This window comes from Vigna unguiculata, chromosome 11 (assembly GCF_037176805.1).
Source record: "Vigna unguiculata cultivar grain cowpea cultivar isolate G323 ecotype 2 chromosome 11, ASM3717680v1, whole genome shotgun sequence".
In the NCBI taxonomy this organism is placed as follows: domain Eukaryota; kingdom Viridiplantae; phylum Streptophyta; class Magnoliopsida; order Fabales; family Fabaceae; genus Vigna; species Vigna unguiculata.
The window spans coordinates 8336500-8480678 of NC_140802.1; the positions used below are offsets into that span (position 1 = coordinate 8336500).

The 144179-nt window shown below is 32.1% G+C and overlaps 6 protein-coding genes, 1 long non-coding RNA gene and 1 pseudogene across 9 annotated transcripts; 2 read left to right on the plus strand and 6 right to left on the minus strand.

Moving 5' to 3' along the window:
• Positions 1-16695: 16695 nt before the first annotated feature.
• Positions 16696-19719, minus strand: LOC114170451 (uncharacterized). 2 transcript variants are annotated; one of them, XM_085668438.1, is made up of 10 exons: positions 19606-19719; positions 19272-19343; positions 18961-19044; positions 18278-18373; positions 18138-18197; positions 17987-18064; positions 17846-17905; positions 17710-17766; positions 17433-17492; positions 16698-17000 (listed from the first exon to the last, which is right to left on the minus strand). In XM_085668438.1, exons 1-10 carry the CDS (start codon positions 19692-19694, stop codon positions 16928-16930), a joined length of 729 nt encoding a protein of 242 aa, XP_085524564.1. In that variant the 5' UTR covers positions 19695-19719; the 3' UTR covers positions 16698-16927. The 2 variants fall into 2 exon arrangements, with proteins under 2 accessions (XP_085524565.1, XP_085524564.1); XM_085668439.1 differs by lacking the exon at positions 17710-17766 and having other exon boundaries at positions 16696-17000.
• A 3234-nt stretch (positions 19720-22953) lies between these two features.
• On the minus strand, positions 22954-27272 carry LOC114170654 (uncharacterized). Its single transcript, XR_003601117.2, has 7 exons — positions 27139-27272; positions 24988-25077; positions 24549-24615; positions 24418-24482; positions 24273-24354; positions 24145-24206; positions 22954-23330 (listed from the first exon to the last, which is right to left on the minus strand). It is a non-coding gene; the product is annotated as an uncharacterized LOC114170654 (long non-coding RNA).
• Positions 27273-40913: 13641 nt separating this feature from the next.
• On the minus strand, positions 40914-45107 carry LOC114170650 (uncharacterized). Its single transcript, XM_028056174.2, has 2 exons — positions 41854-45107; positions 40914-41381 (listed from the first exon to the last, which is right to left on the minus strand). Exons 1-2 carry the CDS (start codon positions 44798-44800, stop codon positions 40999-41001), a joined length of 3330 nt encoding a protein of 1109 aa, XP_027911975.1. The 5' UTR covers positions 44801-45107; the 3' UTR covers positions 40914-40998.
• A 6859-nt stretch (positions 45108-51966) lies between these two features.
• On the minus strand, positions 51967-56276 carry LOC114168658 (uncharacterized). Its single transcript, XM_028053555.2, has 7 exons — positions 55991-56276; positions 55578-55646; positions 55291-55461; positions 54527-54697; positions 54186-54395; positions 53674-53762; positions 51967-53273 (listed from the first exon to the last, which is right to left on the minus strand). Exons 1-7 carry the CDS (start codon positions 56073-56075, stop codon positions 52647-52649), a joined length of 1422 nt encoding a protein of 473 aa, XP_027909356.2. The 5' UTR covers positions 56076-56276; the 3' UTR covers positions 51967-52646.
• Positions 56277-62318: 6042 nt separating this feature from the next.
• On the plus strand, positions 62319-63601 carry LOC146880955 (uncharacterized; annotated as a pseudogene).
• A 19103-nt stretch (positions 63602-82704) lies between these two features.
• On the plus strand, positions 82705-86706 carry LOC114169583 (uncharacterized). The gene is made up of 7 exons (XM_028054808.2): positions 82705-82859; positions 83818-84185; positions 84451-84678; positions 84817-85171; positions 85257-85384; positions 85546-85681; positions 86251-86706. The coding sequence occupies exons 2-7, from the start codon at positions 83842-83844 to the stop codon at positions 86488-86490; spliced, it is 1431 nt and encodes a 476-aa protein (XP_027910609.1). The 5' UTR covers positions 82705-82859; positions 83818-83841; the 3' UTR covers positions 86491-86706.
• A 1140-nt stretch (positions 86707-87846) lies between these two features.
• On the minus strand, positions 87847-95953 carry LOC114170030 (cytochrome P450 72A397-like). The gene is made up of 5 exons (XM_028055496.2): positions 95456-95953; positions 95056-95273; positions 90207-90451; positions 89449-89836; positions 87847-88418 (listed from the first exon to the last, which is right to left on the minus strand). The coding sequence occupies exons 1-5, from the start codon at positions 95730-95732 to the stop codon at positions 87993-87995; spliced, it is 1554 nt and encodes a 517-aa protein (XP_027911297.1). The 5' UTR covers positions 95733-95953; the 3' UTR covers positions 87847-87992.
• Positions 95954-132418: 36465 nt separating this feature from the next.
• LOC114168189 (cytochrome P450 72A397-like) lies at positions 132419-138090 on the minus strand. 2 transcript variants are annotated; one of them, XM_028052927.2, is made up of 5 exons: positions 137814-138090; positions 137106-137323; positions 136166-136410; positions 133730-134117; positions 132419-132844 (listed from the first exon to the last, which is right to left on the minus strand). In XM_028052927.2, exons 1-5 carry the CDS (start codon positions 138088-138090, stop codon positions 132419-132421), a joined length of 1554 nt encoding a protein of 517 aa, XP_027908728.2. The 2 variants fall into 2 exon arrangements, with proteins under 2 accessions (XP_027908728.2, XP_085525640.1); XM_085669514.1 differs by having other exon boundaries at positions 137106-137347.
• Positions 138091-144179: the final 6089 nt, after the last annotated feature.

Genomic DNA, 144179 nt, shown 5'->3' on the forward strand with positions numbered 1-144179 from the left:
ATTAGAAAAAGAAATATAATAACAAAAACATACATAGACCCAACCAAACTCATGCACATAATATATGTGGTAAACTTCCATAGTAAAAATCAAATAACTCTAAACATAGGAAGTTTATGCCTATTATAAAAAAAATATATAAGAGCATACTGGTGTCATAGTATCATATCATTAATAGTGAATTGTATTTTCTAATCTTAAATAAACCAACTTATCATCCGCAGAATGGTTACTCTTTCTAAAAGTGTGATAATACTTAAACTTTACTCTTTTAGTATCTTCAAAAATTTTCTCTATCTCTCTATAAGGGACCAAGGAATAGTTTGAGAAATACGAAAAAAGTCTTACACACAATATATATATATATATATATATATATATATATATATATATATATATATATATATATATTGTTTCAGGTGTAGGGACCAAGAGCCTACTAAGAACCTCTTCAATTTTACTCCTTCCTTCTTGAAATCTCCTTTCTTCACAACTGTGATAATTTCTTCTCCAAGAAATCTATCTCATCACTCGATCGGTTGAACAGACGATCGGGGGTACCTGTCTAAAAGGCTCTGATGCTTAAGTCAGTTTAGGGGCCGATCGGTGTATAAGTGTAACTGTAGTAATAAATGCGAAATTAAGATCCTCACCAACCTACCTTTGGGCCCTATTTATAGTTTCCGGTGTGGGCCTGTGATTAGGGTTCCTTAATCACGGCCCAATGATGCTCTAATCAAGATTACTGACTTGTTTAACGTTAATTAATCCAGTTGACTGGTCTAGTTTGGCCGTTCGACCGATGGCCGCTTGATTAGGTTGGTTATCTTCTGATTTTAACAACCTTAAGTGAATAATTAATCTATATAGTCGATCGACCGATGGTCATATATAAGGCGCTACACGAACCACCTAGGATCTCTATGGGTTGATGCGCGATCGTCCTGGGGGCCGATCAAACGATTATCCTTTACAAGTTAAGGCGTTGTTCGTGTATGGGACCGAGCGACCGATGGTCCTTTACAAAGTAATGCGTAATTCATACATAGGGTCGATCGACCGATGGACATGAATGGTTCGTTTGTGAGACCGATTGACCGATGGCCCCTTACAAAGTACCATGTAATTCATACGTAGGGCCGATCGACCGATGGTCCTTTATAGGTTATCTGTGGGGCCGCTCGACTGGTGGACATGTTTTATATACGAGCTCTCCCAACCTTGTTCGATGGACCGGAGGACTGCACATGGCCGATGGCCCGATGGGACATACAATATATATATATATATATATATATATATATATATATATATATATATATATATATATATCACTTTCCAATCAAATATGTTTAAAGTCAATCTTTTGAGCTCATTAGGAGAATAATTACAAGATTAGAATTTCCATAAGTTGCATCGCTAGTATTCACTAAAGTTGTACAAACGGGCAACCGAAACCCACCACGAGTTGGCCACTGAGTAAACTAACTCAACCCATCTCACTTATTAGTGAACCCAACCAATTTGAACCTGGTAAGACCCACCATGGTTGATGAATTAAACAAGTTGACTCACTTAATTAAAAAAATTGTAATTTTTTTATTAAATTTTTCTCCTACAATCCTGGGAAAAAGGATTCGAAAAATATTAATTATCACTCCTACATAATTATATTATCAAGGTTTACGTAGTTCTAGATAAAAAATGATTGGAAAAATCATTTTCAAAATCATTTCTAGATAAAAAATGATTGGAAAAATCATTTTCAAAATCATTTTTTTTTATGAACCCGTCTAGTCTAGAAGTATCCCATTCACCATAAAAAAAAATAGAAATCACTTAATTCTTTTATAAATTATTTGTTTGAGTGTCGGTTTGATTTCTTATTTTATTTTAATTTTGAAAACTTTTTATATTTATTTTATTTTATTTTAATTATTTTAAATAGTGTGTCAAGCTCGTGCAAACACCAAAACTTTAAAAAGAACACTACTTTTTTCATTTTATTTTTTATATATTTTTTAATTATTTTTAAGTAATATGAAAAAATTATATAAAAAATGGAATTAAAGATGTGTGTGGAGCTTGGTTAGTAACAAGGGCAAACTAGAACTAAAAAATTTGGAATTGTTGTGAATTCGGGGGTGCAAAAAGTATAAATTTCAAACAGGCCGAGTAACACATAAGACATACAACAATGGGGGAATATAAAATAAAATGGCCCAATAATAACTTGAGCGGGTGCGAAAAGATTAAACGGGCCGACTCTTGTTACTTGCAATTTGCCTAAGAGTGTGTTTGGATAGAGTATTTTAATGAAGCAATTCATTTTTTTGAAGAATTTATATTTCTTTGTAATGAAATGCTTTGTTTGGATAGAGAAATTAAAAACCATTTCAAATGCAAGCATTTATTTTGAAGGATTTCAATTAGTTAAATTAGTAGAAATTCAAATACCGTCAAAATAGGTGGAATATGAAATTATTCTCACTCAACCTCACATTCTAGATGATCCGGACGGACATGGCGACCCAGACGTACCCGACTACCCGGACATGCATGACGACCCGAACGTGCACGACGACCCGGACGGGCCTGACGACTCGAAAGTGCCCGACGACCCAGACGAGCCCGATGACCTGGATGGGCCCGACGACCCAAACAGGCCCGATGACCCAGACAAGTCCGACGACCCAAACGCGCCCGACGATTCAGATGGGCTCGATGACCTGGACGGGCCTGACGACCTACACGGGCCAGACAACCCGGATGAGCACGATGACCTGGACGGGCCCGACGACCCAAACGAGCCCGATGACTCGGATGGGACCTTCCAAATCATTGGGTCCGATGAATCGGACGAGCACGACGACTCGGACGTGCCCAACGACCCGAAACAGCCTGATGACCCAGACAGGCCCGACGACCTGGACGGGAATGATGACTCGGACGGGCCCAATGACCCGGATGGTCCCGATGATCCAAACGGGCTTGACGACTCGTACGAGCCAGACTATCCAGACGGACCCAACAGTTTGAAAGCGCCCGTATGAGTTATCGGGCCCACTCGAGTCTCGGGCCCGTCTAGGTCGTCGAGCCTGTCCGGGTCGTCAAACGTGTCCAAGTCGTCGGGCACCTCCACGTCCTCGGCCTCGTCTGGGTGCTTGACCCCGTCCTAGTTGTCGGTCCCGTCCGGGTCTTCGGCCCCGTCTGTGTGTACGGGCACGTCCGGGTTGTTGATTTCGCCCGAGTATTCGAACCCGTCTGGGTATTCGGCCCCGTCCGGATTTTCAGGCTCGTCCAGGTCGTCGGGCCCGTCCAAGTCATCAGGCCCGTCTTGATCATCGGGCTCGTTCAGGTCGTCAAACCCGTCTAGAGCATTGGGTCAATGACCTAGATGAGTTGGACCGGGCCATATTGACGAACTTAATGGCACAGTTGTGTAGTACAGGTCGTCAAGCCTCTAGATCATCGAGCCACCCGGCCTGTCGGGGCTTCCTAATCGATCCAGCTCGGGTGGGTCGTCGGGTCTAACCAATCTGGTTGTGTAGTTGGGTCTGCCCAACCCATCTGGGTTGTGGAACATGTTTCCAAATTTATCACGAACTCAAAACATAATTAAGCGTAAAATAAATATTGTTAAAATTAAATTTTATCTCACAATAAATTCAATTTTTTTTTCAAACAAGAAATCGAAATGTAAGGTATTTCAATTTCCTTATCCAAACAAGTTATTTAAAAAATGAATGGAATTTAATTACAAACAATTCAAATACAAAGCATTTCAAATTCTAAGCATTGTTGAAATGCTCAATCCAAACACATGGTAAAGCAACCACCCTATTCCTTGTTATAGGCAATCATTTGTAGGGATAATTTTGTAATTACATTTGTGAATAAACTATGTAAAGTTGATTGTAACAGCATTGCATCAAGTTTTTACGAAAAATATTTCTGCCCTCTCATTTTATTGTAATTCGGCACAATTCAGTAAAGCTTTCAGATTCAATTCAATAAAGCTTTTGTTTCTTTATATTCCTAAAACTTCTATATCAAGTGGTATCAAACTATCAGTACCCAGGAACATCATAATATATGGCAGATTCAACACACAATCGAGTGCTTAAACGTGAAATTGAAGATAATCTAAAAACACGTCGTAATGTGAAGATCAACACTAAATTCATGGAACTCTTCGATACAATAGTCAGCACACGAGTTATTGACTTAATTTTGTCTCAACAACTCCAAGAACAATTGCAAGATTTATGCCATAATCAAAATTTTGGGACCAATCACTCATCAAATTCTGCAAACCAATTTGAGGTAAAAGATCTTCTACTTACACTTGTAATACCCAATTGACTAAGCTAAAATTTCCACAATTTAATGGCGAAGTTGACAATACACCAGATGATTAAGTTCGTTTGTTTGTTTTTCATTTCAAAGGTACATCACTTCAATGGCACAATGCTTATGTTACAATTATAAGATTACCTAATTTACCTTCTTTTGCCAAAAAACACTAGACTTTTGTTTGACAAGATCGGAGAGGTCTGTGATGATCATATGACAGACTTAATGAAGTTAAGATAGTTAGGGTTGATTACAGATTATTATGAGGCATTTCATTCTATTGTTGCTAAGTTGAGCCTGTTTGAGGAACACAAACTCGTTGGATGATTAAAACAGGACTTTCAAATTATGGTACGTATGTTCCAACTAATTTTTGTACATTGAGCATTTTCATTGTAAAAATTATAGGAATCTAGCACCAATTCCACCCCAACCTCAAAACCATTTCCTAAACCATTTAAACATGTCCCTACCAACAGGCCTCCTATACTGCCTAACCCACCCAAATCATCATACACTTTCAAACCTCAAACACAAGCCACAAAAAGCCTTATCCCAACTTATATAAGTGCACCATGTGCCAAGGGTTTATGTTACAAATTCATGTTATGGAAGTTGAGGAAATGACAAAAACCTTGAACAATATGTCCCCATATTTTCCTATTCGTTGGGCCTGTTTGGGTCATCGGACTCACCCAAATTTTCCTAGTCGTTGGGCTCGTTCGGGTCATTGGGCTCACCCAAATTTTACGGTCGATGGGCCTGTTCGGGTCATCGGGCTCACCCGAATTTTTCTAGTCATTGGGCCCGTTCGGGTCATCAGGCTCACCCGAATTTTCTTGGTCGTTGGACTCGTTTGGGTCATTGGGTTCTCCCGAATTTTTTGGGTCATTGGGCCCGATTGACTCGTCTGGTTTGTCGGGCCCTCCTAGCCCGTTCATATCTTTAGACCCGCCTAACCTCTTATGGTCGTCCGAATATGAATTTAGCCTAGTTCATCTCAATCTTTAGTCTAACCCAACTAAAAATTTAAACTAAAAATTTGGATTGGATTTTTGGATTATAAATGGATTGGATCAAAGCAAAAATGGATTGGATCAAGAAAATTAGATTTTTTGCCCACCCCTACTTTCTTCTTCCCTTCTTCCCAACATTCACCTCCACAAGCTACCCATGTCCAAGTTTTTATCGTCGTCGCAACGAAGTCGCTGCGCCCGCAATTGAAGCATAAATGGTCGGCAACGTTACTAATGATACTTTCCTAACCACCATTCATGTGAGACACCCAATCAAAGTCAGCGACCACTGCGAAACGCTAACTTCAACACCGCTGCACCATCGCCAGAGCATCGCCACAATTAGTCTGCAGACACCAGAGGAAATGCGCGTTGGTTCCTATTGACAAAAACCTCACACATGACTAATTGTGTGTCCTCAATCTCTATTACAAAGAAATCACTTTCATGAAGTTGAGTAGATGATTTCATTGTTTTATGAGGGAATTGGATTGAAAGGATGGATAAGTGTGATTCGTGTGACCCATGTTTGAGTGGTATCTGGTGCCTTTAGAAAGATGGGTTGTTGCGATGTGATTATGGAAGATGATGAAGTGTGAGTGATGTTAGGAATTCAAGTGTGAGTCTAAGTCCCACATTGACCAAAATTGAGAAAGTAGAGCACTATATAAGAATAAAGACCCATAAACCCATCGCCTTAAGGTTTTGGGTTGAGAGTGGTGTCAGTGTCTTATGTGGTTAGGCTCAGATCTCATTGGTGTTGTATCTCCCTAGTGAAACCCCCTCCTTATAAACCTGACAAGTGGTATCAGAGTCGATGGTTAATACCGGCTCAGACGAGTGCAGTACCAGTATGGTCCTAGTATCGAAAGTCTTCCTGGCAAGAGTCATAGGTAAGCGTGTCCCATTAAGAAGAACGACGGTACAGAAAAGGGCAGAAAAGGAGTACTCGTGGTTGGGAATGCTTCCGCTGGAGGGGGAGTGTACCAATGTGGTTGAAGGGACTCACCTTTGAGGGGGAGATTGTTAGGAATCCAAGTGTGAGTCTAAGTCCCACATTGACTAGAAATGAGAAAGTAGAGCACTATATAAGAATCAAGACCCATAAACCCATTGCCTTAAGGTTTTGAGTTAAGAGTGGAGTCAATGTCTTATGTGGTTGGACTCAGGTCTCATTGGTGTGTTATATCTCCCCAGTGAAACCCCCTTTGTAAACCTAACAAGTGAAGATGATTTTGTGGAGGTCATGTCTCTGATCTCTAATTTGGTAGTGAAAATGGTGGTGAAGCAAGTGATGTGATGAATGTTGAAGCGTGGGATAGTTAAAATCGTGAGTGTGGGTGTCGAGAGGGAAGGATGATGAAGCTGATTTACTTTAACGAAGTTGATTGGGTTGTTTTATGCATGTTATTGTGTATGTCTAGAGCTTAGAAATTAAAAAAATGGTGAATATAGAATGCTGAGAGTGAAGGAGAAAAGTATGAAGGCATTGGAATTTTTAAGATATGATGGGTAGTGATGACGTGTGTGTCTTTTGCCTATGTAATATGTGAATGATACTGAGAATGTGAGTGAATAATAAAGGTTGGGGCTAAAAATTGTGAGCTTGCTATACTTCTTAATAACGAAAATGAAGATTTACCAAGTGGAGAGGATTTAGGTATGGTGTAAAAAGAAAATTAAAGAGGTGTAAACATAAAACTTAGCCTCGGCAAACAGTCCAATCTAAAGGAGGGTAAAAAGGAAAAATGTGAGAGTGTAAGTGTTGAAAGGGGTTTTCTTCTTACACCTCTAATTGTTCTTCCTAAACCTTCATTTTTTCTACACAGACCATAATGTCCCTAATATATATATATATATATATATATATATATATATATATATATATATATATATATATATATATATATATATATATATATATATATATATATATATATATATATATATATATATATATATAAATTATTATATAAATAGGTAAGTAGTAGTTACTGCTTACCAACCTTTATTTACTAATCAATAACTCTGATCTTCTTAAACATGCACCCTCTACACTTTTCACCTCACTTGTCCACCAAGACTTGAGCTGTTTGTTTTCTCTCTTTTGGAATTGTTCCTTAACTATCTTTCCTTCTCCGATTTTGGTTCTTTGACTTCAACAATCTTCAATATCTTTAACTACATTATTAGAGCTTTGTTAACATTTTCATTTCATTTTAAGACCTTTATTCTGTGTTTGAGTGATAATACCGACTTTCGAAAGCCAGCATAGACATATTAAAAAATTCGCTAGGTCTAAACCCGGTTATACCAGATTATGAAACCCGTCCACACCGAATTTTGAAAACCATAATGACCAACTTTTGAAAACTGGGAAAGAAGGGGTGTAGAATCATTCGATATGACCCATCTTGTGAAAATCGGGTTCACCGGCTTCTGCAAACCAGTGCTAATGAATTTTAAAAGACATAAAAACCAAAATTTGAAAACTTTTAAGGAATGGTGCAACGTCATAAAAAAAGTTCTGGCTTTTGAAAACTAGTGATTCAAATTTTGATTAATAGTAAACGTATTTTGCAGTGTATTATTTTTTGCTATTATGTTTTACAGGTGGTTATAATTATTTCATTTGGAGATGGAAGGTTATTCTTTAGAATGTTGTAACTCTCATGAGTGAACCAAAGATTAAACATAGAAGATTCTTCTATCTTTATTCCTAAATTGATCGTGATTACACTATGAATTTTATTACTAAAGAGGTATTTTCTACAATGATGATTTACTTGAGTGGGTGTGAGGTGTTGCTTTTAAGCTTGCCTTTGTTATTGCTATTATAAGATCTGATATAACTAATGGTTAACTTGGTAGAAAGACATATGTGTTGCTAGGATGTGAAAGAGGTGGGAAGTATATGAAATATAAATATGAGCTTCAACCTAGTATAACTGGGACAAAGAAATGTGAGTGTCGTATTAAATTGAGAGGTAAACTAGTATCTAATGGAGATGGTTGGGTATTAATCTCCCAAAAACTTTAATTGGTCACCCTTATGCTGGTAGATTAAAACCAGATGAATAATCATTGCTTCTTTACATGACTAAGAGTCAAGTTAAGCTTGCAAGCATTGTACTTACCCTTAAAGAAAATAACAAAGATAATGTCACAACAATAAAAATGTTGTATAATGCGAGATATACTTATAAGCGATCCTTAAGAGGGTGCAAAACTGAATTACAATAGTTGATGATGTTATTAGAAAGCAATAAATAAATTCATTGGAGTAGAGGTGTTAGGATTCTGATGAGGTCAACGATCTTTTTTGGACATATCCTAATGCAATTAAATTATTGAATGCATTTAATATTGTTTTGTTAATGGATAACACCTATAAAACCAACAGATATAGGTTGCCTCTACTTGAGATAGTTGGTGTCATATTGATAGCATATTGAACTTCATACAAATCAACTTTCGCTATCATAAAATTGGCTTATCACGTCTATCTATTTACGTTTGACCCACAATGAACATATATATAAAAAATGATTTATGACATACTTGTAATTAATTGTTGCCTACTGCCTTAGTCACAAACTCAAATATCAAATTTACGCCTGTTACTAAGGTAACAAACATAAATATTGAGTTTTTGAAAGCTTAGAAACAACGCCCCACTGTGCGTGAGAGATTTTGAACCAAAATCCACATCCTACAATGATGATGAAGAACAATGACGACAAAGAGCAGTGGCAATGGAGGTGTCTCAACTCAACTATAGTGGTGATGCTAACCAAAATGGTGTTTCCACCCAACGGTAGTGAAGAAGAAGAAGAAGAAGAAGAAGAAGAAAGAGAATGAGAAGAAGAAGAAAGAGAATGAGAAGAAGAAGAATACGAATGAGAGATTTGATGCAGATCTAAAAAAAATAAAAAAAATGAATTTATGTATGTAATGAGTCATTATTTTCTTCCATTCCACTAATGAGAAGAAGAAGAAGAAGAAGAAGAAGAAGAAGAAGAAGAACAAAGAGAATGAGAAGAAGAAGAATACGAATGAGAGATTTGATGCAGATCTAAAAAAAATAAAAAAAAAACTGAATTTATGTATGTAATGAGTCATTATTTTCTTCCATTCCACTAGCCTTTGTGTACCCATTAGACATTTGTTTAGTGCTTAACTGTTCATCTTTAGAGTGTTTTTCATCTATTGGGCTTTATTGGGCCACTGTTCCGAATTTGGACTAATTTCACATTATTTAGCCTAATTTTTGTTTTTAATTAAATTTAGGTATTTGGGTGAAGCAATTTTGGAGCTTGGACATCAATATTTAGTTTAAGAGAGTCGCCACATCATTTCCACATCATTTCCACGTCAGCAGAGTGAATGGGTCAACATTAGAGACCCAGGAGTGGCATTTTTGTAATTCAGAGTGGCAGAGTGACAATTTTGTAAATATGAGTTGCAAGGCTGAAGTGACCACGCGTTTTAGGTTTCTTTTCCATGCACTAGCCGCTTCCTTCTTTCTCCACTCTCTCAAACCTCCATTTTTTATGTTTTTAAGCTTTGGAAGGTGACCCATGGTGGCACAAGTTATTTTTTCACGTTTTCCACTCGTTTTTGACGTTTTATGAGTCTTGGACAGCAGTTATTGCTTGTATTCACGTTTTTTACACTTTGGGTAACATTTATATTGAAGCATTTTCGTTTTTGGTGGTTGTTTTCGTTGTTCTTCTATTATCCCTTGCTCATTTTCGTTTGCTGCACCATTTTAAACTTTTAGTATCAATTTGAAGTCATTTGAACGGTTGAATTGCAAATTCTGTTGAGAACCCTAATTCAGATTCCATGAGGAACTAAGTTTATGTGTTGATTCTTTGCAGATAATGGATTGAAACCTTGAGATTAGTGTTTTGTTTGGTGGAGTTATGTTAATCTCTCAATTATGAATTTGCGTTTGGGTTTAAATGAAGAAACCATTTTGTTTTTGCTTAATTTGCAGAGTGGAATCATTGTGTGTTCATACTTAGTGAACTGTAGCAGATTCATGGATGTGTGCTTTGCTTAATTGCACTTGAGTTCGAGTTCATTTGCGCTTAGTAATTAATTAGGGTCTCATTAGAGTTAATATAACAATTTTGAGTTGTAATCAGTGATTGGTGGATGTTCATTTGAAGCAAAGAATCAACGTTGTTTTTACATTGATTTTACACGTCTGCATTTAAGTTTTCAATTGTACGTTGCATCCATAAATCTGCCAACCCCTCTTGTGTTATTGTTGTGTTCATCTGGAAATTGAAGCTTTGAATGAAAATATTGGTCGTTGAGAGACGACTTGGTTCAACTGTCACATACTGCATTTTAAGTGTTTTAATTTGGTGGGGTACGACCTCTATCAATATGTTATAAATGTAATAGACATAAATTTACGTATCCTACAATTACGTCTGACCTACAACAGACTTAAAAATCCTAAAATAAGAGACGTAAAAAGTTTTTTTTTTTGTGTTAGTGTTTCTAATATACATAATAAAAAGCACCTAAAAAATAAAACCATAAATGCAAATCAAGAAACATAATAATTATTCAATATTGTACTCCTATAACTTTGAGTATTGTTCTAAGTGACCACAGTCCTCTCTTGACATTTACCTTGTCTCAACAAAGAGTTTTTCCTATCTTTTATCCTTCTTTCTTTCCAACTACATTTAACTCTCAATGTGATTCCACTACCAACAAAACTAACCACATCATGGCACATTCATACCATTACAATGAAAAATTGATCACATGCAACATTAACAAACATTACATATCTAATTTGCTTCCCTTGTTATATATATTTTTTTCCTGAAACCATGAATTGTTTGATTTGTTGACTACGAAATCCCTTGATTACTTCACATATGTCTTATGCAACATATCCAGACTCCATCTATGTCATATAGGAGTTATAAGGTTGTCTTAGTGGTTAAAGTTGGAACGGAAGGTGTGAGAGGTTGTGAGTTCAACTATCCCACTAACATTTGGAGCTATAATGTTGGTTTGATGGGTTTGGAAGGGAAGGTGGGAGAGGTTGTGGGTCCAACTCCCCCTACTACCAAAATACAAACAACTAACATTTTTCGATGAAAAAGAAAATAATCTATATGTCATATGAATGATGGTTAAAATTAGTTTACCCTACATTACTTATATTGTTGGTACAATACAAGATATAAGTTATGGTAACATTAGCTTGACCATTTTATCACTTTAAGTCCTTGTATGTTCCAAAAATAGGAGTGTACCTACTAGGTTGTCATGACAACCTTATTTTTAATATCCTACGAGCTTCTATTCTCACCTAAGTATGTTAGTCTCATCAAACCTTTCTATGCTTTAATAATCTTAGATTATCATCTTATAAACCATATTTGTTTTGATGAGCATACAATGAAAAGTAAAAGAATATTCCTACAAACATGTTCACACATAATCGTCCCTAGGCTTTAGCGTAATAATCTATGTTTGGCATCATTGAACTCCCTTTCAGGAACATTACCATATTTCACCAACAAGTGAACCTTCATTAGCACTTTAATACAATCATATAACAAAATTAATGAATAGGAATTTGACCACCTATCTAGCTACAACATATAAGAAGAGTTATGTTTGAGTCTCAATTAAATTCGTTGGCTCTGCTGTATTTTTCTTTCTTTTACTACTTGTATTATCAAACACCATTCATTGCATTCAAATTTACTTATAACTTGATCTTAATGACCCTTCAAGGGGATTATTCGAAATTCAACAATAATGAGATATGAGTCAAACATACATAAGATATTAACACCATTTCTAACCCAAAGGCAAGGAGTTTATGAGTCTTAACTTAACTTTTAAAGCAACAAATTTATGACTTTTCATTTTTATATATGTTAAAATATTGTTTAAAAACTCATGTAGATCTTACTCGTAAAATGAAATTGATTCCCTGCAATAATGTAGTCTTCATTCCTTCTTTAATACATATTTCTACATTTATAGTATGCTCAATTGAAATATCCTAAGTCAATTTTTTTTTTCATTTTGTATTTCCAATTCTTTCAGAGAAGTTCATCCTTACCTATTACTAATTTTTTTTTTTATCGACAACAAATAGATAATAAAATATAAGGAGCAATTAGGATGCTCCAATCTTTTTAGATATATTTGTATAAACACCTTACACATATAGTTCAAGTATGTATAAACTTTATCCAAAATATCTCAACCAACAACATATTGTTTAAGTGTGTATAAACTTTATGTCATGTTCTTCGTATGCTTTCAAAGTATTATTGTACTTGTTAAACTTGTTATTCTACAACACATTTGTAAAGTGCCAAATCCACACAACCTCTTTTAACAAAAAAAAAAGAGATAGTAGAACACTTTATTAGTGTTTTTAGTATAAATGAGCAACATTATCCTTCTTTGTTCACTTCCATGATTTGATAAGATCTCCCAACTTTTCCTAACATACAAACTAGCTTCATACCAGCCTACTTTTGACCCTTTCCCAAACTTCTCAACATATATATATTTTTTTAAAATAATATAGAATTTAGCACCAATCAGAATAAGAAAAATAAACATTTGCCTATTTTCCTACTATCCATACCCATTCCTTTTGCAGAACAGTAGATAAAATCTTCATCACATAAATCCTGAAAATATTAATGCTTCTTTGTCTTCAAATTTTCTAGCCACCCATCTATTATCAAAAGTGTTATAACATAATATACCAGGATTGCTTAAATTATCAATGTTCCTACTGCACCTACCAATCGCACATCACTTTGAAATCGATGCCTAAGGTGATTTAAATACACCTTCATACTTTCACCCTCTAAGGGGTCTTTTAAGGAAAAAAATGTGATGGACACACTTTAAAGCAGAAAATACCTCATGCGTATGGTGATTGACAACGATTTTATCATCAAAGTTGGGATCAGAACATTGGCACCTCAGAAGGTGGAACGAGAAAGGGGTAATTAAACCACCTTAGGCCTTGAGTCCTATGCGATGCGAGACTATTGGGTGTGGTATGAACATAAGCCCCCTAATTGATGTCTAAAGGGAATGAAGAATCACCCCCAATTGAGGGCTTAAGGTACTGATGGTTCGATTATCAGTCCCACGGTGGCGGCTAATGTTCTAATCCTAAGTCCAGTATAACATCGTTGTGAGTCAGCATACATCCGATATCTTATCCGCTTTGGAGGGTGGAAGAAAATAGGGGTATTTAAACTTCCTTGGCCATATATTTTAAGTGATGTGGGATTATTGAGCGAGGTAGGAACATAAGCCCCATAGTTAAGGTCTAAGGGGAATGATTATTCGTCCCAATGAAGGACTTAAGGGACCAAAGGTTCCTTTATTGACCCCATGGTGGGTGCCAATGTTCTAATCCCAAGTTTGATGATAGAATCATTGTTAATCATCATGCATCTGAGGTATTTTCCACTTTGGTATGTGTGCTCCATCACGATTTTATCCTTAAAAGGTGTCTTAAAGGGTGAAAAGAGGAATGGGTATTTAAACTACCTTAGGCCTCGACTTCTAAGCAATGTGAGACTATTAGGCGTGGTAAGAGCATAAGCCCCTAGATGAGGTATAAGGGGAATGAACATATCATCCCTAATAGAAGGCTTAAGGGACCGATGGTTACCTTATCAGCCCTACGGTAGGCACTAATGTTTCAATACCAAGTTCGATGACAAAATTCGTTTCAATCACCATACATATGATATATTGTTCGCTTTGGAGCTCGTGCTCTATCACAAGTTTATCCTTAAAATGCAACTTAGAGGGTGAAAGGAGGAAAGTGTATTTAAACCACCTTATGCCTCGACTTTTAAGCAATGTGAGACTATTGGGTGTGGTAAGAACGTAAGCCCCCAAGTCGACGTATAAGGGGAAGGAAAAATCATCCCCAAGTGAGGGCTTTTTAGGGTCGGATGATTTCGTTATCAACCCCACGAGACCAATGGTTCCGTTATCGGTCCCATGATGGGCGCCAATGTTCCAATTTCAAGTCTGATGATAGAACCATTGCCAATCACTAAATGTTCCGATCTCAAGTTCGATGATAGAATCATTGTGAATCACCAAATGTCTCAATCTCAAATTCGATGATAAAATCACTGTTAATCACCATACATCTGTTCGCTTTGGAGCTTGTGATCCATCACAATTTTGTCCTTAAAGGGTAATTTAGAGGGTGGAAAGAGGAAATGGTATTTAAGGTACTGTATGCATAGACTTCTAAGTGATTTGAGACTGTTGGGTGTGTTAGGAATAAGTCCCCTAGTAAAGGTGTAAGGAAAATGAGCAAATCATCCCCAATGGAGGGCTTAAGGGATTGTTGGTTCTGTTATTGGCCCCATGGTGGCACCAATATTCATATCCTAACTCCGAGGATAGAATCATTGTCAATCACCATATATCTGAGGTATTATCCGCTTTGAAGTGTGTACTCCATCACGATTTTGTCCTTAGAAGGTGCCTTAGAGAGTGGAAGGAGGAAGGGGAATTTAAACTGCCTTAGGGCTTGACTTTTAATGATGTGGGCCTATTGGGTGCGATAGGAACATAAGCCCCCAATCGAGGTCTAAATGGAATGACAGATCATCCCCAATGGAGGGCTTAGGAGACCGATGGTTTCGTTATTAGCCCAACGACGGATGCTAATGTTCTGATCCCAAGTTCAATGATAGAATCACTATCAATCACAATAGATTTGAGGTACTGTCCACTTTGAAGCGTGTGCTCCGTCATGGTTTTGTCCTTCAAAGCGAACATTATGATTTGACGGACACGCTCCAAAGTAGACAACACCTCGGAGGTATGGTGATTGATAGCGATTCTGTCATCAGACTTGGAATCTGTACAATAACGTTATTTAATCTCAGATAATTGACTGGAGTAAGTGTTATAACATAATTAGTTAAATATATTTTTTGTCTCTTAACTTTCAAGGAAATTTGGGATTAGTTCCTTTTTGAAATTTTACCCCAATTTAGTCCATTTACTTTAGAAATATGTGGGTTTAGTACGTTTAACCAAATTTTGTTAAGTCTATTTAACATTTTAAACGCATTTCAAGATAGTATTTGAGTTTACTATTTGACACATTTTCCTTTCAATGTTAGCTAAGAAACACATTTGAAACGTCAATAAACTTCACAAAATTTGGCTAAAAGGACTAAATCTACACATTTCTAAAGGTGAAAGAGTAAATTGATCCATAGTTTTGTAGATGGACTAATTATAATTTTCACTAATTGTTCATGAATCCTAACCTAATTGAACACTTTCTAATCGATTGCATTGATTTGAGGGGTTCGATTGGTCTGTATTTGTCTTTCCTTTTAATTTAGAAGTGTTTTTATTTTTTTTGTTTAAGTTTTATCGAATTGTCAACTTACTTTACCTTGATTATCGATTGATAGATCAATGTTGTTAATTTTGAGTTCATGAACTCTACTTACTGAATTTTTTATGTTTTCTTTTTTCCATATTTAACTTTTAAATTTGTTTTTGTATTTTCAAATAGAAAAAAAAACAGAGAACTTTCTTGAAATAAACACTCAAAAAAATTTTCATGTGCCCCTCTTGAATAAAATGATAATAAAACTATAAATATTGTTACTCACAAATTCTTTTTATAAATTTCTTAGTGTCTGCTAAACACAATTCAAATGCAATACACATTAAATAACTACTAAATATTATTTGTAAGTGAAAGTTAAACCAACGTGTATACGATAAACAATTATTTTACATACTATATATTAGAATTAGTGAAGGAATAGTCTTGGTTAGATCAATATTACCTTCATAATATTAAATTATGTTCCACCGATTACATTAACTTCGTTAGCCAAGAGTGTAGAGTATTATATCTATACTTCATATGGCAAAGTTTGGAGAAAGTTTTGTATCTCGGAACAGAAGCTAAATTATAACAGAATATAATTCACTACTAAAAGAAATTTACTCTTAAGCTAATTTTGAAAATAAACTAAACTCACTAATTATCATTATTGTAATTAATCTCAATCTTAAAAGACATTTTTATATTATTTTTCCCATCGACGGTTCTTCTACATGTTCTGCTCTTTGTTTTTATTTTTTATCTTAATTCTCATTACTATTTAACTAAAATATATGATTTTGGACATTACAATCTAAAAATAATCTGAAATTGAATTCTATAATGAATAATTTTGGAATCAAAATATCAGTCATTACAAAATATACTATGATACAAAAGTTATATCTTTAGCACAAAATTGAAGCATTAAAATTTATTACAATCCAATAAGCTCCACATCAATTTGGGATAATTCTTCATTTAAGAGAAATTCAAAAATCCATCTCACATTACACTAAGTGGTCGAAAAGATTAAAAATTGGTAAAAAAAATACCTATAATGTTAAAAACACTTATTTTTATTTGAAGGATTAAATCATAAGCAATGCTATATTATTGGACAATATTGTAACATTGTATTTGTCTTGAATTAAAGCTCATCGTGAAGCATTGTATCATTGTTTGTGACCATCTTTAAGGGATTTGAAGCAGATTCTTGAGTCCTGAAAAATTTATGAAAAACCCGTTAGTATTTTTATTCTCTCTTAATTTCTTATACTATCTTGCCAAAAGAGAAAGAAAGAGTCAATAATTTATTTGATACTATTGATACATAATTGATATTTAAGTTATTAGCAACGTACTTTTGTAGTTGTTTATTAATTTGATTTTTTGGTGAAAATGGAGGTGGAGGAGCTGAAGCCCTACAAAAAAGAAAGAAAGAGTCAATAATATATTTTATATTGTTAATACATAATTTGAAGTTTAAATTTTCACGAACATACTTTTGTACTTCTATATTGGAATTGCTTAACAGAGCCTCCTCCTGAGCCTGAGTACTTTGAGATGGGAGAGAGGGTGTCAAAAAAAAAGGAGTAAATAATTTATTTGATACTATTGATACATAATTTATATTTGAGTTATTAGCAACGTACTTTTGTAGTTGTTTATTAATTTGATTTTTTGGTGGAGATGGAGGTGGGGGAGCTGAAGCCCTAAAAAAGAAAGAAAGAGTCAATAATTTATTTGATATTATTGATACATAATTGATATTTGAGTTATTAGCAACATACTTTTCTAATTGTTTATTAATTTGATTTTTTGGTGGAGATAGAGGTGGGCGAGCTGAAGCCCTACAAAAAGAAAGAAAGAGTCAATAGTTTATTTGATATTATTGATACATAATTGGTATTTGAGTTATTAGCAACATACTGCAGTTGATTATTAATTTGATTTTTTGGTGGAGATGGAGGTGGGGGAGCTGAAGCCCTACAAAAAGAAAGAAAGAGTCAATAATTTATTTTATATTATTTATACATAATTGATATTTGAGTTATTAGCAACATACTTTTGCAGTTCTTTATTAATTTGATTATTTGGTGGAGATGGAGGTGGAGGAGATGAAGCCCTACAAAAAAGAAGAAAGTGTCAATAATTTATTTTATATCGTTAATACATAATTTGAATTTTGAAATTTTTACAAACATACTTTTGTACTTCTATATTAGAATTGCTTGAGAGATCCTCCTCCTGTGCTTGAATAGATGTAGATGGGGGAGAGGGTGACCTAGAAAAAAGGAGTAAATAATTTATTTGATATCATTTATACATAATTAATATTTGAGTTATTAGAAACATACATTTGCGATTGGTTATTAATTTGATTTGGTGGTGGAGATGGAGATGGAAGAGATGAAGTCCTATAAAAGGAAAGAAAAAGTCAATAATTTATTTTATATCGTTAATATATAATTTGAGTTTGGAATTTTTACAAACATACTCTTGTATTTGTATATTAGAATTGCTTGACAAAGCCTCCTCCTCAGCTTGAGTAGTTTGAGTTGGTGGTGAAGGTAGAGATGGAATAGATAAAATCCTATATGAAAAAAATAAGCAATATAATTTTTATATCATTGATATATAATTGATATTCAAGTTACATACTTTTGCAATTCAATATTACAATTGTACCACATTTTTTTTTCTGAGTTGAACGTGAGATGAAAATGGAGAAGATATCGTCCTAGAATCAGTATTTTTTTTTATCATAAATATATTATTGATATTTGTGTTACTATACTAACATAATTTCTTTTATATTATTGAAATGTAATTAACATTTTAGTTATTAACATCATACTTTACTTAAATAAAATAAATTACTTAACATGATCTATCTTAAGTTGGTGATGAAAATATAGAATGTAAAAGTCAATTTAAACCCTATTAAAATATTCAATAATTTTCACACTCCTCTTTTCTCTCGTAATTAATTATCTTTCGTTTTCTTTTCTCCCTCTTTCAACCTCTTCCTCCCCATTCTATCACACCAAACTCAATTAATCTCTCTTAAATACATTTAAAAAACTATGCATTCTTTTATACTTTCGAAACTATAATACTAAAATAAAAACAATAATAGTTATATATGAAGTTATATTAAGATATAGGGTAAGAACATACGTTTCAATTATTATATCGGAATTTAGTATTTCGTTCTGAGTTTCGGTATCTGGAGGCGGTGCTTTGTCAGAATCTCTCTCAGTCCTTCATAGAAAAAAATAAAGTACCACAATATATTATTATACAAGGTAAGAGAAAAAGTATATTAAAATAATAAAAATCAATAGAGTGTGATTATTTGAATTTAAAATAGTAATTTAAAGTAATTGAACTAAAATATAATTTATTAAACAAAAAGAACCAGATAAAATCATTTTAGATACATGATAAACTAATAAAACTAATATTTCTGAGTTATTTTTGTAACATACGACTGGGTTCTTCCAGTTTGAGTTGGTGGAGAAAGAGGAGATGATGGGCGTCTCACATAATCACTTTGAGCACTGCATCAAAAGAAAATATTGTAAATACAATGATTCAATAAATATATATATATATATATATATATATATAAGTTCTTTTGGTGTTGATCTTAGCTACAACTATGATCATTACATTAAATAAAACCCTAATAACAATAAAATGTAACGTCTCTTAAGCCCATCAAACAAAATCATTCAACCATTTATATTTAAACCAAATTAGGGTTTATTGAAGGAAGAGATATATAACAATTAAAAACAAATGAGTAACAGAATCAATTACCTTATGACAGAAGTAGGAGAAAGATGATGCAGCATCAGTGATGAAAGAAGGAACGGAACAAACGCGATAAAACCCTTTAGAAATGCCATATCGGAAAAACGTTGTGAAGTTGTTGTTGTTGTTGTCTGAGTATGATTCTTGTGGAGAAAAAATGAAGTGATATTTATAGATGATAGAATGCAAGTGGTGTTGGTGAAGAAGAGTCTGAGTGATGTATAAAACTAAGTGTTTGGTTCTTAGTCTCAGCTTTTTGTCTCTGCTTTTTGTCCTAATTGGAAATTCATATTCTAATTGGAAGATAAGTGAGTTTACATTATTAGCATAACAACTTCCATCTCCTATTCTTTTTGTCTTATATGGCCATCAAAAGTTTCAATGCTATTTCTTTGACTGAAAATTTTGTTGGAAGTTGACACATGTGTATTTAAACCTACTTTTCTCACTCAAAATTATGTAACAAGAAATTTTATAAGGGAAATTTTTCGTGTTAGAGAACGCGGAGTTTCCAGCTGAAAGACAAATATGTACCTTTGTTAAATAGACTTTTGGAAAACATTCTTCTTTTTATTTATTTTTAATGCATAGTTTTAATGAGTCAAGTTCCATTCTTTTCTCATGTTTGAACTTATATCAACGTGTTGAATGATTTACCGAAGAATGACAATCATTGACTGCAAAGCCAAGTAATGTGAATCCATTCTTTTTCTTAAGTTGTTTGAGAAGTTTCTCTTCATATTTAGGTTTTATACAAGAAATTCAATTTCTAATAATTTGACACAGATTAGTCATATCTTGTGATATATTGTTCAGACTTAATATAATGTCACAGTTTTTCACTAACATTTAAAACAAGCCATCAATAAATCCATATAAATGATCACTAACCACCATCAATATAAAATCCCTTTGAACAATAGTTTTGTAAGTTTTTTCTTTCTTGTTGAAAAATAATGGAAGCTTCTTATAATTAGATTTATGAAAAACAAATACAAATGTGAAATAATCACACATAAAATTAATAAGAAAGTTTAACCATTTATACTTACATCTCAATATTGTTACCTACTTTGAAATATATATATATATATATATATATATATATATATATATATATATATAATAGGAGTTTACAAAAATCCTTTACTCACAACTCAAACAAATTTTAAAATATAAAATATTCATTGAACTCTTTTTTTTTAACACTCTCCTTCTTTTTTGTAGTTGAAATATCTTACTGCAACATTTTAGTCCTATTATAACATGGTTAAAAAAAGCACCTATTATAAAAAAATGATATTTAGATTTAAGAACATATATGAATTATGATAATATAAGTATTATCATACAAGTGTTGATGGCTCTTAATGTCGATTGAGGGGTCATGTATGAAATTTGATTCCATGTAAGTAGTCCAATGATGAGATGCTAGAGTAGCAACAAGTTCCACCAAGTGTATTAGATGCGTAATAGTATTAAACAAGTGTCGTATCTATAAGGATTTGTTATAAGATCATCCAATATTTACTACCGAATTGAATGGAATAGTGTTTGTTGTAGGTGTGTATGATTATAAAAACAAATTAATCTAAGATTTGGAAATTATAATGATAAGTACATGCTAAGGTTAGATTTTTTTTTATCTCTTCTATTTCTAGTGTATTATTACTTATCTTTTATACTTAATATGTTATTCATTCAATATCTTGGAAGTACTTTAAGGTAGATCTAGGCTCATTCCTACAATCTACAACCTAAGAACTTCATACCCAGTACAATTAATCCACTCCTAGTTGAATGAATTATTGCCTTAAGTGTGTGACTTTTTTTCCAACTCACCTTTTAGATCATATGCAAGCCTCTAATAAGAATGAGTTGATTTGATTGAACAACAGTTTGAGACCAGTCTCCCAACTCACTCAAAACCATTGAAATAAAATGAGTTGTCAATTCATCCACACATCAAGCCAAATCAAATCACAAGATATTAAATAAAAGGACATACATAAATATCAAAGAGGCAGTAGTATAGAATCAATTACATTCAACCTCAAAACAAGAGAGTTTAACTACTCACGTTATAGAAAAAACTAAGCTTTAGGAGTTGTTGTTCCTCTCTCATGCCTCTCACTAAGATAATCTACTTTAGTACATAGAAATTTTCTAAAGAAGTTGAGAATGAGATGCTAAAAGTAAAGCCTTGTATTTATAGATGATTTTTGGCGATTCTCAGCTTCAGATTCAAGAACAAGGTTTTCCTCTCATGGTGGGTTTTCTATTCATCTCAACCCTCCGTTATGGTGATCAACACTCAAGTTTTCCCTTTTTGGAGGATATCTTTGATTGCTCAACTCTTACTTTTGGTGCTTCGCCTATAATTCCTTTTGAATCTTAAGACAGGTTATCTAATCCAACAATTGAATCCTTAGTATCATCATTAAGAATAGGTGAAAAAATAAATTTGTATTATTTTCATCTTCACATTTTACCTTTCACTTTCTCACTTAAAAAAATGAATTTATTATTTTATTTTTCATCAATATACCTAATATTTTTTAAAAATGTTAAGACTAAAAAATAATTTATCAAAATGTAATAAAAATTTGAAAGACATAATTACTAAAAAAATAAAATATGTTAATCAAGTCATGTCTCAAAAATGTTACAGAAGAAAACATATAGTATATGACTTCTCTTTTTTCATAAAAAAATAAATATACAAAAAACTTATAAGAGAAAAAAGTAATAAATATCAAACTAATATTTTTCAATCAAGAGACAAGAGAGTGTTACATTTTTATCTTAAAGGAGATAAGAGAATTGATGATAGATAAGAGTGACGAGAATGAATTTGTGTTTAACTTTATACTTTTTTCAAAAACAAAAAACAAAAAAGATATAAAAGAAGATATGCAAGAGTAGTAAATAAATATAATAAATAAAAAATTTAAAATGAGAGAAAACAAAAAAATATCTCAATAAATTTTATTATTCTTTATTATATTTAATTTATTGTTAACATTAAATATTATATTCTATAAAAAAATAAAATTCAATCTAAAAATTTAAAAAAAATGTATATATTTTAAAAATAGTTTTATAAAATTTAAAAAATTTTGGGGCATGGCCCCCCTAATGCACTTCTAAGATCTGCCGTTGTATATAAGGTTTTGCAATAGCATATATCACGTCATAATATGTATTAGAATCAATTTTCTGTTTTGCAAAATTTATGGTGACAATATCATATATCGTCACAAAATTGTTCATAAAGTCTTTGTAATAAATTTCGAAATATGTGATTAATCAATTTTTTTTTTCGGAACTAAAATATACTATGATAGAAACAAATTCAAATATGAATGCACTCTTATATTAAATATCGACTATGGTATCACGTATTATGTGAAGGATTCAAGTTCCTTTGCATTACACAATCATAAACAATTATATATTATTGTACAATCCAATAAGTTCCACACCAATTTCTACAATAACTTTTTATTGAAGGAAATTCAAATATCAACATCTCACACTCAACTCTTTCACAGAAAAAAAGATAAAAAAAATACACATAATGGTGTTAAAACACCTTTTTATTTCTTTCAATCATAAGCAACACTATATTGTGGTAGAATATTGTAACATAAGCTAATATTTCTCTCGAAGTTCATCGTGAAGCATAGTATCATTGTATGTAACCGTGATTTGAAGAATATTCTTGAGTCCTGAACAATCCATGTAAAATTAGTTAGTATTTTTATTCTCTCTTAATTTCTTATGATATATTATATACTTTTAACATAAAAGTGACTCTCATGCAAAATATATCACTCACATGTATGCCTGTAAATAGAGAGATAGAAAAATAAAATAAATAAATAAGAAAGATAGATGGATAAATAAAAATATATTAAACGCAATCAGAGAATAAAATAAATGAAAATGCATCACAAATCTTTTTCGGTGAAGACCAAAAAAAGTAATAAAATGAAAAAAAAAGTACTCTTAAAAACAAATAATTTCATAAAAGAAACACACATGTAAAAGTAATAAATTAAATCTGCCTTAAGTAGAAAGTGAAGTAAGGTTTTAGAATTTTAATATTTGAGCATAGTCAAGTCCCTACGCTACTGGAAACCTTTTGCTTCCTTTTATAGTCTTAAAATTAGTAAAATAGAGGTACATATATGTGTAAAATTTTTTTATATGTATTACATTAAAAATAGAATACAATTCAAATAAAGTTATTGTCAAAGTAAATTTCAAAAGGAATATTGTGGGTAGCAATAATATGGAATTTATGGAAAGAGAAAAATTATGTAATTTATGAAAATGAAAATATCGATGTAGAAGAGGTTCATATTCCAATGTTAGTTAGTTTAATGACAAAAAATATAAGGGAAGGAAAATAAAAATTTCAATGTAGCAATAATGGTAAAATGAACTCTACTAATTAATTTTATAATAAATAACTTCAAAAAATGAAATAACAAGATTATAAAAGATGTTGCTTAAGTCATTAGCAACAAGCCTTAATACCTCTGGAGATCCAAATTGTTTGACACATTCTTCTAAATTTAAGCTGGTGGTGACTTCGACTCCTAATAAAAAGGGTTAGTAATTTTATTTTTAATATGTAATTGATATTTAAGTTATTAGTGACATACTTTTTTCTCTTTTTGCTCTTTCGAAGTTGATGTATTCTTGTCTGCTTGTGTTGGTGACGAGGTTGAAGTAGTATCACCTTTCCTATTAAAAAAAAAAATCAATAATTTCTCATAATAACTAATATCTAAGTTATTTACAACTTACTTGGAATTGCTTGAATCATCCTTCACACTTTGAGTTGGTGATGGAGAAGTGAGTGGCTTCGGGTCCTATTGAAAAGGGTTAGTAATTTTCTTTTTTATATAAAATTAATATTTGAGTTATTACTAACGTACTTCGGAAATTGATTGAGTCGTAGCTGCTTGTGTTGTCGACGAGGTTGATGTACTATCACTTTTTTTCCTAATAAAAGAAAAAGTCAATAATTTCTTATAATAATTAATCTTTGAGTTATTTCTCATATCAATAATATATAATAAAATAAATTAATATATTACATATTAATATTACTAATATTAACTTTATTACTAATAATATTAATAATACTAATACTAATAATAAGATATAATAGTAACATGTAATAATAGTAATAATAATAATAATAATTATTATTATTATTATAATATTAATATTGATTATAATTTTATTATTATCACTATAAATAATATTTAAAAAAAATTAATACTAATACTCATAAAAATATTATTACAATACTAATATTATCACTGCAAATAATATTATAATACTAATATTTATAAAAATATTACAACTTACTTGGTAGTGGTTGAATCGTCCGTTTGAGTGGATGCATCTTCGGTTTGAGTTGGTGATGGAAGGGGAGCAGGATGAGAATCACTTTTACTCCTATAAAAAAGAAGTAAAAAAATCAACTAACTAATTCTCTTTTCATTTCTCAATAAATTTAAAATATATATATATATATATATATATATATATATATATATATATCAGTGAAAACACAAACATTATTATATATTCATATTTTATAATTTTTATAGTTAAAATCATAAAAAATATATAATTAATTTTTAAAATAATTATTTAATGTAAACTTAGAAAAATAATATATATATATATATATATATAAAGAGTTTGTAAAATAACGGTTAAAGATAAAAGAGATTTTTAAAATAATAAAATTAAAAATAAATTATTTATAAAATAATTAATTTTTAAAATGATAATTAAAAGTAAAACTAAAAAAACAAATGTGGACATAAAAGAAACTATATCTTGGTATATTATTATAGATATATACTCAATCATTGATCTAATTTAAAGTCTAGATATTTTTATAGTAGATATTTTTAAACTAATTAATATATGAAGTTATTTATGAGAAAATTAAGTAATTCAATTCATCAATTTCAAAAACGTTTTATGAAGTACAGTAAAAAGAAAAAGATGTTTAAATAAATATCACCAAAAATACCTAAAAACATAAATATAATAAATATTTTAGATATTAATAATGACATACATACATACATTTGTATTTTTATACAGGAATTTCGTAGTAATACACAGTTTTTGAGTTTATGAGGTGGCGCTGTGGTCAGATCACTTTGAATGCTTAAAAAAAGAAAAGAAAAATAGGATAATATTAGCTGTGGATTTTGATCAACATTCTAATAAAAATCAAAATAATATATTTAAAATTTATATATTTAATATTACTATCATTTCATTTAATAAAAATAAATACATAATTTAGTATAGTTATAACTATAAAAGAAACATGTTTAAAAGATTATTCATCACTTCTTCATATTCTTAACTCATCAATAATTGAATCATATAACTAAATCTTTTAGTTATTTTTTTCTAATGTAAATAACCATATTATCTGTAAAATATTTATCTTACATTTTATTAACGTGTATAGATTGATTCAAAAGTCTTCGCAAGCTTTCATTTCATTTATATGCGATGAACAATCAATTTCTCTTTTATTAATTTCTCTTTTATTAATTTAAAAAAAAGAATTATTCTTTTCTTTAATCAATATACCTCTTTATAAAAAAAGTTTAAGACTAAAAAATAATTTATCATAATCTAATAAAAAGTTAAGAGATATAATTACTAAAAAAACAATAATAATCAAGTTACAGTTAAAAACTCCCGCTATGAAAAATCACATAACATGTTATTTGTTATTTTATATTCATAAAAAATAAATATACAAAGGATCATGAGCTAAAAGATAGTACTAAATATTAAATAAATATTTCACTATCAAGTAAGATAAGGGAGAATGACTTTTTTTTCTTTAAGGATGGAGAGAAGATATGAAAAATGACAGCATAAATAATGAGAATTTTTTTTCTTCAATAACAAAAAAAAACATATAAGTGTGAGAAATGAGTATATGTTAAAAACTAATTCATCTATTACCCCTTCATTTGGCACAACAATTGGTTGTTTGTACAAAACCTCTTACACCAGCACTATTTAGATCCATATTTTTCAAACTTGGAATGATTAACATACATTCTTCGGTATGAGGGACTAATACATGTAGCCAAATTGATTTCAAAATCAATTTCTAATTATTTTGGCTTTCCTTAGGATGATATTACCTTAATTTAAGCCTTAATATTGTTTATATGTTTTAATCTAATTTTATTATTTATTAACATTAAATATTATATTTTATAAAAGAAACTAAAAAAAATACCTACTTTTATTTCTATTGATTTTTCAATATATTATTACCTAATTTAAAAAGATACATATAATTTAAAAAATTTAAAAACACATATAATTTAAAAAATTTAAAACACATAATTTAAAATAAAAATTCAAAATGTTGGGGGCCATGGCATGAACTAATATGAAACATATTAATTAGGTTTTCCTCTGAGATGTAAAAACATATCAGCTCTGATTCATCAATAATATTACCTTATGACAGAAGTCGGAAAATGATGATGCTGTAACCCTAAGGAAACAAGGAATGGAACAGTCACACACTCTACAAAACCCAAATTTACAAAAACGTTCTAAAATCTTTTTGTGTTTTGTTGTTGGAGTTTGATTCTTGTGGAGAATTGTGATTGTTAACAGAAATGAAGTGATAGTTATAGAGATCTTAGAATGCAAGTGGCATTGCTTAAAAATAATTTGTTTGCTTATTAGTCTCTTTCTTGTTTCAGCACTGTCCTTTTCGAATATTTTAACTCAAAATTAAGTCCAATGACATCATCATTAACACCTTTCCTCTCCAACAACAAAAGAACCAGTAATAATGCAGTGCCAAATTTTCAACAAATACTTTGATTATGTCAAAATCTAATTTTTTAGAGATACTAAATATATAAAATATATTAAAATTTAAAAAAAAATCAAATTATATATTAATTTATATAAAAAAAATATGGGGAACAAAACCTCCTTCGACCATCACAATTATCCGTCACTGCTATGAACTAGTTTTTGATTGGTTTATCTAATATCAAAATTAATGTATACTATGGTAATTCCTCTTGACTTTCACAAAGAATATGTAATTATTTGTTTGATTGAACAATTTGATGCAGTTTGAGATGTATATTTAAACACAAATTGCTCAGTCAAATGATGTAAAAAGATATAAAAAGGGGCAATTTGTAGTGAGAACACAGATTTTGCAGCTGAAAGAAAATTAAATATCTTAGTTAAATAGAGTAATGGTAGCCACTGTACTTTTTATCTATCTTTATTGCATAGTTTTAACGAGTCAAGTTCCATTCTTTTCTTTTGTTTGAGTTCGTATCAACTAGTTTTCTCGAACTTTTTACCAAAGAATATGAAAGTGGTTGACTATGAATGAATGTGTTCATATATATCATAATCTCCCACTACATCGTCGCCAGTGACTCTTATTCTGTCTTGTATATAGCCAAGTAATGTGAACACATTCTTTTCACATGTTAGAGTTTTATTCGTTATTACTTTGGAAGAGGGAATATCTTCATCAATGAGAAGGGAATCTTTTATAAGTTCTTCATGAAGTTTCCTTGTCTTATATTATGGTGAGATACGACTTTTTCCTGAGTAAAACTTTTTACAAAAGAAAAATGACAGGAATTAGGTTAAACATGACGCCATGATGAACCTTTACATTTTAATTTGCATACTCTTTTTGTTCTTTCGTTCTCTTTGAGAACATATAGGTCAAATTAAACATAATTACTTAACTTGCATGTTAAACAGATTCAAATCTAGTCGAAGGTAGGTTGACTTATTATTAGTAAGTTGACCTATAACCTACCAATAATTCTTTTAGGTTTTTATAATTTTTTACAAGGTTTTTATTATAATTATTTATAATTTCTAATTGTGTAGGTTCAAAATATGATTTTTTTAAAATACTAGAATGATGTTTAATAATGTTTAAATAGTTTAAATATTTAATTTATTTGTTTATGAAATTATATAAGTAGACACTTTAATTTTAAACTACTATCTCTATAATAATGTTTGGTAAAATAGATGAATATTTTAATTGTACTGTTGTAAAATAATGAGTTGAATTAATCTACTTTAACTTACTATAATAAATATATAAAATAATTTAAAAATATAAAACATCTTAAAAAGATTAACCCACAAACCCATGATAGGTCGAGCCGAATAACAAAATTTGTTGCTTACGAAAAGATAAGTTGAGTTAGAGTGCCTCATTTTTAATTCAATCCGTAGAGCCGTCAAAATGGGTTATAACCCGCGAGCCAACATCACGGCTTCGAGTCGGGTTGGGTTGAAAAAAAATTACAAATTTCAATACGTGTTAAAAATGAACCCAACCCACTAAGAACCCGGCTCATTCGGGTTGAACCCATGATGAGTAGGAAGACCATACATGTTGCACACCTTATGATCAAGGAGGTGGAGTTACTAGAGCAATTCCAAGATATGAAGCTACAGGTGGAGGTGAGATCTGAGTTCATTAGATGTAGTACCCTAACTATATCTAGTGACTTATTGAGCTCAGTGAGAGAGAGGTAGTTATTGGATGCCAGTCTAAACAGAGTTAGAGAACAGCTTGGGTCAGATGAGGCTAGAGATTTTGCTTTGGGTGATGATGGTATACTGAGGTTTCAGGGTAGGGTATGCGTACCTGATGATGTCGAGGTGAAGAAGTTAATTCTAGAGGAAGGACATAAGAGTCGTCTTAGTCTGCATCCTAGCATGACTAAGATGTACCAGGATCTTAAGGAAACTTTCTGGTAGCAGGGAATGAAGAAGGATGTTGCACAATTCGTATCAGCCTGTTTAATATGTCAGAAGGCGGAGGTGGAGCATCAAAGACCCGATGGGAACCTACAACCCTTGGAAATGCCAATGTGGAAATGGGACAACATCTCCATGGATTTCGTGACCCATTTGCCACGGACTTTTAGAGGGCACAACACCATCTGGGTGATAGTGGATCGATTGACCAAGAGTGCTCATTTCTTGGCGATGAACTTAAGGATGTCCATGGCTAAGTTAGCCCAACTATACATCAAGGAAATCGTGAGACTGCATGGAGTACCTTCGAGCATAGTTTCAGACAGGGATCCCCGGTTTACTTCATGGTTTTGGCAAACCTTACAGGATGCTTTGGGAACCAAGTTGACCATGAGTTCAGTCTACCACCCTCAAACGGATGGTCAGTCCGAGAGGACGATCCAGTCACTTGAGGACTTATTACGAACATGTATAATGGATCACTTGGGTGCTTGGGATGAAGTGCTACCGTTAATCGAGTTTACTTACAAAAATAGTTTCCATACGAGCATTGGCATGGCGCCGTATGAGGCCCTTTATGGTAGGAAGTGTAGGACCCCTCTGTGTTGGTACCAAGATGGGGAAACAGTACTTGTAGGACCGGAGTTATTGGAGCAGACTATAGAGAAGGTGAGGATGGTGAGAGATAGAATGCAGGCTTCTCAAAGTAGATAGAAGGCCTATGCAGATCGTAGGAGGAGGCCCTTGGAGTTCGCAGCTGGCAATCATGTGTTCTTGACGGTGACCCGAACCACTGGTGTGGGAAGGACTCTCTGCTCAAAGAAACTTTCTCCTAAATTTCTTGGTCCATATCAGATCACGAGGAGGATTGAACCAGTGGCCTATGAGATAGCTTTACCCCGTAGCTGGCGAACCTTCACCCAGTGTTCCACGTCTCACAATTGAGGAAGTATGTGTTTGACCCGGCTCATGTGTTGAAAGCCGAGAATATACAAATCAGGGAAGACCTCACAGTGGAAGTACCACCCATCGCTTTAGAGGACAGCAAGGTTGAGGAGCACCGAGGAAAAGCTGTCAACCTTGTTAAAGTCATCTGGGATCGGAGGACAAGTGACTCGACTTGGGAGTTAGAGGAGGACATGAGTAAATCACACCCACATCTGTTTACCTGGTGAGTCTTTATTTTCGAGGTCAAAAATTTTGTTGTTGGAGAGAATGTAAGGCCCAGATTTAATTTTCTGCCCTAATGTTTAAGGGTTGGCCTTAATCTGTTAGGCCTAAGGGCTGGCCCATAGGGTGCAAAGGCCCTAAAGCTGTTACGGTTTCCCTTCCAGCCTCACTTTGCAATCTGAACCTAAACACTGCCACCCTTTCCATTTCAGAGCTCTGCTAGGGTTAGCTGTCAACCCCTCCAAGTGAACTCCAACCAGACCTCCACTTCATGTAAGTCTATTCTAACCTGTACTTTAGTTCCTTCTTCGTGGTTCCAACTAGGGTCAGTCGGGGTGAGCTCGTTTTTTATCTGGTTCCACTGTTTTCCAGCTCGCTAATCCACTCTAAGAGTTGTTGCATTCGCTATTGGTAACCAAGGATCCAGTTACTAGCTTGTTTTCCAGGTAAGGGAAGCTAAAACCCTACTGTTCATTTGGTACGAGTCTGTTATTCTATGCTGTTTGTGATTATTCGAGTTGGACTGCTGTTATGGATGTGTGATATGGTGGGATTGTTGTTTGGGGTATGCTTTCGAGTCTGCTGCAGGTGAAAACAGTAGCGGGCACTAATAAACTTGCCCAAGCGAGCTGGTCTCGCCTAGGCGAGATTAACAGAGGCTCGCCTAAGTCTTTTTCCACGAATGGTCGCCCGGGCGACCCGCTGTCTTTTTGAGCGAGCGAACGTCTCGCTTAGGCGAGGAGAGTCTCGCCTGAGCGAGAACGCGTGCGAGGCCACTGTACTGGAAGTCGAGCTCTCGCCTAGGCGAGGGAAGCTCACCTGAGTGAGGGTCCTCCTCGCCTGGGCGAGACCCTGCTGCCTGAGCGAGAAGCTGGGCAAGAGGGTGGCTGGCCTTGGAGTTTTCCTTGATCTCAAATGTTGATAATGTGCTTGTATGGGTGTTACCTTTAAGATTATGAACTGAATGACCTTTATGAATGAGATGGTGTATGAGTTGTGATTTGTGAGTTTTAACATGATGTGAGTATGATAATTGTATGAGATGATACATGAAATTGAAATGATGAGTTTGGTATGAGTTCGACATGAGACATGAAAGAGTTGGTATCAATGTGGCATGGTAATGTTATGAGACGGAGTTCCATATTTCGAGTTCGAGAATAATGAGTTGGTATGGTTTGGCTGGGAATACGAAAGAGGTGAATTATGAGAATTTGTATATGATGTATATGTATATATCTGTGTGTATGCATGCTGAATCTGTTTGATTGATTAAGAAAGTTTGGTCTGTGTTAGTGCGTAATTCCTTGGGATCTCTAGGTGAGATTCTCAGGGTCGTGCTTTAGTGGTCGGGACGTAATTCCTTGGCCCCTGTTAGTGGGTGTCCATGGTGGTGCCCCATCTGTATAACTAGGTAAGGATTCAAGGTAAGGTTGCATCCTGACACTCTAAGGAGTAGAGATGGCAAATAAACCCGTCCCCGTGGGTATTGCCCGAACCCGTCCCCGTTTTGACGGGGAATCCCCGCATTGACTGGGTATGGGTATGGGTATGGGGAATCCCCGACTTTTTCAGTTGGGTATGGGGATGGGTATGGGGATGTACATATACCCGCCATAATACCCGTCCCCGCCATATCTTCATTCTCGTTTAAATTATTAAAATATTCACAATTAATCAAGTAACCCATATATATATATATATATATATATATATATTCTATTTTTTATTTCTTTTAATTATTTCATTTGTTATTAAACTCATTCTCATCTCCAATATATTTTTTATCTTATCATAACCTTTATGTAATTATGTTAAAATAATGTATGTTAATAAAAAAAATTATGCCTTACATTTGAATATTTATATTATTTTTTAATATTTTTATTTATTATAAATTTTCCTTTCACATGAGAATGTTTATACTCTCAATTTAAGGTAATATAAAAAAAATTCTTTACTTATTATTATTATTATTATTAATTTTTGTTTAATTTGAAGAACTCTTTTGTTTCATTAAAGTAATTTTCGTTATTTTTCAACCATTAAGTATATATGTTGATATTTGAAAAGTTTTCTTAGTTCTCTGAGATATTTTTCGTCTTATCATACCTTAGTTATACATTTGATTTCCTTTGTGTGATTTTTTTCGATAGTCTCTCAAATTATTTCTAAAACACACATTTGTTAGTTTTTTAATATTTTTATTTATTGTTTTTATTTTCATCATGTAGAATAATATATCATAATGTAATTGTTTCACTTTAAATTCTGTTTGAAGTGGTTAAAATTATATATATATATATATATATATATATATATATATATATATATATATATATATATATAATGATATTTAGGAATAGTATATGATAATTCACTACAAGAAAAAATGAAATGGTGACTGATTTAGTCAGTAACCCATATCAGTCACTATTTTTCGTCATTGGTGGTAGTAGTTGATTTATTGTCTAAATTAGTGACTGATTCCATGATCGAATCGGTACTTGATTTAGTGACCAATTTAATTACTAATTTATTTGTAATTTAATGACAAATTTTTTGGTCACTAATGATATTTCTATTTTATTTTAACCACTTCAAACATAATTTAATAATTAGTTCTCTAAGGTATTTTTCATTTTATCATACCTTAATTATACATTTGATTTCCTTTGTGCGATTTCTTTCGATAGTCTCTCAAATTATTTCTAAAACACACATTTGTTAGTTTTTTAATATTTTTATTTATTGTTTATTTTCATCATGTAGAATAAAATATTTCGATATATTCTATCTAATTATTTGTTATTTTATAACTCACTATTAATCATACTGTAATTTTTTTTACTTTAATTGTATAAATAACTTTTATTTACTACAATATAAAAATTTAATGTAATTTCTATGAATATTTTTTTGTCACTATGCAACATATATTGAAGTTCAAAAGATACAAAATCTATGTCAAAATTTTATTATTATGTTTATTATTTGTTTTTTGTGTTATTTTGATCAAGTGATGTATTATAACTTTTTATTAGTGTATAAAAAAGAGATTCATTATAATTTAAAAAATTGAAGTAAACAAATATTTAAAATATATTTTAATTTGAATATTTATTCTTTGTGTCATTTTGATCAAGTGATATATTATAACTTTTATTAGTGTATAAAAAAGAGATTCATTAGAATTTAAAAAAATTGAAGTAAACAAACATTTAAAATATATTTTAATTTGAATATTTGTTTTCCTTTTATACTTTTTTGAAATATTTTTTAATTTTATCAACTAAGTTCATTAATGTTGTAGTTTGCAAATTTAATAAATGTTTTGGTTCACATGAAATTTTATTTGGTATTCTAATATAAAATATAAACAATTATAATTTATTTTAATATATTTGGCATCGAAGAAAATCCTCCTAATATTAAATATTTCATAATATTATGTTTTCTTTACCGTAATTTTTTTTCTTTTATAAAAATTAATATTGAAGTAGTTAGAACATGGGTACGGGTATGGGTACGAGATTATACCCGTTACCCGGTGGGGATGGGGATGGGAAAAAAGTTTGATACCCGTTGGGTTTGGGTATGGGGATGGGGATGAATTTTTTATGCGGGGATGGGTATGGGATAGTGAAACCCGTCCCCGCCCCGCCCCGTTGCCATCCCTACTAAGGAGTCAGTGAGTCTCACTTAGAGCAAACTGACTCTTGTGGTGAGAGTAGCAAGAGGCCAGAAATTCATTAAGGGCTAACCTTGTGGTGAGGGAAAATTGATTTATTGTACCACTTGTAACACATAGCTTGGGGGTGAGCAGCTCGGGGGTGAGCAGAGATATCCACCACAAGTGCAAGCATCTACTGAATCCGACCAGGTTATATGTATCTGGATGAGTTGAGTCAAGTCTTAGTGTATTGTTTGGAAGGTCGTAACATGCTTGCATGATGTATGCATAATGAACTGTGAATATGTATTTGATTTTATTAATGAAATGGTTTTGACTCTAGCTTACCCTTTGCTTGTTTGATTGTCTTGTGTGTGGTACTTCTCTTTTGTGATGATCATCAATTTATTGATGTGAGCAGAAGCGAGAGGTTCTCACGGTCAACAGGGGAATGGTGACTCCGCACCATAGTCCATCTGGGCTGGAGCTAATGTTTTATTTTTGTGTTGGGCTTTTCTTAGGGCCACGACCCATGTATTCCGTTTGACTTGTGATCTCTTTATATTCATTTTTACTTTATAACTGGTTTTCCTATGGCACCGTGGTGTGCCTTCTGTTGTAAGGAGTGAGTTTAAACTCCAGGGCTGCGCTAAGATATTATTCTAGTGTAACGCTTCTTTTAATTACGCTATTAGTTAAATGGGGTGTTATATGCCACATAGGGAAAGAGTTAATATTCCTATGGAACCATATACTATTGTGTAAATGTTAAATACATTAGTTTTAAAAGGTCTAAAAACTTAAATTTTTAGTTTTATAAGACATCAGAAAGCATAAAGATTTGTCGATTCAAGATTTCCTATAAAAATAGTGTAAATGATGATTTATTAAAATTATATTTGAAATTTCTTTATTATATATGTATATATATATAATTTAAAAACATTACCATATAAACTTTTAAATATTATTTAGAAATAAAAAATTTAAATTTATTAATCAAAGTATTAACAAATATCAAAATATAACACACACACACGCACACACACACCACGTACACACACACACGCACACATGCACGCACACACACAACACACAACACACACACCACACACACATATTAAAAAATTAATTTTTAATAACAATTTATCTAAAATTTTCAAAAATAGAAAATATTTTTATATAAAATTTGAAAAGCATGACAAATTTTAAATAAAAATAAAAATTTTAAAAAATCATTAACTATACTATTAAGAAATAATTTAAAATCAAAAGAAAAATTTATATAAAAATTTGATAAAACAAAAAGCAAAGAATAAAAAGAAAAAAAAAGTAGATGAAAGCCGACTACACACACATATTAAAAAATTAATTTTACATATATAATTTTAATAATAAATTTATCTAAAATTTTCAAAATAGAAAATATTTTTATATAAAATTTGAAAAACATGACAAATTTTAAATAAAAATAACAAACTTAAAAAATCATTAACTATACTATTAAGAAATAATTTAAAATCAAAAGAAAAATTTATATAAAATTTTGAAAAAACAAAAAGCAAAGAATAAAAAGAAAAAAAAGTAGATGAAAGCCGACTACTAAAAGTTTAAATAGTACATATATATATATATATATATATATATATATATATATATATATATATATTCATATATTCTTGGACAGAGATTGCCATAACTCCAAAGTTTTTAATTTTTTTTATATTATATATATAATATGTATTTTTTACTTTTTATTTTTTTTTTAAATTTATTATATTAATATATATTAGAAATTAATAGAAGTTAAATTACAAATTTTTAATTATTTTATAAAACATAATATTTAATATTAATAAATAATAAAACATAAAATCAAATATAATGAAAAATAAAAAAAGTTATTAAAATACTTTTATTTTCTTTTTTATTGTATTTTTGAGTTTTTCATAAATTATACTCATCTTATATACTCACATGTTTTTCTTTTTGTTTCGAAAAAATAGATGCAAACTTATTAGTTTTGTTTTCATTTCTTATTTGTTTTCTTCCATTCATGAAGAAGAGGAAAATATTTCTCTAATCTCACATGATACTGAAACATTTGTTTAATAGTTAATATTTATTTCATGAGCTTTATATTTATTTATTATAAATATGGGAGAAAAGTATTATACTATGTGCTTTTGTTTTCATAACTGATTTTTTATTGGAACTTGATTGTCCTATATTTTTCATTTAATAACTCTTAATTTTTTATTTTTTTATTAAATTATGATGAATTAGTTTTTAATCTTAAACTTAAAAGAAGAAATAGGTATATTGATGAAAAATAATATATATTTACTTTTTAAGAGTGATTAAAAGAAAGCTATAAAAACAGCAGAAATTCAACTTTTTTACGTATTCCGAAACATGACACAAATGATCATATTATTCAATTAGAGAAACCTTTCTTAAGGTGAGGACTTTCATATTAATTTTTTGGAATGAGTTCATAAAAATAGTTAAAAATTTTAATTTTGATTCAATTATTGATGAGTTAAAAAATGAGAAGGAACGAAGGACAATCCTTTATATACGGTAATTTCTTTTGTAATTACAATTGTACTAAATTATGTATTCATTTTTATTGTATTAGTAATATATATATATATATATATTAAAATTATATAAAAAGTAAATGAAAGTATAGATGTCATTAGTAAAAAAATACAATTTCTATAAAAAATAAATAAAGAATCGAAGTCGTATGTATAAAACACCACTCGTATATAAAGAAAGAAAAATTAAAAGTCGTGATTCATTTTGGTATTGAAGTCTTGCTTATGAAATAATTTTAATCGTGTTATTTAGACATGACTTATCGATTTCTATAATTTTTTGTCAATATCATTCAATTTGATAAAGATAAAATATTTTCGTAAACATACTGTCTATTCATGACCAACTTAAAAAGATGAATCCATTCAACTAAAACAGAAATATGAATGTACAATAGGAACACCTTATTATTTTTTAAGTTCTATTAAGGTGTACAATAGGGTAAGAATGAAAAGATCACTATATTCTTCAAAGAAAATAGAAAGAAATTTTTTGAGTCAAATACATAGAAACACAAATTTAAAAAGTCTCTATTAATTCAAAAAATAATATATATATATATATATATATATATATATATATATATATATTATTAATTGTAAATTCATTGGCGGACCCTAAGAGGTTCTAAGGGCCCATGGCCCCCATTTTTTTTTTTTTACATTTATACATTTAATATATAATTTTTGATATATTTTTAAAAAATTTAATATTTTTAATATATTTTATATATTTGATATTTTAATAAATTTTTATATATTTTTATTTATATATATAAGGAAAAATATTTTCTTTTTGTTGTCCATATTTATTTTTTAATTTTTTAATTTTATCTTTTAAATATTTTTTAAATAAAAATAATTATTTTATTAGTATAATCTTTTAAATGATTATTTGTTTAATTTTACTATTTTTTATTTGATTATTGTTTTAAATTTAATCATTATAAATAAAAATTAATTATGGTAAAATTATAAAAATTATTTATATTTTATTTTATAATTATAATAATAACATAATTATAATTTTATTAGTATAAAAGAAGTAAATACAATGTTTTTACTAGTTTATATAAAAATTTTAAAATTACTCTTTTGATTCTTGTTTTTGTTCACAAATATTAAGTTGGTCTTCCAGTTTTTCTAGTCTCAGTTTGGTCTGATTTTTTAAAAAATGATGCATTTTTGTCCTTTTTTTTCGTTAATTTCTTGAATCGGGTTAATGTTTTTTCATCAAAAATCAAGTTGTGAATAAAGATGATTTGTTTTGTTGGTGTACTTGACATAATCCTCATGTCAATTTTGATGAAAAATTTTTGCTTCGCGTCAAAAATTTTAACGAAAAAGATCAAATTGTATCGATTTTTAAAAAATCGGGACCAAATTTAGACTAAAAAATCTTAGATGACCAACTTGACATTTTTGAAAGAAAAAATGGATAAAAAAAGTAATTCAACCAAAATTTTGGCACCCCAAAATATTGGTCGAAGATCCGCCACTGTCTAATATAGTTTCTATTTGTAGATTAGATACTGAATTTATGATTATAAATAGCTAAAATTTTGATAGATAATGTTAGAGGTCAATTTAGACTTTAATTTACAAATCAATTATAATTTTTTATAGTTAATAGAGACTATTTTGGATACCAATGAATTTTAGTTTATAAAATGATGTCTAACTTAATCAATATGATGATTAATTATTTTGTGTCTCTAAATTTGATCGTTATTTAATAATTTTCTTGTATGATTTAAAATTATATATATTATGTGATTCTTAGTATCTCTTACTGTTAGAGATATCATTTATCTCTTGAATTTAATTATATTGATGAAGATATAATATATTTTATTCTCTTTTATTATTATAACGATATCTTAGGTTTTAATTTTTCCTTTATATAATGAGATATTGTATTCTATATATTGAAAAAGTTTCTAATAGATCAATATGAAAAGTAAGAAAGTTCTTTGAGTTATCTTTCATCAAACACATCTTGTACATATTGTTTTTTTTTCTTCTCATGACTTATACATATCTAATATGGTCTTAGATGAAAAAAAATATCTTCCACATTTTCTCATTTCTTGTTGATTTCTTGCCATAACGAATCCTACTTCATCCTCTGGTTAATCGCCTTCCGCAGGTTCTCGTCGACTTTCTCCAGGTTCTCGTCGACTTTCTCTATGTTCTCGTGACTTTTTCCAAGTTCTTATCGACTTTCTCCATATTCTCGTAACTTTCTCCAGGTTCTCATCGACTTTCTCCAGTTCTTGTCGACTTCTCAAGATTCTCGATTTTTCAAGGTTCTTAAATTTTTTGAATTTTTCAAGGTTCTCGACTTTCTCAGCTTTCTTAAAGTTCTTGACTTTCTCGAATTTCTCAACTTTTTCAAGGTTCTTGACTTTCTCCAATTTCTCAAGGTTCTCGAATTTCTCATGATTCTCGAATTTCTCAAGTTCCCAAGATTCTCTTCATTCGACTACTTTGCAAACCTACTACTTTCAAGTTAGGCATTCATAAGCTTCATGCCCATCTTGAGAGTGGGTGTTAGAGATATCATATATCTCCTGGTTTTAATTCTATTGATGGAGATATAATATATTTTATTCTTTTTTATTATCATCAAATATTATGTATTATGATGATATATTAGGTTTTACTTTTTCTTTTATATAATGAGATATTGTACTCTATATATTGAACAAGTCTCTACTGAATCAATATGAAAAGTAAGAAAGTTCTTTGAGTTATTTTTCATCAAACAGATCTTGTACATATCTTTTTCTTTTTTTTATTCTTATGACTTATACACATCTAATAGTTACATACCTTATTACCATTATCCGCTCCGATACATGATATAGTTACACTAAAATACTAAATTGTCTATATACTAAAATTAAGTATTAAGTATTATATACATTATTAAGTTTGTTCATGAAGTATTAAAATTAAGTATTAAATTACTTATAAATCAGTAATTGGGAGTTCATGTTTTGACTTCTATGTTTTTCTTCGCTAATGTTACAATCTTAGAAAATAATAGTAATTACAAAAAAATGGATAAAGAACATAAATATTTAGAAAAAACGAATTGTTTAACACACAACCTCCCGACTAAAATAAATATTTATCTAGGTTGTAATCAAAGATCGGTTTAAGCTCTCTCTTCTACTTTGCTAAGTGAAAATAATAACGTTCTTACAAAGTTATTGGGTTAAAACTTTTTACACCATTTTACCAATTGTAGTAATGACTTTAGATTCTCGTTATTTTCTTTAAAGGATGGATATATGTATGCGTTGAATAGAAGAGTTGTTGTGAATATTTTTTAGCTATTGAGCACCTTCAAACTCACTCTAACATCTTCCTTGTATCTGAGCAACTTGGACATAAAAGATACAATTAATGTGTTTCATGCATGCATTGAATGCTCGCCTCTTTTTAAGAAACATCCATAACTCAATGTACTTTTCATTCCTTGGATATATTCAAAAAAAAATTATCCAAAAAATTTCAAAATAAAAAATATTTTTATATAAAATTTAAAAAGCATGACAAATTTTAAATAATAATAAAAGTTTTAAAAAATCATTAACTATACTATTAAGAAATATTTCAAAATTAAAAGAAAAATTTATATAAAAATTTGAAAAAACAAAAAGCAAAGAGTAAAAAGTAGATGAAAGCCGACTTCTAAAAGTTGAAATAGTATATATATATATATATATATATATATATATATATATATATATATATATATATATATATATATATATATATTCTTAAATTATATAAAAAGTAGAGAAAGTAGAAGTCATTAGTAAAAAAATACAATTTCTATATAAAACCAATAAAGAATCGAAGTGGTATGTATAAAACACCACTTGTATATAAAGAAAGAAAACTTAAAAGTCGTATGATTTTAGTAATTTGAAGTCTTGCTTATGAAATCATTTTAATCGTGTTATTTAGTTAAAAACCAAATTTGGTTATAAAGAATTTTAATCCACGAAAGAAATTCATTCATACAATTTCATCTATACATTAGAAATCATTATTTATATACTCATGATCTATTTAACTATTTTTCCCTTTTTACAGAGTGAATGTCCTAGTCAACATTTGGCTACTCTTCTTCGTGTCAGGATCTTTGCATGTATCCATCAACTCGTTGACCACTTCTCTCATTGTTGGTCTCTCACCTGGATGCTTATCAGTACATCTCAATGCCATCAAAAGCACTTTTTCAACTTGTTCCCTCAAATTTGAATCCAAAAGTTCCTCTTCAAGCCCTGAGTCAACAATTCCATCAATGCCTTTTGTTTTCTCCCAGGTACATGTAACCCACCCCACAAGATCTGTTCCTTCCATAAATGAAGGATCATCTAGCACCTTCTTTCTGCATATCAGCTCTAGCAAAAGCACTCCGTAACTATACACATCACTCTTCTTACTCATCACTGGTGAATAAGCATTCTCTGATGCATACCAAGATAAACATGAGTTATTCCAATGAAGAATTCATATTTAGAGTTAAATATATTTTTAATACATGAAATTTAATGCAAAATTGAAATTCGCCTGTATTCAAAACTTTGATACTAAATTCTAAAAATGAATGAATATAGTTTTGTTAACCGATTATGTTGAACTTTTTTTACGTGTAAACCGCATTTCATGTTACTATTTGAATTATTTACACCGTTTGACACGTTCTCGCTTCAACATTAGCTAGAAAACGGGTTTGACACGTTAACAAAATTTAATATAATTGGGTTAAAAATACTATATGTTTATTTTTAAAGTTTAGAGATCAAAATATATCAAAGTTTCAGACAAAAATGAATTCCAATTTCGCGTCAAAGTTAATGGAATAGAAACATATTTAACCATAATATTTAAAAGTGAGAGATTAGAGTAAACGTGATAAACAAAGACTAGAAGAATTACCTGGTGCAATGTAGCCTACTGTACCAGGAACAGAGAAAGATTGCAATGAATAAGAGGAATGGTCTAGAAGCCTTGCAATGCCAAAATCAGCAATATGAGGCACCATATCAGAATTCAAAAGTATATTCTTTGGTTTGATATCTCTGTGCACTATGAAAGGGTCACAATCATGATGGAGGTATGCAAGTCCATGAGCAATTCCAACTGCAATCTCATAGCGCACATTCCACTCCAAAGGTGGTGGTGGAAACTTCTCATGCAGAACATCATGAAGACTTCCATTTTCCATGTACTTGTACAAGATTAGACCAAAGTCCTTTCTTAACCAGAAGTTTTTTATTCTCACTAGATTTTTGTGCCTTATCTTCCCAGTGGTTTCAATCTCTGTGCTCATGCTAGTGATCAGTTTTCTGTTTTCTGCAAAGGGAAATTTCTTTATGACAAAAACTTCGTCCACACTGAATTCAACTTTGTAAATAACTCCATGTGCTCCTCTCCCAATAACATGCCTATCATTTAGGTTCTCTGTGACCTTCATCACCTTCTTGAACAAAGTTGAAGATCTCTGTTCGGGAAAAATCTTCACATCTTGCTTGTAGTATAGCAGGTAAACAAGACCAAGTAACAGAATTGATATCAGTAGTGAAGATCCAACTGCTATCAACATAACTTTAACTTTACTCAGCCCTTTTTTATTTGTAGTGTTGTTCTCGTCACATGGCTTCAAGCTGTTATTTTTTGAACAATTTGAGGAAAAACATCTAACACATAAGCCAGGAACTCCCAAGAATGATGAGGGAGAAGAATGGAGCAAGTTCACTAGTGTGTCTGGAAGAGGACCAGAAAAAGAATTGTATGAAACATTGAGTTGAATCAGTGAAGAGAGATCTTCAAGAACTTCAATTTTTCCAGTCAGATTGTTGAGAGAAATATCCAAGCTTTGCAGTAGTTTCAGTTTCCCAATCTCAGGAGGAATTTCACCTGTCAACCCATTAGCACTTAGATTCAACTCATAAAGAAGATTTTGCATCTCACCAATTGATCTAGGAATCTGGCCTCCAAAATCATTTCCCCCAAGATGCAGATCAGAAAGGCCTTCAAATTCTGATAAGAAAGTTGGGATACCACCAGTGAAATGATTGTCCCTTAGATTCAATGTTGTCAACCCTGTCCAAGTTCTCAAACTAGATGGGAATGAACCATTCAGAGAGTTGAATCCAGCATCGAAGTACTGCATTTTCTTACAGTTTGACAGCTCATGTGGCAAAGGACCTTCTAATTTGTTTTGAGAAAGGTTCAACTTTTGAAGGTTCACAAGGTTTCCTAGCCCAAAGGGTATGATCCCAGAAAGATTGTTGTGAGAAAAACTAACAGTGGTAAGATTTATGCAGTTTCCCAAACTTGATGGAATTGTTCCATTGATGTTGTTCCCACTGAAGTCCATGTAGGTGAGACTACTATTGCTTGTAAAATCAGGTAAAGCTCCAGTTAAGTTGTTTCCATCAAGCCTTAATCTAGTCAGTGTTGTACATGTTCCTATGTCAGGAGGAATACCACCTTGCAATTGATTTGAAGCCAGGATTAGCTTAGATAATTGCTGTCCAAAGCAGAGATTAGGAGGAATGTTACCAGTGAAGTGATTATATGAGAAATCTAACTCCTCTAAACTGCTATTGATTCCTAAGCTTTGAGGAATGACTCCAGAGAATTGGTTTCGGAACAAGCCAAGTTTTTTCAGTTGTTTGAGTTCTGTCAATTCTGAAGGCACCTCACCAGAAAGGTTATTGTAATACACATGCACTTGCTGAAGGCTAGAAATTTTCCAAATGCTCACTGGAATTCCACCTGTCAAATGGTTGTAATGAAGTCTAAGATCTTGCAACTGACTCAGCTTTCCTAATTCACTTGGAATTTCTCCCTCAAGTTCATTGTTATTCAACATCAACATTTGCAATGACCTACAATCACCAATTTCTGAAGGTATTTGACCAGAAAATTGATTGGTTTCAAGGCGAAGAATAGAAAGTTGTGTTAGTTGGCCTAAGGATGATGGAATGCTGCCTCCGAAACTTGTGTTGAAAGCATAAATTTCTCTTAATCCACTGCAATTCCCAAAGGTTGAAGGCATGCCTCCACTAAATTTATTCACTGACAGATCCAAATATTGTAAACTTTTACATGTGCTAGATCCTAATAATGGAACGGTACCCTCAAGTCTATTATTACTGAAACTCAACTTAACAACACTTTGAAGATTGTTAACACTTTCAGGTAGAACTCCATGCAACTGGTTATAGTCCAAATACAGTTCCTCTAATTTGCTGCAGTTTCCAATGGAAGGTGGAATAGTTCCTGACAACTGATTACGATCCAGATACAGTATCACAATTTCTGAACCGTTCCCAACATTCATTGGAATGGAACCAGTGAAAGAGTTTTGGTTCAGGAGAAGATCTTCCAAGTGTTGAAGTTGAAACAAGAACTCAGGAATTTGACCTGTTAGACTATTGTATGGAACACTGAAAGAGACTAAGTTCTGCAGGTTTTTCAAACTATCAGGTATGTTTCCTGTGATACTGTTATAAGAAAGGTCAAGGTTTTGAAGCAGACTACAGTTTCCTAACTCAGAGGGTATGTTCCCTGAGATGTTGTTTAAGGACAAGTCAAGTGTTTGCAAGTGACTCAAGTGTCCAATTTCAGGTCCCAGAAGACCTGAAATTGAGTTTCCAGAGAGGTTAAGATAGATTGCACTATTGTTATTGTCACACTGGACTCCTAACCAAGAACATGGAGTGGAATCAGAAGCATTCCAACTCAAGTTTATGGAAGGAGGCACAAATGTCCAATGATTCTGGAGTGACAGAAGAGCCACCCCGTCATTATTCAGTGCATTAACAGCATATAACATGGAAGAAAAGCAAATCATGACCAAGTTGAACCTCACCATGATGTGTAGTTAACACACAAGCAAGCTAAAAAGAAATTGATAATTCAAAAGTGTTGGAAATTGTCTTATTTCTAGTAAATGTGAGATATCTAACATAGACTTTCATACCGAGACATATTTACCTACATGTCTCGGACATACTTATTAAGAAAAAGCAAAAGGCAAAAGTAGTGTTAAAAGAGAAAAAGTACCTATTTGCAAGCTTTATGATGAAAGTTGAAGTGAGATTTATGAAAGAATAGATGACCAGAATCTGAATGAAAGAGGATTGAGAGAAAAAGGAAATGAGAAAGGTAGGAACATAATGAAAGAGTGTTGGGTGTCTAGGAACAATGCTGTTAACTCACTATATACCAGGTTTCTCTGTCCATAATGTCAACTTAAATAAGATTTGAATTTCTTATAAGTATTTTAACCATTAAAAATTTATAAACTTGTGTTATATTTCAGTTTTAGTTTTATAAATTAAGATAGTCTTTTTTTTCTTTTGTATTTTTAACTATTAGAGTAATTTTATTTGTACCAATTACTGGTCAGATTTAAAAGTCATTCTTCAATTAACTTGGACTAAAGCTTCAGAAAAGTACCCAATGATATATTATTGAGTAACTAACTTTGAAATCTGTGTATTACTCTGTCTAATGGCGTAAAAGTATAGTAAATTCCCCGAAATTTCCCTATTTAAACAATGATCAAAGTTATTTATATTGTTTTAAGTCAAAGTCTACGTAAAAATAGTTTGTTATAGTCTAGAAATCGTTAGTAACGAAAATGTCCCTTTTCATGGGAAAATACATATCTTTATCAATGATCTCATTTATGATAATACAAAAGTAAAATTATGTAACAAGAAAAGTTGTTATAGTAACCTAAATATTAGTTAGTCTAAGTAGATAAACCTGAATCAAACTAACCAACAAATCAGGAATACGAGTCTATCTTTTTAAACATTAACTTGTCTGTCTATGCAATGTGAACACTCTGAATTAGGTTAATAGTGATATAGGTAGAGAGCTATCCAATATTAAAAAATTTCAAGAATAATTCATTTTTGCTGATGCTGAAAAATAAAAAAATACTGCAGTGTTTGGTTATGAATTGTGTATGTATGATTTAAATATAAACAATATTCTCTCACATTTTTCAGTCTTTATATATTCAAACCTTTTATTTTGTTGACTTTGAAATTCAACTTGTCAATGACTAATTGATTTTTTTTTCAATGAATAACAAAGGGCATTGAATTGAATAAACGTCGAAGGTTGTTTTCCTTTCACATGTAGTCTTTGTTCTTGTGTTCTTCTAGGAATATATGTCTTTAGTATATTTGTCGAATTCTAGTGAGCGGTTCTTTTTATGTGCATCTTGTTAGGTGAGAGTTTTCTTATTGATAGATAAAATCTAAATAAAGTGTATCAACATATTTGATATTTATATTTTACTGTTAGGTTCACAACAATAAAAAAATAGAAAACACAATAATAAAATTAAAATAAAGCATTTTATTTATATTACAAGATATTGAGTCATGTCTATACACATAAGGTTCTCTCTACAAGGAATCTAAAAGCAAAATAACAAAAGAAAAAAATTTAAGACAATTAAGTTTAAATGTTCAATACAAGCGAAGACAATAATGTCACAATATTATAATACTCAAGAGTGTATCTTAGAAAGGCTTATTTTTATTCTGCAGCCCTCTTTTCTTAAATAGGCACTATAGAATATATTTACATTAATATTCAGTGAAGGAGAGAGGAGTTATAGGATATTTCCTATTTACAGGGAGTAATTGAGAATCCCTAATAACTATGTATTAAAAGTATAGAATAATCTATTAAAGATAGAATAAGCTATATTTATACACACTAAATCCCCCTCAAAGTGATGTTGGTAAATCAATCAGCAACAATTTGCCAACAAGAAATTGATGACGTTATCAAGTCATATCTTTGATAAAGATATCTGCAACTTGAAGATCAGTGGAGATGTAAGGAAGATAAATGACATTGTTGGTCAAGGCTTCTCGAATATAATGGCAATCCACTTCAATATGCTTGATACGTTCATGAAACACTGGATTTGCAGCAATCTGAATAGCACTTGTATTGTCTGCATGAAGAGGTGTAGATGTAGGTTGGGAAAACCCAAGCTGGTCCAAAAGACTACATAACCATACAACTTCAGCACAAGCAGATGACATTGAACGACATTCAGCCTCAATAAAAGATTTAGAAACACGATCTTGCTTCTTACATTTCCAAGAAATTAAGGCATCACCAAGAAACATACACCAACTAGTAGTAGACCTACGAGTGTCCGAACATCCTGCCTAATCAGCATCACTTATGTCATAAGTTGTAAAGATGAGGCTTTGGGAAAGAATAACCCACGTGTAGATGATCTTTTAAGATATCAGATAATACGAAGAACCACAGCAAAATGAAGATGACGAGGAGAAGACATAAATTGGCTGACCTGGTGAACAACATATGAAATGATAGGACTAGTAGTGGTGAGATAGATAAGACTGCCTACCAAATGTCGATAGAGAGTGGGATCAAGCAAGAGAACTCCTTCATCTTTCCTGTACTTGACATTTACTTCCATAGGAGTATCAATTGATGTAGTTCCCGCTAAACCCGCCAATTTGATTAAATCTTGAATATACTTTTGTTGGTTTAAAAAAAATTCATTGGATCGATGATGGACCTCCAATCCCAAAAAATATGTGAGTTATCCAAGATCTTTCATGTGAAATGTTGCATGGATCTCAGTTTGCAACTTAGTAATTAACTCTTGATCAGTTCTTATAATAATGAGATCATCCACATAAACCAAAAGGAGAATGATACTAGCGGGAGACTTGTGAAAGAAAAGAGAATAGTCATATTGACTCTGCGTAAAAGAGAACTTAAGCAGAGTAGTACGAAACTTTTAAACCAAGCCCGAGGAGCCTGTTTAAGCCCATACAAGGAACATCGAAGTTTACAAACATCAGAAGAGGAAGAAGGAACATTACCAGAGGGAAGTTTCATGTAGATTTCTTCTTTGAGATCACCGTGAATAAAATCATTTTTCACATTCATTTGATGCAATGGCAAAGATTGAGAAGTAACAATAGCAAGCATAGTTCGAATTGTAGTCATTTTAGCAATAAGACAAAATGTCTCCTCATAATCAATCCCATACTCTTGTATATTACCAAGAGCGACTAGTCGAGCTTTATAGTGATCTAATGAGCCATCAAATTGAAGTTTGATAGAGAACACCCATTTACTTCCAATAGCTTTTAATGTGTGAGGACAAGACACAATATCCCATGTTTGATTTTTTTTGAAGTGTATGTAGTTCTTCTTGCATTGCCTTTTTCCAACAGTCATGTTCCATTGTTTGGGTATAACTAGAAGGAATAGAAAAAGACGACAATGTAGTGGATAAAGAAATAGGTGTAAAGAAACCATACCAATCATGAGGTTTTAATGATCGAATGGACCGACAAAGAGGTAAAACAGATGTGACAGGATCAAGTGCCGACGGAGGGATAGAATCAAGTGTCGGAGCAGAATCATGAAGGGTACCAAAAGGAAGACAACGCTTTGTATACACTAAACCAGGCTTGAAGCGTTCCACAATGTGAGAAGAGTCTAAAAAAATGTGGCATAAACGAGAAAGATGAAGACGATGGTGCTACATAGGAGGGAAAGAAAAACTTATTTTCAAAGAACACCACATTCCTATAAACTCTAAGGCGACGAAGCTGCAGATCATAGCAAATATAACCTTCTTTTTATTAATAGCATAACCTAGAAAAACACACTTAACATATTGATTAGTGAGTTTGTGACATTCATAAGGAGCAAGATGCACAAAACAAACAGAACCAAAAGTTTGAAGATTAAAGTAAGAAGGAGAATATCCAAAAAATTATAGAAAGGAGAAACATTATGTAGAGTGGGAGATGGTCACCGTTTATTAAATGAACAATAGTGGAGAGAGCTTCACACAAAAAACGAGGAGGAATAGAAGATTCTAGCAAAAGAGTGAGAACAGCATCAAGAAGATGATAGTTCTTTCTTTTATCAACATCATTTTGTTGTGGTGTAGAAGGGCAAGAACGCCGAGATATAATTCCCTCATTTTGAAGAAAACTTTGAAATGCATTAGACAAATATTCACCTCCAAAATATGATCTTAAAATTTTTATGTGAGCAGAGAATTGAGTTTTAAGGAGAGAAATAAAACGTTGAAAAACAAAGAAAACTTTTGCTTTAGACCAAAGAAAATATACCCAAGTAAATCGACTGTAGTCATCTATGAATGTGACAAAATACTTATAACCCACATGAGATACAATAGGAGAAATCCCCCAAACATCACTATGAATAATGTTAAAATAATTATTTGTCTGAGATGCATTATGAGGAAAGGGTAAAGTTTTACTTTTACCAAGTTTGCAGGTAGTACAATCAAACGAAACAGGTGAGATTTTATTGCCCAAAGAATCATATTTAAACAAGGTACTAAGTACATGAGAATTTGGATGGCTTAAACGATTATGCCACATTTTATTTAGTTGTCTATCATCAACACAAACTAGAGAAAAAACAAGACAATATGTGAAAGGCAAGATGCATATGTGAAAGGTACTAAATAGTATTTGAGTATTCAGCCCAAAGATTTTGAAAACCAAAATAATATTCCTCAATTGATAGACTTCCTTGTGTGAAATTAGCCATCTCATACTCCAATTGAAACCTTTGAGCTGCATTAGCTTGATGATAAACCTTTTTCAAATAATCCCACATATCCTTAGCACTGTTGTAAGGATGAAAATTAAGAATAAAATGAGGCTCAATAGAGCTAAGAATCCAGGTCATGATTTTGGAATTTTTCATTTTCCATTTTGCCAAATCTGTTGCAGTTGTCGGTGCGGGAAATTTGCCATTAATATGACCCCATAATTCTTTTCCTTTCACAAAGAGCTTAAATTGGAACACCCAAGCAGCATAATATTTTCCATTAAATCGAACCAGAAAGCGTTGAGTTTTATGAGGCCATTATGAACAAAGACACAGAGAATGGGTTTCGAAAATCAAAACCAAAGAAGACAGTAGAGGCGTTGTGATTAACGAAGAACGTCAAACCAGAACAAAATATTGTGAGCGTGCAATAGCAAGGACGAACAATGAGAAAGAATCGAAGCAAACCCGACAATCACAATGACACGAAAAAGAGTCAATGTCGCCAACAAGAACATATTCGCAAACACAACAATCATAGTGACACGAAGAGTCAAAGTCGGAACAAGAACAGATTCGCAAATCACCATCGAGCACAAACCGAAACGAACCAAGAAACAAACAGGTTTAAGAACTTCCACCGATTACGAACGTCAATCACAAGTTCGAAACCAGCAATTGTGAACAACGTGATGAAGATGGAGGCAGCAAAGCTCGATAACAGGTTGAAGAAGAAGACCGGGATGAAGAACACAAGAATGACCCATGGTTTAGAGTTGTAGCTCTGATACCATGTCACAATATTACGATATATGAAAACATACTCCAATACTCAAAAGTGTATCTTAGAAAGGCTTAATTTTATTCTGCAATCCCTTCTTCTTAAATAGGCACTATAGAATATATCTACATTAATATTCAATTAAGGGAGAGGGATTATATGATATTTCCTATTTAAGGGGGTAATTGAGAATCCCTAACATTTATGTATTAAAAGTATAGAATAATCTATTAAAGACATAATAAACTATATTTATACACACTAACAAATAATAACACGTAAGATGAATTGTTCAAACTTAATATTATTAGGCAAACGGTCTCATGTGATCTTTATGATCATGATGTCGAGTCAATTATAAAATTATGGAAGAGCTTCTGCATCACCTTCCTTTATTTGCAAACGAAAGCTTAATCCATTCTAGATTATTTGAATCTCAATCTTGACAAGAACTTTGTAAACATATTTATGCGATTGAATCTTAATCTTGGCAAGACTATCTTATTGTGAGAATAGTAAAAACACAAGAAAGTACAGTTGAATTGTATATTTTTAATTCTTTTAAGATCTTTACATTGCAAGTGATCAACTAATACATTTTTTGTCCGATGGAATGCAATATATGCAACTTTAGGACTTGATTGATTTACTTGTTTAAAAGCTATTGAACATGTATTTTCGTAATAAATCTCCTTTCCATATTAATGTAGATTATAATAAAGTGTAGTTCAAAGATATAGGGAAAGAAAGAAACACAAAAGTTATTTTTATGTTTATTGGTCTAATCACTTAAACTACATGATAGAGTTCTTTCAAGCTCGAGATACTCAAATGGTGTAGATGAAATGTAATAACATAAGTGATGGAATAAGAAAGAATTTGAGAAAAATTGAGTGGTAGGAAGGTGTTTCTTAAGATAAGTTCAACCAAGTCTCAAAGAAAAGGTCTATGAGATAGTCGAATTTGAGAGGTTATCCTAGGAAACTCAAAAACAAATTTTAGATGAAAAATTGTCATCAATTCAACAAAGAGTGAAAAATTGTCTCAATGAAATTTTCAGTAAATAGTTTGTTCTACATGATTTATAATCCATCATAAACAAAAAAAAAACTGTATAAATTTAATTAACACATTAGTATTTTTTATATATATAAAAATATGACATGCTTAAAACTAAAAATCTTAAAGATTACAAGTATAAATAAATAAAAAACTACATACATAAATATTTCTTTTCATACATAAAAATTTCTTTTCTTTTACGTGAAGAATTAATTGACAAGAAAATTTTCATCGAAACAATAATATATTAATTAGAAAAATTGTTAACTAAGACTACAAATAAAAACATTCATACAGTATTCCGTATCAGAAACTCTATACAAAATCTCTATAAAAAAGAAGAAGTTATATCTATGAGACAACTAATGAAAGTGGAGATTATGTGTATATTATCATGATCTTTATCTTTTGTTTCAATTCATCCTCCTGGTCATCTTTTACTTACATTTGAATTGCTTTATTATTATTGATAATTTATATTCTGCAATTCTTTACTCACAAATGAAGATGTAAAAAGTGGAAATACCGAGACAGAGTAATTTGTTTTGCTAGTTTTTCTTCCTCTGGGAAGAGGATAAAGATTCTGAACGCTTTAAGAGTTAACTGTATACTACTAGTGATTGAGTATGATCATTATCATATCTTGATTGTACAACTTTGATAAACAATGATTACATCTGAATCAACCACCTTAGTAGTTTCACTAACATCAAAACTGCAAAACACTGATTATCTGAACAATTATAACTCAGTTCCTGGTTTTCCTCCTGGTGGGGACAGTATCTTTGCACTTGTTTAGCATCACAGAGTTGCAGTAAGCTTTACTTCTTTAGTCAATAAACAATTCAGAAGATGTAGTAATCCTATCTCTCTTTTTTTGCATGTTGTAATCTCCTTGAGATGAGTAGTTTGGTAAGTGAGTGAAGCTAATTCTATTACAACTTGTCAAGTAAGGGGATCAAAAACTATGTCCCAATCTGCATGTTTTTCTAAAAAGAAACACGAGAACTTATCACGTATCTTATTACTACTCTCATCTTATTACTCTCGCCCAAGTCAAGTCAAATTAATTGCTGATGGAATCTGGTGCGTCAGTGCTTAATGATCACATCACCTGCTTGGCTAAGTGTAAAAACTTCAGCAAGAATATATCTTCCTCTGAATGCTTGGCTAAGTGTAGAAACTTTAGTTTGAATATATTTTCCTTGCTTCAATTTCATCAGATATTCATGTATGAACCAAGAAAAAGGTGTAAACCCTGTTAATGAGGATTGAAAAGGAAGGAATCCTCAGGTACATACTTAGTCCTCGTATTGTAATGCTCAAACCTCGGATTACCATAATCAACACCCCTCATCTCAACTGGTTTTCTCTCTGCTCCAACACCCTCCGAAAGAACATGTCCAACCTTTTCTCGTTTGCGATGTTTAGACCTTTGCTTCTGGCTCTTAGATTTGGCATGAGATGGAACCTCAGTTGATCCATAGAACTCAGCATACTCCTGTTTTTTCAATGAATGGTGCTTTCTTAACAAAGAGGGATCCTTGGAAGAGCTTGATTTTATCTTTGCAGGCCTCATTTGTGAATATTTCTCAGCTGTGCTTGGAGTGTGAACTTGCTTAGTTTCTGTAAGAAGTGAATCAAAAGCCCTTTGCCTATCTGTCATGGGGGCTTCCTCTACCTCATCTTCTGGCATCTTAAGACGATCATTTTGCGGTGTCAAGCCTCTCATGGTGCTGTCAGATTTGGAACGCCATGGTATGAATCGAAAGAAAGAACTAAATGTTTCGAGGGAGAGATTAGAAAGATACACAAGAAGTTGTCTAAAAGATGGCCATTTTGTCTCCCCCTTATGGTCTTGGCCTTTGAATTCACCTTTTGATGGTTGCTGCATTATGCATGCAGTGTAATTAGTCAACCGACAAGAACATGTTTTCTTAAAAATGAACAACATGACATGACTATTGCAACATGACAGAATGAAATGCTAAGGCACAGCAAAACAAGAGTTGTTGGCAACAGGAACATTTGAAAGATCTAAAATAAACTTAAGAATAAAGTCATGTTTTCAGGGAAACCTCGAGCAATTTGTACTAAAAAATAATTTTTTGAGGCTTTTTTCTTCTACTTGGAGACCTAAAGTAATTAATACTAAAAAAGATTGAGACATTTTTTTCTTGAAGGCCTGAAGCAATGACTCTACCTGTTTGGATCTTGAGTCGGCCCTAGTGGGGGGAATCCTACTATGAACCCTACATAAATGACAGTAAAGGCATAAATAGACATACTGTTTTGGGAAAGAAAGATGATCCAAATCCTTGCTGAAACCTGCATGTAGCGTATCCTACTAAAACAGCACCAACAACTGTGAGGACATCTGCAGAAAATCAAAGAATGGAACTATAAATATTGAAGAACGCTGTAACAGAAAGCATTCATGGATTACATTAACAATTTTAAGTTTTAGCCCCAAAAGAAAATTGACAGCAACTCAAAGTTCCTTTTCAAATTTAAAAGATGCCCATTTTATTTCTTCACTTTACTGCACAGCACTGCAGAAAATTCACATTTGCTAGTGGCAAACACAATAACAGATTTACAGAACAACCTTTTCACAAAATGTTAAACAACCCCACCAAGGGCAACAAAATGTAGCTTAAATTCATTTTTTTATTGAAATTTTCGCTTTCTTTCATTGACCTCACCAGGGAGTTACAAATAAATACAACATCTAATATACACAGTGACCTGTAACAGAAATTTTGCTACATATGTCAAACAAAAGATTAAGAATTTAAACCTGTAACAGAAATTGAACTAGATTGATAATCACAATCCTCCTGGTTGAGAATGATTTGGCGAAGAGCAGCATTTCCTCTATCTATGACCAACAAGGAACAGGTTGGACGAACATACACAACATCAAAATCATTTGAGAACTTCGCATCCTCACTGGGACCATCCCTGTAGCCTGCAACATTTGACTTTCCTCCAGCAATGGTTGTCACACCTACAAAATATTTCCAAAAATTAGTAACTGATACCTTTCACAATTCTCATGACTACTAATGCAACATTTCTATATCCGTGTTTATTGGCAATTTTATATTAAAACTCAGTTCTGATATTGTTATTCTTTACCAGCATCTCCAATCTTTCTGATAGCTAGATTTTGTGTATCAGCAACATAGACATTTCCTTTATCATCCACAGTAATGCCTTTGGGATGATTGAAACGAGAATCACTTGGTTTTCCATCTACATGACCAGTGTAGCCTTGAAAAGACCCCGCCACCAATCTTCCTCTACTATCTGTAGCAACATGGAGACAAACAGAGTTAACAATCAAGTACAATAACTTAAAAACAAATCACTGTGATCACTCAATAACTCTAAAATTCTACTCCATTAACTAGAAAAATCTCATGATATGATAAACCCATAAACCCCTAAACCAAGTACAATAAAGCTTTCCAAGTTTTTCATTTTCTGTTTCCTTATTCAAAAGACTTAAACCAATATTATTTTTCACCATCATTCTTATTATGTTGACATCTCAAGGTCAACCCCCACTCATACTCAACAAAACAATACTCAAAATGCGATTTTTTTGATAAAAGCTGCAAACCTTCGTACAAACAGAACAAAATTGTAGACTTTTCTCATGTAATTGAGTTGTGGTGACATCTCCACAAGAACTCTTTGTTTATATAGTACTTTTTTTACTCAAATCACTCTTTTGTGTTCTGTATGCTCTCTTATATTACTATGAGACCTTGGTGAACACCCACTAAAATAGTCTATAAAATACAAAACCAATTTGAAAAATTTGTATGCAAAACTGTCATGTACCAAACAATGGAATTTGATAGTTACACAAGGAAAGGGGACACAAGCAACCGTACAATGCGATAAGGGCGGGGTGATTCGAACAATGTTGCTATTAATTACATCAACAGCAAAGATTTCACCATCTTCGGCAGAAACAAGGATCCTATGAGGAACGACCCCAATATCATTTCCTTCAACAACAGTATCCACAACATAACCATTCTCAAATTGAAGAACATTCTCATCTGAAAAGCAACAATGAAATCACACCGTGAGCCACATAAACATGAAAAACCATACAAGATGAATTCAACTAATTGATTATCAAAAAAGTGAGAAAATTTAAGAGAAAACATCCAACCTGACTGAGATGTCTTTGAGTTAGACCTTCTCCATTTGAGAAGTGAAGATAGATGCCCGATCAATGATCCTGATACATAATTACAGGAACAAAAAAAAAAATCAACTTTGTGAACAAATTACATAACAACATGTAAGGGATTTTCTTAAAGAAAAAGAAAGCCAAAAGGGTTAAATTAAATTTCATTGAAAATCAGCACTATAACAAAATTGGAAAAAAAACGGATATAAAAGGAAAACAATCCCCAAATGCTCATTCAAAGTGTCCTATCGGTGAAATCACAGATAGGATCAAACTTTAGGGTACCCTTTTGAAAACAAATAAAACAAACAAGGAAAAACCAAAATTTTAATACATGGGTACGTAAATGAGGAAGTTGATTTTCTTTTTTTTCAAAAGAAAAACAGGTTTACCAGAAGGAGAAGCATGAGCTTGAAACTGAAGAGTGTAAGAGAGAGCAAGCACAGTGAAAGCACAAAAAACAAGGTGATTAGTCATTGTGTGAGTGTGAATGATTCAACATAAGGTTATTTCTTCTCAGTAATTATGGAATATGATAAAAGGGACATGAAATGTATTCTGAATGTGATCAAGTAGAAGACATGAAGTGCGTTCTGCATCTTCTGCAACGCACACACACACTTCTGTTGTTTTTTTTTTTTTATGTTATCTTCACCACCGCCTCAGTAGTGTCTGTCTCTTCTTCATGTTTAACATTTAATAAAAGAACATGTGATGTTAGTTAATTAATGATGTTTTGATTAGAAAAGAATTACATTTAATTAGAAAAGAGGTTTGTAAAAGGGACAACAATTTCTTTTCAAAAGAATTTTCAAATAAAAATGGGATGTATTTATAGTTTTTTGAAGTACAAAAGAGAAAACAAAAGTGAAATGCCTTTTCCAAATTGTTCCTTTGCTGCTTGATATTCTGAGTCAGTCTTTGTTGCAACAGTGCACCAATTTTACGCTGGGTCAACATGTTATTTTGATTTGTTTTAAAAATAAATAAATAATAAAAGTAAATTTATTTAAATATTTAATAGTAAATTTTAAATAAAATAATTAAATATAGGATTAAATATCTTTTAGTATATTTTATAACATCTCATTTAATAGTTTTTACGCTACTAAACAAAACATTATATCATGAATTAATCAAAGCATATAGTAGGAATAGGCTGATATAGAGTATCAATACAGTCATCCAAAATAACCATATATGCACCAGCTATATTTACAGCCTATACTAAGAAAGGATTAACAAAACACCCCACGTTTAAGCAAAACATGGAATAGAGACTACTGCTAGATATCCCATGCCACAGATCAACTCTATCCAGGAGGGGAGTGTCTTCACCTGTACTTTTATCTGCTCACACCAAAAGTAGGCGATCATTGCAAAAGGGGAAAACACACAGAGAACAAACATAGGCAAGAAGGGTAAGCTAACTTGATTAAGAGAAATCATACAGTTCAATAATAAATATCAATCAAGAACTTATCACATTCGTCAGAATTAATTAAACCACCACAAATACAGTACATATACATGACTCTAAACTCAATATCAGGATTATGTAAGAGACATTGGAGCTCTTGGTGGCTTACACCTGTGCGGTTCCCAAACTCTGCAGAGTTTGGACACAAGGGGTTATCACCCAACCACTCCTAGGGTAAGTTCCCTTCATGTCTAAGACTGATCGGGTCCAAAGACTAGGACCTCCTACTACTCCTCACGACATAATCCATTATACTCTACATAAGTATTAATAGTTATTGGAGCGTCAGGATACCAACCAAAACTGAGTCCTTATGCCTTTACATTCACTAAAACATTCCCTTTAGAATTTCCCTTGAAATCCTAGTTCAATCACATCTTATGATGATCCAATTCCATACAATTCCACCACATATACTATCAGTCATAACAATCCAAGCATAGTATGAACAAACATCACATTATTTCCTTTAATATAGCTTCATTCATTTAAAACAGATAAATAAATATAATTTTGTAGTGGAACTCGCTCAAGCTAGAAGATCTCGCCTAGGTGAGAGGGTTATCTCGCTTAGGCGTGTCACTCTCGCTTGAGCGAGACCCCAAACAGAGGGCAACTCCAAATCTGAGCAATTTCTCGCTCAGGTTAAATTGTTTCGCTTAGACGAGAGTGTTTCTCGCTCAAGCGAAACCAGCTCGCCTAGGTGAGTCCTCACGTAGTAACAAGGGTGAGTTTCTGGTGTTTTCGCTCAGGCGAGGGTTGCTCACTTGGGCGAAAACATCAGATTTCCAATCTATTTTCACATGTAGAGCCACGAAATTCATACCAAAATCCCAATTCAACACAAACAAGTGATCCAAGCATCAAACAAACACAAAATCATGAAATCAAAGTCCTAAAAGACAATCTTTATACGTAATTTGAGCAAACAGTTAGGTTCCCTTACCTTTTTTTGATTTTTGACTTGGCAAGACACCACCTCAATAGTGAGGGCACAAAACCTAAATCCAACCTATGAAAATGCAACAAAGTGTTGCAGGAGAAGGGTTAGACTTAGTTAACCCAGAAACAAGTGGTGAATTTTGTATGGAGAATCAGGAAGAGCTTTAGTTGGTTTGACTTACTCTGAAGAGGGAAATGGAGGCTGAGAATCCACAGAGAGCCCTGTTGAGACTTCACTTCCAGGACTTGAATGCAAGAATGAGAAAATTGTGACCGAAGGAGAGAAAATTGTGGATGGAAAAGGGGCTGATGAAGTATCGGTGTGTGTGACTAGAGTGGAAAGAAGGAGAGAATGTTTTAGGCAAAGAGTATAGGGTTTCACATATTTTGACTCTAAATTATAATATATTACAACTTCAATTCTTACATGGGAAATACTCTCTATAATGGAAGATAATACTTTATATAATTCTTTTACATTATACTTTATGCTTTAGTAGCATAATTTAGTTGAGAGATCAAACATAACTTTTTATAATATTTTGAGAACAAAAATATATTTAATTTTTAAATATAATTTTAAATTTAAGTATAATTATTATAAATATAAATTACAATATATTTAAATAACGCTAGTTTTTGTTTATTTTTAATTATACAAATTAATTGAAAACTATGGGATCAATGCACTTTATCTGAATGGAAGATTCAATTTAGGTAATAACTTTTTGTAGACTGATTTAATTCATTTTATAGACTTTTCGAACTTGCGGGACGGATCAAACCTCCTTTAATAGCTCTCGATAGTGTGGCAATAGTCCTTTTACTTATATGTAATAAAATACAAATATAAAAAATTATTAAAATGTAAAGTGCAAAAGGAAAAAGAAATAATAATATAATAATATAATAAAAGAGGTAAGGATAAGAATGAAAGAGGGGTGCACCGACAACACTTCTTTCTTTTTCACTTTACTCAAATTCACTTCTAACCTTCATCCTTTTCTTAGCATTTATGAGTAATTGGGAGAATAAGAAGCATTTTGAACTAACTCTGGATTTCAAAATATAATAAGCTTTTATTTATCCAACTGATTTCTTCTTTTCAAGTTTTTTTAGTAAATATTGTAAAAATGGGATATTAGATTGGTTAGATCGATTCTGGAACGTGTATTAAATTGGTTCAGGAACCGATATAATATAAGCCGATGTAATATTTCTGTTAGTTATTAGATGGGTTGAAAAAAACCGATCTAATGTACAAATATTAGATTGATTTTTGTAACCCGATCTTACATTATTAATTACAAAATGCATCATGATGAAGTCCTTTAGATCGGTTCTGGTATAACCCGATTTAATATGTTGAGCACCTTTAAAAAAAACAGCAACCATTAGATCGGTTATGGTCTTAAACGACTAATATATATATATATATATATTAGTCGTTTAAGACCATAACCGATCTAATGGTTGCTGTTTTTTTAAAAAAGTGTGTTTTGTAATTGCAACCAACCAAAACCTATTGCATTCAAAACCAAATAAATATAGACAGTGCGGTTCCAACAATTTATAGAGTACATATTTAAACAACAATTCAAATCCAACAATGGATTTTACCAAAATATTTCCTAAGTGAAAGAAAACTAATGCAACAAAGGAAAAGTCTTGCATATAAACATTTTTAAGCTACAAGAAGTATTTGGCCCATTCAGTTCTTACTTCATCAATCTTCTCATATCTCAATGGTTCAACATTGTTAAAAACCTATAGTTCAAAGCAATGAATGCATATTAGTTAAGTATTTCATAAAAACATGTTTCAAAGAGGAGTCTTTTGATTCCTTACCTCATCTCAAGAATCTTTCAGAGCAGCACGAGCTATGGTCCACATTCAGTACATGACATAGTATCCACACTCAAAACTTTCTTTTTGGATATTACACTAAGAAGATCAAATTTATAGTAATTAATATATGAAAAAAAGTACAAATCATACAATATAAAAGATGAAAACTTATACCTTAGGAGAAATCACTTTGAAATTTTGTGAAGATGAAGTTGATTTACCACCCAACACATTGTACACATTCAAAGCAGTAAAAAGTTAAGTCACTAGTCAATTACAACATATTTCATGACATAAATAACACATTACAAAGGGACTACAACATACTTCTGTAGTATATTTCTCATGGCTGAGGAGATCGGTTTGTGCAATGAGCATAACCAAAGTACAATATTCTCCATTGGAAAAATAATCATCAATTGCCAATGAGACCTAGAAAAGAAATATAATTAGTGATTTGAATTAGTTAATTAATAGCTAAAGTGACTAAGATGAACTTATGCATGAATATAAGGTGCTATGTAAATTCTTTTCTTTGATTTCCCCATCCAATTTTGAATGTACGTCTGACATTCCATATGTTTAGCGTCACCTTTTTTTAATTTAAAAAAAAGAACGTTGGATCGGTTCCCCGCTAAACCGATCTAATGTATACACGTTAGATCGGTTCCCCCCACAACCGATCTAATGTAAATGAAGTTATTTTCAAAATTGCCACCGCGTGAATTGTTAGATCGGTTCCTCCACAACCGATCTAACATGCCTGATCTAATATCCCATTTTTGCATTAGTGAGTGTTTTAGTCATTAATCTTAATAAATTAGTTAAAATAAGGGATCTTCTCGGTCTATTATATCATATCTTAAAGGTTAAATCATTTTAGAGGTTCCCATTTTTGTAGCGATATCTCAAGTAGGTCCCTCCATTTTTATTTGACTCAATTGGGTCTCTAATTTTAAAAATAGCAACAATTCGGCCATTATCGTTAACGACGTCAGTGACTATTAAGTGAACAGTGACTAGGCATGTTGATGTGTTGTTTTTTACTAACGTGGCTTGATTCAAAGTAATGATGTGTTAAATATTATATTAATTATGGAATTGGCATAATAAGAGAGGGTCGAAAATTTGATTTGGGGGAAACGCAAACGACTTAGGGTCTTCTGCGAAGAGAAGACAAGGGGGAGAAGCTGCTGGAATCCAAGTGCAATTGAGGTGTTCGTTCATCTGAATCACACATTCGTTTAAATAGAAGGGCAGAGAAGGTGAGTTTCTCTTTATAGTATGTCAATTTCTGAATAAATTGTTCAGTGCATGTTGTGGTGTTTGTGTTTTGGGGAACCAGAATATTGGTTATGGGGTTTGTGTGTTTTGGGGGAACCACAATATTGATTATAGGTTGAAGGTGTTTAAATATGGTTTTGTTGGCCCACCATGTGTAAATGCTTTTACGTTGTGGTCCCCCATGTTTAAAGTGTTGTTGAAGTGTCTTCTTCAGTGTGGTTTGTATTTAATTTATGTTATTTTTTTTTTGTCGATATTTGATTAGTATATAGGTTTATGTATCTATATGTATACGTGTTTGTGTGATGGACAAGGAATTTGAGGTTGTTTTTCATTATGGAGGTAAATTCTTAAGTGATGGGAAGTTACGGTACGAATATGGGGAAAGTAATACATTATCCTTCAACCCAGACATGTGGAGCTACTTTGTTAATTTAAGTGTGATAAAAGGGCTTGGGTATGTTGGAGATAATAAATTATGGTTCTCTATTGGAGGCGTTTCAGTATTAGATGACAAACTACAGCTTCTGTGTGATGACAATGGTGTGATGCATATGGTTAATATCGCAAGACTAAATGGTCAGGTTCATTTATTTGTGGAACACACATTGTCGGAACCCTAGGTGATTGAAATGTTGGAATATTTTTCGGATGAACCTAACACACAGGAGGAGGGTGGTGCAGGTGTTTTAGGAGAGTGTGCTCAAGGTGAAGTTGAAGCTGAAAATGAATTAAGGGAAGAGGGAGGACAGTATGAGAGTGTTCCTGTTGTAGTAGATGGAATTCAATGTGAAAGTGAAGTTTTTGTTTTAGGAGATGGTATTGAATGTGAAGGTGAATATGATTGTGAGATAAGGAAATAGGGAACTCAATCTGATATTGGTGTTGTTTTAAGTGATGGTTTGTAATGTCAAGCTGAAGGTGAGGTTGAGATAAGGGAGGATGGAGTTCAGTGTGAAGCTAAATGTGAGGTTGAGATAAGGGAGGATGGAGTTCAGTGTGAAGCTGAAGTTGAGGTTGAATTAAGGGAGGTTGGAGTTCACTGTGAAGTTGAAGCTGAGGCTCAATTAAGGGAAGAGGGAGTTTAGTATCAAGGTGTAAGGTAGACTAAGATAGAAGAAGATGGTGATGTTTACAATTGGACTGAGTTTGGACTTGATGATAGCATGGATGAAAGAACTGACAACCTAGATGTAAGTATTGATTGTGATATAGATGATGAACTAGGTAATAAGGAATGGTCTGGTAATGTAGAAGTTAAGGTTGAATCTGTTTCACGTAGACAATCTATTGCTTCTAGGCTAGAAGTCAACCAATTGCATGATACTAACGTGGAGGATGATGTCAGGGGGTTGTTAGATAATGAATGGATATCTGATCAATATATGAGTGATGTAGTAGATAGTGATGAAGAAAGGTACGAGAATTTTGGTACTTTTACAATGCCCAAGACAATGGCTGATTATAAATGGGAAGTGGAGACCTATTTCATTAAAAAAGAGGAACTTTTAGAAGCCCTCAAAAGTTATGCTCTTGAAAATGGGAGAAATATAAAGTTCGTAAAGAATGATAAAAGACGAGTGAGGTTAAAATGTATAGGTGGGAAAGGAAAATGCCCATGAACTGCATATTGTGGTTACATGAAAGCAATTAAAACTTGGCAGTTGCGGAAAATTGTAGATAAGCATACATGTAGTAGGGAATTCAACCTACGTATACTTAGTTCAAAGTGGTTGAGTAAAAAACTAGAAAAAATAGTTAGGGAAAACCCAAAAGTAAAGGGAATTGAAATCCGTGAAAAAATTAGTAAAAAATGGAATGTTGGTATCTCTAGTTGTATGACTTATAGGGCCATAGCAATTGCAACACAAAATGTTGAAGGGTCCTTTAAAGAACAATACAAAAGGATATATGATTACGCACATGAGCTTCTAGCAAGAAATCTAGGATCAACAGTCAAAGTTAATATTGAGGAGAATCAAGGGCAGCCAATATTCAAGAGGTTTTATGCATGTTTGAAAGCCTGCAAAGACAGTTTCATTTCATGCAAACCAATAATTGGATTGGATGGGGCTTTCTTGAGAGGAAATATGGAGGATAGTTGTTAACAGCTATTGGTCGAGATGCTAATGACCAAATGTTGCCTATTGCATATGTTGTTGTGGAGGTTGAGAATAGGGATTCCTAGACCTGGTTTTTGGAGCTACTTATTGAGGACCTTGGTGGAGTTGCAGTGTGTGCATCGTACACATTTATATCTTATCAAAAAAAGGTACATTTCAATTCAGGTTCTTGTTCCTACATTTATATGAGATCAATAATTTTAACGTAATATTTATTTTTATATTGGCAGGGCCTACTTCCAGCCATACAAGAACTCTGCATGGAGTTGATCAACGTTTATGTGCAAGGCACTTGGATGCCAATTTTAGAAAGAAATTTCCAATAAAAAGTCTAAGGCGTCTAATGTGGAGAGCAGTTATAGTCACACACCCACAAGCATGGGAAAGGGAGATGAGAAATATAAAAGAGGTCAACGAGGATGCATTTAAGCATTTGATTGCAATTCCCCCCATTTATTTCAATTTCAATTGCATTGTTTTTAATGCTTAGTCATTTTAATTCCAGCGAAAGTGGTTGTATTCTATCCTAATTGAAATATTAATGGTTTACATAGATATTGGTCAAGATCACGATTCACCACAAAAGCTCAACTTGATACCTTGGTAAACATTATGTATGAGACCTTCAATAGTGTATTACTGCATACAAGGACTAAGCTGGTGATAAGCATGTTGGAGGATATTCGTGTGTACTTGATGAGAAGGTGGGCAAAAAATAGATTGAAGATACAATCAATATCAAGATCTATCTATCCCACGATTATGAACAAATTTGAGAAGGAGTTAAAAATAATAAAATATTGGATTCCTAGGTAAGTGTTGCATTTTGTTTTGTTTGAAAATATGAATATTGTTTGATTATTGTTGTTTTATGTGTCGTTGCAACTGGTATGCACATAAGTTATTTGAAGTTAGGCACATTTCACAATTATGTGAGAGGTTTGTTGTCAATATAGACGAACAATCATGCACATGCATGAATGGAGTATAAGTGGTATTCCCAGCTGTCATTCTCTGTCTGCAATGAAGTTTCTAAACCTCAATGGAGAAGACTTTATCCCAACTGTGTTTAGGAAGTCCACCTACGAAGAGATCTACACTTCCATAATTTATCCTATCAATGGTCAAAGTTTATGGGAGACAACTCCATATCCTAATGTGTTATCCCCTTCGAATAGAATATTTCCAAGCAGATCAAAGAAAAAAAGAAGATTAGAGCAATGGGAGATTAGAAGAGATGAAACACGACTGAGAAAAGGTGGTTTACATAAAACATGTCGTATTTGTAAGCAAACATAGCATAATCAAAGGGCTTGTCCGCAAGCAATTGAAATTCATATGGCTCAATTAAGGGAATCCTAACAACCACGTCCAACTGAAGCATCCCAGCAACCAAGTCCAACTGAAGCATCTCAGCAACCAACTCCCACTGAAGCATCTCAGCAGCCAACTCCCACTCAACCATCTCACCAGCAACTTCCAACTCAACCAACTCAGCAACCACCTTCCACTCAACCATCCCAGCAACCACTTCCAACTCAACCAACTCAGCAACCACCTCCCACTCAACAATCCAACAGCCACCTCCACCTCAACTATCCCACCAACTAACTCCGCCTCAACCATCCCACCAACCAACTCCAACTCATCCATCACGAGGTGCATCAAACACCAAAGCAAAACTCAATACTGGGAGGGGTGAAATACCATGATCACTAAATGCCATATTTGGAAGTTGCATGTGTTGTTTCGTACTTTGTTATCTCATTTTGTAAAAGTTGTGAACCTTTAAGGTCACTTGGCAACTTTTTTAATTTCTTTCCTTGCATGAAGACATCTTTTAATATTGTTACTGAATGGCTGGACCACAACTTTTGTATTGCTACTGAATGGCTAGACCACCACTTTTGTGATGTATTTTGCGTGAACTCAGAACCTCTTTATATGAAATCTATTATTTACTTTTCATTATGAATTATGAGGTCTGATGCTTTTGAATAATTGCATGTAGAATCAGATTTATAATTACCATATGTGGTCTGATGCTTTACATTATCAATAAATAACACATGGTACTCATGAAATTGTAATGAACTCTTTCGAACTTCCAAATTCATTAATCCCATTATAAAAATAGTACATGGAAATAACCATCCTAAACAACGAATTCTAACCACTAAAGGAGATTGCAACAACAAATCATGCATTCTTTATTAGCATTGATAACACAATTACATTAACTATAAAAACAAAAATAACCATCCCAATCAACACCTTCATCCATTTCTCAAATATTTTAATTGATTTCTCCAAATTACTGATCATTTTCCTATCACCATCACTTTCTTTAGTCTTCACCAAAATATCAACCATTCCTTCACATTTTTCACTATTACCACTTTTTTCAATGGCATCTTCACTCCACCATTTAAAGTAATTGCACCCACCATCTTCACTTCCACTCTGCGAAAAAATTAAATAAATAGTTATCCCCTATAGCATTAAAAACCACAAACAACATACCTTCAACCTCTCTGACCTTGTACTTTGAACAACCCCAAAATTGTTTCCCCCTATTTTTTGCTATTTTCGCAGTTCTTATAACTGATTTCTCTCCACAGTAGCAAATCGGTGGTAACCCCAAACACCTCGATCCTCGAACACCACTTGAAGATACACTAGGGTTCTTCTTCCTCCAACCATTACAAGTGCAAGAGAAACAAGAATGGCAAAGCGACATTTGCGACTGAAGAAAGAGATGCACTAGCTGAAGAAAGAGGATTCAACGAAGAAGATGAACGGATTTAGGGCTTCAATCACTTTATTTAACAATTGACACGTAGGCTACAAACAATTTCAATATCAATTGACACGTATCTGTTTTACTTGTCCACTTCATCATCTGGAAACGTCGTTTGAGCAACTTTAATGATTATGGCTGAATTGTTGTTGTTTTTCAAAATTAAGGACCCAATTGAGTAAAATAAAAATGGGGGGACCTAATTGAGATTTCGGTACAAAATAGGGACCTCTGGAATGATTTAACCTATATTAAATGTGTGTTTATTTGGATAACTTTGTTATAGGTTTCTAGTTGTGAATAATAGTGTTTTTATGTTCTGGGAGTTTATTTTGAAGAAGAGTCATTTTGAGTAAGAAAAGTTAGTAAAAGTTAAAAATAGGTTTAAACTTTTGGTTGGTCCTCATTTTTGTTCAAAAGTCTTAATTAGGTTATCAGATTTGTTTTTTAGTCTCAATTTGATCTTCATTTTTGAAAATGTGTTGTAATTTGGTAATTTTCATTAATACATCACTAACGATGTTAGTTGATGTGTCACATATCAACTCATGATTTTTTTTTTCAATTTTTATTTTATTTTATTTTTAAATTATTTTAAAAATATAGAATTGTCACATGTGAAAGGAGGGTGTCCTATCACGTGGCAGCGGTAGTGTGACGTGGCAGCACTATTGGGACAAGTGTCATGTGATAGGTGGCACTACCACGACCATGTTACATTGCCTTTGTCAAGTGGCAAGACCTCCTCATTTGACACATGGTAATTATATTTTTAAATTAAAAAATTAAAAAAATTAAAAAAAGTTAAAAAAAAATAATGAACCGACATGTGACACGTCATTTTAACGTCATTAGTACTATATATATTAATGGAAATGACCAAATTGTAACACATTTTCAAAAATGAGGACCAAGTTGAGACTTAAAAAAATCTGATGACCTAATTGAGATTTTTGAACAAAATTGATGACCAACCGAGGGTTTAAATCTTAAAACTATTATTATTTCATGTTTGTGAGGTTGGGGATAATTTTGTGATAAGTGGATGAAGTTTTGTAGAGTTTTTATTTTGAACTTTGCTTTCTTGTTTATTCTATTAACTATGACTTGTTGATTTTAGTCTTTGTGTTGATTTCATGTTGATTATATGCCTACGTGATCGAGTCGTTTTAATTATAAATGAGACTGGGTAAGCCTTCAAATTGATGCATTGGTGTATTAAAAAAAATTTTGAACATGAATGAGCTTATATGGCATAGGTAAGCCTTAAAATAACTTGGATACACCTAATGAACTAGTTTTAAACACACTAAAACTTTTACATATTGGTTATAGCGCTAGGCAGAACCAATGAGTTGTCGGGTGCCACCTGAAAATGGATTCCAGAGAGTTCCCATGTTGGAATGTTGGCGCCAGCTAAATACCGTTAGGTGCCATCCGAAAAATGGAGTATAGATAGCTCTAAGGGTTCTAGCAGTGGGCGCCAAGTTTTGTACGCTGGGTGTGCAGTTTTCGGTGTTGGGCACCACCTAGGTTTTGCTATTGAGCTATCTCGGGAAAATCACAATTACTACTTCATTAATCGTTGGATTAGGCTGAAAGACCGAAAGATAATTCTTCAAACATGGTTCTTCAGTTTGACCATTGAGATTGTCAATTAAAGATTTGTGGTTAAGAAAATACATCTTGTTGTTTTGAGTAATAAGAGTTTATTTTTTTTATTATGTATTATTAGTGTAATATAATTTGAAGTTTGATTATATATTGTTAAAAAGGGAAACTAAGAATATGGTCTTGTGTTGTGAAATATGATGTATTGGATATTAGAAATCATGTTCGTGATGTTTTGGTTCAATTTATGGTTAAATATGAATTATCGTTAGTAGATAGTTGTTATGATGTATGAATATGAGTTTTGTGTGTATGATATATATGTAATGGATCCTAAGGAGGGAGTATTACTTTGATGTGAAGTGATGATAGTGTATTGAGAGGGAATTTGTGTGGAGACTATTCTGGCTCTACTAGTTCAAACTCAAGTAGATGGTGATTTCTAGTGGTGGGAGTCGATGGAGGTTTCTATACTTTTGAGTTTAGTACGAAAAGGACTAGACTTGCAAATATAAAAATTACCTTGGTTATGCTCATGATGCAATTAAGGATTCTAATCTTCAAATTTATAACTATAGATCCTAAGAGGTAGGAGAGAGACATGACAAATGTAGAGCCTTTGAGTCACTAAATACACTTGAATTTATGAAGTATAGTCAAATGTTTATGTTGTGTTTGAGCCATGAGAGTGAGTTGTGAGGATTATGTTGTGATGATTGAGCCTTGTAGTTGTATTATGATAGAATTGATTCGTGGTAACTATTGATTTCAAATTTTGATGATGGAGTCTGCTTGAAATGTGATTTTGATTGTTTAACCATATTTGTGATAAAGATAAGGAAAACGTGATAAATGGTGGGACATGTAACTCGTTTATACAATGATTATGTATGTTTGATGAAGAATGTTGATTTTGAACTGATGATAGAATTGACATATGTAGTATTGTTAATTTTCTCTAGCTTACCTTTTGTTTTTATGGTGTTGTAATACCTATTTGCGATGATTGTATGTTCTATGAGAGCACAGGTGGTAGAGGTACTAGTAGTGGCTACAAAGCTTTTAGGATGTTAGAGTAGAACGTATATACTTGTATATATTATTATATTTTATAGTACCTCCTATGAATGTAAAATATTATATTTCTATTGAAAAATATTAAAATATCATGGAGAACTATAAATATATTATGTATATGCATATTTCATGATGTTACTATTTATTATTAATCATAAAAAAATTGGTAGTGTGATAGATGCTAATTTGGGTCATTCAAAAGGTTATTGATATTCATAATTAAAAAAGTAATTTTATGATGAGTTCATATTTTTTATCTCAATCAATGTTTAATTCTAGATATTTAATTGAATTTGTGTGCTTAAAGAGTGATTTATTTGACAGTTCTAATAATTAGGCTATTTGAGCTTGTGTGATAAAAATATCTTAAAAAGTGATTTTTAGTTGCATAAATTATTTTTGGATATTTTAACATTTGTTGATGCAGTTGAAGTTAAGATTAAGCTCATTTTAGGTAGGAAAATAAATTGATTAAAGTTACAAAACACCTTTAAATAAAGGTTAAAATCAGCAAGTTCTGAAAAAATCACTTTTGTACTCCTAAATTACATATACATTGCCCTCTTTCCAAATGGACCACACAAAACCTACTTCTACACCCTTGTCCTATTTCTATTTTCACCCCACTTTTCCACTCAATAATCAAATCCAACCAGATGCTGCCAAGTGTCATGATCCACCATTTTAAATTTGTGCAACTATTATTTGATTGTGGCATAATCCAACATTCTCAAAAGTGGCCAACCAGAACATGTCATGTCATCACCTTCAACCTCCTAAATCCTAGCAGATTGTGGCACCAACAAAGTCTTGTCGATGATGTGAATCAGGTTACCTCTAACAACATCGTCGACGATCATTATGTCGCCGCCACTGTGACGCAACAAGCCATCGCACTCAACCTCTCACCACCTATAACACCACCAACGTGGAATTCTTTATATATGACGTGAATTGGGCTAAGCTTCAAGGGTTAGTTCCATTATAATTTTTTAATTGGATTATGAGGTTAGATCCATAAATTAGTTTGTTCTTTTGATTGTTGTTGTGATTTATTTTCATATATGTCTTTTGGTTATTAATTTAGTAAAAGTAGTGATTTTTACATTGTAGCAAGTTAGCACAGTGTTAAATCTACATAACATAATAATCATATGAGTCCAATGGTTTTTAAATTTTAATTCAAAATTTACTTTGGTTAAATCTAGAAACTTTTATATGATTAAATGAGTTTTTACTAATAATTGAGAAGTTACTTTGATTAGAGGTGAAAACTTTTATTAGAATTAATCAAGAAATTACTTTGGTTAATTAGCTTTTTACTAGATATAAGAGGTCAAAGAATAGACATGATTAGACATAGTAATATTTAATTGAGAAGTTACTTTAAATTTACTATCAATAATCTATAAAGTTCTTTCTTTTGATTGAGAAGTTACTTTGATTAAAAGTGAGGAAGCCAACAAATTAATTGAGAAGTTACATTGATTAGTTTGAAATTTTAGACAAGAAATCATTAACAATAATATTTCAAAAACCAGTAATGAATCCTATTTTGAAAAAATGAGTGGAATCAACTTGTTTTCTTTACTATTGTTTCTATTTTATTTTTTATCTTTTCAATTTTATTTGGTTCATTTATCTTAATCCTCTTATAATTTCACTACCTCTTTTGTATAATTGTTATAATAACTAATTTGTTAAAAAATAATTCCATGTTCGTTGGGAGTAGGGATGGCAAAGGGGTGGGGCAGGGACGGGTTTTACTATCCCATACACATCCTCGTAAAAAAAATTCATCCTCATCCCCATACCCAAACCCAACAGGTATCAAACTTTTGTCTCATCCTCATTCCCACCGGATAACGGGTATAATCTTGTACCCATACCCATACCCATTTTCTTACTACTTTAATATTAATTTTAATTAATTTTTATAAAATAATAAAAAATTACGGTAAAAGAAACATAATATTATCAAATATTCAATATTAGGAGTATGGTTGTTTCTTCGATATCAAATACTTTGAAATAAATTATAATTGTTTACATTTTATATTAGAATACCAAATAAAATTTAATGAGAACCAAAACATTTATTAAATTTGCAAACATTAATGAAACCTAGTTGATAAATTTTAAAAATATTTTTTAAAAAATATAAAAGGAAAAAACTATTTTTAAAAAAAAATATAAAAGGAAAAAATATTTAAATTAAAATATAGGTTTAATTAAAATAACATTTATACAAATAATAGATTTGGTCTTGAATTTGACAGAAACAATATTGTTTTACTTTGAAAAAAAAGTAGATGATTATATTGTTCTATTAGTATAACATTTTTTGTGCAACTAAATTTTAATATAAATATCAGAGTACTTAATGTTGTAAAAATATTTATACTTAATTACTTTTAATCTTATAAAAAAATGACTTAAAAAATCTTCTTCAATTATTAAAAAAAAATGGGATAAAATTGAACCAAAGGCACAAAAATGGGGACTAAATTGAAACAATCAGGTATATATGAGTACTAGATTGAAATCAGTACAATGACAGTTGTCACACGTGGCATTATCTTGTCACGTGACACTGACATTGCCACGTGTTAAAATAGGGACTTGACACGTGGTAACACAAAAAATTTGCAAAAAAAATTAAAAAAATTAAAAGAAAAATTTTAAAAAAAATTAAAAAAACGTGAGAGTGACACGTGGCCTGCCGTTAACGGCGTTAATTATTTTTTTCTGAAAGGGACCTTGATGCACTTTTTCAAAAGTGGGGACGCAATTGACATTTTTTTTCCGGCGGGTACCAAATTTACACCCTTCTACCAAAGTGTGTACCATCCGAGTAATTAAACCTAAAATATATTTTAAATGTTTGTTTACTTCAATTTTTTAAATTATAATGAATCTATTTTTTATACACTAATAAAAGTTATAATACATCACTTGATCAAAATGACGCAAAGAACAAATAATAAACATAATAATAAAATTTTAACATAGATCTTGTATCTTTTGGACCATAATATATGTTGGATGGTGGTAAAAAAATATTCATGGCAATTACATTAAATTTTTATATTGTAGTAAATAAAAATTATTTATACAATTATAGTGAAAAAAATTAAAGTATGATTGTAATGAGTTAGAAAATAAAAAATAATTAGATATATTCTACATGATGAAAATAAACAAAAAATAAAAATATTAAAAAATTAACAAATGTGTGTCTTATAAACAGTTTGGAGACTATTGGAAGGAATCACACAAAGGAAAAGAAATATATAATTAAGGGTATGATAAGATGAAAAATATCTTACAGATCTAAGAAATCTTTTCAAATATCAACATATATACTCAATGGTTGATACAAAAATGATGCAAAGAACAAATAATAAACATAATAAAATTTTATCATAGATCTTGTATCTTTTAAACTCCAATATATGTTGGATGGTGATAAAAAAATATTCATGACAATTACATTAAATTTTTATATTGTAGTAAATAAAAATTATTTATACAATTATAGTGAAAAAATTAAAGTATGATTGTAATGAGTTAGAAAATAAAAAATAATTAGATAAAATTTATCGAAATAATATTCTACATGATGAAAATAAAAAAAAAATAAAAATATTAAAAAATTAACAAATGTGTGTCTTATAAACAATTTGAAGACTATTGGAAGGAATTGCACAAAGAAAAACAAATGTATAATTAAGGGTATGATAAGACGAAAAATATCTTAGAGATCTAAGAAAACTTTTCAAATATCAACATATATACTCAATAGCTGAGAAATAACAAAAATTGTTTTAGCAAAATAAAATAGTTCTTCAAATGAAACAAAAATTAATAATAATAAGTAAAGATTTTTTTTTATATTACCTAGTAAATGAAATGTTTATGCTATTAAACACTTAAATTGAGAGTATTAAACATTCTCATGTGAAAGGAAAATATACAATAAATAAAAATATTAAAAAATAATAGAAATATTCAAATGTTAGACATAAATTTTTTTTAATTGACATACATCATTTTAACATAATTATATAAAAGTTATGATAAGATAAAAAATATATTGGAGATGCGAATGAGTTTCATGACAAACCAAATATTTAGAAAAAATAAAAAATAGAAAGAATATATATATATATATATATATATATATATATATATATAGGGTTACTTAATTAATTATGAATATTTTAATGATTTAAATGAGGATGGAGATATGGCGGGACGGGTATTATGACGGGTATATATTCATCCTCATCCTCATACCTAATTGAAAAAATCGGGGATTCCCATACCCATATCCATATCTAGTCAATGCAGGGATTCCCGTCAAAACAGGGACGGGTTCGGACAATACCCACGGGGACGGGTTTATTTGCCATCTCTAGAGGACGACTTTGGGTTACTTTACCATTTCTACTTTATTGAGCACTTTTTTATAATACCGAAGTTGATATGGATAAGTAGTATTAATTTGATCCCTTCATGAGAGCGTTATCACTTTACTATTAAAAAAAATTTAGAGAAAAGGTTATAATTAAAATTTTAACTTTACTATTTAGGTTTTGAAAAATATAGTTACGAAACTTTAAAATTTTAATATTTTAGGAAGTCAATTATACTACATTTCAAATAACTAGAATTACTGGATATAAATTTAATTATTTTACATAAAAAATTCTGTTTTTTAATTTCAAATAAAATTTTAAAAATACCTTAATAACTTTTAATAATTAAAATTAGTAAATTTTAAATTACTGATTTAGCCCAAAAAAAATAATAAACTAAATGTTAAAAGTTTAAAGATAATAATGATGCAATTAATTAATATAATAAATTAAATTTAATATCGAGTATTCATATTTATAAAGTGTTTATTCTATGCCCTAAAATTTAAAAATATAATTCAATCAAGTTACTAAATTTTAACTTAACTATACAATTTCCGTAATTCTCAATTCCAGTAATACATTTTCAACATTTTTAAAATTAGAAAAATATATTTACAGTAATTTTCAAATGAGTAAATAATAAATTACTAATTGAATCTTAAAATAAATTATAATTGAAAAAAAAATTTGAGGAAAATATTATAAAGTTTTAAATAACAAAATTAATAAATTTTAATTTTTTTATTTGTTTGAACTATCCATAGTTTTAATGAAACACTTATGACATTTTTGTAAAAAGGTTTAAAAGATTAACAAACTCGAATAACGTTCAAGCAATTAATGTCAATTCGTTATAGTTTCAATAAAAACATTTATACCATTTTTAAAAGCATAAATATTTCAAAAAGACTTAATTTTTTTCTTAAATAATTGAAAATGTTACTTTTTATTTAAATATTTATTTTCACGATATCAAGTTATAATAAAGCATTTATAACGTCTTTTATAAGTTATAAATTTCCAAAAGGTATTTATAAAAAAATGAATGTAGGTTTATAAACGATAGGATGGAATGTTTATCATTAGGCAACTATACTCATTAGTCATGAAGAAATATTTTTTTTATTTAAGAGTGTAATTCCACTTAGATCCTGACTTGATTCATTTGTAATCTTGATTCTGATACCAATTGTTAGGATCGAATGCTTATTACTAGGCCAACAGTTATAGTTATTATTCAGACACAACTTTTTTTACTTAAGATTGTAACAGTTTAAGCTTCACTATTCGATTGTGACTCGATCCACTTGGCTTCCATCACAGGACAATTGATGTCACATGCAATCATCTTACCCTTAGCAATTATCATACTAAAAATTTCATTTGGATTGTGACTTGACCCACCTAACCTCCGCCATGAGACTATTGTGCAACCCACAACAATAATTAGTATTACTAAATTTTTATATAGAATACATAATATTATAAAAATTAAAAGTTTCTTAAAAAATGTTTATAAATTCGATGTTGAAAGAAAATAGTCCAAGAAGTATTTGATTTTCAATTTCTAGTTTCGATGGAGAGAAATCTACTTTGCCATTATTGGGCTTCTTGGTGGTATAGTAAAACGCGTTACTGGTTGGTGATGAAATGTCCCTTATACCCATAAAAAATTAATACAAATCCAAATTTTATTCTCTTTTCCATCTTTCACTCCACTAGGGGCCGCACCCCTCTTTAGTCGTTTGCCCCTGCCACCAACTTATTGAACAGGTTCATTTTCGAAAAAACAAAATTCGATTTTTGTGTTTTTATGCATTTTCCGAACTGGATTTACAGAATTGTCATTAATTGTATTTTTTTAATATATTATAGATTATGCATGTTGCATTTAGAATTATATTTTAAATTGCAAAATCTGAAATATATATATTTTTTAAATACATTACAATAACAAATGTATTTTTTATTTAGAATTATATTCTAAATCGCACAATCTAAAATGTATCACTTTTTTAAATAAATTAGTTTTTGATTAAAAGGACAAAATTATTAATTAATTTTATGTTATTAATATAATGATTTTATAATATATAAACTTATGATTAAGACAAGAGGAGTTTCATCTCAAGGTGATAATAGGTATAAATATATAATGTAAATAATAAGTAGAAAAGATCACGAACAAGTTTGAGATGAGAATGATGTTGTGTGATGGATGCAACTACAAATGGAGTTAATGTGCATGACAAATTCTCTTGTGGTGTGGCTCCCCAAAATTTTTTGAATTTTTTTTATTTATACGTGGTATATAGAAAATGATTTGTTTTTTAATTTTTAAATTATATGTAAAAAAATTGATTTTTTTTAAATTTTAAATAATAAGAATATATATTAGAAATTGATGAAAATTAAATTAGTTATCTTTTTATTTATTTTATAAAATATAATATTTAATGTTAATAAATAATAAAACATAAAATCAAATTTAATAAAAAATAAACAAATTTATTAAGATATTTTTTATTTTCTCTATCATTGTCTTTACGAGTTTCTCACGTAATCTACCCACTATTTACTTCTACTTATTTTGTTTCTTTTGTTTATGAAGAAAAAAAAGAAGTTGAACACAAATTCATTATTTTGTACTCTCTTTTTTTGTATGCTTTCTTTTATTCTTGAAGAAAAAAAAAGATAATTCTCTTTTGTCTTATTTGATAGTAAAATATTAGTTTAATAATTAACTTTATTTTTTATTTTACGAGCATTTTGTATATTCATTTTTATGAATATAGAAGAAAAAGTAATGCACCAAGTGCTTTTTCATAATCAGTTTTTAAGTGTGGCTTGATTATCATAGATTTTTCTTTTATTAATTACATATTTCAATTTTTTATTAATTATGATAAATTATCTATTTGTCTTATTTTTTTAAACATTGGTATATTTATATGAAGAAATAAAAAAAATAGATTAATTATTTAAAATTGATAAAAGGGGAGTATCGTGAGGAAGAAAACAAAAAAAAAATAAATCTTTGACAAAAACAAAAAAGTCAAATACATCTACTTGATTGATTATCTTTAAGTTGTCTCGTCTTATTTTAACTATTCTTGTTCCTACAGTTATAACAGAAAGATAATTGTCTACAATGAACAAGATTGCGAAATAAAATGGAGGATGAATTTTTTGTCGACAATATGATTATTTACATTGAAAAAAAAATAGCTGAAAATTTTAATATTGATTCAATTATTAATGAGTTCAAGAATATGATGGAAGAAAGGCAATTCTTTAAATGTGTGATTTGTTTTATAATTACTACTATCCTAAATTATGTATTCATTTTGATTGTATTAATCACAACAATTCAATATATAAATTTTGAGTGTATTTTGGCTCTCTACAAATATTGACTTAAATCCGCCAGTGGTTATTAGCGAGTTATGCAATTCATGTTGTAATTAGATTTTGGGAGGTTGAGGTAAGAAACAAAAATTGTAGTTAAGTATTATATTTGGTGATGGTGAAAATTATTTACGATCACAAACATGATTTTTTTTTTCAGGATTGAGGAGAACTCAAGTTGATCTCCCAGGTCACAACCAAAACAAGCTTGGGGGACCTTATTCACAAATTGAAGGTATGGTACTTAATTTTGGATTACTGTCGTTCAGCAACATAAGTTGTGACATTGTAAATAGAGGTTTGCTTTCATGCTTTATGGACATGTGACACAGGAACACAATAATTTATGCCTTCCAATTCGCGAGATGACCATCACATTACATGATGGGTTGACATTGCTTTTAGGGATGTCAAAAAAACTCGTACTCGCAGGTATCCGTGGATAAAACCTGCAACGGGTAAGAAATGGATATTGTAAATGGATATTCCCAAGTAATGGGTATGAGTATTTTTAATACCCACATGTTAACGAGACGGGTATGGGTATCATAGTATCCATACCCGTGAATACACATACCCACTATACTCTAATTTAAATTAAAAAAAAAATAAAAAAAACATAATTAAAATATTAACATATTGATTTTGAATGAGTTATTTTTGTATCAATTAGTTTTAAGAAAATTTCATTTCTTTGTAAACTGTCATTCAACATTATGTAAATGGGTTATTTGGACTTTGTTTAAAATTTATGAATGATATGTATTGTATTGTCACTATCAAGATTGTTTTTATTTAAATTTAGTCCCTTCATATGTCTTTTTAATATAATTTAATCTCCAAATATGTCTCTTAGATTCAATTTAGTCCCCACATTTATCTCTTTGTTTAATTTCGTCCGCACATATATATATATCTTTCATTCAATTTAGTCTCCACATATGTCTTAACTAATTCTTTCTTTAGTTAACTCAAATTAATTAAATTAAATTACATTACATTTTTCAAATCCATACTTTGATTACCTTTTTAACATATAATATATTAGTTAATGAAATTTAATTCACCATTTAATATTAATTGTCCAATTACTAATTATTACTTAATGTATGAATTTAAAATTATTAATATCATACATATATGTAGTTATACAAATTAAATTTTGTAATTAATTTTTCTTTAATTAATTAAATTTAATTATATTTTTCAAAATCCAAACATTAATTAACTTTTTAATATATCATATATTAATTGATAAGATTTGATTTGTGACATCCTATTTCTAATAGAGTAATCTACTAAAATTAAGCATCACATAATTATAATGTAAAGGTTTAATTATTCGTAAGGTACCCAGTTTGGTACTAGAGTGTCAAATTGGTACCCGCTTTTAAAAAAATGTCAATTGCATCCCAACTTTTGAAAATTGCTTCAATTAGGTCCCTTTTAGACAGAGTTGACTAACGCCGTTAGTCAACGTGCCACGTGTCAATCTGTGGTTTTTTTGATTTTTTTTAAAAAAAAATTTAATTTTTTTTTAATTTTAAATTTTTTTTTAAAAATTTTTTAAAAAAAAAAATTAAAAATGCCACGTGTCAAGTCCCTGTGTGTGACACGTGGCATTGTCAGTGCCATGTGACATTGTAATGTCACGTGTCAGTGTCACTATTAGATGTCATTGTGTTGATTTCGATTTGGTCCCCACATATGTCTTTTTGTTTCAATTTAGTACCTAAGTATGTGTATCTGATTCAATTTTGTCCCAATTTTTTTTTTTAATAATTAAAATATTTTTGTAATCCATTTTTTATAAGATTAAAAATAATTAAGTATAAATATTTTTACAAAATTAAGTACTAATATTTATAATGTTTCTCTCAATTTCAGACCAAATTTATTATTTGTATGAATGTTATGTTATTTATAAGTACTAAAATGACTTTTACCACTAAATTTTAATATAAATATCAATTACTTAATTTTTTTTAAACTTTTATACTTAATTACTTTTAATTTTATTAAAAAATATTTTAATTATTAAAAATTATTAGGTCAAAATTGAATCAAATACACATAAGTAGGTACTAAATTGAAATGAAAAAACATAAATGGGGACTAAATCGAAATCATCACAATGACATCTGATAGTGACACTGACACGTGGCATTACAATGCCACGTGGCACTGACAATGCCACGTGTCACACATAGGGACTTGACACGTGGCATTTTTAATTTTTTTTAAAAAAAATTTAAAAAAAAATTTAAAAATTAAAAAAAAAATTAAATTTTTTTTTTAAAAAATCAAAAAAACCACAGATTGACACGTGGCACGTTGACTAACGGCGTTAGTCAACTCTGTCTGAAAGGGACCTAATTGAAGCAATTTTCAAAAGTTGGGATGCAATTGACACTTTTTTAAAAGCGGGTACCAATTTGACACTCTAGTACCAAACTCGGTACCTTACGATTAATTAAACCTAATGTAAAAGAGTACATGACATGAAGCATACATGTACTAACTATTACAGTTATCCATAGTATACTTGGAATAAAAGCTTAGGCATACCACGATGCCATAAAACATAACACAAGAGTACTATTGTTTTCCAAAAGATTGCTCATAGAGCAAGGAGTTTACAATAAACTAAGGGTTCTTCAAAAGGATCTCAACAGTCAGCCATAACCCAGACCAAGGGGACCACCCTACAATGCATCATTTTCGCCTCTTTGAGAACCACTAGGGGTTTCCACATCTGCTCACACCAACAAAATTGGTGATCATTGCAAGAAGGAAAAGCCATACAAAACACAGAACACAAATAGAAGGGTAAGCTAGAGTAAAATATTTTAACATGTTATCGAGCAAGCAAAAGATAAAACATGTTATAATCAAACAAGGCAGTAGGCACCCAAATCACGTGAAAGCAAATATTTACAAGACTCTTTGACTCAATATCCAGATCATACGCTTGATATAGAATTCTAAAGGAAGTATGCACTTGTGCTGGTTTCTAAACTCTGCAGAGTCCAGACGCAAGGGATTATCACCCAACCACACACATGGTTAATCCTTTAATGTCTTTGGGCCCAATATGTCCCAAGACTAGGACCTCCTGCCACTCTCACCACATAAGTCACTGTGCTCTATGTGAGCATGAGCAATTATTAGAGTTCAGGATACCTTCCTTTATCTAGACATCTCCTATATCAAGGTATACACTAACCACAATCACCAAGAGTTTCCCTTGAAACTCCTTTACCAACAATTTCACATGTCATTATAAGCATTCAATTCTCATGCCAAACCATCACCAAACAAACAAGTCATGTTTTCCATTTCATACTCAACATAATAAGATTTTCATTTCATCTCATACTTTTCAAATGCATACCAATATTCATTCCAACCAAGTCATGGTTCATTTCATAATGACACATTCATTTCAGTCCCATTCAAGCATACATATCTAGCATGGCCACACACTATGAGCAAGGAAAAATAATTAACACAAGCATGGAGCCACATCAGCCAACACAACAGCTTCTGCTAGGAATTTTCGCCCAAGCTAAAGGTCCTCGCCTAGGCAAAAGGGTCTCTTTCGCTCAGGCGAGCCCTTCTTGCCTAGGCGAGAGCTCGACAAGGGTTGTTGTAGGGTTCTAGCGAGTTCTCGCTCAAGCGACAACACCTCGCCTAAGCGAGACCACTTCTCGCTCTAAACACAATTTGTCGCTTAGGCGACAACTCGCGCTGGAACCAAGGGCGAGTTCCTGCTACTCTCGCTTAGGCGAGGGTCACCCACTTAGGTGAGACTAACAGGTTTCTCACTTGTTTGCACATGTAGCTCCCTGTTCAACCATGCACACACACACCATACGGATTCATGCAACTATCAACATTATTCAAGCACCAGTAACGTAAAACAAATCAGGGATAAGCAAAATAACTTAAAACATAAACCTTAGTTTCCCTTACCTTACTCAAACTTAGCTAAACGAAAACAAAACCCCAAAGAGAGCAACACAGCTCCAGAAATAGATTAAGGAGCTGAAAAAAATATTGGCACACGAAAAATAATAGGGTTACTAGGACGAACCCTAGGCAGAGCCACAACAAGACAACTAGAAAAAGGAAGGTTGGGTTCTACTTACATGAAGATATGAGTTCAGGCAGCTCTGAGCAAAGAAGATTTGCTAACTTGAGGAGGCAAGAACTTGTGTCCTAGCAGAGCTGCTGTTCAAGAGTTTGAGGAAGGGGATGGATCTGTTTTTAGGAAAAGAGACAAGTGAGAGCTTGGTAGGGCTGGAAGGGGTCTTGGGGGTCCCCATAATGGGTTGACCCTAAGAGGCTAGACCCAAACTCTCTCTTAAAACAGAATTTAAATAAAAAAGGGGGTTTCACATGATTCATTATTTAATTAAAGAAAAATTAATCATACTTATATCAATATAATATTTATATAAACTATAAATTTAGTATCAACTTTGAAAGAGACAATATTGCTCGATTTCGAAAAAAAAAATTGGGACTAAATTGAATTAAAAAGACAGATGTGTGGATTAAATTGAAACAATAAAACATATGTAAGTACTAAATTGAAATCAAGATAATGACATTGTTTTATCACAAGGCACATTAGGATTAGGGACCTGATATGTGACACACTAGAAACCTGACACATGGCAAAAAAATTTTTTTCAATAAAAATTAAAAGAAATTAAAAAACTTAAGACAAATATAAAATAAATTAAAAAAACCACAATTTGACATGTAATACACAATTATTGTTTGTTGTTAAAGTTTTTAAAATAAAAATGACCTAATTGACATACCGTTTAAAATTTGAAACACAAGTAAAACATTTGTTAGAACATAAACCAAATTAACACGTCCCAACTGAATAATTTACTCTTTAACAATTTAACAATTATAAAAGCATACATATTATACAAAGTATAAACATTCTGAAATTATACAAATTATAAAATCAATTAATTATTAGCATAAAAATTATATAGTTAGAAAATTTTATATACAACGTATGAAATAAAATTATATTAAATTTTATAAAGTACATAAATATATAAATTATAAATTTTTATGGAATAAAAATTTGATTATATAAAGTTATATAAACGTATACAGAATTATATAAATTATATAATTTATAAAATAAAGTTATATAAATTACAGTAAATATTAATTTATATAAACTTATACAATTTTTTTAAATTATATAAAAGTATAAAAATTATGTAAGTTTTACAATATTAAATTTACAGAAAACTATCAAATTTAAATAATTATAAAGTTTTATAAACTAAAAATTTTTTATTATGAAATTTGAAAAATTATATAAATTTATAAGTTATATAATTATAAAGTTATAAATTATATAATTATAAAATTAAAAATTATATATTATAAAATTATAAACTATATACTTATTAAATTTTAAAATTATGTAATTTATATAATTAATTTTATAATTTTCTATAGATTATTTGTAATAATCTTCATAAAATTCATATAAAAAATTATATACATTGATAAAATATAGTTATATGATAAATTTGTATAACTCTAAAATAATCAAATTAGAAAAAACTGTAAACAATAATAATTATGTTGGAAGGATGATGAAGTCACTGTAAGAAAAAATAAAAAAAAATGATATTTGTAAATATTCATATCCACTTCTGAAGTAAGTTTGTAAGTGAGTAGTTTAAATAAAGAGATTAGATGATTACTTGAGTAAAAGAATTTACAATAACTATTTTTTTTAATCACAGTTACATATTTTAATTTGTTCCAAATAATAAAATTAGTTTTATTCAATAAAAAATATAATTAAAAAATCACACCAAATTTTTTGTTATAAAAAATTACATCAATTTGGTAGTGACCAATTTTGAATTGAAACCATTTATAAAATGGAAAAGAAAATCATCTATTTTTTTTTAACTCCTTTTAACAGCCCAAAATTCCGAAAACTAGCTTGGTTTGAAAAAACTTGACCCAGTTAAAGTTAGGACACAAGTCAAAAATGACAACTCTTGCCATGTCATCAAGTTAATCTACGTGTCAAAATATGATTAGTTAATCCACGTAAACGCTCTCTTGCCTCAAAACCTTGCAACCCTTCTGCTCCTATTATTAGAGAATTCACAAAGCTTCATTCTTCTACTTCATACAGTTCAATTTTTTCTTTTATTTAAAATTTTCTTTAAACTTCTCAATCGAATCGATATCTTCAATAAACTGGTAAATCTTCTCTCTATATTTTCTCTTCGATTTGTTCCCGAGAATTCTCAGATTATCAGATCTGGGTCATATTCTGGCTTTGTTCGATCCGCATTTTGCGTAGGTTAATCGTCTCGTGGTTCTGTGAATCTTTGGTCTGTGGGAATGATGTGGAATTCTCGTGTGCTTTGTATGCGGATGAAATTGTTATTGTTCTGATTGCTGTCATTTTAGGGTTTGTTCTTGAATGCTTCTAACTCAACATATTGTTTGAAGGAGAGTGGCTATGCCGGCATGATTTGATTGATTTCTCATCTTGAATTTTTTGTTTGTGATGATTGCTTGTGTTATATGATTTTTACTGATTATCTAATTGGTTTGTCTCCTTTCTTTTAGTCAATGCATGTGCTAATTTTCTGAATTTTGTCCATCTTCATTTAACATTTAAGCAATTAATTTAATTAATAATATGTAATTTTTTTTCATAATTCGTGGGACACATGACTTTTTTTCAGATGTGATAATCTTCCATTATTGTATTTTGTCTAGAGCCGAAAGTGATTTGTTTTCCTTTTCTTTTTTCCTTTCTTATATAATTTATATTGTCACTAATTCTTTTATGGATGACTTGAATGTTCATAATCAAAGTAATAAGGCCTCTGTTTGCTGTGTTTTAATGATTTTTCTTATCTACTTAACCTGGGTAGGACTCTTGTACATATAGGAACTACTCCTTGCATCATAGGTTTTGATGATCAGATTTCATGTGAAATTGTTGCAATCTTGCAGTTCCTGTTCCATCCAAACTCCATACAGTGATAAAAAATGGAATAACATCATTAAGACTTGTGATTTCCGGTGTACTTTTGCATTACTTGGTTTTTGTCATTTTAAAATTGTCGTTTGGATGCAGAGGTGTTCTTTTAAAATACAATTTCTGGTTTTCTCCCTTCTTACGTCCTATGACTTTATGGTGCAGGTTAGACTTGTGTAGTCTGACAAGATGGGAGGTGGATTTAGAGTTCTTCACCTAGTTAGACCGTTTCTCTCATTTCTTCCGGAAGTTCAGACTGCTGACAGGAAAGTGCCATTTAGAGAGAAGGTCATATATACTGTGATTGCTCTGTTCATCTTCCTTGTTTGCAGTCAGCTCCCTCTGTATGGAATTCACTCTACAACTGGAGCAGATCCATTCTATTGGATGCGTGTTATCCTTGCTTCAAACCGTGGAACTGTTATGGAGCTAGGAATAACTCCCATTGTGACTTCTGGGCTAGTAATGCAACTCTTGGCTGGGTCCAAGATAATAGAAGTCGACAACAATGTGCGGGAGGATCGTGCTCTCTTGTTAGTATCTTTCTGTGTAACTTATTTACTTTATTGGCGCATGTTTTTTTTTACATTTTTTCTTTTACAATACCTATGATTTAGCTGGTTGTTTCTGTTGGTTTCAATTTTTCATGCAATCATTCATTTAATGACATGTAGTTTATTATCTTGTGCACTGGGTTATGTCTTATGGCTGTCAGTTTTTATGAGCTTTTGCATATTTTGTGAGGTTTTTCCCTGTCATATATGTTTCCTATTGACATAATTTCTTTTCATATTCCAGAAATGGTGCACAGAAGCTACTTGGCATCTTGATTGCTGTTGGTGAGGCAGTTGCATATGTTCTTTCTGGGATGTATGGTAGTGTGGGCCAACTTGGAGTGGGAAATGCAATCCTCATTATCCTCCAGCTCTGTTTTGCCGGTATTATTGTGATATGTTTAGATGAGCTCCTTCAGAAAGGGTATGGTTTGGGATCTGGAATTTCTCTATTCATTGCCACCAACATATGGTAAGTTTTATTATCTTTTATTATTAGTAATAATTTAAATAGTTTATAATCTGTTTCCAGCATTGATCTTGCGTCTCATAATAGCAGTGTGTGGTCTTTTATCAGAAAACTTATAAAGATTATCTCATTATGTTGCAGTGAAAACATCATATGGAAAGCATTTAGTCCCACCACCATTAATAGTGGACGGGGAGCTGAATTTGAGGGTGCTGTCATAGCTCTATTCCATTTGTTGATAACTAGAACGGATAAGGTTCGAGCCCTTCGAGAAGCATTTTACCGGCAAAACCTTCCCAATGTGACAAATCTGCTTGCTACTGTCTTGATCTTCCTAATTGTGATATACTTCCAAGGTTTCCGTGTGGTTTTGCCCGTGAGATCAAAGAATGCCCGTGGGCAGCAGGGTTCTTATCCAATCAAGCTTTTTTATACCTCCAACATGCCCATTATTCTTCAGTCTGCCCTTGTGTCCAATCTCTACTTCATTTCTCAGGTAGTGAAGTTTAAGGATGGTAAATTGTCATCTGGAATAAATTTTCGTTACAGTTTTAACCAGATTTTTTATTGTATTTGTTCAGCTTCTACACCGAAAGTATAGTGGAAACTTCATTGTTGATCTATTGGGCAAATGGAAGGAGTCTGAATATGGAGGTGGTCAATCTGTTCCTGTTGGTGGTATTGCATACTACATCACTGCACCTTCCAGGTAAGAGAAGTGCTGCCCACCGTATGGTTTATGGTTCATTGCAATATAAAATTTCTGCTACTTTGTTATGCCGACATGATCTAAAATTTCAATTCAATCAACTAAATTTTACCACTGTTATTATTTGTTGCTCAATTTCCATTTTGGCACTTCTTTTGCAGCTTAGCTGACATGGCAGCAAATCCTTTCCATGCATTGTTCTACCTTGTGTTTATGTTGTCAGCATGTGCCTTGTTCTCTAAAACTTGGATTGAAGTCTCTGGTTCATCTGCTAGAGATGTTGCAAAGCAGCTGAAGGTACTACTGATTAACATGCATTTTTTTTTTTGTGTTTGTAACTTCAGTTCTTCAATATAACAATGAGCCTGTTTTCTCACCATTTTGTTCTGTATCTGCATGTTTGAATTCTTGTTTCCCAATTGAATTAGTACTGCAAATATACTCTCAAAAAGCTTGAAGCAAAATAGATATTAATCATAGGATTAGATCTAAGCCAACATATTGTCTAATGTAGTGTTTAGCCTCAACTTTTCTTTAGGCTTCTCTTTCTAAATGTAGAAACGTTCTTGTAGTATTCCTTTTTCAATAACCATGCGCCAAAAAGTTGAGCTTCTATAAAAGCTAGTTAGAGAATCCTCTACTTCAAGAAGGGAAGCCCAAAGTACTTAAACCAAACACTACCTAAAATATTCAATTTTTCTAGCTTCATTGCAACTTTATTGGTAATGTTTTTTGTAAGCTGGTAAGTCTGGTCTTCAAACACTGGCCGACCTCATGGAAATTGATCTTTTGTAAAAATTCGTGAGCTGAATATGTTTTGATGCTAATTTCTCTTGCCTCATAGTATCATGGTTTTGAATTCACAGGAGCAACAAATGGTAATGCCTGGACATAGGGAGTCAAATCTGCAGAAAGAACTGAACCGATACATTCCCACTGCTGCAGCATTTGGAGGCATATGTATTGGTGCCCTGACTGTGTTGGCGGATTTCATGGGGGCAATCGGTTCAGGGACTGGAATATTGCTTGCAGTAACAATCATATACCAGTACTTCGAGACATTTGAGAAGGAGAAAGCTAGTGAGCTTGGCTTCTTTGGTTTCTAAGTTCTGCTTAGCATTTACTGTTGGTGATGCAATTCTCCTTCCCCACCTGCAGTTTTGCTGTGTATTGAGTACTGCTTGTAGGTTGTTTAACACCGTAAGGAAGAACTTTAGATTAGTTTTTATCTTCTCTCAACCGAGGAAGCCCGTAGTATATCACTGTAAACGTTTTTGGATTTTCTCTGAATTGCGTTAATTTAATTTGTCATCATAGTCTGATACCCTGGGCTAAAAGTGGATCTTAATTTATAGTTTAGTTCTAGAAATTACCTGTTATTTCATATTATTTTTCTTGACGTGTGATGCATTAATTTTTCACAAGAATCCTTCTTTGGAAGTGCTAAGGTCGTGCCCTTGTTTTAAGGTTATTATTACAACGTGGGCAGGTTGTCATAAATGGCATTGTTTTGTTGGGGAAAATAAACATTCAAGCCATTATTTCATTGACCATGAGGCAATAGTATTTTTAGTCGTGTTCTTTTTTCTCTTAAAATATAAAATTATACAATGACTTCCACTTCATCTTTCTCCACTCTTTTGACGAATTGGATGGCGTGAATACGAGGATAAACGAACTAAGATTGCAAGCAAAAATAGTGATCAATAATAACAAAGGTGATGTTCCAACATTGACTGGGGAACGTGTGATGCAAAGAAAGGAATTTTAAAAAATTACTTTTTTTTCAAGCTACTTGAGTTAAAGAGGTATAAACAAGCTGAGATTCAAATTGTTTTCCCAAATGAACTAATTTTCCCAATTTATTTTCTCAAGTAGACCCATTGCAAGATTGATTTTCAAAATAAAACACTTTACTCTTCATTAACAGAATTCGGTATCGAAGGTCCGAATTTGTACCTGTTTTTTTTTTGTCAGAGTGTTTTTTCCTCTTAGAATTCGGTGGGAGCTGAAAATGCTAGATTATATGAAAAATATAATTAATGAATTATAATTAAATATAATTGATTATCTTGACCACTTTGTTTTCAAACTTTTAACAGGTAAGCATTATATGGTTTTGAGAACTCTCTTTTTCTCAATACTTACAAATGATCTTAGTTGTTTCCTCAAAAAAGAGTTATTGAAGAATAATCTTTTACATTTTGAAAAAAGTATCATTTCTTAAGGTTATCAAACAATATTGAAAAGTGCTATTGGTTTTTTATATTGTAATTCTCTTAATTGAAGTATTTGAGTGTCTCAATACAATACCTTGTGTTTTTTCTTGGAGGATTTTTAAAGAAAGCTGGTAAATTTTCTTGTACTTGTTGCATAAGAATTCTTGAAATTGAATAATAATACAACCATGTTCCTTTTCTATGAATACAGAAAATTGTCCTATATAATTTGCAATAAAAACATATAACAAAGACAAATACATGAAGAACTATTACATATAAGTTTACAATAAGATTTTCGTTTTCTGCAAGTCCCAGATAATATTCTAGCAAGAAGCCAGACAACATAAGAAAGAAAAGCATTAAAAACCTTTTCTTAGGCTAACAAACTATAACTTTTGTAAATTAAGGTGCGTGCCGAATTGAGGTTGAGCAGTTATGACTGTATTTGGAGCATGAACATATGAAGAAGATAGCTCGAACTTGAAGTTTTGCAGAATGAGGGACAATGCCATTTTGGCTTCAAGCAAAGCAAAGTTTTGGCCAATGCATATTCGAGGACCCCATCCAAATGGGATAAACGAAACTTTACCATTTGTTGCTTTTGAGATTCCTTCCGAGAATCTTTCTGGTTTGAACTCTTTTGCATCATTGCCCCATAATTCAGAATCACGATGTACCAACACTACTGGAATAGTAGCTAGTGCTCCTGCTGGTAAAGTCATGTTTCCAACTTTAGTTTTCTTCTTTAGGATTCTTGTAAGAGCAGTAATTGGTGGGTATAATCTTAGAACCTCATACAAAATCATTGTGACCTGTGAAAATGCCACAAGAAACCGTAATGAATAAATATTAATATCATTCTTTCAGAAGCAAGAGATTTATTTTGAAAACTGATAAAAGTTTAACACAAAAGTATCAATTTCTCAACACTTTTTCTATGCATAATAAATTCAACAAAATATTGAATGTGTGGTAGCAGGTAAACTTGATTTAGTTGAAATGAAATTAGAAAAGGAAAAACAGATGAAAATTAAAGCTTATATTAATGAAAGTCACCATTTTTCTACTGATGAAGATTAAGACTTGTAAGTCACTCTAAGTTATAAGGACTATTGCGATTAAAACTTAATTTATTATTTTCTTAGTTTATACTTTTTAAGTAACATGTTATTGGTTTAAAATATCTATTAATCAATAAACAATCCACGTCGAATTTTAATTCACCGTTTTTAACAGAAACTCTCTCCATTATCCATTATGTTGTCCATCTACAAGGTTCAAATATGTATAGTTTTAAATTGGTTTAATTATTATTTTGGTCCATGTTTTTGTTTAAATGTGTCAAATTGGTCCTCTAGTTTTTTTAAATTCAATTTGGTCCAGATTTTAAAAAAATTGATGCAATTTGGTCATTTTTGTTAAATTTTTTAAAGCAAATCAATGATTTTTTTTATCAAAATTGACACTATGATTATGTTAATTACATCAATAAAGCAAATTATCATTATTAACAACTTCAATTTTGATGAAAAATCTTTAATCCGTTTTAAAAAATTTAACAAAAAGGACCACACTGCAATTTCTTAAAAATCGGGACTAAATTGAAACTTTAAAAAAATTAGAGGATCAATTTGACACTTTTGAACAAAAATAGGGACCAAAAGAGTAATTAAACTATTTCAAATTTAAGAGCATATATTTAGTTTCTGACATTTATGAATGCTGTATTCAAGTTAAGCTTAGTTGTTTTAACATAAAGTTTATAATTATCCTAAAATTATATTTTCAACTTAGTGATACTTTTTAATGATTTAATGAAAGCAAGATAAAACTCGTACTTACAACTTTTAGACGACTTAATCCATCATAGTCTGGTTCTTTTGTGCCAAAAATTTCCATGACTTCTTCTCTTGCTAGTGTTTGCCAATTGGGAAACCTACTCAACAACACCATTGTCCAATTTAGTAGCACCGATGTTGTTTCTTGTCCAGCAAAATAAAATAACTTACACTCGTTAATTACATCATTGGTGTTCATTCCAAAGTCTTTCTTAAGTCCTTGATCTTCAATCTCTTTTTGATTGGATTCCAATAGTAGCCCTAAAAGGTTATCATTGGAAGCTTCGTTTGTTTTCATAATACCCTCTTTCTTTTGGATAATTCCACGAAGTACATTTCCAATTTCGTTATCAATCTTCTTCATCCTCCTGTTTAATGTAGTTGGTAGAAACCTAACAATGGAAAAAAGAATGATAATGTTAACTTGAATCTTCTTATGATTTATCTTTTTTATTCATCTCCTTTTTAAGTCATTTATCCTATCGATTTCTATAAATTGCAACAAATTAGAACAAAACCTTGTGATCTTCATAAATTCCTCCCAACTATATAACCATGTAACATATATAATAATTGATTAATTGAAAAATTAGAAAGTAATCTCAAAGAACAAATATGGGCGAGCGACATGAAGGATTTATATGTTGTACCTTTATTATTATATATCTAAAGGGTTGAAATATTGAAGTACCACCATGTGTGTATTTTCTTTGTCGAATAAAAAATTGACAATATGAAAGTGTAAATTAATAATTTATTTACCTCCACCCTGGAATATAAATAGATCGAAAGACCTTGGCTGTAAGTTGAGTTTGTTCTTTTAGGAGTTGAAATACTATTTTTCCTTCTTCATAGTTACTTCCGAAAGCTGTACGAGAAATCACATCAGCTGTCAAGTTGTTTAAGAATGGCCACACATCTACCATGCATGATCCTGTTTCGCTCACTAACATCTTCCATTCCTTCATCATCTGGTTACAACTATCATACATGGCAGGCAATACAAGCTGCAAAACATTTTAAACCTTAAAAAAATGAAGATCAAAAACTCACATGCATGTGCAAGTAAAGATAGAAGAATGTGGAGGGTTATTATTTTAATAAACATGGACACAACCAAATAAACAGTTTTTTTTTTTTTTTTTTTTTTTTTTTGTGGAAAAAAGGTTAAAAAAGGAAAGGAGGGCAACAAAATGAGAATGATCATGATGATTGTGTTACTACTATATGTGGTGAACTTGTTTTTCTCGTGCTTACAAATTTATTAATATTATATCATATGAAAGCACATGGATAATTGAAAGTGATTAAATATATTACACATTACATTGAGAAAGAAATTCTTCACATACTTGTAATGATTTTCGAGTATTAAGGATGAGTAATGAAGGTATGTCAAAGGATGTTTTCTTGCAAATAGTGTAATTATTACTTAGAGGAACTAAACATACTTAAGATGTGTTTTAATATGATTTATGTGCATTTGATTGATGATAGTTATTATGTTAAATGGAAACTCACTTAATGTAACTTGGATATGGATAGAGAAGAAAAATTATAAATTGTATAAGATTAAATCTTTGGTTGCTAAAAATAGTGTAAATGTTATATTTATATATGGAAGTATCTTTATGGCACGGAAGGCTTGGTCCACTACAAAAAAATACAAAATTATTGATGACATTTTATCGATGGAAAAAAATTGTTCGGTAAAATAGAATTTACAAACATACTTCATCAATGGATTTTAGAATTTTAATTATCTCCGAAAGCATCTATCAGTAATCACTACTAAAAAAACTTATATTTCCTGTCAATTTTGTTTTGATTTTTTTTTGTAGAAAATACTTATAAATTTTGTTATGAAAAAAAGATTTGCAGAAAATTTCTGTCAATTTTTTTGCAAAATATTTTGTATAAAACACTTTTCGCAACAAATTTTGTAAGAAATACTTACGAATTTTATAATTTTGTAGGAAATAATTACCCACAAAGGAATTACCTGCCAATTAAAATTCTTAGAAAAAATAGCAGGAAAAAACCTTTTCCTGCAAATTCTTTTAACAAATTTACAAGAAAATTCTCATGTAATATGAGAATTTGTAGTATTAATAGATCTATTGATAATATTTGTCGGTAAATTAGAATTTTTATTGTTGATGGAAATATCCATTAGTAATGGATATATTGGTAAAATCTATCAATAATTTATATTGTTTATTATCGACAAATATTTTCGTTGTTAAATTACATCAGTATAATAAGAGCCAAAGTTCCTGCTTTGAGCTTTAAGCATTATTGTAAAATTCTTGAGCAAATCCATTGATAATTGAATGCTTTTAAAACATGTCAATAAATCCATTGGTAATGAATCTTTTTAAAAGAAATCCATTGGTAATTGGTTTTTCTCGAAATTCATTGGCAATTCTTTTTTTTAATTCATCGATAAAATTGTCAACAATTTTATTTTCTTAAAATCCATTAGTAAATTTGTTAGTATAATGGACATCACTTTTCCTACCAAATGTTACAAAATCTTCATTATAAATTAATTGGAGGGTAAGAAGAAGGAGAGGAGGGAAAAAAAAGAAGGGGAGGCAACAATAAGAATTGCAAAGGCGATGGTGATAGTGACGACAAAAATAGTGGCAGAGGCAACGAAGGAAGAAGAGAACGAGAAAAAGGAGGAGGTGGAAGAGGAGCCAAAGGTAGGAGACACGAAGACGATGAACATGACAATAGACATGGTGATGATGATGGTGGTGGATGAGGAAGAGGAAGAACAAGGAAAAAAAGAATAAGATGAGCATGAGGAAGAAGAAGACCAAAAATTGTAATATTTACTGACAAATAATTAGCGATGAACAAAATGCATTAGTAATTAGCGACAATTAGGCAAATCAAAGTATTATTTAAGAAACATCTTCCCTTAAGGAAGTCATAGTTGTTTGAAATAATGTATTATTATGTTTGTGGCTCATTAATGGTAAAGTCTTTAAGTTGCACTTTGTTTTGTTACTTTAATTGATGATTGTTTCAGGAATCTATGGCTCTATGGACTATGGAGAAATAATTTCATGCTTTGGATGAAAGACAATCAGGCAAAAAGATAAAATACATTCATACTAATAATGGTGGTGAGTATTGTGGACCCTTTAATGTCTATTGGAAGAAATAAGGTATTAGACATGAAAAGACTCCTCCTAAAACTCTCCAGTTAAATGGTCTAGTTGAGAGAATTAATAAGACTTTTGTTGAAATAGTTAGGTCTATATAAGCTTTTTTGAAACAATGTTGCTTAAGCATTTTTAAGGAGTGACATTACTTGCATTTGTGCATGTTACTAATCTTTATCCTATAATTGCAAGGTGAGGTGCCAAACAAAATGTGGTTTGGAAAAAATGTCAAATATGAAGGCAAATAGATATGAAGGCAAGATAGTGTATCTTTATTAGTTACAATTAGGATGAATTTGAATTTAGGTTGTATAATCCTGGTGAGAAGAAGCTAGTCGTAAATCATGATTTGTAGTTTATAAAAGACCAAACCATTGAAGATATTATAACAAGATGGAGAAGACTACCCTTGAGAAAATCTAATTGATTATAATCCAATGTTATTGCCTATTCAAATTTTGGATAGTGTTAGCCTGATTCTCAAAATGATAAGTAGCATGGTGATCTTGATGATCAACATATTAGAGAAGGATTAGAGGTTCTAATATATAATGCTTTAGATGAACATAATATGGTTCATAATGATGATCTTAGAGATGCACCTCAATTGCCACAAGTGCCTACTAGTAGGTCTAACATGCTGAGAAATATTTTTTAAGTATCCTTTTAGTGAGTATGTAACCTTAATTAACGGTGGAGAACTTGAGTGTTTAGAAAAAGCTTTGTAAAGTGAAGAAAAATAGTAGTGAATGGGTGCAATGTTAGATGAAATGAAATCTTTGCCTGATTATCACACTTATGGCTTAGTAAAAAAATGCCTAAGAGAATATTTTTTAGAGAATAGGTGAATTTTCAGGGAGAAACAAGAGACTATTCTACATCTTCAAGGTAAAACGCAAAATTAGTGGTGAAAGACTTTAGATAGAGAAAAAATGTTGATTTTAATGGGATTTTCTTGCTTACGATGAAAATGTTATCCATCATAACTATGCTAAGTTTAGTTTGTTAGGTTTTTAAGGAGGGGGTTTCACTAGGAAGATACAACACCAATAAGATCTGAGCCCAACCACATAAGGCATTGACACCACTCTCAACCCAACACCATTCATTAGGGAGGTTTAACAACAATGCGATGTGAGCCAAAACCGCATAAGGAATTACCACAATCTCTGACCCAAAATCTTAAGACAATTATTTTGTAGGTCTTTTCCTTATATCTTGCTAAACTTTCTCACTTTTATTCAATGTTGACTTTAAACTCCACTTGAATTCCTAATAATCTCTTCCTCAATTGTGAGTCTCTTTCTCATTGGTACATCTCCTTCAAGTATAATCATTTCTAACCACGAATACCCATTAGCAACCCTTAATTATATCATTGTTCCTCATAACGGGGTACACTTTCCTGAAACTTTTGTTAAGAAGACTTTTGATACATGGTCATATTATACTTGTCTGAATTAGCTACCAAGATAAACCATAAACTTTTATAAAATTGATTACTCTTTTGAGGAAAATTCATCAAGGAATATTTAACAACAATGAGACTTGAGTCAAATAGACAAATGATTGATATTATCACCAACCTAAAATCTTAAAATAATGTATTTATGCATTATCTTACTTATATGTTGCTAAACTTTCTCATTTTTACTAAATGTGAAATTTAGCCTCAATTTAAATTTCGTAACTTGAAACCCAAACGTGGCAAAGTGTAGGCTAATTATATATCTAGATTTTTATTTCATAATCCACTTTAATATATTTTTTGTCATATGTTTCGTTATTTATTTGTAGTAAATCCTAACATCATTAGTCTTTAAGTTTTTATTTTTGTAATTGTAGTAAATAATAACATCATTATTTTTTAATTTTTTTTATAATTGTTATGTTTGCATTAAATGTTCGTTTCCATAAAATATTCAAATTTGAGTTTAAAAAATTACAAAAGTACTATTATTATTATTTAATTTGTAGGGACCAGTTACAAACCCACAATTGCATTGGAGTAATACTTATTAATCCGCAAATCTTATGCGGACTAATCCATCTACACATTTTATTATGGACCGAATAGAGAACAAGCAAAAACAGAGTAAATTGGTCAACATCGTCACTCATCAACCAGATAACTCAATTATTATGTCAACTATAAAGAAACTTTATTTATAATATTGACTTAAAAGTATTGATCCTATCGATATAGGGTCTATCAATTTTCTTTACAATAGTATGTTAACTATAAATCTCAAACTACAAATAACATATTACTCTATGAAAACTAATAATAATTATTGGAAATTTAATAAATTTATAATATATAAATGAAATTTAGGAAGATTGAATTAGATTTAAAACTCAATTCTTAATATAGACTTCACAAATCGTGTAAAACAACAAAAAAATATTAGCAAGAAAATTCAAAAAAGAAAAACCTTGAGCTTGACGAGATTAAATGCAGGGTTGATGATCTTTCTGTGCTTTGACCATTTGTCTCCCTCAAGATCTACAAGTCCAGTTATCAGGAACTTTGCAAGTGGAGTAAGGGTTGGCTTTGGAAAATCATTTATCATGTTCAGAACCTCTTTTATTGCTTCAGGCTCCATAATATGCACAGTAATCTTAGGGCCATACCAAAAAAATGAATTCTTACCTACAAAAATTATCAACTTATTTTCTAAATAAGCTTATATATATATATAATAATCATTGAAAAACAAAGATGTTTATTGATGATTAGGTAGAAGAAGACTGAGAAAATTGAGATTACTAATCACAGTATGAACTAATTTGAGCCTTAAAATCATTTGTTAAAGGTTGTATTAGAAAGCATACCAGAAACTTTGACCAATTGATTTTGAAACGGAACTAGGCGAGTTGCAGCATCATCGTCGATGTGTATGGGTTTAGATTGCGCTTGATGCTGCATCGTGTTGATTTCTTTTATGTCTCCGAAGAAAAGCTTGTATGGGTTACCCTTTATGCCTTGTCGTCTGAGGAATCTCTCTGCCCTTTTGGGTTCCAACCACACCCAACTCAGTGCTTTTGTTAAGAATATGATAACAAATGCAACCAAAAATCCAACAAACATCATTGCTGCATCAACTTCCATTTCCGATGTCAAAGTTGTCTATAGTTGGAATGTTTATATAATCTGAAACAGAGAAGAGTCTCTCGACAAGGTTATGCACATGTACGGACAAGAACAACCTCCAAATACTTCACAAAACACTAATATGCTTAAACACCAAAACATGTATCGTTGAAATTTATGGGACAACGACCTCTGCTTTCTGTAAACTTTGTTTCTTTTTCTTTTATAAATAGTTGAAAGAAATTTTTGACGGACAGTTCTAGGTGGAGATAGACACAATGAAAATTATATACTGTATAACAAAAATCAAATTTTGTTGCTCATGTAATATAGGATCATCTATGTCATAGAATAACCAAGTTGGTTTTAGTGACAATAAGAAAAGAGGTTACATGTCACATTTCATTTTTGTTCATTTTATAAACAAGTCAAATGTAAACCTATGACGCCTCTAATAAAATATTCATATCATGTGTCCTTTTTTGTTACTTTATTATTGTCAATTTGATAAAGCAATATTATACTAACTTATTTTTAAAATAAAGAGGTTATTTAAGAGCGCTTAATAAAATAAAATTAAAACAATTATCATAATATTTTGTCGAAAACTTTTAAGTATATTATGTCTATTTAAGATACACCAGTGCAAAGTTACCTCTACTCACGTGTTATATCACACTAGTGTACAAATATCATTTAACGATCAATATTAATAACATTTCTGAAGCACCAGTCATTGGTATTTTGATTTTTGTAAATAATTGAAGAAAAATGATAATCTGACTTCTTAAAAATTGTTCCTTTTTTACTCCCTTACGTGCTATTAGGAGGTGAAAACCTGGAAAAAAAATTGATTTATTTTTATAATTGGTGATGTGGCACTGAATACGTATTGGAACTTAAATCGAGAGAAAACAAAGGGATTAAGTTTAGAGTTTGCTTTGTCTCTCTTGCTCAGAGAAGATTGATCCTCCCTTTCTCCGTCATCTTCTATCTCCATACACACAATTGGAATTGAGATTGGGAGAAAAAGAAAAGGCTAGGGTTTCATTAGAAAGAAAATGGGTTTTGGATTTGCTTCGTCTCTCTTGGTCGGAGAAAATCACTCTTCCTTTCCGCTCACCGTCATCTTCTATCTCCATACACACAAAAATGTAGATCGTTAGACTGTCATCGTACCGGGCCAACGTCAAATCTCGTGCCCTCTCCCTGTTGCGACAATGAGGACCGATTTCCCCTATTGCTACTAGTGCAAGGTTCTACTTCTCACTCTCTGTTCTCTCTGTTTCGTTTACTAATGGTGTGGTTTGGATTCTGATAATATTCACCGCCTAAAGAGAGAACTGAGCATGCCTCTTCACCTTTCAAGCATCCATCTAATGTTCCATGTAGTCTGCCCCAAATTGGACAATTTTTGGTGTGTTTGGATAGAGTATTTTAATGAAGCAATTCATTTTATTTTTTGAAGAATTTAGATTTCTTTGTAATGAAATGCTTTTTTTGGATAGAGAAATTAAAAGAGATTTAAAATGCAAGCATTTTTTGAAGTATTTCAATGAGCTAAATTAGTAGAAATTCAAATGCCCTCAAAATAGGTTGAATTTGAAATTCTCCTCACTCAACCTCACATTCTAGACACTTAGGTAGAGTTGTCAGTTTGACCTAGTCCATAGGAGAGTTCGATGAGCCCAACCGACGACTCGATGAGTCAGACGGACCAGGTGGACCCGACAACCCATACGGGTCGGGCGAGATCGATGATCGAGACGTACTAGGCTGGCCTAACGACCCAAACGAGTTGGGCGTGCCCGACGACCTAAATGGGCCGGCATGCTCGACGACCCAAACGGGTGGGCGGGCTTGACCATCAAGAAGGATTAGACGACGAAGACGTGTCGTGCGAGCTTAATGACCCCACAAGGTTTGGGCAGACTGGACAACCTACAGGTGGCGCATAGGCTTGAAGACCCAAACGTATCGGGCAAGCCCAACAACCCGTACGGGCCCGACTTGCCCGATAACCCAGACATGCCCGACCAGCCCGATAACTCAAACCGGCCCAACCGATCCGCCTACCCGACAAGCCTAACCAGCTTGACGACCTAGACGGGCCCGTCAGCTCGACCACCTAGACGAACCCGACAACCTAGATGGGCCCGACTAGCCCAATGACCTAGACCGACCAAACGATCTAGATGGGCCCGTTTGGCTCAGCGACCTAGACAAGCCCGATTGGATCGACGACTTGGGCGGTACCAACCGACCCGATGACCTAGCTGGGTCGGTAGGCCCAACGACACAAACTGGTCGGGGGGACAATGATACAAATGGGCCTAACGACCTAGATGGGTCGGGTAGGCCCAAAGACCTAGTGGGGCCAAGGGTCGTCGAGCCAATATCTTAGACGGGACATATCAGATTGGGTAGTCGGGTACATCCTGCTTATCTGGGTCATCGAGCCCGTTTCCAAATTTATCATGAACTCAAAACATAATTAAGCCTAAAATAAATATTGTTAAAATGAAATTTTATCTCACAAGAAATTCAATTGTTTTATCCAACAAGAAATTTAAATGTAAGGTATTTTAGTTTCTTTATCCAAAATAGTTATTTAGTAAAGGAAGGAAATTTAATTGCAAGCAATTTAAATACAATGTATTTCAATTTTTCAGTATTGTTGAAATGCTTGATCAAAACACAAGGTTACTTTTTAAGTTCTCGTAATTTTTGTCGGTGGCCAAAGAAGAATTATCGCGTGAGTGTGATTATAGGTTGAAGGCAGCGAATCAAAAGCTGTATCGAGATCTTCTTGCTGGGATCGATAGATTTTATGTTCCAATAGTTGTGGATGCTATTTCAAGTAGAAGAGTATTAACTACCAAGCTTGTTTATGGTAACTATAAGAACTTTAACCACTTCTTTTTTATGCATTTTTCTATACAACTTTACATGCAATTTTTTGGTACCATAACTTACATAGCCTGCTTACACACTTAAGTGATGTAAAAGAATGAAAACATACATGGTGGTCGATGCAGCTGCATATCCTGTTTAGATGACAATGCTCTCAACATATATGTAGTAATTATTTGTGTAGAAGATATAGTTTTCCAGATTGGATAGCAAATTTTCCCTATAAATGCTCCTATTTTATCTCATATAATCTGATTTGGTAGTCATTTACTCAATTTTTTTTTGTAATTCATTAAAAGTTAGAAGAAAGGTATGTTAACTATAAAAAACTTCATGTAATTAATTATATAATTATGTTTGGAGAAATTATCACCTTTAATCAGACAATTTTATGAACACAAATTTGTCCATGTTTTTAATCATTCTTTGGTACTTGTTGAGAGATGCTACTTGTTATGTTCATTAAACAAGGGATGCTTTCCTTATTACTTCAATTTTTTGGTTCAATTGGTGGACAACTATTTATGAATTCTTGATTTCTTATTTAGTTTGACAATCAAACTGTTTACATCATTCATGTCAAATAAATAAAATGACATTCTTGTGAATTAAATATTTTTATTATCTTGCTACAAGAATTACAATTCACAAAGTGGCATCACTGGACTAGGAAACTCATAATCATATTGGCAAAAAGTTATTAGAAGTCATTGATGAAGTTATTTGTATTTTGATTTTTGTAGGCATGTTATTTTGCCATGTGTTTATATGTGTGCACAAGTGAAATATTTAAGGCTATTTTTTGACATACTAACTCTAGCATCACCAATCGGAAAATTCTGGTCCATACATATGAAATTTGAAGTATACTTGATGAATTTTGGTTTAGCTATCTAGTTCAGGTGTTGTTGTCTACGTGAAGTAAACATATATTACTGTTAAAGGACTTGAGTGAATATGACAAAGTAGTTAAGATTTAAAAGGAAAAACTTCACTATATATGTTCTTAGTTCTCACACACATGATTTTTGCGATCTCTTCTTAACTTGGAGGGTGTTTTTAATGCAGATCGATCCTAAGTGGGGTAATTTCTTATTTGATGAAGTTACAAAGACAATCAATCTGATTGATTTCAGGGTAGCACGAGATTACCCTAAAGTATTCGTTGATGACTATTTAAGAATGATTAGTTATATATCAATAACTAAGTCGAGGTTTGAAATCTTCATTGTTTTGAGTCCTATGTCTTTTTTTTACTCAGTCAGACTCGCCTATAGCATAATACACATGTTAATGATAAAAAATGCTATAAATATACGTAACTTTTCATAACTTGTATCCCAAACTGCCTACATGACAATTTTGATGGGTCCCATCCTAGTAACTAAAGTGAGGATTTTAAGATGGGCAGCAAATTCTTGTGGATTTTTATTATTGTTTATGATGCATAATTGATTAGGTTCTAGCATGTGCAAATGACGATAGTTTTATCATATTTTTCATTCTGTTTTCTTGCATTCATTGTTAAAGAAAGTGTAGTAAATTGCCTCCACTGGGTTCTTTGGTGAAAATGAATAGTGGTGCTGAGGTAATGAAGTGGTTGATTAAGTTTCTTGTGCAATTTTTGGATCTGAGTTGGAAAACAAATAAGCATCAAGTCCAAGAACTATGAGACTAAAAGATAGCAAGAAGTAGTCATTTATAGAATAAATAATAATATATTTTAAATTGTATTGTGCTCTACTTGTATTTCATATTGACAATGGCTCTTGAAGTCTTTGAGCTTTGCATTAGAGGAAATGAGTCCAAAGTAATAAGATAATATTCTTGTAAGCAGTATATCACAGAAACAAGAACTCTGTATATTGAGATTGATGCAGCAGAGTGTTTACAAATAGATTATATAAAAGCTGTAGAGAAAAACTAACTAAAACAAACAAACAAAACCTAACTAGACTAACAAAATATAACCATGGTTAAACTAATAGGCCCCCCTCAAGATGGGAGAAAAATGTTTTCTATGCCCATTTTGGAGAGAATGCTGAGAAAACTGGTTCTGGGTAGAGATTTGGTTAAAATATCAGCAAGTTGGTGATGCTTTTGTATATGGTTAAGCTTGATAGTTCCTTTCTCCACATGTTCACAAACAAAGTGTAGGTCAATATCTAGGTGCTTAGTGCACTCATGGTGGGAAGGATTAGAAGCAATTTGAATGATGGCTTGATTGTCACAATAGATCACTACATAAGGTGTGAAAATATGAAAGTCAGTCAAAAGGTTCTTTAACCAAACAATTTCAGTAGATACAGAAGCTAATGCACGGTACTCAGCTTCTGTAGAAGATTTACTAACAGTCTTTTGTCTCTTGGCTTTCCATGAGACTAAAGATTGCCTAAGAAAATGCAGAATCCAATGGTGGAGCGACGGGTGTCCATACATGAGCCCCAATCAGCATCAACATAAGCATGGATATTACAATCAGAAGCAGATTTAAACAAAATACCCTGGCCAACTGTATGCTTGAGATATCTTAATAAAATATTAGCAGCTGCCATATGTTCAGTAAAAGGTTTAGAAACAAACAGGCTTAATTTATGGACAGTATAAGAAATATCTGGACGAGAAATAGTCAGATATAACAACCTACCAATAAGATGTCTATAAGTAGCAGGATCAGCAATAGGAGTGCCAGAATTATTATGTAAATGTAAGTTGGGAAGCATATGAACAACAAAAGGTTTACAAGCAAGCATTCCACAATCTTCATGCAAAGATAGAACATAATGGCATTGACATATAAATATACCAATTTTTGATTTGGAAAGTTCAATGCCAAGAAAGAATTTTAAATCACCAAGATCTTTTAATTTGAATTTGTTTTTCAGTTGAATATTAATAGAATCAATACAATCCATGTTAGGGCCAACAAGAATAATATCATCAACATAAACAAGGACAGCAACAAAAGTATTATCATGGCCTTTTGTAAAAAGAGAATAGTCATGTTTAGATTGACAAAAACCAAAAGAAATAATAGTATCATGAAATTTATGAAACCAACTGTGTGAAGTGTTGTTTTAAACCGTAGATGGATTTATGAAGATGACAAACCAAAGGAGCATTAGATGTGGGGGTAAAATTATGAGTATAACCGGGAGGAATATGCATGAAAATCTCTTTATTAAGATTGCCATTTAGAAAAGCATTATTAATATCAAGCTGAGTTAAATGCCAATTAAAAGAATGCACAAAGTAGTAATTTTTGCAACTGGAAAAAATCAGTACCATATTGTTGTGTAAACCCACGAGCAACGAACCTAGCTTTGTGTTTAGTTACAGTGCCATCAGAGTGAAGCTTGAGTTTAAACAGCCATTTTCAACTTATAGGTTTCTTACCATGAGGAAGGTGTGTGACAGATCAAGTGTTATTCACATCCATAGCAACAAGTTCATCTTCAATGGCTTTTTGCCAATGAGGAATACAAATTGCTTGCTTATAAGTTTGAGGCTCATAATTTTCAGAGATTTGACAAAGGTAGTGTGTGTAGGGAGTGGACAACTTGGAATAGTTAACAAAATTCTGATTAGGATAGGGGATTTTGGAATTAGGAGTGACATTGTAACAATGGTAGTCCGAAAGGTAGGTAGGAAGAATAATAGACCTAGCTAACCTACGAATAGGAACAACAAAATTTGAAGAAGACCAATGCAGTAAGGGCTTTTGGCCTCGGTTGTTTTTGATATTCTACGCCGGTTCCAGAACCGAGGCATATTAGGGTGAGGCCAAAAGGGATGGCTTTTGGCCTCAGGTGTGAACTGAAGCCATAGAGCTACTCTTCTACCTCGTTTCTACTGTGAACTGAAGCCATTGTGTCAACGGTGGCTCAGCCGCGCAATGGAGGCGTTCTTGTCCGCAACAACGATTGTCAATGGTGGTTTGTGAATTTGCAGGGTTCGCGACAATGTTTGCAGATTTGGTTTTTTGATTTGCAGGTTTCGCAATCGCAGATCTGGTAGAGGTGGTCGCTGGTTTCGCAATCGACGCCATCTAAGACGATGTCGCCGAGAGGACGAGATGAAGTTAGCAACTTGTGTTGCGTCGTCGGCGGAGCTGAGGGAATACTTTGATGCGTCGTCGGCGGAGCTAAGGGTTGCAGTGGCCTGCGAGGTTCAGTTGCAGGGTCTGGCCGCTGCCGAACGTGGACAAGAATGCTATGTTGACGTTGCCGTTTTGATCCCAGTAGACGCCAATTCCTCCAGCGTGGAAGGGTTTGAAGAGAGAAATGAAAATGAACAACAGAGGGTTTTGAAAGTTGTTTGCGGGAAGAGAGAGAGAGGAAGGAGTTACAGATTGTTTGCGGGAAGAGAGAAAGGAAAGAGTTGCAGATTCGCGGCGGGGGAAGTAGAAGGGTTCGCGAAATTAAAACCCTAAATAAACCCTATGGCTTCGGTTCCTCTAACAACCGAAGCCATATACCCCTTTTTGGCACCGGGTCTTGTTGGACTGAGGCCAAACACCTAATGACTACTTCACTTTTTTAAAAATGCAGACCCTTTTTGGCTTTGGGTCTTGTTGGACCGAGGCCTATAGCACTCTTTGGCACCGGTTTTGCACGAACCGAGGCCTATTGTTGTCTTTGGCTTTGGGTGTTAGCTGAACCGAGGCATAAAACTTGGCTGGAATTTCAAAATTGCCACCGCGCCATTATATGCTTCGATTTCTGGCTAACCGAGGCATATAAGGTGAGGTAAAAAGGAAATTCTGCACTAGTGAGAGGCTAGAGTAGGAAAGGGAGAGGGAGGGTTACTATCATTAGGAGATGCAGAGGTAGGAATAAGAAGGTTGTGATCCAGAGAAGAGGTATCATCATCAAGATTAGGTGGATTAAAAACAAGAGTAACATGATTAAAAATATCAAGAGTAGTAGAAACAATATTTTCTTGAAAAGGAAAAATATGCTCATGAAATTTAACACCTCTGGAGATAAAGGTTTTCCTAGTTTTGATATCCAATAGTTTGTAACCCTTGTAACCAATGGGATACCCTATAAAGATAGAAGCGGTGGCTCTAAGACTGAACTTATGTTTAGAGGACAAAAGGGTAAAAGCATGACAGAGGGAACTGAAAACTTTAAAGTCAAAATATAGAGGGATTTTATCAAAAGGAATTTCATATGGTGACTTATTTCCTAAAACAGGGCTAGGGGTTCTATTCATGAGAAACACAGTTGTACGAATGCAATCACCCCAAACATTTATAGGAACATTAGATTGAAAAAGCAAAGAGCGAGCAATGTTAAGAATATGCAAATGCTTACGTTCTACCACACTATTTTGCTCAGGTCTTTCAACATAAGAGAATTGATGAACACCCTTATTAGTAAAAAAATCATTAAGAGACAACTCTTTAGCATTATCGGAACAAAAAACTTTGATGTTAACATGAAAATGATTTTCAATATATTGAAATTTTTTTGGAATAAGCATAATGCAATCAAATTTGTTTTTAAGGAGATACACCCATGTAAAACAGCTTTTATCATAAACCAAAGTTAAGAAATAACAAAAGCCATCATAAGTAGGATAACAAAAAGGGCCTCAAACATCCGCATGAATGATATCAAAGCAATATGGACTAAAAGTATTTTTAGAAATGAAAGGTAAACATTGTTGTTTAGATAGAGGGCATATGCTACAATGATGGTTTCTATCAACCGTAATTAAAGAAGTCTTGGCAGTAAGTAAGTTGTAAACAGGAACAGACAAATGGCCTAAGTGCCTATGCCAAACATCATGTCACAAAATTACAAGAATTAAAATTGACAGAAGGTAAAGATTTTTTATAGAAATAAAAAACCAGAAGGTCGTGATGCGACTTAGCAGTGCCAATCGTCTTTTGCGATTTGAGATCCTGTAAAATGAAAAAATTAGGTTGCATAATAAATCGGAATTGATTCTGCTGAATTAAAGTAAGAAGAGATAATAGATTGAATCTAAATGAAGGAATGTAAAGGACATTATGAAGAAATATGTCCTGAGTAAGTTTAATACTACCAATGCCTTCGACTTTAACTTTGAAGGAATTAGGAAGTAAAACATATGAATTATTCATAGTCACATAAGAATCATACAAAGATTTGTAACAACAAATATGAGATGTGGCACCAGAATCGATCATCCATTGATATGAATTAATAGGGCGAGATTTCTTAGCATATTTTTGTTTATCAATTGGGGGTTTTTGAGAATAATTAACAGAGAAAGCTAAACTTTTAGAATTATTTGATGATTGGGTATCAATAATTTCTCATTGAGATTCTTCTTGCAAAATTAAGGAGAAAACGTTACCGATATGTGGCAGAGGATAAGAGAGAAGGATTTGACCACATATTTGGGAGAAGGAATCATGCAAACCCATCATGAAGGTCATGACATATTCTGAGGCGGCGTGTTGTTGAAGTTGATGCAGCACATCGCAAGAACAATTGAAAGTGGGTTTGTATCTAGAAAGCTCTTCCCAAATAGATTTGAGTTTGGTATAATAGGTACTCACACTATCAGAACCCTATTGTAGGGACAAAAGTTGACGCCATAGTTGATAGATGTGCGAACCATTTTTGCGAAAGAACCTAGTTCAGAGATCCTCCCAGATCTCATGAGCAGTGGAGGCGAAGAAGATGCTTATCACAATCTCTTTCGAAACTGAGTTGTACAACCATGAGATAACAACGTTGTTCGCCCTTGACGAAGCAACGAAAGAAGGATTGTCGTCTGAAGGGGCGGTTAGGGTTCTATCGATGAGCAGTAGTTTGTTCTTGACGGAGAGAGCAACCCTCATCGTTGCGACTCCAAGTGACGTAATTTGTGTGATCTAAGGGCTGCGAAGTGAGAAGGATGCCGGGACCATCTGAATGATGTAAGAAAAGAGGACATGTGAGATCGTGATGAGGTTCTTTGACGGTGGTGGTGGAAGAATTGTTGGAGGTGGCAATAGAAGCCATGAAAACTTGCAAGTAAAGAAAAGAAAGGCAAAGAACAGAAGGAGAGAACCCAAGGGGAAAAAGAGATTTAATTCTCTATTGATACCATATCACAAAAATAAGAACTTTGTATATTGAGATTGATGCAACAAAGTGTTTACAAATAGAGTATATACAAGCTGCAGAGAAAAACTAACTAAAACAAACAAACAAAACCTAACTAGACTAACATAATATAACCAGAGTTAAACTAATACAGTAGGGTGTGATGATCTTACTCGTCACTCTTTATATAATCTTTGAATTTGCTGTATATATTCAGATTCGAACGTTGTATTGTTCCTAGATTTTGGTGAACATTGAAATAATAGGTAATCTCTTAAATGAAATGTTGTAATCTTTTGGAGGTAGAAATGTCAATAGATTCTTTAGTCCAATTGATTAAACTGAAACTTAGATAATTAATTGTTGAATGTGCATGAGTTTTGGATGATGATGTTGTTGACCTTATGATTCATCAGCGGGAAGGCAACTTTCTGGATGCATGTAGCTCATTATTTTTTTTTTTCTATTCTTATTTCTGAATTGAAGAACAAGTTTGATAATTCACGAGGTGGATTTGACCAAATTTGATAAATATGTTAAGACATAGACTAATTTATATTTTTGGATTTAATAAATTGAATTGATATAATTTTGTGATATTCTTGGAATTAGTAAAATCATCTGATATATTGTTTGTGAAATTTCTAGAGCTAGTGAATTGATTTAATACTATTATTATCATTTAAAAAAAGTTAAATAAAATAAATAATTAAATTATTGGTTATTAAAATAGTTAATAACTTTTTTAAATTTTAAAAACTTTTTTAAATTTTAAAATTTAAAAAGGATTATTAAACCATTTTTAAACTAGGTGCTAAATAATTAAAAAATTATACATTTTTGTGATGGTGGTTATTTATACGAACCATAACCATGTTATGTTAATGGAATTTTTTGGTGTGAGAAAAGTTAAACATAGGTATGCACTTATTTGGTGTTCAGTCATAAGATAATGGTAACTTTACATTTTTTTGAAGTTGTTATGCAATTTGACTTAAAATAATAAATAAAGTAAGTTAACATGTTACTCATTATATAAAAAGACTAATGGTACACACCAACAAGATTTTTTGATGCGAAAAAAGTTGAGCATGGGTATGCACTTATTTTTTTTTCAATCATTAGATAATAGTAACAATACATTTTTTTAAGTTATTTTATAATATGAATTAAAATAATTAATAAAGTAAGCTAACATGTTACTCATTATCTAAACATACTTATGATACATACCATGAATGAGGGGTCATTTATAAGAACCATGATCATGTTAAAAAATAGAACATGGGTATGGACTTATTTAATGTTTAATCATCAGATTATAGATAAATGTTTGCCCTCATTTAAAGTAGGCGAGCACATAATATTGGTGTGGTGAACAATCACATACCAAACACTATTACTATGTCAACAAAATAATACTTAAATCAACATTTAATATATCAAGGGTCAGCAATTAATAATTCTAGAGTTATGATATTTGTCATGTGGAGTTGTGGACCAATTATCCCATACCAGATTTAATTATGTTGAATATAACTTCCATAAACCTTAGTGAAGTGTTTTAATTCCCTGAAACTAGTGTACATGTTGAATGGCTTACCACATACCAGAGATTGTTATTGTATGCAAAAAGAACTACTTAGGTCACCACTTAATATATCACTGGTCAGCAATTGATAGTTCTAGAGTTATGAGGTCTATAATGTGGAAGTTGTAGACCAATTATCCCGCACCAGATTTCATCATGTTCAATATAGCTTCCATATACCTTAGTGATGTGTTTTAATTCACCGAAACTAGTTTACATGTTGAGTGTCTCATCATAGATATAGATTGTTATTGTGTGAAAAATGTATTGTGCATGTCAACACTTAATATATCAATTGTCATCACTTAATAGTTCCAAAGTTATGATGTCTGTCATGTGGGAGTCATAGACCAATTAGCGAGGTATTTTAATTTATTAAAGTTGGTTTACATGTTGAGTGCCTTACCACATATTGCTACTACGTGCAAAAAGTACTATTCAAGTCAACATTTAATATATTAGTGGTCAATAGTTATTAGTTACAAAGTTATGATGTCTGTAATGTGGGAATTGTGGACCAGTTATTCCACCACAAATTGTTATTGTGTGTAAAAAAAATTTAAGTTAGTTTATTGACATATATTCTTATGTTTTTTTAATATTTAATTTAATTTCAAAAAATTTAACATTGACTTAATTAAAAAAGGTTACAGATTAATTTAACTTATCTTTTGATGAAACAATTTATTGGAAAAAACATACACACTTTTGCTGATTAATTTTATTAAAAAATATATTAAAAAAAGTACATTTTTGCAAAAAAAATATACATTACTTACAAAATTAAAAATAAATAACATTAGATTAAATAATAATTTTATGTTATTTTTGTTTCTCCAACAATTTATCGGCACTAATGTTTACATTAGAGAATCACATTAAGTAGGCAATTATGAATACAATAGCAATCTTTTCATTCTATTATCAATATCTAATGCTACTAATCAATAGATCACGAACAAGGAAAAACATGTAATAGTTCTGATTTTAATCATGACCCCAAGTGGCACCATGCTATAGCAAAAAAAAATGTCATAGATTGATTCTCGAAGTTCTTTGGCAGCTACATTTTCATTCATTGTTCTTAATCTTCTCTAATCTTATACCATTTTAGATTCCTTTTGTCAACTACATTCTTTGTGCTCCAAAAAAGTATGTGCTTCCTCTTGAATGCACGTTGCTGCAATTGCTAGTTTCCTCTACAAGTAATTCCCTATTTCCTTGGAATCCATTCCTGTTAAGTTTGTTTATAGGAACAACTTGCATCAAAACATCAAAAGGTTACTATAATGGATTTCTTTTCTTTCTTGGCATAACATTCATATAGATATGAATTAAAGCTACCTAATTTGTTATATTTTTAACCTAAAAATATTATTTAAAACATTAGAATAACCGAGTAAAGGGATTATAAAGTCCTTGAAATTGTGAAAAATAATAGAGATGCAAAATTGCATCGATTGACAACAAAAAAGAGGAAGGTAAGGGATTAGTAGTACTATGGCCACCTGATGCTCATGAAATTTAGAGATAAGAAATAAGATGAGGGTTTAGGAGAATACATTTGAAATTGCTAAGGTTGCGGGGATTGTTGGCGAATGATTGGCATAGTCACATAATCACCCAACTTCCCAATTTCTACAATCCCTTTGGAAGTGCCCAAAGACCACGTCTTACCTTTCCCAACACCAACAAATATGAATACCAACTATAACAAATTCAAGTACTATGTTGGTGTTTTACTTGAAATACCCTATTTTTTCATAAAACACTTTCTTTTAGAAGTATTTCAAAAATAGAAACTGCTTATAAAAAGGAATATGATATTTAAAAATGAAACAGAGAGGGAGAAGCAGGACCTCGCACTAGTAGCAATAAGGAAAATGGTCCTCATCGACGCAACGATGAGAAGGTGCGAGATCTAACGTTGGCTCGATACGACGACAGTCAGACGATCAACGTTTCTGTGTGTATGGAGATAGAAGATGACGGTGAGTGAAAGGGATGTGCGATTTTCTCCGAGCAAGAGAGACAAAGCAAACCCAAAACCTATTTTCTTTCAAAAGAAACCCTAGCCCGTTCTTTTTCTCCCAAGCTCGGTTCCAATTGTGAATATAGAGATAGAAGATGACAGTGAGATGAATGAGCGATTTTCTATAAGCCAGAGAGACGAAACAAACTCAAAACCTAGCCCATTATTTTTCTCCCAATCTAAGTTCCAACGTGTATTCAATGCTACGTTAGTAATTATGAAAAAAATCAAAATTCTTCCCAAAATTTCACCTCTCAGTGACACGTAAGGGAGTAAAAAACAAGTAACTTTTAAGGAGCCAGATTATCATTTCCAATAACTGAAATATTTTATAAAAGTTAGGGAGACGTTGTCTAGAAAATTTGTGATATAGTGACTGTTAGTCTAAGAACCATCATTAACATTCTCCAAGAGGACATTTATCTACAAAATCGTCATCATTTTCTTAATCGATAAATATGGTTTTGGTCCCTAAAATATTACGAAAAATTGGAAATGGTCCACGTTATAATTTTGTCCTCATACAAAATATCCCACTTTATTTTAGAAAATAAAAATAAAAATAAAATAAAATTAATTATAATAAATAATCCAATACAATAATATATATTAAATTCTAAATTACAATAATTAAAAATATAAAACAAAAATAATACGTGCGAGATGGCTTTCTAAGATACACCAAGGGCTATCGCCAAATCTTGTTGACCATCATCAAAAGCAACTCATACTATAGAAGGCTAAGGCCATAGAACCACAAAAGCAACCACATCTTGTAGGAAGCTAAAGTTAGCATCGTAGAAATCACCAACACAACAGAGACTAGTATCCTCCATCAGAAAGTCAGAAAGTCATTGTATTGCAGACGCCTAGAACATCACATAGAACTAATCATTAAAGCAACAAAATCTCCTAAAATCATATTAAATTTCTATAACCAAAAATCCTCTATAAAATGAGAGTAAGTTGATAGATTAAGGATTGGAAAATTTGTTAAGAAAACTCTGAGAAAACGTTTCAAAATAGAGGGCAAAGTTTAAGCAAATTTTCAAAAATTCGGAACATGATGTATAGGGCTAAGATCAACATCATCAACCATAGAGCCTAACAACACCACAAACCATCCTCTGTATTTGAAATCAGTAATAAAATATTCTGGCTTATATAATTTTTGTTTCTCTCATTTTGTACGCGAATAATAATAGAAGAGCCACATAACCCTTTGAGCATAAACATGAAAAATACCTTGATCTTTACCCAGACGCTCACATATTTATCACATGTTTTAAGATAAATTCCCACAACCATGATCTAGAAAAATCTTCAGACTCCCATCACAGTTGAAGACGACCCCCTTCGAAGCACACCATATATGTCTCGAAATCGTGGTAGGGCCATTTCAGAATGGCGTATGAACTACCTCAGCAGAATCTGAGTCATTCCCTCTCAAAATCGCACTTGAACCCCTTCCGGGAGGGCAAACCTGTAGTCACGTCTGAGACTGACTTTCTTTCTTCCCCGGAGTCATGTTTGAGCGATCCCATACAGCTTAACACCATCCTTTGCAGCTAGCTTTTTTCCTCTTTCATAGGTTCCCTTGGACTTTTAGGAAATATGTTTCTATTTCTTCAATTAGTATATTCATTCTCGTCCTAGGACCAATTTAGATGAACTTCTAATTTTGTTATCTTTATTTTAACATTTTAAACCATTTTAGATACACTTCTAATTTGGTCGTCTTAAAATTATTTGAAATAATTTTATTTGTATTTTTGATAGTTTTATTTTTTTACTTTAACATTTTAAATCACTTTAGATGTACTTCTAATTTGGTTATCTTTATTTTAACATTTTAACCACTTTAGATACACTAATTATTTGAAATTATTTTATTGGTACTTTTGATAGTTTTATTTTTAGTTTAACATTTTTAAAACATTTTAGATGAATTTCTAATTTGGTTGTCCTCATTTTAATATTCTAGATCACTTTAGATCCACTTCTAATTTGGTAATCTTAAAATTATTTACTTATACTTTTAAGAGATATTTCATTTATTACTAATATTTTAACAAATTTAAATGTATTTCTAATTTGGTTATCTTTATTTTAACATTTTAACCACTTTAGATACACTAATTATTTGAAATTATTTTATTGGTACTTTTGATAGTTTTAGTTTTAGTTTAACATTTTTAAAACATTTTAGATGCATTTTTAATTTGGTTGTCCTTATTTTAATATTCTAGATCACTTTAGATGCACTTCTAATTTGGTAATCTTACAATTATTTACTTATACTTTTAAGAGATATTTCATTTATTACTAATATTTTAACAACTTTAGATGTATTTCTAATTTGGTTATTTTACTTTTACATTTTTACAACCACCCTGGATGCACTCCTAATTTGGTTATTTTAAAATTATTTGGAACCTTTCTTATTTTATGTTACAAAATATTATATATTAAAATAAAAAAATTAATATTATTTCTATCAACAAGTGTTTTTTAACAAGAGTTGTGCAACTCTAATTCTTCATTGCACCCGACAATACGTAGGAGCGAGACACCATCCTTGTCGACCTAAATAAATATAAAGTTAATGATATTATGTTATATTAGTAGTAGTTTTTTTTTTGTTAAATATGTTTTTGGTCCTTTAACTTTTATTGAAAAATTGATTTAGTCCCCCTTGAAAATCTTGAACCAATTTAGTCCCTCATCTTTAGATATGCGTGGATTTAGTCCTTTGAACCAAATTTTTGTAAGTTTAGTTGATGTTTCAAACGCGTTTCTCAACTAACATTGAAGAGAAAATATGTCAAACAATGTAAATAACCTAAAATACTATAATGAAATGTGTTTGAAACGCCAAATAAACTTATTAAAATTTGGTTAAAAGGACTAAATTCATGCATTTACAGAGTTGAGGGACTAAATTGATTCGAGTTTTCCAAAAGGGACTAATTCCAATTTTTACTCAAAATTGAAGGACCAAAAATATATTTAACCATTTTCTTAAGTAAGATTTTGTTTGAGGTGAACTAAATTTTCTTAAGTTTTCTAATTTCTCTATTTAATTAGAGGCAACCATGTTAGGATAAACATAGTGGGGTGCTAGTACCTTTCATACACATAATCGACTTATAGATCCACAATTTGGTTTTGCGAGCCATCTCTTTATTAAAAAGTTTTTTTCTAGTACTTCCATTGAATAAATATTGGTGATGACTCCATTAAAAGATGGATTGTGATCCCGTCGTGGTCCTAGTTGCGACAGTCCTTGCTTGAAAATTTGGCATTGTTTGGTCTCTATGCTTTCAAAAGCATTGGTTTTAGTCCTTTGTTTCTAACAATGTTAAAGTTTATCCTACATGGCAAACAACGTTCCAATTTAGCTTTAAGAACGTTGACACATGTGGTGACACATGTGTTGCCATGTGTTATTTCAATTTTTTAATGAAAATCATTTCTTTAAAAAAAAGACTACATCATCTATTATTTTATTAAAACTAATGTTTTTTTTTTAAATTGAATAAGAGTGTATGAAATTGAATTAGTTGGGAGTTTAGGTTTTAATTGATGAACAACATATTTGGAATCCGTTCACGAAGCATTTTGAGAAATTGGTGGTGAAATCCTAGAGTTCTATTCAAAAGGGGTTTGTTTGTTCAATTAACAGATTAAGGTTCAGGGTGTAGATCATGAACAAAAGGTGGAAGACATTTTTTTGGATTAGTGTATGTTGTTGTACCTTTCGAACTATGAGGAGGAGTTGTGGATCCAAGTTTGCGACATCATCATCCTCATACTAACAATTGGGATATTTATAATTGGGACTAAAACTTTGTGGGGGGAAATTATTGCTTCTGAAAGCAACTATTGTGAAGAACAATCGAAAATGTTTTTGAAGATGTAGAAACTAGGAAGTAAGTAATGAAGGTATTTGTAGTGTTTAGATTTGTGGTACTTCCAATGGGCTTATGAGGTAGAACCTCACATGGAAGGACAATTAGATAAATAAATAAGAATAAAGTGTTTGTGGTAATGAAATAATGATAAGTTGAAGAGGAAGTTACTGGAAGAGAGAAAAATGGATCAAATCAAGATATGGTTTTTTGTAGTATTATGAGTGTTTACTGATATATTTTGTGTTTTATTTCTCCTAAAGTCCAATTGGAATAGGTAGTTATTGAATAGGTAGTATGTAAAGAATGTTATGTATTTCACTATGTCTATAATGATAAAGGTGTTTTATATTTTGTAATTAGTTTCTGTATTTGTAAGTTTGACTTGTTATCAGTGTAACGTCCTAACCGGAAATTACTTATTTAAAATTAAAATTAATAAAAATATTAACAAACAACATTTTTTAATAATATACTATCCCAAAACGAGGAAATATTTAAAACTTTAGTTTATACACATCAAAAGTTAAAATTCGTAAATACATTCATGCTTACAAATACAAAATAGTTCATAATAACTGATTACAAATATAGTCTTATAAAATCCATAAAGATAATCCCAAGTACAACTCCCATGCTAGCCCACTCCAACTTTAAGTATTCGCGTGCTCACCTACATCAATATCTGCTCCCACGTAACGAGTTACATGATCATCGTCAAACACACATAGATAGGGTGAGCTCAAAAATAAAATATACATCACAAGATACATAATAATAACAAAATTAAAACCCCTAACACTTTTGATACTCTCCCATCTCAGACCCAACATTATCATCTTCCTTTGGACGCCTCTTGATTCAACACCCTTTGATGATTACATTGATCGATCCTTGCTGCCATGAGTGTCTACTCGCCCCTACGACTACAGTCCACCACCTATAGTCCACACGTGGGAATAAATTTGTCACGACCACTATCTACAACACCAAGTGAAGTTCCCCAATACGAATTGCAGTCCATATTTGTCCCAAGACTACCAAACTCGTCGACTAACACCGAAAATGGCACTCTTTAGGAACCCATCCGTACGAGCCACGATCTCGCACACTGCATTGGACTTCCAAAACCACTAGGCTACAACCTCGAGTGGCCATGTGTTACCCAATACAAGATGCACTCGTAACTGGGCCCCAGCAATGCATCGCATCAAGACCTTCATCCAAAGTTGTATAGAATCCTCAACGCGATCCAGCTCTACACCCAAAATCGCCTGGCGCATCACTCACATTGCTAGGTGGTTCCTTGCGATTCCCTCAAGCCGCTAGGCGCCACGCACCTTCTAGTGCCTTTGCTAGAAAACTCCGCTTGGTGAAACCTTCCCTACCACCAGGCGCCATGCGAGTACAGTGGCCACTGCCACTATTTTGGGTCTCTATCGCTTGACAACTCATCCAACGTTGTCAGGCGCCATACCAGTAGCGTAATGCTATTGGTTTTTGGTACTTTTGAACAGGTTCTAATGAACCCCAATGTAACATCCCTAGGGAATATTACTTAAAATAAATAAAAAAATGAAATAATTATAATAATAGTTATCTCGATAAAAATCCCAATGCGGGAAAATTTAAATTCATTAAACTAGCACGCCAAAATTCATAACTAAATCCATATAATGTTATAAGTTCCCAAGTCTTGTATTTAAAACATAAAATACACAGGAGTAAAATCCTAGCTCTAATCCCACTGCTGGCCCTCACTCCGTCGCCTGGACATCCTCAGCATCACCTGTGCCAACATCTGCTCCCGTGTAACGAATCACACGATCATCGCCATACACAAACACACAAACAAGAAAGAGTGAGCTGTGAAAATAGAATAACAGATATATAAAATACAAGATAACCTCATATACCCAACTTATCAATTCTACTTATTTCTTGGCCAAGACCTTAACCCCAAGGCTTTGTAGCCTTCAAAACACACAACTGGTTAGCCTTGGACTCGGGAACATGATGCTCACACGAACCTGCCCGCTCGTGGTCTTGTCTTTATGAACCTCCCCGCTCATAGTCCTGCTCTACGGACCTACCCGCCTGTAGTCCAACACATGTGATCCACCAGCCCCGTACCTCCCCGCACGTGGCATCTCTCAACGTGACCACGGAACATACGAACCTACCTCGCTCGTATCCCTACGTGAGAGTAACTGGATATGAACCTCCCTGCTCATATCATCACATGTCATTCGCCATCCATGAACCTACCTGCTCATGGCACAGCATCTCCCGATCCAAGCAAAGTATCATTGTTAATTGAACAACACACCAAGAAAGTAAAGAAGAACAGTATTTTCGCCTGGCCTTGCCCACGCGCCGCCAGGCGAAATTGCTTCAGACCACCTGGCGGTATTCACCCACCGCTAGGCGCCAGCGTCGTTCCAGTGCCCCCTGTTTCCTCATAACCGCCTGGCGGAGCTCGACGTGCCGCCAGGCGCACCTCAGTACTAAGCGCTCTCCTATTACATCCATCGCCTGGCGGGTATCAGTGTACCGCTAGGCTCCATACCAGAACAACACCTTCCTGCTTTGTGGTACCTTAGGTAGTCTAATTTACAGGATAACTCATTTTCATGACCAAATAGGGACTTTCATATCAACGGCTCTTTGTGGTTAATCCATCCATTAGTACACATAATCAAGTACCTATACTAAAAAAAATGATTAATCCATCTAATCACTTTTGTTCAAGTAACAAGAATAATATCATACCATAACGATTCCATTCCTCCTATGAACTTGCTAGCATCCAATTTCTTAACACACTGAACTGATCAAGCTTTCACTTCTTGTTGGACATCAATACCTTATAATTTCGCCCTTCCCTTCGACTCACTATATGTATATATGTAAAATCTACCACTTTTCCACCTAAATATCCTCCACTCAAGCTACTCCGCTTCCCCAACCCCTCACTCATAAATTCTCTAGTTTTCACTATACCAACTACTCCATCACCACATATTCCTTCCCCCTCTCGCACTATCCATAGCACAGCATCCCACCTGGACTGCTACACGCCATCGCCTGGCGGCCAGCATGGAGCTGCCAGGCGGCATATCAGATACAGACCTCATCTCGCATTTTCCCTACATACTCCGAGATCTCAACTCCCTACTCTTCTCCCACGACCGCCACCACATATTCATTCACAACATTTTTACCACTCGTTCTGACCAATATCACTTTATTCGCATTCCATGTTTCCAATTACATCCTAATTAGCCCATACCACCCAAGATTTACATTCATTCCTAGGTTTCCACCCAAACTACCCATACACGAAAATCCAATAAATTCACAAGCATTCCAACATATCAATTTGGAACGATAAAATATTATAGATATATATGTATACAATCATTGAACCTCAGCAATTGGTTACATTCACCCAAAACAACATCAAAATCATCAACCAGAACTCGAACAGCGTCGCGCCGCCTGGCAGGAACTCATCGCCGCCAGGCGATTCAACCCAACATAAGAACAGTTGCTCATCTCTGATGAGCTGCCTGGCGATAGGGCTTGAACCACCAGGCGATTTCTGGGAAAAACCCAGAAACCCAATCAAACAGTGCAGAAAAACGGGTGAAAGGCATGTAGTTTCAATCACCAAAGCACAATACAATGTATATGTATCTAAAGCATCGAAAACAACTCCCCTTACCTAGATTCCTTGCCAAATTCGAATATGTATGCCTATCCCCTCACAAAACCTTCTTAGCCTTTGTTTCCAGTCCAATCCTTGGTGATTTCAGCCCCACCACTTCTCTCAATCAACCCCCAAAACTCTGAAAAACCCTTGCTTATGGTGAGTACGAATTTACAGTGCACTCTTTCTCTTCTTATGACCTTCTCTCTCACAATCACTCTCACTTATTACCCTTTTAGTGCCTTACACGAATTTTTAATTAAGAATTACACCAATGCTAGTCCAATGTTCAATTAACCCTCTGTTTTCCAACCCTTAGGTTACCTCTCCTTTGGCTGCTAAGTTTCTAGCCCTTTCACATTCATGCAAAAGGAAAATTTGGCAAAAAGAAATTATTTAGTTCTCACCCAAGGTTTGAACCCACACTCATGCACATACCCAACCAAGGCCAAACCATTCAACCAATCCATATTTCATGATAACTCCTACAAGTCTAGGAATTTATCATCACACCACGCATTCAATATATAATTACATAAAAATGCATAATTTAAATAACATCCAAGTGACATACATAGGACTCGAATCCAAGTCCTCACACATAATAAAAGTACTCTCAACCACTTGAGCTAGTACTTTTCCACATCATAGTCCCTCACATTTATTACTTTAAATGTTCTCGCTACCCGTCCTAATTAAATAATTAAATTAAATAACTATTCAATTTTCCCGGGTCTTACACCACATCCCACAGCACACAATTCATAACACACTTACACTTATCTAGTCATAACCCTATGACTGAATCACAATACAACATATTCACGGTTTCACGATTGAGGTCACACTCTTAATTAACTATGATACAATCCGTTATGCACTCATCATTTTACCAAATAAAACATACCCCAATTACTTAAATAAACAACACACATTACACATAATTACAATCTCCAAACATGCACAATCCATATCATAGTCAAGACAGAAACCTTATTTTGTTATGTGCATTTATCTCAATTATCACCTAATCAAACATAATTCATTTTATAACACATGCATGAGTTTCTTTCCACCCCCTTTGCCCAACTAATCCAATAAATCCCAAGAACGTGAAACATAGACAAAAATCTAGATATCCTTTTGTCTTGATGTGTCGCTTAGCAGCAGTTCATTCGTCGCCAAGCGGTGCATACAATTCTGGGTTCTACACAGATTTTTCCTGCACCATTATTGTAAGACCCGTGGAATTTAATTAATTAATTAAATAATTAATTAATAAATGCGGGTAGAGAGAGCAATTACTAGCTCAAGTGGTTGAGAATGCTTTACTTATGTGAGAGGACTTGGCTTTGAGTCTTATGTTTGACATTTATGTGTTAATTACATGATTTTTATATTTTTACATGTATGTTCATGTTGTGGAATAATAATGGTACTTGGATTATACTAGTTAGCAAGAAACATGAATTAGCATGATGGTTTGGCATTGTCTTGTCATTGGCATGGTTGTGGGTTCAAGCCTTAGAGAACGCAAATTAAACTTTATTTTTGTCATTTTGGGTTTTAGGTTTGAATTTGAAAGGTTAATAGAAACCCTAGATGCGTGAGCAGCCAAGGGGGGGCTGAGAAACGGATCATAAAGGGTCAATGAATGACAATAAACATCACCATTAAGCCTTGGATTCGTTTTTGTGTTATTACCTAGCTTTAAGACACCTTTAAAAGGCCAATGTGAGGTAAGGAGAAGGGTTTTTTGGCAAGTTGTATGTGTACTTAGAAAGTAGAGCACGAAAATTGGAGAGTGGTGAGGTTTGAGTGTAGAATTGTGGCTGATTGGAGGAAGAACTAAGAGGACTTTGGGTGAGCAAAGAGGAACTTTAGTGGAATTCTCAAACTTTTAACAAGGAAACCAGGTTAGGGGAGTTTTACTCGCTAATTTATATGTGTATAAATATATGTATGATTGAATGTTTATTTAGATGCCTCTGTTGGATTAAAAAATTGTACAATTTCACGTTTATGAAAATTTTCCACAAACCGCCTGGCAGGCCTTCAAAGCCGCTAGGCGGCTCATACCACTTTCTGCAATTCTAGGTTCTTGGAGAAGGAACCGCTTGGCGGCATATACCCAGCCGCCAGGCGACACATAGCGATGCACCAGATTTCTGGGTTGGGATGAAGCACCTGGTGGTAGCGAGTGACCCGCCAAGTGGCGCAAGCAAGTTTTGGCTCGAATTAATGTTTTTGTGATCTGGGCAGTTTCTGACAGGTGGAAAAGCTAACTGTAATGATTAACGAATGATTTTTATATCGTCAATGTACAATTTTAGGCATTAGTAGGCATAAGTGAATGAAATAGTGGCTAAGTGCCCTAGGGTCGAGAATTGGGGTACAGTTGTGTAATTGTTTGAGATTCTTGCTGGATATAATTAGTATTGAATTGGAGGACTGCATTGTTGGATTTCTTGTGCCAAGAAGAGAGGGAATGGAAGAGAGAAGCGAAAAAGGAGTACACGGGAATGTTGGCAGGCGTATCAGAAACTGGTTTATTTTCCAGGTCTGATACACTGCCTGGCAGAAGACAGGTTACCGCCAGGCGACAGCGTTGCACTAGTGGCGTTCTGGGGTTTTGGTTAGGTTGGTTCAGACTGATTGCTGTGATGGTTCGTAGATAGTTCGTGGACATGAAGAGGTGTGAAGTAATTAGTGGAAAGAGATGAATTGGGTACCTAGAAGAGAGGAGAGTAAAGTGTGGTTAAGGATATAATATTTGAACTATAGGGTAGATAGGAAAATAAATCTGTCCTATAAGGGTTTATGGCTGAAATACAAATACAGAAGTGGTTGGTACAATTTAATCAGGTTAAGTAACAGGATAGGGTCACATGGTTGTGAGGGCTTAATGGAGGGAATACTCATAATATAGTCAAGAGATGATATATAATGAATATAAGTTGTATTTGGTTGTTGGGAATTGTTACCTAATCTTAAGTAAAGCAACTCACTAGTATGATAGGATAAGAGGGCTTATACCGGTAGAAGCAAATTTTGGTGATATAATATCCATTGAAAAAGTGTACTTTGGGTGTGCAAATGCATGAATTGAGTCTTAACACCTGAGTGGAGTTGAGAGAAATCAGAGAAAACCATACTTGACTAGGTTCTGGTATGGTGCCTGGCGGCGAGGTTCAACCCGCTAGGCGATAGCAATGAAACAGGGAGTCTGCATGGCGTGAGGCGCTTGACGATGAGATGTATTCCGCCAGGCGATAGCGGCAACATCTGTAGGGTTATGGAGCGTGGGCGCCTGTTGTGTTTGCGTGTTTTTAGGCGCTTGGTGTCTGACGGTACGTGTCCCCCGCCAGGCGGTCTGGAAGCTGTAGCGTCTAGCTGTACGTGTCCCCTGTTAGGCGATTTGGCTGATGTGAGTCCTAGTTATTGGACTTTGAAGGGTGATCTACAAGGCCTTTAGTGATGCTTCAAAGGTAAGATTGCTGGGTTCCTTAAGTTGAGCTCGGAACGTATCCCTTGAGTTGAGCTCGGGATAGGGGTTAAGCACGTACATTCCTCGAGTTGAGCTCAAAATGGCATCCCTCGAGTTGAGCTCGAGATGGCGGATGAGCACGAGGAACCCTTGAGTTGAGCTCGGGTTGGCGAGTGTTGCCAGTGTGAGTGTGCTGGTTTGGCCAGTACGGATGGGTTCAGATAGATTGCCCTCCTCAGTAAATCGCTGACGAGTTTGGTAGTCTTGGGACATTACAGACTATGTTCGTATTTGGGAACTCCGCCTGGCGTTACGGTGTATGATCCATGGCATTGGTCTCCGCACGTGCTTTGTTGGTTGTAGCCGATAGCTTTGACAGCAAATTACCTTGGGGTAATCACTATAAGAGGTAGAACACAAATGATCTGGTTGTGGCCAGATGATAGAGAATAGAGAAAGATATTGTATTTTGGTTAATTGCAGAAAATATAGTTATATAGTTGGTTATATGTTTGTTTCTATGATATATGTTGATTTCATAAGCTCACTTTATCTGCTTGTGTTTGGCGATGATCGTGTACGCGGTACACGTGAGCAGAGGATGTTGATGCAGGTGGTGCTGGTGATGCTTAAACACGGAGTGAGGGATAGCATGGGAATATATTACTATGTTTTATTGATTTTAGTTTTGGAAATGATATGTAAACTTTTGAGAGATATTTGAATATTGTTTCACTTTATGAACTATGAAACAATGTTTATTTATACGGTAATAAAAGTTTTAAATTCCCCGCGCTTTTGGGGAATGAGGTTTATTCATAAATGCGACATCTTTATGATATTATAGTTTTATTTATTTAAATCAGTAATATCCTGACGAGATGTTACAAGTACGAACCCTAATTTCCCAATCATCAATTTTGTCATGCATTTTAGCATCCCTTTAGTGTTCAATTAAACTTATATAATTCGTGCTCACTCAAATTAATATCACTCTCATGAAACAAAACCCCGATCATAGGCAAAAAATCATATCTCATCATCTCCAATACAAACATGAACCCTAATCCCAAATTCATGCAAAAATACATATCATGATCAGCCAGAATTTCACGTACAGGCATTCAATCCTACCAATATTCACACCAGTACACATAAGACCTTAATTCAGACTTCACAACACAGTTAGAAAACATAAGAAATCATCTAACTAAACCACCAATTCGCGTCGCCTGGCGAAACCACACTACTGCCAAGCGGTTCACTTGAGAAACCTAGAAAATGGTTCTGAAAGCATACATCGCCTGGCGGATCTTCAACACCGCCAGGCAATTTCTAGAAAATTCTAGAAACATGAAAACTCAAGATAAAAATGGCAGTATAATACAATCCAATCATCAATTACTATGCACAATCGTATAATTAAAGTTAAAAGACGGAGTGGAACTCCCCTAACCTGGATTCCTTGCACCAAAAACGTTCTAGCTTTCTCCTTGACCTAAGTTGTCCTCCCTTTGGTCTCCCACGCTCTCGTCCTTCAAATCACTCTCAATTTTCCTTACTTTTCCAGCCCTAAACGAATTTAATTTAATTAAAATGAAATTAAATTCAAATCAATTCCTTAATTGGTCCTTAATAGCTAATCAATTCAAATTAACCTTTCTCCAGCTCTTCATCTTTTCATTTCGTTCCTAAGGCATAAAAAATGTTATGATTTTACTCTAGCCAAGGTTTTAACTCATAACCTCTTAACTACCAAGTACATGCACAACTATCAAGCCAATTCATGTTTCTTGGTTGTTCATACTTATATATAATTTCATCTTAATACTCCAGTCTCCAACATACACACATGTAAAACAATAAAATAATTAAATTAAAAACTAATTGGCATACTCAGGACTTGAACCCAATTCCTCTCAAACACAATCAAGTCCTCTTAACCATTTGAGCTAGTACTTTTCCACATCATAAATCCAAGTATAAATGTCATAAAGGCACTCACTACCCACATTTATTACATAATTATTTATTTAATTTTTTAAATTCCCCAGGTCTTACAATCAGTCCTTGTGTTGTAAGTTTGAGTTGTTCTTAGTCTTTATGTTATGATGAATAAATGATACATATCTTTATAAATTTGAGGTGTGTATTAGTCCTTATGATCTAATTCTGATTAAGCATACAATTGACATAATAACAAACGCATATTGAGAGTCACATCATAAAGAAAATATTATACTATATATAATTGAGTCATAATGACAGTGATGGTCCAAACAAGTTAGTCATATTTGTCCCATAAAGTTTAAACAAAAATTTATACAAAGTTCAGAACAACAAAGTAAAAATTATAATCCAAATTAATGGTGTGTCGTCCTTCACTACAACAAGATAATTCAACTACCAATAAAGGTCACATGGGTTGTCTAGAGGGTTTGTTCGAACTGGCTTGAGAGCCTAAAATTGTTGTGGCCATTATTGTTGTCTTAGATCTCCTTCCTCCCCTACTACTTGATGTGTGTGAGGTAGTGGTTGGGTAGATCTTAAGTTTGTCTTCTTTGTCATTCCATATGCACATGTACTTCAACTTGCTACAATCTTTTTGTTTTTTTTTGCTTTTTCACTGTCATTCATATGCATTCATTAGGATCAATGTACATGGTAGACATTCTTTACCTTGTTGGTTTTTCTATTTTTGTAACCTCTAATGTTGTGACCATATTGTTGACATTTACTACACTTCATCTTAAGTGATTTTTTCCATACTTTGGAGTGACTTACATTTTCATCAACTTCTCTTCTTCTTAATTTTCTAGGCTTCCCTAGAAGAATCTTATATGTTGGAGGAAGGAGTCGGGGTGCATGTGTTTTAGGCTATGACTGATATCCATTAATGGGTAAAATTTGTGACCCATAACAAGCTTCAAAGGCATCTCTCTTATAAAATGGATGCACATAATCGTACGTTGTTCTAATTTATAATTAATTAAAATAATGACATGTTTACAAGGTATCCCAACTAAATCCCAAAAATAACATGAACAATTGTGGTTTGTAAGATCAACAACAAATTTGTCCATTATAAATCCTTGGGTCAGTTCAAACATACCATCTCCAGTTCAAACAACAATCCAATTCCCACTTTTTTTGTACTTCCCTTCAAGCCTTTTGTTTGGCTTAGGCATTAGAATTAAAGAATATGCACTTAACTTTTATCTCCATCAAATAACACCTTATTCACTCCATCATAGTAATTACTGGTTTATCCCTAACTAACAATATAGTTTTATTCAATGATTCAGGCAGGTTATGCATAAGCACATCACACCTAGGATATACACTAAAGGCATGCTTACACCAAGATTGGTCTTCTTCAATTCCTCCATCTTTGCTTCCCAAGCTTAGTAGTAGGTGGCTTTTGTAGCCGCCATCATGAGGTTTCGAATGAGTATCCCTCTTCCAAATCTCTTCGTATAGTTGTTGTGTAGTTGTCTTAGAGAAAACTAATGCTCAACTCCATGTAGGATTTCATCAAAGACTTGCATCAATCATTACAAAGAATAAACAAAACATTTATTTTGACATACAAGTATTACTCATCAAATAACTCATTCAAGTCAATTTAAATGTACCTTTTACTTGTCAGAAATAAGAACTATGCGATTGCTCTAGACATCCCCAATGTCATCCAACAACAGACTAAGAAACCATTTCCAATTCTCTTTACATTCATTTTCCACCAAAACAAATGTGAGAGAAAAATATTGGTCATTTGGGTCCCTTGCAATTATCACTAACAATTGGCCTCCATAAGTGGTTTTTAGGTGGCATCCATTAACACTTGCAATACACATTCTTTTCAGCTCTGCCACATAGTCATAAAGTAGTGTATATTGTTACTCCCCATCCCCCCTAGAATCTCTAAGGCCATTTGTTTTTATTTTAATGCCCTCCACTATATGACTTCTTTATATCACAAATTATCTTAGTTGTAGTCATCTTCCCAACATTTCTAAATTTCTCCACTACTACTTTTCAGACCCAATCCTTGTTTACATTTTGATTCCCAAAAATTCTACCAAAGTTTTGTGCATCAACCAAGGTCTTCACTCGAAATGTATCACTTCCTCCAACTTTCCTACATAAAATAAAAAAAACCTACACTTCCTTTTATAAAAAACTCAAACTCTAATGGCATCATTCTTAACAAACATGATCTCTATCCAATTTAGTTCCTTAAGAGTTTGTTTAAACTCCTTCAAGGAACACAACTCCATCCCCTATCTGAATTTGAAGTTTCTACATATATCTTCAACTTTAAACATTGGATACTTGTGCACACCCTTGCCTTCACAATCCACATCACTATCTAATTCATCAATATTGTTGGTGGCATTTATTTCATGATTGTCACCAATTTGGTGTGTGTCAAAAGAACCAACACTTTCATTGGTTTTAGCCTTCCTTTTTCTCCCTTTTTAAGACAAATTTTTCAACCTTTCAAGTACATCTCTTATGTCCCTGCATGATGTATCATCCTTTCCAAACCATCATCATCTCTATGTTGTTCCTCTTCACTCTCATCCAACTCTTCATCGTCATGACTAACAACACCTTCCTCCTTAGATTCAACACCACTTTCATCATCATAGCAATCCTCATCAACAAAGACATCATCATTCCCACCTTCTCCTTGTCCCCTTTCAACCTCCACATCGACATCCACATCATCCATACCAACAACCACCTTCTTAGCATCCTTAGCTTCAACCTGTACATCCTCATCATTCACACCAACAACCCCTTCCTCAGCTCCCCTAGTTTCAACCTCCACAACCGCATCATTCACATTAGAAGCATCTAAAACCTCATCATTCACATCAACAACCCCGTCCTCAACATCACTAGCTTCAACCTATACACCCTCGTCTTTAACATCAACAACCTCTTCTTGAGCACCATCCTCAGCACCACTCTTTGATCCTTCAATAAAATCATTTATCGAAGTTGTACTAACCAAATGGTTAACATAAATCTCTACCTCTTCTTTCTTGTTTTCTACATATTCAAACAATTGTAAAGCATCCCTATCTATAGTTGGATGCCTCAAATCTCTATCACAAATTCACTTGTCCATCACATTTAAACTTGTCTTTCACGATCGACAATGACTTGAAGTATTACCACCTATCAAGATCCACTCCTCGCACATGTTGTACCCCTCATACATACAAGTAAATACCGCATTGAACGAAAACAAACAACACATACATCATCACACAAAACAAAAACCTAAATGCAATGAAAACAACCAAAACTCCACTTATTTTATATCAACCATCATTTTCAACAAACAATCCAACTTTGTTCCTTATCCAAAAAACCCTTCCTCTACTTGGGATGCAAACAACACCTCTGCCTCTATTCGTGACCCACCTTTTGTTTGTGAAACAACTTAGTTTGTCAAGTGAAACCCCTCAACTCATTTAATTTCACTGAATTTCAATGAGTTTAATTAAGCACATCATTGTAATGAAACATTTAAGTAGTGCACTCTTTTAAAACAAATTGAATTTCATTAAAACAAAAAGTGAAACATCACATGACAAACACGTGTCACCATACGTGTCAACGATCTTGATGCTAAATTGAAATGTCATTTGTCAGGTGGGATAAACTTTAACGTTGTTGGAAATGAGACACTAAAACCAATGCTTTTGAAAGCATAGGGTCCTAACAGTGCCAAAGTTTCGAGTAAAGATCATTTCCAATTTTTTGTAATACTTCAAGGACCAAAAAAATATCTATCCTTTCCTTCAATTATAAATGAAAGTTTGCATTTTCTTCCCTTGCATGCAATCATTTTCTCTATATTCCTCCATTTCTTCTGTCATGTTCTCCGTCAAGGTCTTTCATACATCTGCTTTCATTGTCCCTAACTAATAGGGTGTCCCTTCTACTCCACATTCCCCACCCTCCTTCCCTTATTGGATGTCGCGTGCTCTTCTTTCCCCTTCAAAGACCACCGCTATCCCCTACCCTCCCTACTCACCTATCTTAGGTTGCCTTTCCTTTATTTTTGGGTTAGGTTTTCTTTTAAAATTGTTATTCTTTTATTATATTTGATTATTTATTAATAGTAAATTAAATAATTTAAAGTTAAATTGTATTTCGGATCTTAATGTAAAATATATTTTGTAGAATTGAAAGAATTTAATTATTGAACATGTTGGTATTGAGTCTGGGGGTTTCCAACTCCTAGCAAATATTATTAAACTTTTGGAAGTTCATGATTAAGTGTTATAATACCTAATTTCTTTTAGACTTGTTCATTGAAAGATCCGTAGTTTCTCATTTGAGATCTAATATTGATAACACTGTCGTGAAGCGATCAAATTAATACTACAAAATTATAGTAATGTTAGTAAGAAAATAGTAAGGGTAAAGTAACACAAAGTCATCTCCCAACAAACACGGAATTGATTTCTAACAAATTAGTTCTTATAGAAACTATACAAAGGGTTAATCAAATAAAATAAGAAATAAAGTTGGAAAAAGATAAAAAGATATAAAATAATGATAAAGAAAATAGATTGATTCCACTACTCTTTCAAAATATATTCATCATTGGTTATCTAAAGATTATTGCACAATTAATTATTCTTGTAGATTTGCAAATTAATCAATATAAATTCTCAATTAATTTGTTGGCATTCTCACCATTAACCAAAGTACATTCTCAATTAAAATTAAGAACTTTGTAGATTAGTTATAGTAAATTTAACCAAAGTACATTCTCAATTAAATATTACTATGCCTAATCATGTTTATTCTTTTACCTCTAAAATCAAGCAAAAAATTAATTAACCAAAGTACATTCTTGATTAATGCTAGTTAAAGTTTTCACCTCTAATCAAAGTACATTAAAAAAATCATTGGAAAAAACTCCTTCAATCACATGAAAGTTTCTAAATTTAATCAAAGTAAATTTTCAATTAAAATTAAAAACCCTTAAACTCATATGATTGGTATGCATATAGATTAAAACATCTCACTAATTTGCTATGTAAAAACCATTAGTTTTCACGTGATTCAAAGATAAAAGATATAAATGAATTAAAACTCCAACAATAAGAAAAAGAACAAATAAATTATTTCATTCTAACATCAGAATCTATAATGAAATTATAGTGGAACCAACTTGTGAAGCTTAGCACTCCATAAAATCAAAATAAACGAAACATGTCCATTAAATCAAAATAAAAGAAACATAGAAGAAGAATGGACATAGAAAGAAATTAGGCCCCTAAAGGGTTCCTAAACTTTGAAGTTCCCAGCTTGTTTTTTTGTCTCGCCTTGGTCTCTTTATATGGGACTTGGATTAGGCTTTTCTATTGCTAAAATCTCTCAAATATCTTATAAAATAAAGATAAAGATAAATATTATTAATCTTTATAGTGATTATGAATATTTAAAAATATTTGGAGAGATATAGATTATTTGACAAATATAGCTGGTTGCAAATTTTATGATATAATTAAATGAATTAATTATTTAAAGATATCTTATAAATTATGACCAAATAATATTCGCATTAATTTTTCCAAATCAACCCTTTGTGTCTCTTCCAATTATCTTCTAAATAATCCAATATCTTCAACATAAAATATCTAAAGATATATTTTCCCAAATTATCTTTTATCATACAGATAGAGAAGACTGCAAGGTCCATTTTTTGTTGTCTATTTTCTCTTCTTAGCTTAGCCAAACTTCTTCACTTTTTGAAGCTTTTCACGCCTTCTTAATGCAATGGTTGATTTGGATTTTTGTGATTTTGATAATTTTAATCAATTTATTTTGTACTAACACACCTCAAAATATCTAAAGAATATTTATGCAACTAAAAAGCTATTTTTAAAATATTTTTGTATCTCATGATAAATAAACCCAATTATAAGAAATCTCAATTAAATCAATCTTTTAAGATCAAAAATTCAATTAAATCCCCAAAATTAAATATTAAATGAGGGCAAAAATATGAACTCATCAAATACATCGATCTCTTATGTATTCATCCAATTTTAAAAGTATTCCAACACCATGTTAAACTTTATATAAAACCTAGTGGAGGTTGTATTGATAGTAATTCACTACTAAAAGTTCTCATATTACATGAAATTTTTCTTGCAAATTGATTAAAAATCTTTGCAAAGAAAATACTTTTTCTTGCTATTTTTCCTAAGAATCTTAATTGGCAGGTAATTCATTCGTGGGTAATTATTTCCTACAAAATTATAAAATTCGTAAGTATTTTTTACAAAATTTGTTATGAAAAGCGTTTTATACAAAATATTTTGCAAAACAAAATTGAGAGTAATTTCTTGCAAATTTTTTTCATAACAAAATTTATAAGTATTTCCTAAAAAAATCAAAACAAAATTGGCAAAAAATATGAGCTTTTTTAGTATTGATTGTATTGGATCTTGCGTTGTCCGATTGGACAACGCAAGAAGTAATCACTTTTTGATAGTTGATTATTACATAACTTATAATCAACATTTCATATATTTTACTTAATTTTGGTTCATTGCATTTTGTGTTGATCTTGCCAAAATTAATTTTGTTTCACTTCATTTTATGTTGATCTCACAACTTGAAGACCAACGTGAAATGTTGTCAAGATTTCATAAAATACAACGGATGATGATTACAATGGATGTACCATTGAACTATAATAAAAATGAATTTTTTTCAAATATGATGGGTCATACCTTTGTTAAAATAGTGAGATTTACATGCATTGAACAAAACATAATTTCAATGAAATACCTACAAAACATAGATATAGGTTGAGTTAGATTAATTTAGTGCATATAAGTGATGATTATAAGAGAGGGGTGGAAGAATATCTACAGTTTGCACAACGTAATGTCGTAGTATAGACAATACAATATGAATGAGAAGTCCTTGTGTAGATAGTTTGAATAGGAGGAAATTACATGTTTATGAAATTATTGAATATCTTTTTGCGATGGATTTCTTAGAGTGGAAGGCAAATTGAAGGACATGATCTGTGATGGTGAATTGTTACACATGTCGAGCGTGTGCCACACATAAGAGTTTTTTGATTTGACAATGGACGACAGATTGGAGGACATGAACTGTGATGTTAGACCAGAATCCTTTTCTCAAGCAATGTATGAAAATATTTCTAACAATGGTGAGATTTCGTTATATGTTAGTTCAACTAACGTTATACGATTATTAATAGTGTTAAGGTTGATAAATTTAAAGACAATGAATGGATGAACCAATAAAGTATATGTATGAACTATTTCGATATACAAAGAGCGTTCTTACCTAAAAGTCACACATCTGCTATATTTGTGTCCATGTTACAATTGAAAATTAGATGACTTATCAATTCATCATTAAAACCACACATGTCACACGTACTTGCCACCTTAATTTTCCTATTATGTAGATTACTAAATCACTACAAAAAAGTATAATTTTAATAGGGGTTTCTTATTTGGGGTTGTAATAACCCCTACTAAGACATAAACATAATAGGGTTTTAGTAACCCTCTTTAAGTTTTAGGGGTTTTATAAGAAACCCCAGTAAAATTTAGTTTCTAATTTTTTTTTCTCAAAAACCTAGAAACAACTTTACTCACGTTCCCTCTCATTTTATCATCTCCGCCATCTCCGTGTGCCTCTCATCAAGACGTAGTGTCTTACCGCCATCTCCGCCATCAAATTTTCTCATCAAGACGAAGCAATGGTTCTTCTCTCTGATTTTCTTTTCTCTGATTTCTTCCTCTCAATGTTCGCTCAAGGTTAGATTTCAGTTGCGTCATCGATCTTTCAATTGTGCCTCACCGTTCTCCCTACTTTCAATTTCTCCTTTGCTTTCAATTTCGTGTCACTACTCTTTCAATTTCATCATATGCTTTCATTTTCATCTCATTCAATTTCGTTTTCCATCTCTTGTCAAGAAAACTCGAGCTTCCAACAGCACAGAGCACCCATCTCTTATCCATTCTCTGTTCCCAGTGCTAGTGGTGAGATGTAAGGTTAGATTATCACACTTTGGGTAAAACATTCTACTAAAACCCTCGACTAATTAATTGTAAATGTAAAGCCTATGTGAACATTAACCTAAACAGAGAATTCAGAGACAAAAAATAGAGAACACTTCTTATTATGCTTCAAACCTTAGCCTAGATAGATAGCTATCTATGAATGCCTAGAATGTGGTTATATTTAGGTTCTTGTTTGTCTTTATGAGCAAGTAAGAATGATTTACGTGGGGAAAGAAATTATTTTGAATCCAAGTTTGGTATGTGAGATAAAGATGTATAGAGTATATAGAAATGATAATGGAGTGGGTGTGTTAGAGTAATAGAGTGGGTAGTTGGTTAAACTGTGCAACTCAACCTGCTTTACGAATTTCCACCAAAATTAATAATAAGTGGGATTAGTTTCTTTCTTAAATTAAATACTAGGATTAAATAGTCATTTAGTCCTAATTTTGGTCAAGTTTTTTCAGTTTGATCCTACTTTAGAAATTGTTTTCAATTTGGTCATACCTTTCGTAAATTTCATTCAATTAGATCTTTTTTCTTAACTCCGTTTAAATAGTTAACGGAAAAATGTCCAGTGTGGTTCAGTTCTGTGACGTGAAGCAATATTGAATGACGTGGTTGTTATTTTATTGTGTTGGCCTTTTAATTTTAATCAGATAAGTTTAGGGTTTATAATTTGTCAAATTGGGTTCAGGGATTCATTTGGATTTGGAGATTTCTTTCAATTGGAGATTTCAGAAGGAAGTTGCAAACCTCTGGTAAAACCATTAGTGGAGGTTAAAACCTCCGGCAATTGCCAATTTATTGATTATTACACGCCATGCAAAATATTGAGTTGAGGGTAAAGCTTTAGTTTTTCCGAAAGAAAAAACATCATACCAAAATTCTTCCTAATTTAAATTTTATATGTACTTATTTCACGGTGTAAACTTGTGTTTCTTCATCCTTTCATATCCACTCATCCTCCTTGTCTCTATATAAAGTACTCATATCTGTTTCTTTCATCAGCTTAATTGCTCACCATAACCTTCTGTCACTCAAACTACTCTCTTCTTCACACACCAGAAGCCACACTAGCCTCCCTTCACTTAAATACCCTAGTGTACCTTCCTTGGAGATTACATTTGTAAACAATGGAAATGTCTCTAAAATCATTTCTTCTATCCACTCATCAATCAAAAACTTTATTTTATTTCCTAAACCTCTCTTTCATCCTATACTTTTATCAAACCAGTTATCTTTGTACCCTCCCCACTCGCCACATATTTTCCTAAACTTATTTTTATCATGATTCCACCTAATCTCCATGCCGAAAATCTTATAGGCAACTCCTCTTCCTCTCAAATTCACTGTTTAACATTAACTATAATTCATGTATTATAACCTTTTGGACATTATGGGCATGTCTTTTAAAAGAAGAGAAGGTATACATGAGAATAATCCTTCAACTTATTATGATAAACGGGGACATTATGAGAACCTTGGTTCTAAACACGAAAAACAATGAATTAATCGGAACCTTATTTTCCTTATGAGACTATTTTAGAGGAGAGTTTTCTCAATTAGATAAAAGAACCTCATTTCCTTTCCTCTTTGCTAAAGCCTTAATTGTATAAAGAAGCTTGGACATTGTGTACGGACAAAGTTTTACCAAAAAACTACATTATAAATATTTGAAGTTTAATATATCCAGGGAAAAACTATCCTATATAATTTGTAATGAAAACATAATAAAGAAAAATATATGAAGAAACATTTCATAGATTTTTGCAATAAGATTTTGTTTGCTGCAAGTCACATGTCCCAGATAAAATTGTAGCAAGAAGCCAGACAACATAAGATATATAGAAAAGCATTAAAAACCTTTTCTTAGGCTAACAAACTATAATTTTTGTAATATAAGGTTCGTGCCGAATTGAGGTTGAGCAGTTATGACTGTAATTGGAGCATGAACATACGAGGAAGATAGTTCAAACTTGAAGTTTTGCAGAATGAGAGACAAAGCCATTTTGGCTTCAAGCATAGCAAAGTTTTGGCCAATGCATATTCGAGGACCCCATCCAAATGGGATAAATGAAACTTTACCATTTGTTGCTTTTGAGATTCCTTCTGAGAATCTTTCTGGTTTGAACTCTTTCGCATCACTTCCCCATAATTCAGAATCATGATGTATCAACGCAATTGGAATAGAAGCTATTGCTCCTGTTGGTAAAGTCACATCTCCAACTTTAGTTTCTTTCCTTATGACTCTTGTAATGACGGTAGCCGGTGGGTATAATCTTAAAACCTCGTACAAAATCATTGTGACCTATGACAATGACACAAGAAACTATTATGAATTAACATTAATAGCATTCTTTCAGAAGAAAAACATTTAGTTTTAAAAGTTTAAAATAATAGTATCAATGTATCAACTTTTTAGTGGATAATAAATTGAACAAAAATTTGAATGAGATGTGGTAGTACACAAATAGATCTTTTGAGGAGGGATCATTAATGAGATATAATATCAATAAGATACGAGTCAAATGCATACATAAGAAATTGACACGACCTACAACCCAAAATCTAAAGACATTGAATTTGTAAGTCTTTATTTTTATATAATGTTCAACTTTCTCACTTTTACTCAATGTAAAATTTAAATAAACTTAGATTTTCAAACAGTAAACATCAATTAGTTGAATTGAAATGAAAACAATAAATAAAGACATTAAGATATTAATGCCTTTATTAATGAGATGAAGATTAATTTGATCAATAAATAATTCATCAAGAATTTTAATTGACCATTTTTAGTACGAAATTCTCTCCACCATGTTTTTCATCTATAAGTTCAAATTGAAAACATGTATACTTTAAAAATTAAGAACAAATATATAGTTTTAAACATCCATGAATGTTGTATCCAGGCATAACATTTAGGTTTTGATGAGCAAACTTTATGTAGTTTAGATTGGTGCAAAAATATGCACTAAAGAAACGGAATACTAGAATTTTTTATTGGTGTAAAAAGTATAAATAGATTAGAATACTCCAAATATTCTTAGTTTATTCTTTTATTGATAAAAAATAATATTGTATATTCAAGTTAAGTTATATCGTTTTAACATAAAGTTTATAATTATTCTAAAATTATATTTTTAACTTAGTCATACTTTTTAACGATTTCAAGATAAAAAGTGATACTTACAACTTTGAGACGATTTAACCCATCATAGTCTGGTTCTTTTGTGCCAAAAATTTCAATGACTTCTTCTCTTGCTAGGGTTTGCCAATTGGGAAACCTACTCAATAACACCATTGTCCAATTTAGTAGCACTGATGTTGTTTCTTGTCCGGCAAAGTAAAATAACTTACACTCGTTAATTACATCATTGGTGTTCATTCCAACATCTTTCTTAAGTCCTCCATCTTCAATCTCGTTTTGATTGGATTCCAATAGTAACCCTAATAGGTTATCATTTGAAGTTTTGCATGTTTTCATAATACCCTCTTGCTTTTGGATTATTCCACGAAGTACTTTTCCAATTTCGTAGTCAATCTTCTGCATCCTCTTGTTCAGTTTTGTTGGTACAAACCTAACAATGGAAAAGTGAATGATGATATTAACTTGAATCTTCTTTTGATTTAGCTTTCTAATTCATTTCCTTCTTTTGTTTTTTTTTTTTCTTATAAATTCGTATTGGACATCATTATACCCTTTCATATCTTAGCTATCCTTATAAAGTATAATAATCATTTGTTTTCACATGCAAAAATTTATTAATAAACAAAAAAAAAATACAAAAAAGTATGGGAGGTTAAAATAAATCATATAATAAAAAGTAAACAATTTTAAACCCATTATGAAAAAAAAATCAAGTTATAACCTATATGGCATCCTTCTTTTACTTATTTATGTTAATGATTTTTTCTTTTTAAATTGCAAGAAACACTAAAGAAACATAAATTTAGCTTCTAGATATTATCGTTAGTCAATTTCTGATACAAATAGGGTTGACTTAGTTAACTTTAATACTATGTTAAAGATTAGTTTAAAAAAAACTAAAAAGTGTAAAATTATTTTTAATTTTTTAATAAATAAATATTTGTATTAATATTGGACTAGTATTAGCTTTAACAACACTAAGTTAATTTTTTAAAACAAGAAAAGTTTAAAAAATGTACAATTATTTAAAAAATTATTAAATAATGTGTTAACATCATATTAACGAACACTACCTAAAATAAATATTAAAAATGAACAAAATTAGCGACTTGACAACATTTACTATAAGAAAATATGTAATTTTAATAATATTGACCTATTTAAAAAATAAAATATTGTTGGTTACTAAAGTAATCACTATTATGAATAAAAAAATTATAATTGGTCTCTAAATTGTTCTAAATTGGTTTATAAAATTTAGTTACCAAAGTTTTAACTACCAAAGATAATTGGTCACTAAGCATCAGTTACCAATGTTTTTACTACTAAAGGATTTGGTTTCTTAAATTAGTCTTTAATTAATTAGTGATAATTTAGCGACCAATTATATTTTTTTATTCATAATAGTGACTATTTTAGTAACCAATAATTTTTTATTTTGTAAATTAGTATCTAAGTTGGTCACTATTAACTAAAAATTTTTGATCACTAAAAGTGATTGTTAATAAGACATTTTCTTATAATGATTAACCTTATTTAAAATTTTATTAATTTAAGTTAATGTCAGCTAATAAAATGCTAATAATAGAAAAAATAAATAAATAAGGTTAGTGTTAACATATTTTTAATATTTATATTTATTTAAGTTAGTCTCAGCTAAGTTATATATCATGAATTTATGTGTGTTCTTTACATTGAATAAGTACAATAAATTCTCTTCTATCTAAAGGTTCGATATTCATAAATATGCTAACACTCATCTATCTCATCCATTCTCATTTGTTTCATCCAAGTACATCTTCTTCATCTACATTTCTCATCTCCTTCATCCACATTCTTCTTCTTAATTCTTTCATGCATACTCATTTTAATTCATATTCATCTCTTTCATTCACATTTATCTTCTTCACTTGTACTCATCTCCTTGATCTATTGAAATTGTTTATTTATTTTATTACATTATTTGAAATGGGTATTGAACATGTCAATCAAGGATCGATCCAAATTAAACTAATATTAAAAATAAACTTTATTAAATCAGCTCAAGTGAAAGTAATCTTATTTATTTTTAATATTTATTTTCCGTAGATAAATATTCACTCTAATTAAGAAACATGAAATTTTTTTAACTCAATATCTAAGAAATAAGGAACAATATATAACTGACTTATTCAGAAAATAAAATTATAAAATAAATCCTAAACCCAGAACAAAATTGGACACTAAATGCTCTAATTTGAAACCCAATTAAGTTCAATGAAATAGGAATCATCATTTTCCTTCTCAAAATCCTCTTTTGCAAAGAGAGATTTTTAGTTTAGACAGTCCTAATGAATTTTCAAACAATTTTAGTTTTGCATCAATAAGCCTTAATTATTATCTATAGGGTTGAAATATTGAAGTACCACCATGTCTGTATTTTCTTTGTGGAATAAAAAGCTGAAGATATATGAAATTGTAAATTAATAATTTATATACCTCCACCCTGGAACATAAATAGATTGAAAGACCTTGGACGTAAGTTGAGCTTGTTCTTTTAGGAGTTGAAATACTATTTTTCCTTCTTCATAACTACTTCCGAAAGCTGTACGAGAAATCACATCAGCTGTCAAGTTGTTTAAGAATGGCCACACATCTACCATGCATGATCCTGTTTCGGACACTAACATTTTCCACTCCTTCATCATCTGGTTGCAACTATCATACATGGCAGGCAACACAAGCTGCAAAACATTGTAGACATTAAAAAGATGAAGACATCGAGTGAAAAATATTCAATGGAATGGACTAAGGTTAAAACGAATAATGATTTCATTTTTGTGCTCGAATTTGATTAGGAAGAGAACATTTAGGGCATAAAAGTACGTGCAAATTTCATTTTACAACTCGATTTTATAAAATTGAGTTAGATTTAAAGTCCGCGTCTTAACGTGATATATCGAATTATGAGTGTCTATCCTAATAAAGTTTGTTAGTTTGCTGTTTGTTGGGTCTATTATTTCACCCACTATCGGACTATTATCAAATCACTTATTGATGTCTAGTTTCACGTAAGTATATGTCTCGACATGAGAAAATGTATTATAAGTCTCATTGACCAACTAAGGTCAATTCAAAATATATAATTAGATGCATATTTCACTTTACAAGTAAATTTTATAAGGTTGAGTTAAACTTAAAGTTCTTTTTTAACAATTATTCTAATGAGTTAAAAATAATATTGGAAGCACTTGAAGCTTTTGATCTAGGGTTTATCAATTTTCACTATAATAGTATCCTGCCTGAAAATCGTAAACCTCAGAGAATAGATTGCTCCAGGAAGATTAATAACACACCCTTCACAGATCATAGATCATGAAACAATAAGAAATTTTTGCAAGAAAGTTTGAGAATAGATGTTGAGAAAGAAAGGAAAAACCTTGAGCTTAGCGAGATTAAATGCAGGGTTGATGATCTTTCTGTGTTTTGACCATTTGTCTCCCTCAAGATCTACAAGTCCTGTTATCAGTAACTTGACAAGTGGATTAAGGGTTGGCTTTGGAAAGTCACTTATCATGTTCAGAATCTCCTTTATTGCTTCAGGCTCCATAATATTCACTGCAATCTTAGGCCCATACCAGAAAAACGAATTCTTACCTGCAAAATTTATCAACCTTTTTTCTGATTAAGCATCAAAATAAATATATAAATACATATAATCATAATCATAATTATTTATTCAAGGTTAAGGTACAAAAACACCGAAAAAGTGAAATTTACTAATCACAATATAATTCGGGAGCTAAAAACTTCTTTAACTCTAAAAAAATCATGAGTTAAATATATTTTTAGTCTTTCAATTTGATGCAAAATTAAAATTTGTTTTTATCTAAAATTTTGATACATTTTGATTTTTAAACTTTAAAAATTAATATATATATATATATATATATATATATATATTTACTCAATTATATTAAATTTTTTTACGTATGAAATGGTATAAAAATTTATAAGAAATCACTTTTTAAATCTTATATACTAAAATATATAAAAATTTTGAACAAAAACAAATTTTACTTTACGTCAAAATTGAATGACTTAACCCTAAAATTATATACCAGGTATTAATTATAAGAAGAAATACCACATTCTTTGACCAATTGATTTTGAAATGGAACAAGGCGACTTGCAACATCATCGTCGATTTGTATGGGTTTAGATTGTGCTTGATGCAGTATGATGCCCATTGCTTTCATGTCTCCGATGAAAAACTTGTATGGGTTTCCCTTCATGCCTTGTCTTCTGAGGAATCTCTCTGCCCTTTTCGGTACCAACCACACCCAATTCAGTGCTTTCGTTAAGAATATGATAACAAATGCAACCAAAAACCCAACAAGCATCATTGCTGCATCAACTTCCATTTCCGATGTAAAAAGTGTCTATAGTTGAAAGTTCAACGTATGCATATTTATATAAAGTGAAGCAGAGAAGAGTCTCTCGACAAGGTAACAAATGGCGCTGCATGTTTACGCACATGTACGGACAAGAACAACCTCCAAATACTTCGCAAACGACACACTGATATGCTTAAACACCAAAGACATGCATCGTTGAAATTTATGGGACAGCGACCTCGGCTTTCTGTAAACTTTGTTTCTTTTTCTTTTATAAATAATTTAGAGAAATGTTTGACGGATAGTTCTTGGTGTAGATAAGACACGATGAAGATTATATATTTTACAACAAAAAATCAAATTATATTGTATAATTTTTACTCAACTGGAGTAAGATGGAAACTCGTGTAATAGGATCGTATCTTTCAGGTACAGAAAAAAGAAGAAGTTATGAAGTCCTTTTTTATCCCATAATTATCATAAGCTTATTTAATTTTATCATTAAAAAAAATTAAAATCGTCGTTAAGTTCAAAGTTTTATTTCAAACCTCAGGAACAATACTCTAGACTTATTTAAAATATCATTAAATAAAATATAATTAAATACTTTATATAAACAAATAATTAAAAAGGATATAGTTTTAATAAATTTTGTTTTATAGTTTTTTTCTCTTATTCCTCTTCTAACTCTCGCACAGCATATTCTACAATCTCAAATTCGTGGAACTTCATTCTTACAACGTCTCTCAGCTATGTCACACAGTTTGATTCAAGTTTTGGGAAAGGGTGTTGTACCACGAAATCAATATCACCAAGCCCATATCGTGTTGAAGAAGATCAAGGATCTCAGAGACATTCTTTCCCATTTTCATTTTCATTTCTCATATTCGTGATATTTTATAGACTTTGGAAGTCATGATATCTAACAAAGTTTTCAATCCACAATAGTTAACGGAAGTTTTTTAACCCACACAAATTAACGGAATTGTTCAAACCTCCATTAAGTGCCAAATGATACAAAACTGCAGTCAAAGATAATTTTTCAATGAATGATGAATTTGAATTTTCAACTTTATTTTTTTATTGTTCTTATGTTGTCCCTTCAAAATTTATTTATGGTCATTGATTTTAAATTTTAATATATATTAAAAAAAGTTAAGTATTAAAATAATGCATTTTTAATGTTCTGTAGAAAACTGCACCAAAATATCAAAAGATCTGAATTTAAGATTTGTCCGGTTAAAACTATAACCATATGTAAATGATATATTGACCAACCTCCATTAAATCCATATTTTCTAATATAATATATTTTAATGTATTTTTATTTATTTTTAATTCTTTTCATTAAATTTATGATAGTGATGTTAATCTAATGTTATGTGATATTTATTATTTATGTGACGTGTAATTGTCTTTTTGTTAAACAACTAATGACAATTATCATTTATTATTCATTATTCATGTATTATGTACGTTCTTATTGTTACGTTGTCATTATCAATTTGATATAAAAAAAAAAAAAAACTATCTATTAACTTATTTTCAAAAATAATAAGACCATTGAGAACATTCAAACGTGAGTATGTATACATATATCGAATGATATAAAAGTAGAATTAATGTCAAAAAATATAAATAATTAAAAATTATATTAGTTCAGTCTTCACCATAATTAAGTCAGTTTAATAAAAAAATAATTTCATTTTTTTTTAGGCTTAAATACCTTTTTGGTCCTCATTTTTGTAGTGTTTGTTGCGGATGGTCCTCATTTTGACAGAATGTTTAAAATGATCCTCATTCTTACCGAATGTTTAAAATGGTTCTCATTTTCGCAATTCATGTTTTATTTGGTCCTTTTCTGTTACGCTGTTTAAATCATTAACGGAACATTGTTTAAAATAGAATTAAGAAAACCTTAACCCACAAGCAAACACAACCTAGAAAACCCTAAACCCACTTACCTCGTTGATGATGATTAACTAGAAAATTGAAATGAAGAGCGCAACTGCAATCCAATGATAAAATGACAAGTATTAGCTGCTTCCTCTGCAAATCCGAGCTCAAGAAAGACGAAGGTGAAGAAATTTCCCTAATTGCAAAATTTCTCCTAAATTGAAAGATTAATGTTAATTAGCCATATGTACAGTACACGTAACACACCCTAATACAAACCGTGTCACCTGTACAATGCTCCGTTAATGATTTAAACGGCATTACAGAAAAGGACCAAATAAAACACAAATTGCGAAAATGAGGATCATTTTAAACATTCGGTAAAAATGGGGATCATTTTAAACATTTTGTCAAAATGAGGACCATCCGCAACAAACACTACAAAAATAAGGACCAAAAAGGTATTTAAGCCTTTTTCTTACTTTCAATTTTCCATTGCTCTACTCTACTATTTAGATGTTTCTTTGTTAAAGTTACCAAGTTATTACAGTAACTGATAACTACCACACATGGATGATAAATTAAAAAAGTGTTGTATTTTATTGTCTAAAGCAGTGGAGTATTGATAAGAAAATTTTCTTGGACAATAATTCTGTTAATAATATACCTTGTAAGATATTTTAAAGGGTTAAATATGTTAATAATATACCTCCCCGTTCATAGCAGCCTCAAGTGTGAGCACGGAACATAAGAACCTCCCCGCTCGTATCCCCACACAAGAGTACAATAGATATGGACCTCCCCGCCCGCATCAATCACGCATCTCAAATCTTCGTTACAAACCTCCCCGCTCGTAACTAATCCAGCATGTCCCTAACCAAGCCATCAAACTCATCCATGCAAATCCATCTGCAATGGATCCTTGCCCCTGCACTATCGTCTGGCCTTGCCTAAGCCCGCCAAGCAAGATTGTGCTCCAACTAACATGGCGGTAATCCCATGACACTAGGCGCTACGCGCTAATAGCCCCTCTGTTTGTGACTTATCGCCTAGCGGAAGCATATTTGCCACCATGCGCCACACCAGTAAAATGAATTCTACTAGTTTAGGCACTGTAGAATTGATCCTAACACATTAAGCAATCATATCTACACACCTAAAATACCAAGTGCTTATTTTCACAATTCAAGATACCTCCAAAACAGTACCAATAATTTAGTTAGTTTTTTATTTAACAGCAACGACCATATGAATATGAAACAATGACAACCATCCAGATTTAAGCAACAACAATATCAAATTTCTGATAATTTTAAAGAACCCTTCGAAATCATAACGCCAAAAATAAATTTATTTTATTTATTTGCGTTTCCTATAAGACCCGTGGATTTAATTAATTAAATAAATAATTAGTGAATAAATTCGGGTAGTAGAAGCCTTTATGGCATTAAATTCTGATTGGTATGATGTGGAAAAGTACTAGCTCAAGTGGTTGAGAGTACTTTGATTGTGTGAGAGGACTTGAGTTTGAGTCCTATGAATGTCATTTATGTGTTATTTAAGTATTATTGTTTTAATGATATGATTAATCACGTTTCTCATGATATAATGCTTGAATTGTATTAGTTAACATGAAACATGAATTCGCATGATGCTTAGCATTAACTTGGCATTGGTATGGTTATGGGTTCAAACCTTAGAGAACCCAAATTAAACATTATTTTGGCTGCAAAACAGACCATAAAGATCCAATAAATGGTAATTAACAACATCAATTGTGCCTTAACTCGTTTTTGGTAATTAACCTAGTAATAAGGCACCATATAAAAGGCCAAATTGTAGTAAAATTGAGAATTTTGCCCAGGCGACTCATACCATTCTTGTGTGTTTATGGGTTCCCTGGAGAAACCGCCTGGCGGTGAAGCCCTGTACCGTCAGGCAACGTAAGCCTGTAACCCGTTTTTGGGTTTCTCTGATGAATTTCCGCCAGGCGACGCGAGCCATGTTGGTTCGATTTTGTGATTTTGTGCGTCCTGGAATGGTTTTGATCGGGGGAACATTAAGTGGTATTAGTTAAGGGAAGATAAAACATGTATTTCATTGATTTTTGGTGTAATTGATGGGGAAATTCAATAGAACAGTGAAAATGCAGTCTTAGGGTTTTGATGTTGGAATTTTGGTAGAATGGAAAGTGATAGTTGTTATTTTTTAAGATCAATTTCTGTTGAAATTAGCTAAGGTGATTCTGGGTGTCACTAGAGTCATGTTCTTGGAGGGAAACAATTACGATGGAAATAGGAAAGCATACATATAGTATAGGAGATTTATCGCGGGTGTAGAAAAGCTGGGAATTTGCCCAAAAACTTATGCACCGCCTGGCGGCACGTGGCCTTAATTCTATGTTGTTGTAAGAGACAGAGCTGGTTTTGGGAATTTAGTGGTCCAGGAAAGGAAGGAAATAGAGTCAGAGAAATGTTGATTGGTGAATTAAAAATGCGTTAGTAGAGGATTGAGTTGAGATAGGAAGAAATGGGAACTTTAGCAAGTCAATAAGTGAGTTTGGATGGAAAAACCAAGGAGAAGAGGTTGAGGCATTGGAAGTACCATTAGGTCCCAAATTAATCCAGAATATAACCACCATTTTTAGAAGTTGAATATTGAGTTAAGAGGGATAACTGAATAATGGTAAACCCAATTGTGTTAAGAGTTGGGGATGGTATAAAATTGCACAATGAAAAGTGTTAAACCTGAGGGTATGAGTGGTATACCTGGGGAAAAACTCAAACTAGTGATACGTTTGTGATTCAATTGACATTGAGTAAATTGTCCTGAGGACATAATGAGAATTGGAAGATATAGAGATTAGTTGGTGGCAATGATACAAATATTAAGATAATTGACTTCTGGAAATGTGCAGGAGTAGATGGAAGATTAGCATTCGAACAAGTGCAGAAAAAGATAAAGTCAGGGACTGTTCTGGTATGGCGCTTGGCGGCGTAGTTCGAATTGTCAGGCGGGACTGACTGTTCCAGGAAGGAGTTTAATGCGTGGCGCCTGGCGGACATGGGGGTCCCGCCAGGCGGTATTTGGATGCAGAGAGTGCTTTGAGGTGCTTGGCGCCTGGCGGTACGTGTCCCTTGCCAGGCGGTTTGGAAGCTGCTAGCGCCTAGCGGTACGTGTCCCCCGCTAGGCGATTTGGCTGTTGTAAGTCCTAGTCGCTGGACTTTGTAGGCGTGATCTACGAGACTTTTGGTGATGCTTCAAAGGTAAGATTGCTGGGTTCCTTGAGTTGAACTCGGAACGTATCCCTTGAGTTGAGCTCGGGATAGGGGTTAAACACGTAGCATTCCTCGAGTTGAGCTCGGAATGGCATCCCTCGAGTTGAGCTCAGGATGGCGGATGGACACGAGGAACCCTTAAGTTGAGCTCGGGTTGACGAGTGTTGCTGGTGCGAGTGTGCTAGTTGTAGCCAGTACGGATGGGTCCAGATAGATTTACCTCCTCAGTAAATAGTTGACGAGTTTGGTAGTCTTGGGATGTTACGAACTATGTTCGTATTTGGGAACTCCACCTGGCATTACGGTGTATGATCTGTAGCAATGGTTTCACGCACGTGCTCTGTCGATTGTGACCGATAGGTTTGGCAGAAAATTACCTTAGGGTGATCACTAAAAGAGGTAGAACACGAATGATGTGGTTGAGGCCAGGTGGTACAGAATAGAGTGAGAGACTTCATTTTGGGTCTTTGCATGAAATATATATATATATATATATATATATATATATATATGACCACTTATATGAATATCAATATGATTGTATGTTAATTTTATTAAGCTCACCCTATCTGCTTGTGTTTGGCAATAATCGTGTGCGCGGTACACGTGAGCAGAGGATGTTGATGCAGGTGGTTCTGGTTATGCTTAGACACGGAGCGGGGGATAGCATGGGAGTCTTTTTATTATTTATATTTTGAAAATAAATTGTAAACTCTTATAAGACGTTTTGCTATAATTTCAGTTTTATAAACTATGGATTTGGAATTATATGTGGTTTTTATTGTATGTTAATAAGAGTTTTAAATTTCTCGTGCTTTTGGTAAATGAGGTTTATTCATAAATGCGATGTCTTTATGACTTTATTTATTTTATTTACTTTAAATCCGTAATATCTTGACGGGATGTTTCATTTCCTCAACATTTACATCCACACACTATTGA

What these genes read in the sequence shown, in the direction of transcription:
- LOC114170451 (XM_085668438.1), bottom strand. Translation starts at nt 19,694, where the DNA reads ATGGCATTTCTAAAGGGTTTTATCGCGTTTGTTCCGTTCCTTCTTTCA. An exon ending in TCCGATATAATAATTGAAAC is followed by an intron (nt 18,374 to 18,960) that starts GTATGTTCTTAC and finishes TTTTTCATATAG; the next exon opens with GATTTTATCTATTCCATCTC. An exon ending in ATTAATAAACAACTACAAAA is followed by an intron (nt 17,001 to 17,432) that starts GTACGTTGCTAA and finishes TAAATTTTTCAG; the next exon opens with GACTCAAGAATCTGCTTCAA.
- LOC114170650 (XM_028056174.2), bottom strand. Translation starts at nt 44,800, where the DNA reads ATGGTGAGGTTCAACTTGGTCATGATTTGCTTTTCTTCCATGTTATAT. An exon ending in AGTAGGCTACATTGCACCAG is followed by an intron (nt 41,382 to 41,853) that starts GTAATTCTTCTA and finishes GGTATGCATCAG; the next exon opens with AGAATGCTTATTCACCAGTG.
- LOC114168658 (XM_028053555.2), bottom strand. Translation starts at nt 56,075, where the DNA reads ATGACTAATCACCTTGTTTTTTGTGCTTTCACTGTGCTTGCTCTCTCT. An exon ending in CACCCCGCCCTTATCGCATT is followed by an intron (nt 54,698 to 55,290) that starts GTACGGTTGCTT and finishes ATGTTGCTACAG; the next exon opens with ATAGTAGAGGAAGATTGGTG. An exon ending in CATCTTTCTTTCCCAAAACA is followed by an intron (nt 53,274 to 53,673) that starts GTATGTCTATTT and finishes TGCATAATGCAG; the next exon opens with CAACCATCAAAAGGTGAATT.
- LOC114169583 (XM_028054808.2), top strand. Translation starts at nt 83,842, where the DNA reads ATGGGAGGTGGATTTAGAGTTCTTCACCTAGTTAGACCGTTTCTCTCA. An exon ending in CGGGAGGATCGTGCTCTCTT is followed by an intron (nt 84,186 to 84,450) that starts GTTAGTATCTTT and finishes TTCATATTCCAG; the next exon opens with AAATGGTGCACAGAAGCTAC. An exon ending in TACATCACTGCACCTTCCAG is followed by an intron (nt 85,385 to 85,545) that starts GTAAGAGAAGTG and finishes CTTCTTTTGCAG; the next exon opens with CTTAGCTGACATGGCAGCAA.
- LOC114170030 (XM_028055496.2), bottom strand. Translation starts at nt 95,732, where the DNA reads ATGGAAGTTGATGCAGCAATGATGTTTGTTGGATTTTTGGTTGCATTT. An exon ending in ATTTATATTCCAGGGTGGAG is followed by an intron (nt 89,837 to 90,206) that starts GTAAATAAATTA and finishes TTCCATTGTTAG; the next exon opens with GTTTCTACCAACTACATTAA. An exon ending in GATTAAGTCGTCTAAAAGTT is followed by an intron (nt 88,419 to 89,448) that starts GTAAGTACGAGT and finishes GCATTTTCACAG; the next exon opens with GTCACAATGATTTTGTATGA.
- LOC114168189 (XM_085669514.1), bottom strand. Translation starts at nt 138,090, where the DNA reads ATGGAAGTTGATGCAGCAATGATGCTTGTTGGGTTTTTGGTTGCATTT. An exon ending in TCAATTGGTCAAAGAATGTG is followed by an intron (nt 137,348 to 137,813) that starts GTATTTCTTCTT and finishes ATGCTTAATCAG; the next exon opens with AAAAAAGGTTGATAAATTTT. An exon ending in GGTTAAATCGTCTCAAAGTT is followed by an intron (nt 132,845 to 133,729) that starts GTAAGTATCACT and finishes TCATTGTCATAG; the next exon opens with GTCACAATGATTTTGTACGA.